The following is a 144,179-nucleotide window of genomic DNA, read 5'->3' as shown; positions in this document are numbered from 1 at the left end:
ATTTCCCAATGACAAAGCTGCACCTTTATCTGATCAACACAAAGTAAAATTCACCCATCCACCACAGTTCTGCCCACATGCAGAGAATTCTTCTAGTAACTTCTAAGTGCATTGCACATAACTATGACAGGACACCTAATAGTCACCTGACATTTAAGGAAACTTCTTAATGATTTAAGTCAGACAAAAAGGACCAATGAAATAAAAAAAAAATTAGAGAAAAAGAGAAAAATATAAGAATCAGTAAGAAGTATAAAAATCATTCAAGAAAGACATTTCATCCAGAAGAAATGTAACACTAGATAAAAAGGAAAAAAAGACAGTAGAATTTTAAAATAAATGAATAAATAAAGAGTAAATATAAAATATAAACTTGAAATTTTCACCCAGAAAAAACAAAAAAGTGAGGTTGAAATGGAAATAAGAAAATTTTATCACTATACTTGACTAAAACAATTCAGATTTCAGGAAAGGAGAAGGGGAAAATGAAAGTGAGGTTATTATTAATGTAATAATATGAACATGATTCCCAGATCTAAATAATAGACGTTTCCAGACTAAAAACATCAACAGAGAGTCCAGCACGATAAATTAAGAAAAGATCCATGATACAAATCATTGTGAAATTGCAGATCAGCAGGGGTAAAGAGAAAATTCTAAAAGCAAATAGGTCATTGACAAAGAAAATAAAATAAATTGCATTTCTTTAATACAAACCATAGAAACCAGATTTATGAGGACACTGTAGGCTTAAGCCTCCCAGAAACCATTGTGTTTCCTCATGGAAAGAGCCTGCCTGAGAATGAAGGTAACAGAAACAAACACATGCAAAATATGCAGGAGAAGATCCACTTCTGATGACATCATCAAGTCCTCAGTTCTACAGTAGTCAAGTCCAGTCCCACTCTTTGGACATGCCAGTTGCAGACCAAAATTAATTTTTTTTAAAGCTAATTTTAGTTGGATTTCTGTCAGTTAGAATTGAAACTCTCCTGACAAATACAAGTACAGGAATATCTCCTTCCACTGCACTTTACTTCATTGTGCTTTGCAATATATTGTGTATTTTACAAATCGAAGGTTTATGGCAACCCTGAATGGAGCAAGTCTTTTGGTGCCATTTTTCAACAGCATTTTCTCATATCATATCTCTGTGTCACATTTTGGCAATTGTTGTAATATTTCAAACCTTTTAGTTATTATTGTATGCATTATGGTGATCTGTGATGAGCGATCTCTGATGTTATTATTGTGATTTTTTTGAGGCGCCAGGTATCACATCCATACAAAAGACAGACTTAATTGCTAATTGTATACATTCTAACAGCTCCACCGACTGGCCATTCCCCATCTTTCTCCTTCTCCTCAGAAATTCCTATTTCCAAAGACAAAAAATATATATATTAGAACTAGGTCAGTTAATAACCTTACAATGGCCTCCAAGTGAAAGGAAGAGCCACAGGTCCCTCATTTTAAGTCAAAAGCTATAAATGAGCAAGTTTAGTGAGGAAAGCATGGCAAAAGCTGAGATAGACTGAAAGCTAGTCCTCTTGCATCAAAGAGTTAGTCATTCACATCAAGTTGTAAATGCAGAGGAAAAGTTCTTGAAAGAAATTGAAAGTGATACTCCAGCGAACACACAAATGATAAAGCAAAACATCCTTTTTGCTGATATTAAGAATGTTATAGTGGTCTGGATAGAAAATCAAACCAGCTACAACATTTCCTTAAGCCAAAGCCTAATCCAGAGCAAGGCTCTAATTCTCTTCAATTCTATGAAAGCTGAGAGAGGTGAGGAAGTTGCAGAAGAAAAGTCTTAAGCCAACAGAGGTTGGTTCATGAGGTTGAAGGAAAGAAGCCATCTCCATAACATAAAAGTGCAAAAGAAAGCAGCAAGTGCTGATGTAGTAGAAGCTGCAGCAAGGTGTCCAGAAGACCTAGCTAAGATAATTAATGAAGGTGGTTGCACTAAACAAGAGAGATTCAATGTAGATAAAATGGCTTTCTATTAGAAGAAGGTGTCATCTGGAAATTTCATAACTAGAGATGAGTAGTCAATGTCTGCCTTCAGAACTCAAAGGACAGTTTGACTTGTGTTAGGAACCAATGATGCTGGTGACTTTAAGTTGAAGCCGATGCTCCTGTACCATTTTCAAAAATCCTAAGACCCTTAAGAATGATGCTAAACCCACTCTGCTTGTGCTCTATAAATGGAACCATAAAGCCTAGATGACAGCACATCTGTTTAACACGTGGTTTACTGAATATTTGAAGCCCAGTGTTAACAAATACTGCTCAGAAAAACAGATTCATTTCAAAATATTTTTTCTCAGTGACAATGTACCTGGTCATCAAAGAGCTTTGATGGAGATGGACAATGAGAATAATGTTGTTTTCATGCCTGTTAACACAACCATTCCATGGGTCATGGATAAAGGAGTAATTTTGAATTTCAAGTCATTATTTATGATGTATATTTTGTAAAGCTAGAGCTGCCATAAATAGGGATTCCTCTGATGGATATGAGCTAAGTAAATTTGAAACCTACTGGAAAGGATTCACTATTCTAGATGACATAAAGAACATTTGTGATTCATGGGAAGAGGTCAAAATATTAATATTAAGAGAAGTTTGAAAGGAGTTGATTCCACCCTCATGGATAATTTCAGGGGAGGAAGTAACCAATAGCAAGAGAACTAGAATTAGAAGTGAAACCTGAAGATGTGACTGAACTGCTCCAATCTCATGATAAAACTTTCATGGATGAGGAGTTGCTTCTTGTGGATGAGCAAAGAAAGTGGTTTCTTGAGATGGAAGCTACTCCTGGTGAAGATGCTGTGAAGATTGTTGAAATGACAACAAAGAATTTAGAATATTACATGAACTTTGTTGATAAAGCAGTGGCAGGGTTTGAAAGGATTTCCTTCAAGTTTGAAAGAAGTTCTACTATTACCAAGGCTGTTGCTCCAGAATTATATCCCTGCCCCTCCCTCCATTGGAAACCAATTGATCTTATTTAAGTTTCAGGAGGAAGCTGAAAAGAGGAAGACACAAGAACTGGTAAGAACTTACTAGTCCCAAGATGGTGGAAGACTTGACTTTCAGTAGACTTTGAACCACATTATACACTCATTGTAATACATTAGCATCCTAAATGACACACCTACCCTCACCATGACAGGTAAGTTCTGGGTCCAAACCACACCCCTGTTCTCAGATAACTCAGGAATATTACTCTCACTCTTTCCAAAACCTTTCCTTTTACCCCAACCCATATACATACATACATATATATATATATATATATATATATATATATATATATATATATATATATATATATATATATATATAGTCTCTACCCGAATCAGGTTGAGAAGTTGATTTGCGAACTAAGTTCCCATTTCTCCATTCTTTGGCCACTGAATAAAACTTGTGCTTTTCCACTCTCAGCATCAGTTTCCTTATTGGCTGTGTGAATCCAAGCAATAAAAGAACCTCCTTGGCTGAGACAAGGGGTCTTCGCTTGGGATGTGTGTTGGTCCAGGCTACTTATTTGGTAACATGACTTTGACTAAAATGTTATTAAACAGCATTGTATATTACAGAGAAATCATCTGTGAAAGGAAGAGTATATTGACTAAAATGTTATTAAACAGCATTGCATATTACAGAGAAATCATCTGTGAAAGGAAGAGTATATTGATGCAGCAAACGTCATTGTTGTCTTATTTTCAGAAATTACCACCCCAGCCTTCAGCAACAACCACTCTGATCACTCAGCAACCATCAACATGACAAGACCCTCCACCAGCAAAAAGATTTTGACTCACTGAAGCTTTAGATGATATTGTCAGGGAGGAAGAAATTTCTTCTACCTTTCTAGGTTCTCTTGGCTGGCCTAAGAATTAAATTGACATGAGACAGATTAAAAGGAGACAATCAAACAAAACTTTAATAACATATATACATGGAAGAGATGAAGGAGAACTAAGTAACTTGCCAAAATGGCCAAAACCCTCACCTTAAATACCATCCTTAGTTAAAGACAAAAGTGGATGTTGGGGTTAGTGGTTTGGGTCTTTGAAAGGGATGAAGACAATTCATTTGGAGATGGAAAAGCAAAAGTTTTATAAACAAATGTTTGTTGGGCCATGCAGAGACAAAGGGACATAGTGGACTCCAATCTCCAGGCCTTGCTGAATTTCCTCCATTACACATAATATGTATTTTTTGTAGATGACTATGGTAGTAGCTCTATTTAGGGAACAGATCCTCTGTCTAAAATACTTAGGCTGCTAAGGGGGAGGTAAAAAAATAAAATAAAATAAAACCAGTTACTGAGTCTTCTGTTTCTTGAAAATAATCAACCTATATTAATCCCCATGTTGCAAGAAGTGGGATCCCTTCCAGACCCTGAGAACATGCTCTTATCTAACATTCATAAATGAATTGTATGAGGAGACCCACGAGCTGACAAAGCAAGAAACTTTATTGGGAAGGGGTGCCTGGGTGGAGAGCAGCAGGGTAAGGGAACCCAGGAGAACTCCTCTGCCATGTGGCTCGCAGTTTCGGAATTTATGGTAATGGAGTTAGTTTCTGGGTTGTCTCTAGCCAATCATTCTTACTCAGGATCCTTCCTGGTGGAGCGCACATAGCTCAGCCAAGATGGATTCTAGAGAGAAGGATTCTTGGAGGTTGGTAGGACATATGAACTGGCATGTCCTCTCTCCTTTTGACCTTTCCCCAATTCTTCCTCTTGCTGGCAGCTTGTTAGCTCCACATTTCTTACCAGGATCTCCTGTTGTAAGATAACTCATGCAAGTGTTTACTGTCTTGCCTGGCCAGGGCAGGAGGTTTCCATAGTGGTTCCCCTAACACACCAAGGAAAGATATTTTGAGGTGGCAAATTTTGTTCCCTTGTAATTGTTAGCATGTTTTAGAAATAAGGTATTTTTAAACTAAGGTACATTCATTGTTTTTTAGACATAATGCTGCTGCACATTTAGTAGACTACACTATAGTGTAAACATAACTTTTATAGGCACCGGGAGATCAGAAACATTGTGTGATTTGCTTTATTGCAGTGCTCACATTACTCTGGTGGTCTGGAACCAAACCCACAATATCTCTGAAGTGTGTCTGTAGATTCACTATTACTACTATTACTACTACTACTACACACACACACACACACACACACACACACACACAAATACACACACATATGCATACAAACACATATATAAAACATTTATTCCTATTATGCATTCAAAACTTAGGATGTTTACATTATATACTTTTACCTAAAGATCAGAAACAGGACCATCTTGTGAGTCATCAAGGATCTTGTTTCAGATTTATATGTTGATATGGAACCACAGACATTTCATAGGTCCTTGTGAACCAACATGTGGCGGTATATGGGGATTAGTAAGTTAAATGTGAAAAGGTTATGTCTTGAGAGGGGATCCCCAGAAGTCAAGCCTAAGATGAGAGTTTGTGAGAAAGTGATTTATTAAGGAAATCCTTTCAGGGAACTAAAATGGAACTGAAAAAGCAGAAAAGTGAGGTTTAAGCCAACCAAGTGTGTGATCTCAGGCAGAATCCTCAAGGTAGTAGCAATATATTGAGTGTAAGTTATACCTCAGTATTTTCTTACCCTGTGCCAAGGAATTTGGGGCTTTCATAGTCCCACATCTGTTGGTCTTTGGTTGGTGGCCACCCAAAGACGATGCAAATTCCCAAGCATTTCTGGCTTTTGGGGCTTGTAGGCAAAGCAAGCTTTAGAAGCTGTAGGTGTTGGCTGTCGGAAGCAAAAGCACCCTGAAGCCTCATGATACACAAACACATGGTAATAAAAAGGGCTGTGGGACCAAGACCATGTGGGTGACACACTTACATTGGTGACTACACATAATAAATATAAAACTGTAGACTATCTAGATCTTTTAGGACAGAAACAAAAACAATCTAGTATTCTAAGTTCAAAGTAAATTATTGATACAAGCAAATAGACAATCTAGGTCATCTAGATAAGAAGATTAAGAGACCGAGAAAAAGAAGATTCAGAGAACCCCTACTTCCTCCCTATTCATCTCTGCCCATTACCTGGAGAGGAAGCAGTTTACTGGTGATGATTTACTTACTCATCTCTTAAAATTAACTAGTATAGGATCTGGCTGACTAGTTGTCACTGCTCTTAATCTCTGGGTTGGCAGTAACTCTTTTCCACACTGATGCTTTCCAACTCTCTCCCACGAGCCTATCCTACAGGTATTCTCAAATTCATAATATTTGAATCTGAACTCTGTCTCCTCACACAAAGAAATTTGCTTTCCTTAGGTCTCCGATGTCAGTGATTTGACCATTAAACACTCAGTTATCCAAGTGAGAAATGGAAGTACCATCCCGGAAATTGTCCCAATGATGTATCTGCTGAATGTAATCTCCCTTTATCCAGTCTTGCTTCCTATCGATTCTCCCCATGACAGCAACAAAATTTTTCTTTTTCTTTTATTTTTATTAAGCATTTGATATCACTCCTCTAATTAAAAATGTTCACTGGCCCCCTACTGATTCGAGACTACTTACTCCACCTCCTAAAATCCTGTAAAACTCCCACATCCCAATTTTTGACATGTTTATATTCCACTCTTATGTTGCAGCATACAGAACAATTTTCAATTTACTGATTTCATAAGCTTCTCTGATTCCTTTGATCTTTTGTATATGCTATACCTTTATCTGGAAATAACTTATCTTCTGCCTTTCTTCCCTGTCCTTAAAGACTAACTCCTCTATACCATCCAAATATTTAAATAACTCTTCCTCTGAGAACTTCTACCCATTAAGACCTGTTTAGTTGTCTCTCCTATGACCTTTCTTACTCTAATCACACTTTTATTTTATAAAATTGTGATTTGACTCTGTACTTTCTGGTCTTCACAACCAAATTTAAAACCCTTGAGGGCAGAGAAAATGACTGATTCTTCACTGTCTGTACCTAACATAGTGTCTGACACAGATTAATCAATCAATGAGTCTTTGAATTAATTTAATTAATATATACATAAAAACTTTTTCTAGTTTGACTTATTTTAAAATTTTATTATAGTATCCTTTTAAAACTTTTTTTTTTTTTTCTTTGACTGTCATCAATGATAGTTCCTGGGGTAATCTAGTATCACAGAATAATCTTAAATTTAATTCTATTATATCAGCCTGTGCTTAGAGTAAAATAAATTATTGAAAAGATCATCAAAGTTCTTAATAGATGTGAGCACTTTTCTAGATAGTTCACAGCTTGACAGACATTTGTCATAATCAACAGTAGACACTTATGTGTTCATAATTATTTTAAAAACACACGAGATAATCTGATTGTCCAACAATGTGAGGAAATGCAAGTGACAACAACAAAGTACTCGCATTAAGTTTTGGATGTTTATAAAGCTGCAAAAACTGTTGATGGATGAGCTTTTTTCATATGATTCCTCTATACATACAAATTCTCTCAAAGTCAAACAAAGATAAATTATATAATCAGGGATAGGAAAGGGGATCTTTATTCTCCTCTTGCAGGAAAGCAATGGGCTATTAACATGTTTCCTTCTTCATAATTGCTCTTACTAACCTTTCCACTTCCCCTAGCACATCACATACTTGCATGCGCACGTGCGCGCGCACACACACACATATAAACACACACACACACAGAGCTTCTCCTCTATATAACAGCATGCTGTTGTGGAAGACAGAATGACCCTGCAGCTAAAGATAATAAACTACTATAAACAATTCACATAAAAGAACAGAAATTTCTGAAATTCCTTTGCAATATAAATATATTTATATCATTCTTCTTTAGTTTAAGGGGGAAAAAATGCTGCACGTAGTACTAGGTGAGCTCACGTCCTCAGCATTTCAGCATGAAATACTGCAGACTGTTTTCTTTTATTGATATTCCGTTTCATGAAGGCTTCAGAGAGTCCACACATAAAACCCCTATGTCCCTGGAGTAGGAAACTTGGTGCCTGACCATCATATTTTGACAAGCCTCCTGCAACACAATGGGGCCCCAATCTCAATTACAATAGTTTAGCACAGATTCTAATCACTGATCCTTCTGAAAATCAGAAAAGCCCCGCATATACATTCACCACGTACATTCACACTGTCACACCAGACCCTCAAACCTATTGCCCACAAAGGCCCTCATTTCCATTAAGAGATTGATTTCTTGTCTGAGAATTTCAGATTTTATCATAATCATTCAAGATCTAATCTCCTTCCCCTCCCCTCAGCAAAGAGATCTCCCCTTGAGATTAGTTTCAGAGATCATAAGGGAATGGAGAATAGTTCATACATTAACTATTTCCTCTTCTGATGTACAAGGACCCAGTGCCTACCCCTGGTTCAAGCAGGGTTACATGTAGGACCTATGACTTTCTTCCTGGTTGCTTCCTTCTCTCCTGTAGAGAGGATGTCCCCTTTGCACATTTATGCTGTTCCATTTTGGCTGCCATAATGAGCTCCAGAAGAAGGTAATCATTATACTGTCCACTGTCAGCACACTTACTGTTTCCCAGGGATCCAAGGAAAGGGCAGAGACAATCCTTCAATATTCCTTCTCTTCACCTATCTGCACTAGGAGAACCCCCATCACAGACATGGTATCTTCTCCTTTTCCATTATTAGGTAGGATGGAAAGGGCATATCAAATAAACATAGAGAAGTTTTGACATAGACTTCTATTACCAACAACAGAGATTAAATTTTAGAGAAATAACAACATCTGTCTATTCCAGAATGGATTAGATATTGGTTAGCATAAACTATTATTTTTTTTTCTTTTACTTATCCTCTGAGAATACAATACTAATAGTTCAGACGTATTCAATTTGATTGAAATACAAATATAATATACAATTTTATTCTCAGTTTTTTCATGCTAAACTTGGAAATTTCTATGATGGAGTTCCCTTATTCTTTTTTTTATTATTTATTAACAAAGGGTCTATTTATAACTGTTCTCATACTGTTTTCTTGATAAAGATCAAAGTTTACCTAGTGAACCCAAACTCAATTACTGAATTTCCTGATATTCTAACTTATACAGGAATTTGGTTTGTTTTAGAATTCAAAGTACCAGAATGCATAAAAATACACTAGCCAGAAATCAGTTTGGGGTATGCTCTAGGAGAGAGAACAGAGAGTTCTGAAATCCATATAGAGAATGAAGTAAAAACTCTCTCTAGAGCTCATATTTTATTTAACTGGTAATATTTCAGCAGGAAGAGAAATGGTGCTGTAAGTTACTTTCTATCATTGAAAAATAAATATTTTATTTTGACAGTGTTGCATGACATATAAATGTAAAAAATCACCTTTATTCTTATTATATTTAGGTCAAAGTTTCTGACTTTTTAAGAAGATCTTGAAATACATTTATTTCAGAAAGCATACAATGTCTGATACTAGATAACATTTCACATTTTATGTGTTCTTTTAATTCTTATGATTATTAAATCACACACGAATTTCAAAACACAATAGAACAGCCAAAAGATACAGCCATCAACCACCTCTATTGAGGGTTGAAAAAAGTAAATGGCTATACCTCCCAAAATAGATAGAAACACTCAGAAGAATAGGAAAAAATGATATTTTATATTTGTATAAATGTTATTAAAAGTTTCCAAATGAATTTCATTTTAACTCCAAAAATAGTTGAATGAAAGGTAAGAAACGTGTGATATTTTGTTTTTAAATTATTTTATAACATAAAAATTGGCGGTCTGGTGTGATTAGTCTATTTACTAATGGTCACAATTCACAGTTAACTAAGTTTAGATCCTAATTCAGGTCGTTAGATGTCTAGTTTACAGTATTTTCAGTTCTCCAGTGGAAATATGTCCGGGTCTTAAAGAATTATTTGGGACACTTGTTAAAAAATACAGATCCTGAAGCTTCTTCCCTTGAGATATTAATTCAGTAATCTGAAAGAACACACTTAGGTAATTTCCTCACTATCTTATAAAATTAATCTAAAATATAGAACACCTTTCATATTTTCTATTTATGTTCATATTAAGCTAAGTAGTCATATTAAACTAAAAAGGTAACACCCTTTGTTGGGCACTACGGTTGTCAGAGGGAAACTGAGCCGATGAAGCAGAAAAATGAGGTAATGTTGAGGAACACACCCCACCAAAATCCAGATGGTCTCATGCGTAGATCTATTCAAATACAATTTTTCAAACAAGGACAAGGAGACTAATCCACAAAGGAAACAACTGGAAGCATGTGTCTTTAGTTATTCAATACAGAAATCACATTGGCACTTTTTCTTAACAAATCATATAGGAACTTTTTCTTAACAAAATTGAAAGCAAGATCTTATATAAAGTGCAAAACAGTAATTTTAGAATAAAATTAATTAAATATGCCAGTATGAATTACAAGCACATTAAATAATTTATACAAAGTACAGTTAGATAAAGCAAATCTCTGTCAAAGAATGCCATTAAAACTAACAACCAAGATGTTATGAAATAATTGTAATTCTGCATAATATAAAGGTAAAATGAAATGATACATATTTCATACCATAAATTGATTGTCTTCAGGAATAGCCTTGATCTCCTTGGCTACTATACAATTGACATCAGGCCTAGTGTGGCTTGTTTCATTTTCATCTGGTGTGAGTGGAAGATTTATCAGGGTCAAAAGAAGAATCTAGGGCAGTATTGACCAGTGGTTCATCCAAATGACAACTAGAGATTTGCCAATACTGTTAATCATTTGAGATGTTTTTCCTGATGTCTTTACAATTGTACAGCAAATAAAAAGTGAAATCTAATAATAGCAAATACTACAAACCTAAGTAAAAATAAATTAACACTTCTATTTCTATCAGGGTTTAAATGGACACTTTCTTAAGTATGTTTGATATGGTATTTTTGTTTGTTTTGTTTTGTTTTGTTTTGTTTTTAAACATCTTTATTGGAGTATAATTGATTTACAATGGTGTGTTAGTTTCTGCTTTACAACAAAGTGAATCAGTTATACATATACATATGTTCCCATATCTCTTCCCTTTTGCATCTCCCTCCCTCCCACCCTCCCTATCCCACCCCTCTAGGTGGTCACAAACCACCTAGCTGATCTCCCTGTGTCATGCGGCTGCTTCCCACTAGCTATCCACACTACATTTGGTAGTGTATATATGTCCATGCCACTCTCTCACTTTGTCACAGCTTCTCCTTCCCCTTCCCCTTCCCCATATCCTCAAGTCCATACTCTAGTAGGTCTGTGTTTTATTCCCATCCTACCCCTAGGCTCTTCATGACATTTTTCTTTTCTTAGATTCCATATATATGTGTTAGCATACGGTATTTGTTTTTCTCCTTCTGACTTACTTCACTTTGTATGACAGACTCCAGGTCCATCCACCTCACTACAAATAACTCTGTTTTTTTTTGCTTTCCAACCAGAAGCATATGAAAATTGAAACAGTTTTCTCTTGATTTTCTTTCAAGTTAAAGATCACCTTGCTGGTGAAAGCAGACTAGGAAGTACTAAAAATTGATAACAAAATAAAGTAAAAATTTGCTACTTGAGTTAACCAGGATTAGGATGTAACATAATTATCACCCAGAGATACTGCTCTACTGTAAGGAAAACTATAGGCATAACTATGGAATAAGCAAGTCTCATGTGCTTTGTTCATTTCAATATACCATTTACAGCTTTCTATAAGAATAAGGTGCTATGCAAGTACATAAGGATGTAGGATGTCTAGGTTCTGGAGCTAGATCTGATTTTTAACATTAGTTTGCCTTCTATAAACCCATTACACTATCTACACCTCTGTCTCCTCTTCTGTAAAGTAAGAGATGGGTATTAGAAGACTGCAACATTGCAATGGACTGTACATATGTTATATATCATTGCACTTAAAATTTACAAAACCGTATAATGGAAGATTCATTGCAGAAGGGGCCTCACTTCGCCACTTTTTTTGCAATGGGACTTTCTACTCCTTCTTTAAAGGATAAAATCTGTGCATCCCTCCTTGAATCCGGATGGGCCAGATCCAAGCTTTCAGATGCTTTGTGTACTTGTACTTACTCAAAAGGATCCCAAAGGAAAGAGGGAAGGAAATCTATTCCAGAATGAGAGATCATGTGAAGCAGAGATGAACAGTTCCCATTGAGGGTGTCCTAGAACCGCCAGCCCTCAGTTGATTTGCTAGCTAGTTACAGACATGAGTGAACCCAGACACAAGGAGCCAATCCCAGTCCAGATAAGCAAGATCAGCAGCAAAACCCAGATGACCAAACTCCTGAGCAAGAACAAAAGCTTATTGTTTAAGCCACCATGTTTTAAAGTGGTTTGTTACCCACTATTTTATCAACAGATAATGGATACATCTATAATGAGTATATTATTATCCCTTTCTCACTTGTATCAATTAGAAAACTAGAACTCAGAAAAGTCAACTAACTGGCTCAAGATTAATAAGTAGAAAAGTTGTGATTCCAACTCAAACACTTTTCACGACAGAACAGTGTATCTACATGTCTACGGGCTCATAATCATGTCTACAACTCAAATTATTATAAGCCACAAATGTCCTTCCAAAACTATGAAAAAAATGTAAATTATCACAAGTTTTATTATCTGATTACATACTCCATCAAAGATGCGTATATATGTAAAGAGCTTTTAAAAGCTGAGGCGTATCGTTTGATATATGCTTTCAGTTCCAAAGGATGTGTTCATTCACTTTCTTTCTCCTGAAAATGTATATCTATTTGCATATGGGCCTTAAGAAAGATATTAGTAGTGGGAATGGGAACAATATAAAGATATATAACACATGCTTAGTGTGGGTTGCAGAGTACAATGAATACAAATCAATTTCTCTCTGCTCTAATGAGTGTAAAAGATTTATGATGTCTTCAATATCTACTTTTCCTCAAGAACTCATACAAATCTTTATATTGTGTGTTTGTGTGTGTGATGGTACTAAAATGTAGAATAATGACAATCTTTGGGCAGAAAAATACATTGATAAATGATTTATTCAAGAAGACTTGTGTTCTATATACATGTAGCACTAAGTGTACATAGCAGGTTTCTATTACATTTAAGACACTCCCACACCAATTGGAAACTTAACCATTAAAATTACATATATCATACTGTCATATGTTTAAACACAGGACTCCAGACTTTATTCTACCTATTTCTGGAAGTTTACCTTGATTTTTTTTGAGGTGAATTGGGGCTATTCTCTCTGGAATTTAACTAGATAAAAAAAAAAGTGTGGGAACCTGACTTTTATTATACTTTGTGACCAGAAAGACCAGAGGGAACCCTGTGTTTCTGGCAGGGAAAAAAGAACAAGTTGATAAGATAGTAGTAAAACAATTAAAAAACAAATTTCATTAATACATGTCTATTTATTCAACAAGTATTTGTTGAGCATATAACTTGTGCTGTATACAGGGATCTACATTTATTAAAAATTGGCACTTAAGGAATTTAAACTATAGGGAAGAGATGATACTAATAACTAGATAATTTGAGGTATCCCTAGAATCATTTTAAAATGATGCATAATTTTTGTTTCAATTATTTAGATATTTCAGGTGAAAGTGTTCTTGTTTTTTTTTAACCTATCACAAGTGAGGAAACTTGGGATTTACTTCTCACCATCCTCACTATGATTTGTTTTATTATCATAACTAGGTTAATAATACTATGTATGCATACACTGTGTAGCAAGGTTGTGGTCAGAGTAGAATGGGATGGTATAAATGAGAAGGAGTTGTAAAATAATATATATTATTCAATATAAACTTATGTCTTCTGAATATATATTGTGAAATATTTGACTTTGTTCAGCATTGTGTCAAACAAACTCAAACTTGAAAATCTGTCTTCCTTATTAAAATAGTTATTTAATCCTAAAAAGGTGTTTCCTTTTAAGAAATTTCCCCAATGGGTTACATGTTATAGAGCTTTACTTGCCCCCAGTGTCTTACCAGGGATAAATTGCTCCTTATATCCTCACGTGGAAAAATAGTGACAAAATTGAAATTTCCTCCTTTCTAGAGTAAATCAGCAGATGGAAGGCATCCTTGGCTTTCTAGAAAGTTGATCCCTATAAATTGTGGAAGTGGGCAGAGTGTTTGTCCAATGTTAATGTATAGCGACTTTTTCCCCATAACATTTGGTGAGGTAAAAAATAACTCTTCTAGCTATCATTTCTCTTCTCACATTTGTGACAGCCCATCATCAGTGACATGACATTAGTGTACAGGGTGTCCATCATGGGGAAATGCATTATTCATTTACATTATGAATGAACTTCTAAAGCAAAAATGTCATAGATGGTCTACAGGAACTTAAGAAAATATATCTAATTATACAAGGAAACATCAACTGATATATAATGCCTTTTTTCGCATTTTTCATACATGATATATTAGTTACAGTAGTATTGCATGTGCATTTTTGTTTTAAGACAGGAGGGTTTTTAACACAAGGGACAAGGTAGGCAACCACACATCAGTGACATTTGCACACACAAGCTACTTGTTATTAATACAATGTCTTCTGTAGGGATATTTTGGTAATGATAATAGAGAACATGTGAAGGGTATGAATCTTAATTTTTGACAACTTGCCTGAATATTGTCTTTTCAGTTTGAGAGTGACAATTAAGTTTTAGTGACTAAGTTTCCAATTTTGATATTATTCCTGAGATGTAATAGAATCCTGAAGATAAATATACACTATACTGTACAGAACTCAATTCTTCTTGAATAAGTCATTTAATTTTCAATCTTTTTTCTTCCCCAAACTTTTCATTTTAATAAGGAATGTATTGTTTTATCTGACATGCCAATCTTACAGATTGCATACATATATTTATCAGATATCCAAAGCATATATAATGCATATATATATTTTTAAATAATAATAATGTTAACTTTTATGTACTCATTATCAGATGAAGAATTAAAACCAAAACAGGAAAAGTTAGAAAAAAAAATGCTAAGGTCTTCATGAAAGTGCCTCAGTTTTGTTTTAAGTTAAGGGGAAGAAAACAGATGCTGGGGTTCCCTGAATATTAGTTAGTTTGACAAAACTTTATAAAGTTTTAATAGATATCATTATATTTTTCCAACTTCATAAGCTTCCAAACATTGCATTATTCATAACATTTTCTTAAATTTTTAAGGATTTCTTTGTAGATTATCAAAAAAAGCTTACTCAGCTAAATAATAATAGAACTGATGATCTTTGCTCTTATCTCTTACCCCATGTTAATTATCTCTTACCTCAATGTTAATTATCACCACCAAGCACCAGGTATAGCAGAAAATGTAAATGAACCAGATAAGTCCTAGAATCCAAGGGGCATTAAATAAGGGTTAGATGTGGAGTTAACTCTTTCTCCCTGGCAGCCAGTGCTCTTTATCATATTTCTTTATCTTCCTTATCCTAAAGTTTCAACCTAAATGTCATCTCAACCATAAAGCTGGATTTTATCCTCTTAGAAACTATTAGTTCATGGACATGAGAAATAAAGTCAAATTCATCACCATGTTTCTTTCTCCCTTACTCAGTGATGAATTGTCCATTTGCTGCAGGGTTTTTATATATGTGCTCCTAGCAGCCTAGGTTTCTAACTTCCAGAGCATACATATAGTATTAGCATTTTGTTTCAAGGTGGAATCCATGAATATTGTCCTGTTCTTTTATCTCATAAATTATATATTTTTTTAATTTAACATCTTTATTGGAGTATAATTGCTTTACTATGTTAGTTTCTGCTTTATGACAAAGTGAATCAGCAATACATATACATATATTCCCATATCTCCTCCCTCTTGTGTCTCCCTCCCGCCCTCCCTATCCCACCCCTCTAGGTGGTCACAAAGCACCAAGCTGATCTCCTTGTGCTATGCAGCTGCTTCCCACTAGCTATCTATTTTACATTTGGTAGTATTTATAAGTCAATGCCACTCTCTCATGTGGTCCCAGCTCACCCTTTCCCTTCCCCTTGTCCTCAAGTCCTTTCTCTACATCTGCATCTTTATTCCTGTCCTGACCCTAGGTTCTTCAGAATCATTTTTTTTTTCTAGATTCCATGTATATATGTTACCATACAGTATTTGTTTTTCCCTTTCTGACTTGATTCACTCTGTATGACAGACTCTAGATCCATACCTTCAATACAAATAACTCAATTTTGTTTCTTTTTATGGCTGAGTAATATTCCATTGCACATATGTGCCACATTCTCTTAATCCATTCATCTGTTGATGGACACTTTAGGTGGCTTCCATGTCCTGGCTATTGTAAATAGAGCTGCAATGAACATTGTGGTACAAGACTCTTTTTGAATTATGGTTTTCTCATGGTATATGTCCAATAGTGGTATTGCTGGGTCATATGGTAGTTCTATTTTGAAATTTTTAAGGAACCTCCATAGTGTTCTCCATAGTGGCTGTATCAAATTACATTCCCATCAACAGTGCAAGACGGTTCCCTTTTCTCCACACCCTCTCCAGCATTTATTGTTTGTAGATTTTTTATTATGGCCATTCTGACTGGTGTGAGGTGATACCTTATTGTAGTTTTGATTTGCATTTCTCTGATGATTAGCAATGTTGAGCATTTTTCATGTATTTGTTGGTAATCTGTATATCTTCTTTGAAGAAATGTGTAGTTAGGTCTTCTGCCCATGTTTATATTGGGTTGTTTGTTTTTTTGATATTGAGTTGAATGAGTTGCTTATAAAGTTTGGAGGTTAATCCTTTGTCTGTTGATTCATTTACAAATATTTTCTCCCGTTCTGAAAGTTGTCTTTTCGTCTTGTTTATGGTTTTCTTTGTTGTGCAAAGCCTTTGAAGTTTCATTATGTCCCATTTGTTTATTTTTGTTTTTTCTTTCTATTTCTCTAGGAGGTGGGTCAAAAGGATCTTGCTGTTATTTATGTCATAGAGTGTAGTGTCTATGTTTTCCTCAAACAGTTGGATAGTATCTGGACTTACATTGAGTTCTTTAATCCATTTTGAGTTTATTTTTGTGTATGGTGTTAAGGAATGTTCTAATTTCATTCACTTACTTGTAGCTGTCCAGTTTTCCCAGAACTACTTATTGAAGAGGCTGTCTTTTCCCCATTGTGTATCCTTGCCTCCTTTATGAAAAATAATGTGAATTAAAAAAAATTTAATAATAAATAAATAATGTGACCATATGAGCATGGGTTTATCTTTGGTCTTTCTATCCTGTTCCATTGGTCTACATTTCTGTTTTTGTGCCAGTCCCATACTGTCTTGATTACTGTACTTTGGAGTATAGTCTGAAGTCAGGGAGTCTGATTCTTCCAGCTCTGTTTTTTCTTTCTCAAGATTGCTTTGGCTATTCGAGGTCTTTCTTGTTTCCATACAAATTCTGAAACTGTTTGTTCTAGTTCTGTCAAAAATGCCATAGGTAGTTTAATAGGGATTACATTGAATCTGTAGATTGCTTTGGGTAGTAGAGTCATTTTCACAATGTTGATACTTCCAACCCAAGAACATGGCATTTTTCTCCATCTGTTCGTATCATCTTTCATTTATTCCATCAGTGTCTTATAGCTTTCTGAGTGCAGGTCTTTTACCTCCTTAGGTAAGTTTATTCCTAGGTATCTTATTATTTTTGTTGCAGTGGGAAATGGGAGTGTTTCCTTAATTACTCTTTCAGATTTTTCATCATTAGTGTATAGGAATTCAAGAGATTTCTGTGCATTAATTTTGTATCCTGTTACTTTACCAAATTCATTGATTAGCTCTACTAGATTTCTGGTACCATCTTTAGGATCCTCTACGTATAGCATCATGTCTACTGAAAACAGTGACATCTTCACTTCTTCTTTTCTTTTTATTCATTTTCTTTTTTTATTTTTTGCAGTACACGAGCCTCTCACTGTTGTGGCCTCTCCCATTGTGGAGCACGGTCCCAGCCACTCTGCAGCATGTGGGATCTTCTCAGACCAGGACACGAACCCGTATCCCCTGCATCGGCAGGCAGATTCTCAACAACTGCGCCACCAGGGAAGCCTTACTTCTTCTTTTCTGATTTGGATTCCTTTTATTTATTTTTCTTCTCTGATTGCTGTGGCTAAAACTTCCAAAACTATGTTGAATAACAGTGGTGACAGTGGACAACATTGTTTTGTTGCTGATCTTAGTGGAAATGGTTTCAGTTTTACACCATTGAGAACAATGTTGTCTGTGGCTTGTTCATATATGGCCTTTATTATGTTGAGGTAAGTTCCCTCTATGACTACTTTCTGGAGGATTTTTATCATAAACCAGTGTGGAATTTTGTCAAAAGTTTTTCTGCATCTATTGAGATGATTATATGGTTTTTCTCCTTCAATTTGTTAACATGGTTTATCACATTGATTGATTTGTGTATATTGAAGAATCTTTAAATTCCTTAGATAAACCCCACCTGATCATGGTTCATGAATCTTGTAATGTGCTGTTGAATTCTGTTTGCTAGTATTTTGTTGAGGATTTTTACATCTATGTTCATCCAGTGATATTGGCCTGTAGTTTTGTCTCTTTGTGCCATCTTTTTCTGGTTTTGGTGTCAGGGTGATGGAGGCCCTGTAGAATGAATTTGGTAGTGTTCCTTCCCCTGCTATATTTTAGAAGAGTTTGAGAAGGGTAGGTGTTAGCTCTACTGTAAATGTTGATAGAATTCATGTGTGAAGCCATCTGTTCCGGGCTTTTGTTTGTTGAAAGAGTTTTAATCACAGTCTCCATTTCAGTGTTTGTGATTGGTCTGTTTATATTTTCTATTTCTTCCTGTTTCAGTCTCGGAAGGTTGTGCTTTTCAAAGAATTTGTCCATTTCTTCCAGGTTGTCCATTTTATTGGCATAGAGTTGCTTGTAGTAAACTCTCATGATCTTTGTATTTCTGCAGTATCAGTTGTTACTTCTCCTTTTTCATTTCTAATTCTATCGATTTGAATCTTCTCCCTTTTTTTTCTTGATGAGCCTGGCTAATGGTTTATAAATTTTGTTTATTTTCTCAAAGAACCAGCTTTACTTTTATTGATGTTTGTTATTGTTTCCTTCATTTGTTTTTCATTTATTTCTGATCTGATCTTTATGATTTCTTTCCTTCTTCTAACTTTGGGATTTTTTTTGTTCTTCTTTCTCTAATTGCCTTTAGTATAAGGTTAGGTGGCTTATTTGAGATGTTTATTGTTTCTTGAGGTAGGATTGTATTGCTGTAAACTTCCCTCTTCGAACTGCTTTTGCTGCATCCCATAGGTTTTGGGTCTTTGTGTTTTCATTGTCTTTTGTTTCTAAGTGTTTTTTGATTTCTTCAGTGATCACTTGGTTAAGTGATTAAGTATTGTTTAGCCTCCATGTTTGTATTTTTTACAGATTTTTTCCTGTAATTGATAAGTAGTCTCATAGTATTGTGGTCAGAAAAGATACATGATATGATTTCAATTTTCTTAAATGTACTGAGGCTTGATTTGTGACCCTAGATATGATCTGTCTTGGAGAATGTTCCATGAGCACCTTATAAGAAAGTGTATTCTGTTGTTTTTGGATGGAATGCCTTTTAAATATCAATTAAGTCCATCTTGTTTAATGTATCATTTAAAGCTTGTGTTTATTTATTTTCATTTTGGATGACCTGTCCATTAGTGAAAGTGGTGTGTTAAAATCCCCTAGTATGATTTGTTACTGTTGATTTCACATTTTATGACTGTTAACATTTGCCTTATGTATTGAGGTGCTCCTATGTTGGGTGCATAAATACTTACAATTGTCATATCTTCTTGTTGATTGATCTATTGATTATTATGTAGTGTCCTTCTTTGTCTCTTGTAACAGTCTTTATTTTCTTATGTGAAAATTTTATGCATATTCGTTTGCTGTTGGTCTTTTCCACTCTTCTGACATTTCCGTGATGATAGAAACCATTTCATTTTGATCACCATTGTATATCCTTCACCTGACACAACATCTTGCTTATAAAGGCTTAATAAATACAATGTTTGCTAAAAGGGGGAACTTAGGTTCAAGACGATGATATCTTGCAAGGACAGAAGGTGAAGAACAATCCCTCATGGATAAAAGTTCTTAACAAAAATGTTTTGAGATATGTGTATGTATCCACTTTCTCTCATATCTAACTGTTTTTCAAATAGACAGCTAAGTCCTGTGGAAATCTTTTTCTAGGGTATTCATTTTTTTAAGGCTGGAAATCATAGTAGCTTAAGATCAAGGAACCATGGGACTCTTCCAAACTTTTTAAAAAGCGAAGTCCAGAGATAAGCATCTTATCTATATAGGGCCCTTATCCAAAGCACAGAATGCTTTCCATTTTTCTGCATCCTGAATTCCCCTCAGGGCACACCATGTGTAGTGGAGGTAGGCAGCTGTAGTGGCAGATGGCTTTATTCTTGGAGAACTGGAATTGTGGGCAACATTCTTTGTTTATTAGAATGGCAGGCAGCATACCCTTTGCATAGTAACCTTCAGATTTGAGGGGCCTTGAATGAGGTGACTTGAACCAAGAGGATATCAACTCCCTGCTCTGATTTTCCCCCTTTGAATTTTTTTAGTAGATCATGCACATACTGACAAATAAGAGCCCTGATAGATTTCTAAGTTAGGCAGAGAAAGATAGATTGTCCAACATAAACAGTATCACCAAAAATATTACCATCTGTAGCTGACACACAGTATTATATACCTACAGCTATTGCCTAATCATAGTGAGTTACAATTTCAATGAATTTTAAAGTCCTTTTATCTTACAAGCCCCATTGCTTCCACTGAGAAGTTTTGCTTTAAAATATTTATTTTGAAAGTTACTTCTGTTAACAACTATTATGACATATGTATTCTTATCGTAAAACTTAAATTTAGAACTGTGATCTTTCTTTGGGCCTTGGTATATGTTCTACCTATTTTATTGTATATTTAATTGAAATTACAAAGATATTTTGTTTGCCTGGATATATGAATCTCTCTTTGTGCATGTGTATAGGAGAGACCTTATATGAACTATGCAACCTGAAAAACCACTATTAAAGTAAAAACTCCACTAGAAAAACCATTCACACTCAGTTCAGTTTTCTTGTCTTTAGATGACTTATTTGACGCTATGAAATCCTCATATGTTTATTCTATTCAATACAATAATATTTTCTTTTAGTTAAAACTTCTCTGTTAAGTCATGAAAAACTTTTGTACTGGATAGTCTTATTTTGCCCTTCAGAATCCCCTCTTCTAAATCTGTGACCCTGAGGTTCTTGCTCTACATGTTTTTTCATGAATCATCTGGGAAATATTCCAAGAGTATTGAAGCACAGCCAGATAGCTGAGGAAATGTTGAAGAGAGCTGGAGAAAAACTGCTGGGAGGGTCAGAAGAATGTCAGAGAATGTCAGGGAACATCAAACCCAGGAAGACTCTAAACACATGCCCTGAGGTCAATATCATGTCACAGCCAAAACTTCAAAAATATCAAGGTTAGAAAAGCTACTTTGCATCACTTTTTCTATCCCTCTTCATTAGTTTTTTTTTTTTTTTTTTTTTTTTTTTTTTTTTTTTTTTTTTTTTTTTTAACATTTACTATTAAGGAGATAAATAGTACAGTAATAGAAATATATTAGCAATAATATTAGGGCTCAGATTAACAATGACTACTTAATAATGAGCATAATAGCAACTAATTGTTGAGAGATATCGGTTAGAAGCTCTGTATTGATCACTGCACATACTTAAGCTCGTATGATCCCCATTAAAATTTTGTAGTATTATTATCTCACTTTGCTGATGCAGAATTGGAGATTCAAAGAACTTATGTTACTTTGAGAAGTTCACTCAGCCGTTGAGTGAAATTCAGAACCAGATGTACCTGACCCCAAAGTTCCTTAATTGTGTATGGCAAAGACTTTTGCAATAGTCTAAATGCTGTGAGTGTATATGGTTACTAAATTAACTGTAAGTATAGTTTTATTTTTCTTTCCTCTTATAAGCCAAATTTCAGGACAAAAGAAAGTCAACTTATTCTGGCTTATTGAAAGGTTAAGTATACCTAATATTTTTTATTTTTTTTAAATTTTTTTTCTGTGGTACGCGGGCCTCTCACTGCTGTGGCTTCTCCCTTGAGGAGCACAGGCTCCAGACGCGCAGGCTCAGCGGCCATGGCTCACGGGCCTAGCCACTCCGCAGCATGTGGGATCCTCCCGAACCGGGGCACGAACCCACGTCCCCTGCATCAGCAGACGGACTGGGTCATATGGTAATTCTATTTGTAGTTTTTTAAGGAACCTCCATACTATTCTCCATAGTGGCTGTATCAGTTGATATTCCCACCAACAGTGCAAGAGTTTTCCCTTTTCTCCACATCCTCTCCAGCATTTATTGTTTCTAGAATTTTTGATGATGGCCATTCTGACTGGTGTGAGATAATATCTCATTCTGGTTTTAATTTGCATTTCTCTAATGATTAATGATGTTGAGCATTCTTTCATGTGTTTCTTGGCAATCTGTATATCTTCTTTGGAGAAATGTGTATTTAGGTCTTCTGCTCATTTTTGGATTGGGTGGTTTGTTTTTTTGTTATTGAGCTGCATGAGCTGCTTGTAAATCTTGGAGACTAATCCTTTGTCAGTTGCTTCATTTGCAAATATTTTCTCTCATTCTGAGGGTTGTCTTTCGGTCTTGTTTATAGCTTCCTTTGCTGTGAAAAACCTTTTAAGTTTCATTAGGTCCCATTTGTTTATTTTTATTTTTATTTCCATTTCTATAAGAGGTGGTGGGTCAAAAAGGATCTTGCTGTTATTTATGTTATAGTGTTCTGTCTATGTTTTCCTCTAACAGTCTGATAGTGTCTGGTCTTACATTTAAGTCTTTAATCCATTTTGAGTTCATTTTTGTGTATGGTCTTAGGGAGTGTTCTAATTTCATTATTTTACATGTAACTGTCCAGTTTTCACAACACCACTTACTGAAGAGGCTATCTTTTTTCCACTGTATATTCTTGCCTTCTTTATCAAAGATAAGGTGACCATATGTGCATGGGTTTATCCCTAGTCTTTCTATCCTGTTCCATTGACCTATTTCTGTTTTTTTTGCCAGTACCATACTGTCGTTATTACTGTAGATTTGTAGTATAGTCTGAAGTCAGAGAGCCTGATTCCTCCAACTCCATTTCTCATTCTCAAGATTGCTTTGGCTATTCGGGGGTCTTTCTTGTTTCCATACAAATTGTGAAATTTTTTGTTCTAGTTCTGTGAAAAATGCCAGTGGTAGTTTGATAAGGATTGCATTAACTATGTCAATTGCTTTGGGTAGTAGAATCATTTTCGCAATGTTGATTTTTCCAATCCAAGAATATGGTATATCTCTCCATCTATTTGTATCATCTTTATTTTCTTTCATCAGTGTCTTATAATTTTCTGCATAAAGGTCTTTTGTCTCCTTAGGTATGTTTATTCCTAGATATTTTATTCTTTTTGTTGCAATGGTAAATGGGAGTGTTTTCTTAATTTCACTTTCAGATTTTTCATAACTAGTGTATAAGAATGCCAGAGATTTCTGTGCATTAATTTTGTATCATGCTACTTTACCAAATTCATTGATTAGCTCTAGTAGTTTTCTGGTAGCATCTTTAGGATTGTCTATGTATAGTATCAAGTCAACTGCAAACAGTGACAGCTTTACTTCTTCTTTTTTGATTTGAATTCCTTTTATTTCTTTTTCTTCTCTGATTGCTGTGGCTAAAACTTCCAAAATTATGTTGAATTAGAATGGTAAGAGTTTGTCTTGTTCCTGATCTTAGTGGGAATGATTTCAGTTTTTCACCATTGAGGATGATGTTGGCTGTGCATTTGTCATATATAGCCTTTATAATGTTGAGGAAAGTTCACTCTATGTCTATTTTCTGCATAGTTTTTATCATAAATGGGTGTTGAATTTTGTCCAAAGCTTTCTCTGCTTCTATTGAGATGATCATATGTTTTTTCTCCTTCAATTTGTTAATATGGTGTATCACGTTGATTGATTTGCGTATATTGAAGAATCCTTGCATTCCTGGAATAAACCCCACTTGATCATGGTGTATGATCCTTTTAATGTGCTGTTGGATTCTGTTTGCAAGTATTTTGTTGAGGATTTTTGCATCTATGTTCATCAGTGATATTGGCCTGTAGTTTTCTTTCTTTGTGACATCTTTGTCTGATTTTGGTATCAGGGTGATGGTGGCCTCATAGAATGAGTCTGGGAGTGTTCATCCCTCTGCTGTATTTTGGAAGAGTTTGAGAAGGATAGGTTTTAGCTCTTCTCTAATATTTGATAGAATTTGCCTGTAAAGTCATCTAACTGTGGGCTTTTGTTTGTTGGAAGATTTTTAATAACAGTTTCAATTTCAGTTCTTGTGATTGGTCTCTTCATATTTTCTATGTCTCCCTGGTTCAGTCTAAGAAGGTTGTGCATTTCTAAGAATTTGTCCATTTCTTCCAGGTTGTCCATTTTATTGGCATAGAGTTGCTTGTAGTAATCTCTCATCATCCTTTGTATTTCTGCAGTGTCCGTTGTTACTTCTCCTTTTTCATTTCTAATTCTATTGATTTGAGTCTTGTCCCTTTCTTTCTTAATGAGTCTGGCTAATGGTTTATCAATTTTGTTTATTTTCTCAAAGAACCACCTTTTAGTTTTACTGATCTTTGTTATCATTTCCTTCATTTCCTTTTCATTAATTTCTGATCTTATCTTTATGATTTCTTTCCTTCTGCTAACATTTTTTTCTTCTTTCTCTAATTCCTTTAGGTGCAAGGTTAGGTTGTTTATTTGAGATCTTTCCTGTTTCTTAAGGTAGGATCGTACTGCTATAAACTTCCCTCTTAGAACTGCTTTTGCTGCATCCCATAGGTTTTGGGTCATTGTGTCTCCATTGCCATTTGTTTCTTGGTATGTTTTTTATTTCCTCTTTGATTTCTTCAGTGATCAGTTCATTATTTAGTAGTGTATTGTTTAGCCTCCATGTGTTTGTATTTTTTACAGATCTTTTCCTGTAATTGATATCTAGTCTCATAGCGTTGTGGTCGGAAAAAGTGCTTGATACGATTTCAATTCTCTTAAATTCTCCAAGGCTACATTTGTGACCCTAGATATGCTCTATCCTGGAGAATATTCCATATGCACTTGAGAAAAATGTGTATTCTGTTGTTTTTGGATGGAATGTCCTATAAATATCAATTAAGTCCAACTTGATTAATGTATCATTTAAAGCTTGTGTTTCTTGATTTATTTTCATTTTGGATGATCTGTCCATTGGTGAAAGTGGGGTGTTAAAGTCCCGTACTATGACTGTGCTACTGTCGACTTCCCCTTTTATGGCTGTTAGTATTTGCCTTATGTATTGAGGTGCTCCTATCTTTGGTGCATAAATATTTACAATTGGTATATCTTCTTCTTGGATCAATCCCTTGATCATTATGTAGTGTCCTTCTTTGTCTCTTGCAATAGTCTTTATTTTAAAGTTTATTTTGTCTGATATAAGAATTGCTACTCCAGCTTTCTTTTGATTTCCATTTGCATGGAATATCTTTTTCCATCCCCTCACTTTCAGTCTGTATGTGTCCCTAGGTCTGAAGTGGGTCTCTTGTAGTCAGCATATATATTTATATTGGTCTTGTTTTTGTATCCATTCAGCCAGTCTGTGTCTTTTGGTGGGAACATTTATTCCATTTACATTTAAGGTAGTTATCAATATGCATGTTCCTATTCCCATTTTTTAAATTATTTTGGGTTTGTTATTGTAGGTCTTTTCCTTCTAAAGAAGTTCCTTTAGCATTTGTTGTAAAGCTGGTTTGGTGGTGCTGAATTCTCTCAACTTTTACTTTTCTGTAAAGGTTTTAATTTCTCCATCAAATCTCAATTAGATCCTTGCTGGGTAGAGTAATGTTTGTTGTAGGTTTTTCTACTTCATCACTTTAAATATGTCCTGCCCCTCCCTTCTGACTTGCAGAGTATCTGCTGAAAGATCAGCTGTTAACCTTATGGGGATTCCCTTATGTGTTATTTGTTGTTTTTCCCTTGCTGCTTTTAATATGTTTTCTTTGTATTTAGTTTTTGATAGTTTGATTAATATGTGTCTTGGCGTGTTTCTCTTTGGATTTATCCTGTATTAGACTCTCTGTGCTTCCTGTACTTGATTAACTACTTCCTTTCCCATATTAGGGACGTTTTCAATTATAATCTCTTCAAATATTTTCTCAGTACCTTTCTGTCTGTCTTCTTCTTCTGGGACACCTATAATTCGAATGTTGGTGCATTTAATGTTGTCCCAGAGGTCTCTGAGAACCTCCTCAGTTCTTTTCATTGTATTTTCTTTATTCTGCTCTGCAGTAGTTATTTCCACTATTTTATCTTCCAGGTCAGTTATCCGTTCTTCTGCCTCAGTTATTCTGCTATTGATCCCTACTAGAGTATTTTTAATTTCTTTTATTGTGTTGTTCTTCATTGTTTGTTTCCTTTTTATTTCTTCTAGTTCCTTGTTAAATGTTTCTTGCATTTTCTCTATTCTATTTCCAAGATTTTGGATCATCTTTACTATCCTTATTCTGAATTTTTTTCCAGGTAGACTGTCTATTCCCTCTTCATTTGCTAGGTTTGGTGGGTTTTTACCTTGCTCCTTCATCTGCTGTGTGTTTTTCTGTCTTTTCATTTTGCTTATCTTACTGTGTTTGGTGTCTCCTTTTCGCAGGTGGCATGTTCGTAGTTCCCGTTGTTTTTGGTGTGTGCTCCCAGTGTCTAAGGTTTGTTCAATGGGTAGTATAAGTAGTATAAGTGGAGAGGACTAGTGCCTGTATTCTGGTGGATGAGGCTGGATCTTGTCTTTCTGTTCAGCAGGTCCATGTCTGGTGGTGTGTTTTGGGGTGTCTGTGGCCTTATTAGGATATTAGGCAGCCTCTGTGTTAATGGATGAGGCTGAGTTCCTGTCTTGCTAGTTGTTTGGCATAGGGTGTCCAACGCTGTAGCTTGCTGGTCGTTGAGTGAAGCTGGGTGTTGGTGTTGAGATGGAGATCTCTGGGAGATTTTCACCATTTGGTATTATGTGGAGCTTGGCAGTCTCTTGTGGACCAGTGTCCTGAAGTTGCCTCTCCCACCTCAGTGACACAGCCCTGATGCCTGCCTGGAGAACCAATAGACTGTCCTCCACATGGCTCAGAATAAAAGGGAGAATAAATAGAAATAAAGAAAGAAAGAGGGTAAAATAAAGTAAGATAAAATAAATTTATTAAAATAAAAAAATTATTATTAAGAAAAAAAACAAACTAACAAATAAAATGGACAGACAGAACCCTAGGACAAATGGTGAAAGCAAAGCTATACAGAGAAAATCTCACACAGAAGCATAAACATACACACTCACAAAAAGAGGAAAAGGGGGAAAAATATAATATATCTTGCTCCCAAAATCCACCTCCTCAATTTGGGATGATTCATTGTCACTTCAGGTATTCCACAGATGCAGGGTACATCAAGTTGATTGTGGAGCTTTAATCCACTGCTCCTGAGGATGCTGGGAGAAAATTCTCTTTCTCTTCTTTGTTCGCACAGCTCCAGGTGTTCAGCTTTGGATTTGCCCCTGCCTCTGTGTGTAGGTCACCTGAGGGCGTCTCTTCTTCACTCAGACAGGACGAGGTTAAAGAAGCCACTGATTTGGGGGCTCCAGCTCACTCAGGCTGGGGGGAAAGAGGGGTACGGAGTGTGGGGAGAGCCTGTGGTGGCAGAGGCTGGCGTGACATTGCATCAGCCTGAGGCACGCCACATGTTCTCCCAGGGAAGTTGTCCCTGGATCACGCGACCCTGGCAGTGGCGGGCTGATCAGGCTCCCGAGAGGGGAGATGCAGAGTGACCTGTGCTCGCACTCAGGCTTCATGGTGGCGGCAGCAGCAACCTTAGCATCTCATGCCCATCTCTGGGGTCCGTGCTGTTAGTCGCGGCTCACGCCCGTCTCTGGAGCTCCTTTAAGCTGTGCTCTTAATCCCCTCTCCTCATGCACCAGGAAACAAAGAGGCAAGAAAAAGCCTTTTGTCTCTTCGGCAGCTCCAGATTTTCCCGTACTCCCTCCCGGCTAGCTGTGGCGCACTAACCCCTTCAGGCTGTGTTCGCGTCGCCAACCCCAGTTCTCTCCCTGGGATCCGACCTCTGAAGCCCGAGCCTCAGCTCTCAGCCCCCACCAGTCCCAGAGGGTGAGTAGAGAAGCCTCTCGGGCTGGTGAGTGCTGCTCGGCACCAATCCTCTGTGCAGGAATCTCTCTGCTTTGCCCTCCGCACCCCTGTTGCTGTGCTCTCCTCCATGGCTCTGAAAATTCCCCCCTCCGCCACCTGCAGTCTCCACCCGCGAAGTGGCTTCCTAGTGTGTGGAAACCTCGGCTCCTTCACAGCTCCCTCTCATTGGTGCAGATCCCATCCCTATTCTTTAGTCTCTGTTTGTTCTTTTTTCTTTTGTCCCACCCAGGTACATGGGGAGTTTCTTGACTTTTGGGAGGTCTGAGGTCTTCTGCCAGCGTTCAGTGGGTGTTCTATAGGAGCAGTTCCACCTGTAGATGTATTTCTGATTTTTCTGTGGAGAGGAAAGTGATCTCCACGTCCTACTCTTCTGCCATCTTCTCCTTTCTCTTTCTCATGAGATTTATATGATGGAAAAAGGTAGCCTATCCAACTATAGATTCATGAATGACATGGGTCATAAAAATTGACATTGATATAAACAAAGTTGTGCTTTTGAGCTATGAGATTTATGAATTTTAAAAAAGTTCTATTCTGATCTTTAGTAGATCTACTTATTGCTGAAATAACATGGGATCATATTTATACTAGTTGCACTTGGATTACTGAAACATAATTTTAAATTTGTTAACCATTATATCCTATCTTTAAATGATGAATGTATCATTTCTTGAAGTTGTATGTGTAGAAGTAAGAGTGAAACAGCATAAATTTTTTATAAATAAATTGCCCGTCAATATGATTTGATTTCTTTAAATGATATTTGATTTCAGTTTAATTTAAAGATACTCAGTATGTACTCTATTTCATATACTATTGCATTTCTAGGGGAAAGGGGCAAATAATTTATGGTACTTTCCTCTAAAAATCTTTTATCCTAAATGAAAGACAGGTGCCAAATAAATTATTTTAATGTAATGAATTACATGATTATATAGAGTCTACAAGAAGCACTACTACATGCTAAGGGAGAGGAACTTAATTTTAGGAATTTTGATGAATCAATAGCTGCCCTTCAGAATAAACTGAAAACATGTATCTATTGCTGTTTTTCAGATTCTATGCACAACTGGCTGTACTGATACTGTTATTTACATTCCATAATATTTTTATTTTATCAGGCCAGACTGACAAAATTATTTAATCTGTTCCCTGCAGTAAACAGACAATAAAATAGATTTTTGTACACCTTGAGGGGAATATATCCATTATATCTACTACTAAAATCCTGGTACCTGTCACAGTGTCTAGATAAAGCCAGTGTCAGGAGATACTTTCTGAATGGATAAAAGAAGGAGTGAATTGAAACTGTTAAGATAATAGTCTTACCCAAAAATGCATTGGAAAGTGCTTAGATTGTGAAATACTTCTAACGTGCAGTTTCCTCTTATTCCTTTGAATCATTAAAAAAAAAAAGACCAACTCTTTAATATTGATATGGGTAAAGTTATTATATTAATCTATAAAAAGCTCAAATTAAAATGGGGAAAATCACTAAGCATGTGTAAACATAATAAGTGACAAATGATTTGACAGATTTTAAAATTCTATAGAACTATTGAAGATTTTACTTGCATGATATGTTTAAACATATTCTACATATCTCAGAGGACTGAAGAAAAACAGTGCACTCTGTACACATTTAAGCAAACACTTTTACAATACCCAGAGCCAAAGATATAATTTACGAAGGGCATGAGCTATTTCTAGAGGTGGGAAAGAGTGATAAACGCAATTTTTTTCCCTCTGTTTTATTATTGACGTCTCAACCAGTAGACTATTACAGATCATTGGTAATGGCTTGAATTTGAATTATAAGGCTCACTTTGCTCCAGGCACACAGGCTTTTGTTTTGTTTCTCCAAGTCTAGTTTTCCCTTACTTCTAAACAATTGTATACAATTCTGTGAGAAAACTCTCTTGATCCTTTCACTGATTGAACTATACTCTTCCTCCAGATGTCAAGACAAATATAACCAACTAAGGAAAAATTCCCTGATCTCTCAGCTCTTCCTGATCTAAGAACTCATAACAACATAAAATATTCATAGCTTGTATCACAGTTTCTGAATATATATTTACTTGCTCACTAGTGGAATCAGCATCTCTCTTCCACAAGCTTTAAGTAATGTGTGAACAGAGATGATGCTGTAGGCAGAATAATGATCTCCAGGGATGTCCACATTAATATGTTATGTTCCATGGCATAGAGGAATTAAATTTTCAAATAGAATTATGCTTGCAATAATTTTAAGCTGACCTTAAAATTGGGAGATTTTCCTGGATTAGCAAGGGGTAGGTATCATGTAATCACATATATCCTTAAAAACAAAAGAAGGAGTCGGGGGACTCAATGTCAAAATAATTCAATGTGAGAAAGACTACACCAACCATTACTGATTTGAAGATGGAAAGTGGCCATAAGCCAAGGAATATTGGTATCTTTAGAAGTCGGAAAACTTAAGAAAATGGGTTCTCATCTAGTGCTTCAGAAAGGAATGCAGCTCCCTCAGCAACTTGATTTAAGCCTAATGATAACATGTCAGACTTCTGTAGAATGGTAAGGTAATGAAGTTTGCAGTGTTAAGCCCCTAAGTATGTTATAATTTGTTACTGCAGTCATATAAAGCAAATAGTAGATGATATTCCCAGAATATAGTACATGCCTGGAACATGATGTTTGATACTATTTGTTTAATAAACAAATAGATAATGAGCCTGAGAGATGCACTGTATCTACTGTATGATATTAAGATCTGAATATTTACTTCTCCTTCATTTATACATGATTTAATCTGAGTCAAGAAACAAAGAAAACCCACAAAACTCTATAATCAGTATTTTGGAATTTGAAAATTACAGATCACAATCTACTAAACCTGCATGCATGGTCGATGTAGAGTGAGACTCTGCATTTCCCACCTTCACCAGGTTTTTGTTTGCACCTTTATTCCGGCTCTGGAAGTGGGAACACTGAGATAACATGGAGGGGCTACAGCTGACCAAGTGCTGGAACATTGTTCAGAAATCAAGTGCGATAAAATGTGTGCCTCAAATTAAATGGCTTCCATTATTTTGTGGTGACTATATTATGACTTCTTACTTCACTTTTGCTTTCTCATTTACAACAACCCGGTGGGCTACCTATTATTAGTCGGATTTTCATATTATTAATTTAGGCTCAAAACATCCAGTGAGGGTAGGTCATGGTAATATATGAAAGTAGAAAGGTAAATATAGTGGGAGCAGCCCACCTCAGTAAGGAGCAGTGTTTTATCACTGACATTTTCAAAAAATAGCCTGAACATGATGAAAATAAAAAGCAGACCAACTTTTCATTGTTTCTACTCTTCTTCACTTCTGTATAGACAATGCTCTCTCTCCCTTTCTTCCTCCATGGCATTGAGATGTGGGATTAAATTCAGGCTCATTGAATCCAGCATCTACTTTTCTTCAATCATGTCATGTCTCTGTCTAGAATGAGGCTGTTGGTGTTCAACTTCTTATTTATTTATTTATTTATTTATTTATTTATTTATTTATTTATTTTGTCCTGCACTATACAGAAAGTTCTTTTTCTTCTTATTTATTTATTTATTTGTTTATTGTACAGTAGGTTCTTAAGAGTTATCTATTTTGTACATATTAGTGTATATAAGTCAATCCCAATCTCCCAATTCATCCCACGTCCATCGCCCGCCCCCCACTTTTCCCCTTTTGGTGTCCATACATTAATTCTCTACATCTGTGTCTCTATTTCTGCCTTGCAAACCGGTTCATCTGTACCATTGTTCCAGATTCCACATATATATGTTAATATATGATATTTGCTTTTCTCTTTCTGACTTATTTCACTCTGTATGACAGCCTCTAGGTCCATCCACGTCTCTACAAATGACCTAATTTCATTCCTTTTTATGACTGAATGATATTTCATTGTATATATGTACCATGTCTTCTTTATCCATTCCTCTGTCAATGAGCATTTAGGTTGCTTCCCTGGCCTAGCTATTGTAAATAGTGCTGCAATGAACATTGGGGTGCATGTGTCTTTTTGAATTATGGTTTTCTCTGGGTATATGCCTAGTAGTGGGATTGCTTGGTCATATGGTAATTCTATTTTTAGTTTTTTAAGGAACCTCCATACTGTTCTCCATAATGGCTGTATCAATTTACATTCCTACCAACAGTGAAAGAGGGTTTCCTTTTTTCCACACCCTGTCCAACATTTGTTGCTTGTAGATTTTCTGATGATGCCCATTCTAACTGATGTGAGGTGATGTCTCATTGTAGTTTTGACTTGCATTTCTCTAATAATTAGTGATGTTGAGCAGGTTTTCATGTTCCTCTTCACCATTTGTATGTTTTCTTAGGAGAAATGTCTATTTAGGCCTTCTGCCCATTTTTTAATTGGCTTGTTTTTTTTAATTAGTATTGATCTACATGAGCAGTTTATATATTTTGGAGATTAATCCTTTGTCCATTGATTCATTTGCAAATATTTTCTCCCATTCTGAGGGCTGTCTTTTCATCTTGTTTATAGTTTCCCTTGATGTGTAAAAGCTTTTAAGTTTCATTAGGTATCATTTATTTATTTTTGTTTTTATTTCCATTACTCTAGGATGTGGGTCGAAAATGATCTTGCTGTGGTTTATATCAAAGAGTGTTCTTCCTAAGTTTTCCTCTAAGAGTTTTATGGTATCTGGTCTTAAATTTAGGTCTGTTAGCCATTTTGAGTTTATTTTTTTTTTTGTATGTTGTTAGGTAGTGTTCTAAATTCATTCTTTTACATGTAGCTGTCCAGTTTTCCCAGAAGCACTTATTGAAGAGACTGTCTTTTCTCCATTGTATATCCTTGCTTCCTTTGTCATAGATTAGTTGACCATAGGTATGTGGGTTTATCTCTGAGTTTTCTATCCTGATCCATTGATCTATGTTTCTGTTTTTGTGCCAGGATCATATTGTCTTGATTATTGTACCTGTGTAGTATAGTCTGAAGTCAGGGAGTCTGATTCCTCCAGCTCTGTTTCCTCAAGATAGCTTTGACTATTCAAGGTCTTTTGTGTTTCCATACAAATTGTGAAATTTTTTGTTCTAGTTCTGTGAAAACTGCCACTGGTAGTTTGCTAGGGATTGCATTGGATCTGTAGATTACTTTGGGTAGTGTAGTCATTTTCACAATATTGATTCTTCCAATCCAAGCACATGGTATATCTCTCCATCTGTATGTGTCATCTTTGATTTCTTTCATCAATGTCTTATAGATTTCTGAGTACAGGTCTTTTGCCTCCTTAGGTACGTTTATTCCTAGGTATTTTATTCTTTTTTTTTTTTTTTTTTTTTTTTTTTTTTTTGCTGGTGAATGGGATTGTTTCCTTAATTTCTCTTTCTGACTTTTTTGTTGTTAGTGTATAGGAATGCATGGGATTATTCTGTTGTTAGTGTATAGGGATGCAAAGGATTAATGCAAGATGAAATTATTTTGTATCCTGCAACTTTACCAAGTTCAGTGATTAGTTCTAGTTGTTTTCTGGTAGCATCTTTAGGATTATCTATGTATAGTATTGTGTCATCTGCAAACAGTGACAGTTTTAGTTCTTCTTTTCCAATTTGTATTCCTTTAATTACTTTTTCTTCTCTGATTGCCGTGTAGGACTTCCAAAACTATGTTGAATAATAGTGGCAAGAGTGGACATCCTTGTCTTGTTCCTGATTTTAGAGGAAATGATTTCAATTTTTCACCATTGAGGATGATGTTTGCTGTGAGTTTGTCATATATGGCCTTTAGTATGTTGGGGTAGGTTCCCTCTGTGCTCACTTTCTGGAGAGTTTTTATCATGAATCATTGTTGAATTTTGTCAAAATCTTTTTCTGCATTTATTGAGATGATCATATGCTTTTTCTCCTTGAATTTGATAATATGGTGTATCACATTGATTGATTTGCATATATTGAAGAGTTCTTGTGTCCCTGGGATTAATCTCTCTTGATCATGGTGTATGTCCTTTTAATGTGCTGTTGGATTCTGTTTGTTAGCATTTTGTGAAGGATTTTTGCATCTATATTCATCAGTGATACTGGTCTATAATTTTCTTTTTTTGTAGTATCTTTGTCTGGTTTTGGTATTACAGTGATGGTGACCTCATAGAATGCGTTTGGTAGTGTTCCTTCCTCTGGAATATTTTGGAAGAGTTTGAGAAGGATGGGTTTTAGCTTTTCTCTAAATTTTTGATAGAATTCACCTGTGAAACCATCTGGTCCTGGACTTTTGTTTGTTGGATGATCTTTAATTGCAGTTTCAATTTCATTACTTGTGATTGGTTTGTTCATAATTTTTTTCTTCCTGATTCAGTCTTGGAAGGTCATAACTTTCTAAGAATTTGTCCATTTTTTCCAGGTTGTATATTTTATTGGCATAGAGATGCTTGTAGTTGTCTCTTATGATGTTTTGTATTTCTGCAGTGTCTGTTGTAACTTCTCTGTTTTCATTTCTAATTTTATTGATTTGAGTCCTCACCCTCTTTTTCTTGATGAGTCTGGCTAAATTTTATCGATCTTGTTTATCTTTACAAAGAACCAGCTTTTAGTTTTACTGATCTTTGCTATTGTTTCTTTGTTTCTATTTCATTTATTTCTGCTCTGATATTTATGATTTCTTTCATTCTACTGACTTTGGGTTTTTTGTTGTTCTTCTTTCTCTAGTTCACTTAGCGATAAGGTTAGATTATTTATTTGAGATTTTTCTTGTTTCTTGAGGTAAGATTGTATCGCTATAAACTTCCCTCTTAGAGCTTCCTTTGTTGCATCCCATAGATTTTGGATCATCGTGTTTTCATTGTCATTTGTCTCTATGTATTTTTTTAATTTCTTCTTTGACTTTTTCAATTATCTCTTGGTTATTTAGTAGCACACTGTTTAGCCTTCATGTATTTGTGGTTTTTACAGTTATTTTTTCCCTGTAATTGATTTCCAGTTTCATAGCATTGTGGTCAGAAAAGATGTTTGATATGATTTCAATTTTCTTAAATTTACCAAGGCTTTATTTGTGACCCAAGATTTGATCTGGCCTGGAGAATGTTCCATGTGCACTTGAGAAGAAAGTGTAATCTGCTGTTTTCAGATGGACTCTCCTATAAATATCAATTAAATCTATTTGGTTCAACTTCTTTTCAAATTTGAGTACCAGTTGCCCTTTCCCTGCCTCAGTTTCATCATCTATTAAAGCAACAATATCTATTTCAAAGATTTTTGTTAGATTTAAATGGTTTAATATATGAAAAAATATGCTTAGAATAGCATCTGCCATAGAGATGCACTTTGTATATCTTAGTTCTTATCATAAGAACTCTGAAATTGTCACTCAAAAATCTTCTCAGTATGAGCTTGGAAGAAATATTTTGCTAAACTACATGAGGTGATTGAGGAGACAATCCTATGAAGCATGGATAATATATTTTGATCTAACATGCTTTCTTAAAAAGGATGAGTTGAATCAGCTAGAAGGTTTTAGTTTGCTTACTAGTATGTTCACATTTCAGGACAAAGCTGACTCTTTGGGCCAATATAATTGCATCAAGCCTGGTTTTTGAGTCACACGCCCTGGGTTCCAATGTCAACTCTGCCACTCACTATGTGTATAACTTTGGGCAAGTTAATTTACCTTTGGTGCCTCTACTGTATTGTCTATAAGATAGGGATAGTGGTGATACCAAACTCACAGGGTTCTGAGTTTTAAACAAGTTCATATTTGAAATGTACTTATAATAGTGACTGTCTCATAAGTGCCCCATAGTTATTGCATATTTTTATCATAATATTCCAAAATGGTCTATCACAAAATCTTAATTATTTTTAGACTAAAAGCATTATTTTATTTCACAGTAGATTTTTAATGGTTCAAATAACTAAACTAACAACAACAAAGTAAACAGCATATGTTCCTCAGAGCCAAGGTCACTTACCACTAAGCAGATTGGAGATATACTTACTTCACATATTCACTAGCTAGTTAAGCTACAAAAGGGGATTTTAAAGATTTTGTTGTTGAAATTATAAAGTTAAAACTATGGCAGTGGAATGTTTGTGAAGATTTTTTTGTTTCATTTTCTGGTATACAAAAATAACTTTCAAAAAGCTAAGTTATGTGCTTTTATTTGTTTCCTGTCACACATCCTAAAGGGTCTTTAAAAGTCAGTCGCTGTTACTCAGGAATAATGAGGTACATTATACTCTCAATGCACATGCAAACCTCCAATTAACACTAATGGGATTTATGGCAGTGAAACCAAGGGAAAATCTACTTCAATGTTTCACAATAAGGAAACTTTATTTTTGATACCTAAATTTTTACCATCTAAGTACTGAAGCAAAAATAAACAAATTAGTATTAAGCATCAATTTGACATGTCCATTCCTGTTGACATTCTGAAATACTGTCTTTAAACAGTAATGTGTTTTAAAGCAGAGATGTGGCTTTAGATATCAGTTAAGAACATATATGTCTCTCCCTCTTCTGCCATTAGTATTAAAAATATAGGGCTTCCCTTGTGGCACAGTGGTTGAGAGTCCAACTGCCAACGCAGGGGACATGGGCTTTTGCCCCAGTCTGGGAGGATCCCACATGCTGCGGCGTGTCTGGGCCCATGAGCTACGGCTGCTGAGCCTACGCGTCCGGAGCTTGTGCTCCGCAATGGGAGAGCCCACAACAGTGAGAGGTCCACATATTGCAAAAAAAATTAAAATAAAATAAATAAAGAATAAGCTGAGCAGTCCTGGTAATGCTTGAGAAATACAGAAGTGATGAATTTTTTTAGTATGTGTGGCAAAACATTTTTAAGAGCAGTATTTCAGAAAATTATCTCTTTTATGTGCATACATAGATAGAATCCTATTATGTCTTTCATGCACAATCATATATCCCTCTTTAGTAAATATTTCTTTCCTAGATTTCTATAACTTTAGTCTTAATCATGTAGTCAAATCTTTCTAGGAGGCACCTTTTAAGTAGGGAAGTGAAAAACCATTAAGATACTACTAAATTGAAAGAGCATGTTAAAGAATGTATTCTTGAGGTATTTGTATAACTATCTGTATGAGATGTGAGAGCACAATTGAAATAATTATTTTTATTAGCCTAAGTGTAGGATGATCTATAGACACTCCAGACATAGATCTTTGGTACAGTCTCAGTCTTTAAGATAATTATTTAAAGACATTGGACTACATAGTTAAAGTGTAAATCCCTGTGTAAAGAGGACAAAGAAGCCCACTTTAATAGAATTCAGTCAAAAAATAATAAAATATATGATATATACAGAATATATGTTTATACAGCAAAAGTCTATTCATTCATTATCTAACACTATTTATTTCTGGATGCCTGAATAAACACATCTTTCAGAAAATTTATTTAAAGTGACTATAGCAAGTAAATACCTCATAAAAATATAAAAAAAACATTTGTTTTCCTGGCTATTGAAATAGAATACTTCCCTCTAAAGTTTTGACTGACAAAATAAAATCACCCACAGGCTGAGGTATTTGTCTCACATCCACTCATCTAGGGTGTAATCATGTCTAACAAGGGCTATCAGTCTTTTTTAGGTAGAGATAAGTTGACATTTTATGAAGCTAATGTACTAAAACAAGAGATGAGTTTTATTTTACATGCCCACCAGATAGTCTAAGGAAAATTTGACTTAGTGATTAGGTCTGGAAGAATACCCAGAACACAGTAGGTACTTGATAAATATTTTTTGAATTAATAAATTAATTAACTAACTTTTCAGAAATTCTATTTGCAACATCAAAAATGTGTTTGCCTCTTCTGTACCTTGACTTTCAGTTCCATGAGCTGAGAACAAGATATATTAGTTGGCTTTATGAAGCTCAAAGTGTGCCTGTGTATGGAGGAAAAAGAAAGTTATTATGATTTAATGTAATAAGTATTAATGTGTAATATAGTAAATTACATTTAAATGAATTAATGCCATTCCATATCAGATGCATACAAGAAGTTTATTTTGGAGTAAAGTTTTTGTTTTAAAACATATTAATTTGCATGATTAGTTTGTTAATTCATCCTTATGTACTCTAACCTATCAGCTTTTGTCAATAAATATATTTTTAGATATTCCAAAAACACAAAGGATACTTGAACACTGTTTTTTATGTTTGTTTGTTTTAAATTTTATTTATTTATTTATTTATTTATGGCTGTGTTGGGTCTTCGTTTCTGTGCGTAGGCTTTCTCTAGTTGCAGAGAGTGGGGGCCACTCTTCATCATGGTGTGTGGGCCTCTCATTGTCGCGGCCTCTCTTGTTATAGAGCACAAGCTCCAGACGCGTAGGCTCAGTAGTTGTGGATCACAGGCCTAGTTGCTCTGCGGCAAGTGGGATCTTCCCAGACCAGGGCTCAAACCCATGTCCCCTGCATTGGCAGGCAGATTCCCAACCACTGCACCACCAGGGAAATCCCAAACATTGTTCATTATATATTTGGATTCTATTTAATTAATAAAATAAAAAATGTTACCTACCGTGTCTTAAATTTATACAAATAAAATTATATTTATTTGCTCAGCCAAATGATTACCTTATCATGAAATTAGTAATTTGCACTAATTTCATTGATGATACTGTCAATTTTATAGTGTGAAATGTTGGTTAGACATAGTCTAGGGTATATAGGAATAGTTTTGCTTTTTTGTGTGATCATATTCATGACAACTGGTATTTTATTTACAAATTACTGGTAGATTAAATTGTTTCATATTGGTTTATAGCCATCTGGATTTTTTTAGCTCCTTGTTCTCAAACATGACCATGCAACTACTTTTGGTTGATGGCCTTTTATCTCTGCAGTGGTAGTATCACCCTAAGTGGTATGTCATCAGGATCCACTGAAGCCAATTTTAGTTTTTGAATTTCATTTTTTGAGGAGTTCTATCTCTTTGTAAGACTTGATATTTTATGATATTTAGTGTTTCTTAACTGTCCTTTGAAGAACAAGAAGAAAATTTACTTCATATTTTTTGATTGAATATAACTCATTCTATCCCATAATTAAATATAGGTTCATTGCATCTCTTTATGAATCTAACATACATACTTGGTCTTAGTTATCTTATATTTCCCATACATTGAAATATTTTGTTAATTATCCTCAAAATTATTTCACTGTTGTTTGTCCATTATTCCCAACTATTCAAAAAATAAATAAATGTTTAAAACAAAAAGAAAATGGAACAGAAGAATGAAAGAATCACCTAGAAAGATGATGCAATGAGAAATTGATCACCTCTCATTTTTCTTAGTGTATTGCCAAAATATTGCATCATTTTTCATGAATGTATTATATTCTTCCTTTAGGTTTCACTAGGTAGAGAATTCAGAATCTTAAAATTTATTCTTTTAGTAGCAAAAATTGAAAGAAGATATTTTACAATTATAAGAATCAGAAGATGAATGCAAAATTATTCATAGCAGCTCTGTTGACATTAATCATGACAGTGAAATTGATCATATAATTCTGCAAATCATATAATGAATGATTAAGGACAGAAAGGAAATGTGGTATTTTCTTCCAGTTGGCCATTCAATAGGAAGAACTTTATCATGCAGTGAACCATTACATTTCGCCAAAAGAATATGTGGCAATATTCATTCATTTATATTTCTCTTGGTATGCTGGGGGTTAAATGACCACAACATAATCACAGAAAGTTGTAGATAAAAGGCACAATATTGGATATTTCAGAGATACTATCTAAAAAATTTAGTACATTTTTTATGTGTTTTAAAAGACATTCAAACTCATAAACATCTAAACAATCATGAGGTCCCAAGGGCTCCCAGAAGTTTTTCAGAAGCTTCTCACCTTCTCAGGTTTAATATAGAAATGACTATGTTCCTAAAAATAGGCCACTCTTTTTAAATGGCAAAATAGGTAGTTGGCACATCTCTAAGAAATGAATATAAATTTTATTATATAGTTTAAACTTAAAAATTTAATAAAAAGTTAAGTCTTCTGGTGAAATCAGATTTTTTTTCCCACTAATTTAGAAGTCAGTCTCAAAAAAAGAACTCTTCATTGACAGTGGATTTCAATTGTGAAAAAATCAAGCAAAAAGAGAGATAGGATAAAGAAAAACATACATAGTAGGATGATAAATTGGGAGGAAATCTGTCCTAGAGGGGTTTAGGAGCAATTATCAACTGCATTCTTTTTCAAAAAATATACTCATTGTTTTTTATGAATCTTCAGGAAAAAAAGGAAAATTTATCTTCACTGGGCTTTCAGAAAAAATGATCTGTTAAAACTATTGATTGATAAATTCAGATACAGTAAAATTACATTATAACCTACATATTTTTTTCCAGTTGAGATGGATATAATTTCTGTGCAGCAGAAATAATAACCTCAAAGTTTAGACTAAATACACAGTTGGATATTAACCATATTTGTATCTAATTCAGAAGTTTATGCTAAAATTCATTTATTAAATTCATGTAAACACCTAGCTTCTTAAATGGTGTAACAATTTGGAAATTCTTTGAATCTCCCATTAATAAATGATTTGGATAAAATTTTGATACATATTCATTATATATTTTTAGGAATCATGTTCTTAACTTTTTGGAAATTATACTTCAATAGTTTTAGAGTTTGTCCCAAGTGGAGTAACCTGATAATCGTTTAAACAATGCTATTTAAGAAGTGCACTTCATGGGCCGCTTAAGCCTTGTCATGCGCATTTTCTTATCTCCCAGAATGAATCCCAAGTGGCAGTAGAACATTAACTTTCTGAGCCTGTTTATCTGCATTTTTTTCTTTTTTCTTCTCCAATGATTTTGTAATTTTGGTTTTGTTTCTGCTTCAGTCAGGTTCAGTAAGAATTTTCCATATGGAGCCCGTGCCTGCTAAACCCACAAGGATGTCTGGCTTACTGGGACCAAATCTCCCAGCTGGAAAGGAAGGTTACTTCCTTGCAGACCAGAAACTTTAGCAAATTTGGGGCATATCAAAATTAGAAGAATTTACACACAAAAATTACTAGTATTGCATTTTGTAGACAGTGGTTAATTCTCTGGCTTAATAGTTGCACAATAGGTTTATATGGCTCTAAATTCATAGTGCAAACTCAGGGAGGTCTTTATCATGTTGCATCTATGTAAATAATCAGTGTAAACATAATAAAACCTGCCCCTTTTTGCAATTAAGAATGACTTTTAGAGACTTTTTATAATCACCATGAAAAGGAATGTTAAGACAATTCATTTACATATCCAGATTTGGTGAAGTTCCTTATTATCTTCAGATTTTTGTCTGGCTGATATGCATATAATCATTCAGTGGAAAAAACCTCAGTGATTTGGTCTTATTACCTTGTAGAACATTAACTAGTTTTGTATTTAACAGTCTTATACTAACATTTCTTTATTAGTTGCCTATAAATTCTTAGCACTCCATATGCTCTCTGAACCAGGTTTAATATCAGACTGGTTACCTCACTAATTAGTTGAAAAAACTTTTGACACAGATTCATTATATATTTATGTGAATCATGTTTTTCAATTTTGAAAATTACACTTTAACAAATATAAAAGCACATGGTTATTTGCCCCTAAAGTAACTTTATGTTTCTTTTTTATGTGTATATTCCAATACATAAAATTGAGTATGAAAATGTATTTTTATTCAATAAATGGTATTGAATGAATAAATGGGTAGACAATAAATAAATAAAAACATTTGTAGCTAGATTAAAGCTAAAAAATGAATGTTTAGATCAAGCTTAAGAGTGTTCTTCAATAATATTGTTATAGTATGGATACAGTTCCTGATAGTGGTATAAAACATGAAGTTATATTTTTCTTCATCCATTTGTTCTCTATGTCACTTCCATTTTTTTTTCAGCATAGCCACAATGACATTTATCCCTCAGTGCCCATGGAAGATTTATGCCATAAGAAGAATAAAAATTTTAAGGCCCAAAAGCCCTGTATTCAAACCCTGCCTCTAATAGGTTATTTGATCTCTTTAGGCCTTAAATTTCTCTTCTACAATTTGAGTACAAAATTATCTGTCTTGAAGTACTATAGTGAAGAAAATGTGAGGTGATATATATATATAAGTATTTAACAAAGTTACGGCATATGGGTGATCACCAAATAATAAAGCTCTTCTCCATTATTTATAATTCCCTCTTGATAACCCACAACCCACCCAGGGCCATGGGCTCTGCTGAGGAGTACAACTTGGCTTGTCATCATTTATCTGTCAGTTTGAGACAACTATTTAATCACTTTAAATCTCAATTTTCTCAAATTCAAAATGAAGGATTTGAAACAGAGGTATGCAATTCAAGGGATGGCCCAGGGACCAGCATCATCAGCATTATATGGACATTTATTAGAAATGTAATATTTTACCCCCACCTCTGAACTACTGAATCATAAGTAGCATTTTTTATAAGATCTTCAGGTGATTCATAGGCACATTAAATTTTAAGCAGCTCAAACTAAATTACTCTAAGCTATCTTTGTGCTCTCAGTTCTGAAAATATAAAAAATATATATTTTCAAAATAATATCCCTATTATTGTGTTTAAAACAGTTAACAATTTAAGTTTTTAGTCATATGCCATTTCAGTTATCAATTGCTAAGTCACAAACTGCTACAAATCTTGGTGGAATGAAACAAAACTATGTTATTCTGTTAGTAAGGAATTCAGACAGGGCACAGCAAAGATGACTTGTATCCACTCCACAATGTCTGGGGACTTTTGGGAAAGATGTAAACTTCCTGGGGTTACCTGAATGTCAGGGAGATGAAATTATTTAGAGGGTTTTTCACTCACAAAACTGACACCTGGACTGGGATGTGTAGAAGGTTAGGCATATCTGAATTTTAGATTAAAAAGTCTACATAAGGTCTACGAAGAAACTTGATCCTCTCAGAGTATTTAGACCTTAGGATGGTAAGACTTCTGATGTGGCATCTCAGGAGTTCAAGAGAAAATGTTCTTTTGAACCCAAGACAGAAGCAAAATTATCATTTCTGCATTAGCTTCACTCCCAGTGTATTCAACGACTCCAAACACTGACAGACTTGTACAGTTTCAAGGAGAGAGGGTGTGGATCCCCCATTTCCATAGAAAGGTGTTAAAGTATTAGCGCCCATGTTTTTAAACCTGCACACTTTAAGCTTTTTTATTTATGAAAAGGTTTTGCAAAATTTTTACCAAAATGAGTTCTCTGAAAAATGAATAGACAATAGCTGCAGTTTGAGGGGAAATGTCATCAATAAGAACAGAATAAGAAGTTCCAGCCCTTGTTCCCAAACAGAAGCATCAATCAAAGGATTAAAATACTTCATGAGAGGTCCAGAATTCAGTTAAGAAGCTGCAGTAACCCCAATGTACCCAAAACAGAACAAGTGCAATGAAACAGACAAGAAGGGCAATTTCACTTTACCCACACCAGCCACCCTCCCAGGTTGGCACAGCTAATATGAAAAATGAGCACCCTGGGCTGCAACTTCCACCTCAGGTTGTGGAGATGGGGTGAACAGCCAAAGTCCCCCACCTTTCAGTGAGCTTCCTAAGGGTGTGGCTTCTATCTAACCTAACAGAGAACTGAAAGAGCTGGTGTAATCTAGATGCCTGGGATAGCTAGGAAAAAAGGAAAAGGAGTGGAAGGGCTTACTGTAGTAAAGCAATCTTGAGAAAGAAGAACAAAGCTGGAGATATCACACTTTCTGATTTCATGCTATACTACAAAGCTACAGTAATCAAAACAGTATAGTAGTGCATTTAAAAAAAGACATATAAACCAATGGGACAGAATATAGCCTAGAAACAAACCCATGCATATATGGCCACCAGCTCTTCAACAAGTGTGCCAAGAATAAACAATGAGAAAATTATAGTCTCTTCAATAAATGGTGTTGGGAAAACTGGATAGCAATATGGTGAAGAATAAAATTGAACTCCTATCTTATACCATACACAGGAATAAACTAAATCTGAAACTGTAAATTTCTTAGAATACAACACAAGGGGTAAGCTTCATAACATCAGGCTTAACAATATTTTTTTTCAATATGATACCAAAGCACAAGCAACAAAAGCAAAATGGGATCACATCAAACTAAAAATCTTCTGCACAACAAAGGAAATAATGAACAGAGTTAAAAGGCAATCTAAGAAATAGGAGAAATTATTGGCAAATCATATATTTGAAAAGAGGTTATTATCCAAAATATATACAAATTCATACAATGCAATAGTGAATAATAATAATCCAGTTAAAAAATGGGCTGCAGACTTTAATAGGCATTTCTCCAAAGAAGATTGAATGGCCAAAATATATATGAAAACATGAAAAGAAGTTCAACATCACTAATCATTAGGGAAGGTAAATGAAAACCACAGTGAGATATAACTTCACCCCTGTTAGCCTGGTTATTATACATATATAATATACATAATGCATCATTACATACATGTATATAATACATATATCATTACGTATATGTATTATATACTTATGTATATCTCTACATTTACATATACTGAGGATGATGTGGAGAAATTGGAACACTTGTGCACTGTTGGAGGAAATGTAAAGTGGTGTAGCTGCTATGGAAAACAGTAGAGAGGTTTTAAAATAAATTTTAAAATAGAATTGCTGTATGATAAAGCAATCCCAATCTTCTGAGTATATATCCAAAATAATTGAAATCAGGATTGCAAAGAGATATTTCCACTTCCATGTTCATTGCAGTACCATTCACAGTAGCCAAGACCTAAGTTTTCATTGATAGATGAAAGAATAAACAAAATGTGATATATACATAAAATGGGGTACTATTCATCCTGAAAAAAAAAGATAGGATGCCATTTTTGACAGTGTAGGTGAAACTGCTAGATGAAATAAGCTGGTCACAAAAAGAACATGATTCTACTTATATGAGGTACCTAAAATAGTCAAAATCAGAGAAACAGGAAATAAAATGGTTGCCTGAGGAGAGGAAAACGAGTTGCTGTTCAATGGGTATAATGTTTCAGTTTTGCAAATGAGTAAGTTCTAGAGATCTACGGTACAACATAATGTAATGTAGTTAACATATTCTATTGTTACTTACATTTTGTTAAGAAGGTAGATCTTATGTTAAGCATTATTACCCCCATAAAAAAATAAAAATAATAAAGTAAATTATCCAAAGGGAGGAAATAGTGGCAGTTCTGGAAGTATATTACTCTAAAAGAAAATGTTATTAAATCACTTTGTTTTATTGTTAAATCACTTCGTTTTATTGTTAAATTATATTAAATGTTTGCATCTGTTAATACATTTTATGTTTCTGTTAATATTTTAATTAGCGTTTCAGGTAAAATACAGGACTCACAGTTAAATTTAAATTTCAGATAACTGACAATTTTTTTTTTAGTATAAGTATGTCCCAAATATTGCAAAGGACATATTTACACTAAATAAATTATTGCTTATCTGAAATTTAGATTTAACTGTCAGGCTTGTATTTATTTAGTAAATCTGGCAATCCTAAATTTAATTTAGATGTATACATTCTCCAATCTTTTAGTAATATTTATGCTTTAGGAGGATGTGCCATACTTACCCGATTCTTCTCCTACTCTATGGTTCAACATGGGGTATACCCTAGAATTCATACACTTCAATGTAAGGGGTATGGTTGGTAACAAGACTGAGTAATAACAAGTTCAAACTGGTGAAGAGCTACCAGGGACTATACTTTGAGACAAGCAGTCATTTTAGATTTCTCCAAATTCCAAGTGTTTATTTGTAATTCTCTATTAAGATATTTTAGTACATTAATGTTTATAAAGTTTTAGAATTCAATATTCAAAGATATTATGAATATTCAACCAGATATATAATCAGAATGTATATATTGAATTTCACTCTATTGATAAATCGTGCAGAGCTATAATCATAGCATTCTTAGATTTCGAATACCATGATTATATTCTTCTACCTGTGAATCTTATACCTTCAGTTAAAGCCTATGCATGTACTAGGAATTTAACCAATTTAGCAAATTGTGTTTGAATAATTAGAAATTATGTGGCTGAAAAATTAGAAATTATTTGCATACAAAATAAAAGGCAATTTCCAACATAACCTTATATAACAGTCACAGAAATAATTTTAATAAGATTTTTCCCAGTAAATGTTTTACTTCTTTAAATCAGGTTTCCAATAAATTTTATGTATTTTTAATTATTTTACTTTTGAACCTGTAAATAAATGTTGCAAATATATGATATTAAGCTGTGGAAATGTAGCTGAAAATTTAGTTTATACATCCATCCATAGCAACTATAAGTATACCTCAATGTTTCCCTTCAGAAGAATCTAAGACATCTCAAAACTTTTCCCCCCACTAAATGTAAGACCTTACATGTCTGATTTTTGCATTAAAAGCAGGTTATTCAACTGAAGCAAATCCATAGTTATGTTAATTTCTCTGAGAAAAAAAAAAAAGTCTGTTGAAGAAGATAAACCCTTTCCTACTTTTCCTTTTTCAGGTCAAAGGAAAATATACCTTTCTTATTTTTGAAAGCTTGTATGGGAGGAAGAATTATAACCACATACTGTAAACTTCATATTAAATCATAGAGTTTTGAGAAGAAAACAATCAAAAGTTCTTCACTGCTTGCATTAATATTTCTACTGTTTGTATTTAAATACTTTTGCTGATGGGTCAGAAAATAGTGTGAGTTATATATAGCACAATATCAAAGGAACAAAAATTGTGGAACAAAACAAGAATTTCCGGAAGAGCTGTCAGAAAATACTGGCACCCATTATCATAGGAGCAAACATTTTAGTATAGACATAATATGTTATTAGACTTCTTTTCCTTTTAATATGGCTCTATATATTTTCAAGGTGACTTAGAATCATGATGTGATTAATTCTAACAAAATTCTCAAGGTCCCAAAGATGTACATGTTCTTTGTTAACAATGATGTGATGGTAGGAATTACCCTTGAATTTCCTATTTACCTCTGAAGTAGAAATTTTTTGCGTTTCCATATTCAAAAGCATATTTGCTCAAATACTAATCATAAGTGCTTATAGGAAAATAAAAAAACAAACAAAGAAAATTATGATTAGGTTTTCACGGCACACATTCTTTGTTAGAATTACTAATTTGGTAGAAATGTATTGAACTTTGTGTTAGGACACAAAATACTAAATAGATTATTTGCAGTCTTTTTGCTAAAAATTTTTACACCAGATTCAGAAAAACAAAAAGCATCATAAGGAGAGAAAAATAATATTACATATGTATGTAGTTAAGTAAATAAAGTTATTTTCCTATTCAATAAATCACTATTGGCAATGTAATTTGTGCTTTTTTTGGCATTAAAGTATAGACAGAAAATTATGTATCTTCCTTGACTTACCATGGTGTGGGTTACCTCCCCCAAAACCCAACTTAAGTTGAAAATATCACAAGTTGAAAATGCTTTTAATACAGCTAACCCACTGAACATCATAGTTTAGCCTGGCCTGCCTTAAATCTACCCAGAACACTTATGTTAGTCTACAATTATGCAAAATCATCTAATACAAAATCTATTTTACAGTAAAGTGATAGATATATTGCATAATATATTGAATACTGTACTGAAAGTATGAAACAAAATGGTTGTAAGTGTATTGGTTGTTCACCCTTGTGATTACATGGCTGACTGGGAGCTGCAGTTCACTGACTCTGTCCAGCTTCCTAAGAGAATCATACTACACATATCACTACCAAGGAAAAGACCAAAGTTCAAAATTCAAAGTACAGTTTCTACTGAATAACTATTGCTTTTGCACCATCATAAAGTTGAAAAATTATAAGTTGGACCATCATCAGTTGGGACTGTCTATAGTAATTTCTAATGGAAATTGTAAATAGTTGATGACATGGAAAAGACAAAAACATTTAGTTTATATTGTAGTTCAATTTTAATTATAAATAAAAGGGAAGAAATGAGTTAAATGCTGAATGCATTTGAGGGCACAGAGTGGATTTCAACATATGTTTGTGGGACAAAGGAAAGTATGGAGGGAAGAAGAAAAAGTTATGGTCACTGCATATGAGTTAGGATAGCTTCTGTCCAACATGTTACCATTTATTTTTACCCCCTCAGTACACACATGCCATCAAATTATGACATCTATTTCTCCACCCTCTTGATCTGGCCTGGCATGTGATTGCTCTGAAAAATCATATATGGTGAAAATGACTCTAGTCAGTTCCAGGCCTCACCACTGAGAGAATTGGTATCTTCCTCCAGTCTGTCTTTCCTTTCCTTTTCTTTTCTTTGCCTTTCTTTGTTTTTATTTTTTATTCTATTTTTATTGAGATATAATTGACATGCAACACGGTATAAGTTTAAAATATACAGCATAATGATTTGGCTTATATACATCATGAAGCAATTACCACAATAAGTTTAGTGAATATCCGTTATCTCATATAGATACAAAATCAAAGAAATAGAAAAAATATTTTTTCCTTGTGATGAGAACTCTTAGGATTTAATCTCTTAACAACTTTCGTAGTAAAATACAGCAGTGTTAATTATATTTACCATGTTGTTCATTACATCCCTAGAACTTATTTTTCTTATAACTGGCCTAATAATTTTTTAGAGTGATATTGATGAAGTTTTATTATGATTAATGAAGTTTACATTCAGAAAGTTGTATAGTGTATGTCACAGTTTACAAAGCACTCTTGTACGAAAAACGCTTGAGCCTTTAAAATAACTCGGCAATGTAGGCATATGAGTTATATGATTTTCAAAAGCAAGTTTCTATTGCTCTCTCTTCTCCCTCTATATCCTGAACTACATTGATTGCCTCCTTTCCTAGCTGCAGATGATTCTCTTAGCTGTTCTGTAATGCTTTCCTTTAGAAGTCAGCAACCATGTAAGAAATGAGACTATACTGACATCATCAGTCTCTAAGCAGCCCAAATAGAGATTAAAACACCATGTGTTGAGTGGTGAAGGAGTATCAAGGCACCAGTCACGTGAGTGAAAAATTTTATATTGGCTATACCACCCAAGAGGCTTCAGATATCTGCAGTTTCAGGCATTATCTGACTTCAATTACATGTGAGGTACTAAGCTAGAACTATTCCTAAGTTCATTCAATCTAAAGGTCAAAGATAAATATTATTGTTATTTTAAGCCACTAACTTTTCATGGGATTTGTTACTGAGTAATAGATAACTAAAACAGGGCCTGTTCATTTCATGTTCAAAGATACCATGAAACTTTGATAAACTCTATTCAAAATGACTCATGTGTGTGTATTTGCTGTAGTGCAAGAACTATAGGACTTGCCTCCTAACAGGTAGACATCCCTTCCCAGGGAAAGGGAAAATCTGCTTCTGGTGTTAGCTACACAGTGGTAATATCCACCTCATTGCAGATTACAGTTTGAAGAGTGAAAAATTATGTCAGACATAACAAAGGACAGGATGACAACAGCTAAAAGTAGTGCCAATGGTAAGAGGAGATATTCTTTCAGTTGAGACCAACTTAGACATAGAATAAAGAAATGTGGAAATGCAAAACATATAAAGATTAAAAAGGGGATAAAAACTGAAATTACAGGGACTAGCCAATAAGGCTAATGAATTTCCCTAACTTCATTCCCCAAGAAAGGAAGCCTTTTTTTTTTTTAAAGTTATTTCAAGATGGAACTTGGTAAAAATAAAATTAAAAAAAGGTTGGGCAATAGAGCAGTGCAAATACTCTTACCCTCAAAAAAGGAGTGGTTGGGTAGGGATGGGGGCAGTGGTACAAGATTGAAGATGGGAAAGAGTCAGCCCACCCTGAGAAAAAAGATATAAAACATTACATACAATTTGCTCTTGTAACTCCTAAGCCCTATCTGTATATTTTACGACTCACTAAATTATACTCTTGAAGAAAACTTAGGATGGAGTCTAAACCTTAGTTTTTCTACACCTATTCTAGCCAGGAACATTCTCAGGTACCCAGTAAGCTATCTCTACAGTCTTCAAGGTAGATGACAGCTATATTTACTCTCTGACAATTTCCCAAACCTGCACTATTTCTTGAAAAAAAAATTATCAGTGATTTCTTTCCTTCACATTCTCCATCATCCACATGTCTCCTGCTATTGGTCTTTGTAATTATTCCCTGTGCAGTAGAAGGGAGTAATTCCTTGTGCCTATGGGTAACACACAAATCATACAATATAATGTATCTCACAATAATAGCTAACTTTTACTCAATACATATTACATTATATCTATGTTCATAGATTAACATAGATTATTTCAGTTAATTCTCATAACTCTATGAGGTAAGCATAATAGTACTGTATTATTCGCACTTACCTTGGTAAATGTTAAAATGAGTACTTAATTTACAGATAAAAAATAATAATAATAACAAATAGCTTGTCCAAAGTTACAGATATTGACTATATCTTTGGACAAGGATTTGAACCCAAGCAATCTAACTCTAGAGTGTGCCTCCTATTTTCTAGAATATACTAGGTATATCAATTAATGGAAGGTCATAGCATTGCTAAAGGCACATCAAGTCCTGAGAGAACTTAACAGATACTCCTGTGAGATTTTGAAACTTCTCATCAATAAGTTCTTTACCACTTAATGATATATAGGGGGATACAACTGGGAAAACATATATGTGACCTTTATCAAGTTTACAAAGCAAAAAAATATAAGTAGAAGGAAGCAAAAAAGGGAAGAGAGGAAAATATTACTTTATGTAGATTGGTTTAATGTGTACAGTTAAGAAACTAAATTATGTTAAACATCACATTCAATTAAATTTAAGATGTACTTTGTACAATTCAATTTAATATTTGTATAATTCTGGTTCTTCTTTAATTTAAATTTTATAATTAATATTGAGGTTTGTTTTTTTTTTCTAACCTATGAAAAGTTGTTTAATTTTGAAGGCATGTCTTGGGTTTGATGTCACAGCTTACACTTAATGGCATATTTGAATTATAAGACTACAGTCACCTCTGGCTTCCTGGACATACAACATGTATAGTCACACAAGACCCTGTGTGTAAAAGGGCCCCAGTCTTGGTTAGACATTCTGGTGCTGCTGCCTTAAAATTCTTAATAAGAATGAATAAGGATCCATATGTTTTCATTTTGCACTAGACAGCACAACTGAAGCAGCCAATTTTGATGACTATAATATTTGGCATAATTATTGATGTATTATTTAGTAACGCAGAATTTGGGCGCAAATTTTGTGATTTTTGGTATATTCTACTGGTGTCTTTATCATCACTTTGCATTAGCTATTTTCTGGATTCAGTGTCCTGGAAGTTATCACATACTAGAAAGAAGATGTTTATCATATTCCAGAATCCTCACAAATCACCATACATATCACATTATTTGGATGAAACTGACAACTAGTTCAACAGATAGAACTACTAATTTGAAAGCAAGGAACATACAGTATCTCTCTGTCTGTCATTATAAGAGATATACCTCATTTTAGACCCACGTGTAACCCCATCCCACACAGACCCAATGCTATCTGACATTTATTTTGGTAAGCTATTTACATCAGAAATGCTACATTATGAAAATAAGGCTACAGAATATTTTATTTATGCTAAGACATTAATCATACAACTTTAAACCTCCTACATCACACTTTCCAAGTGTTTTTCATTCTGTTTCTGTACCCCATATTCTTCCTGCTCTTTAGTCTTGGACATTTAAGAAATTTAAAGTAATGTATTATGTCAGAGTTTGTAATAACATTTTGCCAAATATATATGATAACTTATAACAGAAGGAATATCACACATTGTGTAAAAAGCTATATTTTTAAAGCAGTGACCATAAAACTAGCAGTCATAACCTCTGGTGAAACTCATTTAATGAGCTCTTAAAACATTGTTTCTTAATTTTTTTAATGGTTTGTTCTGAAACAGATATTTGCACTTTTGGAAAATAGTGTGTGTTTTAAGCTAAAATATTGACAAGAGAAAGCTCTGAATCATTCAAAAATTGAATAGATCTATCTCCTATCTAGCTATGTATCTATCATTATCTATCTTTCTTCCTCCCTCTTTCCCTTCCTCCTGCCCCTTCCTTCCTTCTTTCCTTCCTCTCTCTCTCTCTCTCTCTCTCTCTCTCTCTCTCTCTCTCTCTCTCTCTCTCTCTCTCTCTCTCTCTCTCTCTCTTTTTCTTTCTTTCTTTATCTCCATCTGTCTTAGAGATTTTTTGCTTCTGTTTCTTGGAGAAAATCTGTGAACAGCTTTGAGGGGGTTGTCATAAGATGACTTGTTTCTCTTCGTCTTTTCAGAGACATTCCATAGTTATTAAGTATTCAATGACTGAGTAAGACTCATAATAACAACTGTAAAGAAAACTACTTGGTAGTTATGTACCAATTAATCATTTACTCACATTCAATAAATATTTGTTGAGCTCCATTCTTTGTAACATACAAATGTGGTAGATGCTGTGGACGAAACAGTCAGGAGAATAGACAAAGTCTCTGACTAATTAGATTGCAATCTACTTGGCCAGATAAAACAAATAAGTAATGACAATGATCACAGATTGTTAATCATCCAATAAAAGGAAATTTTCAAAGTGTGCTTTGCAAAGATACAGGAAAAGCCACTTTAAGTGAAATAGTCACTTGTGACATTTGAATGGAGTCCTATAGAATATGAATAAATTAGCCATTGAAGACCAGTGAGGTAAATATTCTACATATAGGGAAAAATAGTGTAAAGGATTTGGCTTTTTTGAGGAGTGGAAAACAGGCAAGATGAGGAAAGAGAAAAATAAAATAAGGTTGTATAAATCAATGGGAGTCAGATTATGCAGTCTTAAAAGTTATAATTAAGAATTGGGATTTTATTCCCAGACTTATCTTCCAGGAGTGAGTATAACTGGAACAGATAAATAAGCTTATAGTGCTTGTTATTTGTTTAGTTTAACATAAGCATGTGAAATTATGTTGGTTTTGTTTCTGATGTTATATTTCTAAAAGTTTTTGTAAGGGTGAGAGAAAGTTAAATTATAGCTCTAGAGATGCCTGAATCATAATAAGCTCAGGATAAATGTTGTATCCCTTTCTATCTTGTGCTCCTTGTCCTGTTTTTCGTTTATGAACTTCAGAAATGAATGAATGGATGAATGAATGAATGAATGAATGAATAAGTGAATACATAAGTAAATATTGAAAAAAACAGTAGGCTTTTTAATTTTTCTCTTTCTTTCTTGAAGAAAGCATGTAGAAATAGTTTTAAATTTAAACTGAACTGTGATCAGCAAAAGAACACCTAAACATTTTGATTAGCTTACCTATCATTCTTTCAGATGCTATCTATTTTATCTAAATAGGTATTTTGATCAATTTGAAATGTGCAAATGAAAGAAGATACATTTTTTTATCATTATGTTTTTTTTTGTGTGTGTGTGTGTTTTTTTTTTTTATTTTATTTTATTTTATTTTTATTTTTATTTTTTTATTTTTTTATTTATTTTTTTTTTAACATCTTTATTTGAGTATAACTGTTTTACAATAGTGGGTTAGTTTCTCCTTTACAACAAAGTGAATCAGTTATACATATACATATGTTCCCATAACTCTTCCTTCTTTTGTCACCCTCCCTCCCAGCCTCCCTATCCCACCCCTCTAGGTGGTCACTAAGTACAGAGGTGAACTCCCTGTGCTATGCTGTAGCTTCCCACTAGCTATCTAATTTACATTTGGTAGTGTGTATATGTCCCTGCCACTCTCTCACATCATCACAGCTTACCCTTCCCCCTCCCCATATCCTCAAGTCCATGCTCTAGTAGGTCTGAGTTTTATTCCCTCCTACCACTAATCTCTTCATGACATTTTTTTTTTTTAGATTCCATATATATGTGTTAGCATACGGTATTTGTTTTTGTCCTTCTGACTTACTTCACTCTGTATGACAGATTCCAGGTCTATCCACCTCATTACAAATAACTCAGTTTCATTTCTTTTTATGGCTGAGTAATATTCCATTGTATATATGTGCCACATCTTCCTTATCCATTCATCTGTTGATGGACACTTAGGTTGCTTCCATGTCCTGGCTATCGTAAATAGAGCTGCAATAAACATTTTGGTACATGACTCTTTTTGAATTATGGTTTTCTCAGGGTATATGCCCAGTAGTGGGATTGCTGGGTCATATGGTAGTTCTATTTGTAGTTTTTTAAGGAACCTCCATACTGTTCTCCATAGTGGCTGTATCATTTTACATTCCCACCAGCAGTGCAAGAGGGTTCCCTTTTCTCCACACCCTCTCCAGCATTTATTGTTTCTAGAGTTTTTGATGATGGCCAATCTGGCCGGTGTGAGATGATATCTCATTGTAGTTTTGATTTGCATTTCTCTAATGATTAATGATGTTGAGCATTCTTTCATGTGTTTGTTGGCTATCTGTATATCTTCTTTGGAGAAATGTCTATTTAGTTCTTCTGCCCATTTTTGGATTGGGCTGTTTGTTTTTTTGTTATTGAGCTGCATGAGTTGCTTATAAATTTTGGATATTAATCCTTTGTCAGTTGCTTCATTTGCAAATATTTTCTCCCATTCTGAGGGTTGTCTTTTGGTCTTGTTTATGGTAACCTTTGCTGTGCAAAAGCTTTTAAGTTTCATTAGATCCCATTTGTTTATTTTTGTTTTTATTTCCATTTCTCTAGGAGATGGGTCAAAAAGGATCTTGCTGTGATTGATGTCATAGAGTGTTCTGCCTATGTTTTCCTCTAAGAGTTTGATAGTGTCTGGCCTTACATTTAGGTCTTTAACCCATTTTGAGTTTATTTTTGTGTATGGTGTTAGGGAGTGTTCTAATTTCATACTTCTACAGGTAGCTGTCCAGTTTTCCCAACACCACTTATTGAAGAGGCTGTCTTTTCTCCAATGTATATTCTTGCCTCCTTTATCAAAGATAAGGTGACCATATGTGTGTGGGTTTATCTCTGGGCTTTCTATCCTGTTCCATTGATCTATATTTCTGTTTTTGTGCCAGTACCATACTGTCTTGATTACTGTGGCCTTGTAGTATAGTCTGAAGTCAGGGAGCCTGATTCCTCCAGCTCCATTTTTCGTTCTCAAGATTGCTTTGGCTATTCGGGGTCTTTTGTGTTTCCATACAAATTGTGAAATTCTTTTTTCTACTTCTGTAAAAAATGCCAGTGGCAATTTGATAGGGATTGCATTGAATCTGTATATTGCTTTGGGTAATACAGTCATTTTCACTATGTTGATTCTTCCAATCCAAGAACATGGTATATTTCTCCACCTATTTGTATCATCTTTAATTTCTTTCATCAGTGTCTTATAGTTTTCTGCATACAAGTCTTTTGTCTCCTTAGGTAGGTTTATTCCTAGATATTTTATTCTTTTTGTTGCAATGGTAAATGGGAGTGTTTTCTTAATTTCATTCTCAGATTTTTCATCATTAGTGTATAAGAATGCCAGCGATTTCTGTGCATTAACTTTGTATCCTGCTACTTTACCAAATTCATTGATTAGTTCTAGTAGTTTTCTGGTAGCATCCTTAGTATTCTCTATATATAGTATCATGTCATCTGCAAACAGTGACAGCTTTACTTCTTCTTTTCCTATTTGGATTCCTTTTATTTCTTTATTTTCTCTAATTGCTGTGGCTAGAACTTCCAAAACTATGTTGAATAAGAGTGGTGAGAGTGGGCAACCTTGTCTTGTTCCTGATCTTAGTGGAAATGGTTTCAGTTTTTCACCATTGAGAACAATGCTGGCTGTGGGTTTGTCATATATTGCCTTTATTATATTGAGAAAAGTTCCCTCTATGCCTACTTTCTGCAGGGTTTTTATCATAAATGGGTGTTGAATTTTGTCAAAAGCTTTCTCTGCATCTATTGAGATGATCATATGGTTTTTCTCCTTCAGTTTGTTGATATGGTGTATCACGTTGATTGATTTGCGTATATTGAAGAATCCTTGCATTCCTGGAATAAACCCCACTTGATCATGGTGTATGATCCTTTTAATATGCTGTTGGATTCTGTTTGCTAGTATTTTGTTGAGGATTTTTGCATCTATGTTCATCAGTGATATTGGCCTATAGTTTTCTTTCTTTGTGACGTCTTTGTCTGGTTTTGGTATCAGTGTGATGGTGGCCTCGTAGAATGAGTTTGGGAGTGTTCCTACCTCTGCTATCTTTTGGAAGAGTTTCAGAAGGATAGGTGTTAGCTCTTCTATAAATGTTTGATAGAATTCGCCTGTGAAGCCATCTGGTCCTGGGCTTTTGTTTGTTGGAAGATTTTTAATCACAGTTTCAATTTCAGTGCTTGTGATTGGTCTGTTCATGTTTTCTATTTCTTCCTGGTTCAGTCTTGGCAGGTTGTGCATTTCTAAGAATTTGTCCATTTCTTCCAGGTTGTCCATTTTATTGCCATAGAGTTGCTTGTAGTAATCTCTAATAATCTTTTGTATTTCTGCAGAGTCAGTTGTTACATCTCCTTTTTCATTTCTAATTCTATTGATTTGAGTCTTCTCCCTTTTTTTCTTGATGAGTCTGGCTAATGGTTTATCAATTTTATTTATCTTCTCAAAGAACCAGCTTTTACTTTTATTGATCTTTGCTATTGTTTCCTTCATTTCTTTTTCATTAATTTCTGATCTGATCTTTATGATTTCTTTCCTTCTGCTAAATTTGGGGTTTTTTTGTTCTTCCTTCTCTAATTGCTTTAGGTGCAAAGTTAAGTTGTTTATTCGAGTTGCTTCCTGTTTCTTAAGGTATGATTGTATTGCTATAAACTTCCCTCTTAGAACTGCTTTTGCTGTATCCCATAGGTTTTGGGTCGTCGTGTCTCCATTGTCATTTGTTTCTAAGTACTTTTTGATTTCCTCTTTGATTTCTTCAGTGATCACTTCGTTATTAAGTAGTGTATTGTTTAGCCTCCATGTGCTTGTATTTTTTACAGATCTTTTCCTGTAATTAATATCTAGTCTCATAGCGTTGTGGTCAGAGAAGATACTTGATACGATTTCAATTTTCTTAAATTTGCCAAGGCTAGATTTGTGACCCAAGATATGATCTATCCTGGAGAATGTTCCATGGGCACTTGAGAAAAATGTGTATTCTGTTGTTTTTGGATGGAATGTCCTATAAATATCAATTAAGTCCATCTTGTGTAATGTATCATTTAAAGCTTGTGTTTCTTTATTTATTTTCATTTTGGATGATCTGTCCATTGGTGACAGTGGGGTGTTAAAGTCCCCTACTATGATTGTGTTACTGTCGATTTCCCCTTTTATGGCTGTTAGTATTTGCCTTATGTATTGAGGTGCGCCTATGTTGGGTGCATAAATATTTACAATTGTTATATCTTCTTCATGGATCGATCCCTTGATCATTATATAGTGTCCTTCTTTGTCTCTTGTAATAGTTTTTATTTTAAAGTCTATTTTGTCTGATATGAGAATTGCTACTCCAGCTTTCTTCTGATTTCCATTTGCATGGAATATCTTTTTCCATCCCCTCACTTTCAGCCTGTAAGTGTCCCTAGGTCTGAAGTGGGTCTCTTGTAGACAGCATATATATGGGTCCTGTTTTTGTATCCATTCAGCCAGTCTGTGTCTTTTGGTGGGAGCATTTAATCCATTTACATTTAAGGTAATTATTGATATGTGCGTTCCTATTACCATTTACTTAATTGTTTCAGGTTGTTCTTGTAGGTCTTTTCCTTCTCTTATGTTTCTTGCTTAGAGAAGTTCCTTTAGCATTTGTTGTAAAGCTGGTTTGGTGGTGCTGTACTCTCTCAGCTTTTGCTTGTCTGTAAAGGTTTTAATTTCTCCATCAAATCTGAATGAGATCCTTGCTGGGTAGAGTAGTCTTGGTTGTAGGTTTTTTTCCTTCATCACTTTAAATATGTCCTGCCACTCCCTTCTGGCTTGTAGAGTTTCTGCTGAAAGATCAGATGTTAGCCTTATGGGGATTCCCTTGTGTGTTATTTGTTGTTTTTCCCTTGCTGCTTTTAATATGTTTTCTTTGTATTTAATTTTTGACAGTTTGATTATTATGTGTCTCGGCGTGTTTATCCTTGGGTTTATCCTGTATGGGACTCTCTGTGCTTCCTGGACTTGGTTGACTATTTCCTTTCCTATATTAGGGAAGTTTTCAACTATAATCTCTTCAAATATTTTCTCAGTCCCTTTCTTTTTCTCTTCTTCTTCTGGGACCCCTATGATTCGAATGTTGGTGCGTTTAATGTTGTCCCAGAGATCTCTGAGACTGTCCTCAGTTCTTTTCATTCTTTTTTCTTTCTTCTGCTCTGCAGTAGTTATTTCCACTATTTTATCTTCCAGGTCACTTATCCGTCCTTCTGCCTCAGTTATTCTGCTACTGATCCCGTCTAGAGTATTTTTCATTTCATTTATTGTGTTGCTTATCGTTACTTGCTTCCTCTTTATTTCTTCTAGGTCCTTGTTAACTGATTCTTGCAATTTGTCTATTCTATTTCCAAGATTTTGCATCATCTTCACCATCATTATTCTAAATTCTCTTTCAGGTAGATTGGCTATTACCTCTTCATCTGTTAGGTCTGGTGTGTTTTTATCTTGTTCCTTCATCTGCTGTGTGTTTTTCTGTCTTCTCATTTTGCTTATCTTACTATGTTTGGGGTCTCCCTTTTGCAGGCTGCAGGTTCGAATTTCTATCTATTTTTGGTGGCTGTCCCCAGTGGCTGAGGTTGGTTCAGTGGGTTGAGTAGGTTTCCTGGTTGGGGGGACCAGTTCCCCTGTTCTGGTGGATGAGGCTGGATCCCGTCTCCCTGGTGGGTAGGTCCACGTCTGGGGGCGTGTATGGGGATGTCGGTAGCCTTACTGTGATTCTAGGCCGCCTCTCTGCTAATGGATGGGGCTGTAGACCTGTCTCGCTCTTTGTTGGGGATAGGGTGTCCAGCACTGTTTGTTGCTGGTCCTTGAGTGAATCTGGGTCTTGGTGTTGAGATGGAGATCTCTGGGAGATTTTCGCCGTTTGATATTACGTGGAGCTGAGAGGTCTCTTGTGGACCAGTGTCCTGAGGTTAGTTCTCCCACCTCAGAGACACAGCCTTGACACCTGGCTGGAGTGCCAAGAGCCTTTAATCCACACGGCTCAAAACAAAAGGGAGAAAAAAGTAGAAAGTCAAGAAAGGAAGGAAGAAAGGAGGAAGGGAGGGAAGGAGGGAAGAAAGGGAGGGAAGGAAGGAAGAAAGGAAGGGAGGGAGGAGGAAAGGAAGGGAGGAAGGACGGAGGGAATAAAGAAAGGAAGGGAGGGAGGAAGAAAGGAAGAGAGGGAGGAAGAAAGGAAGGGAGGGAGGAAGAAAGGAAGGGAGGAAGGAAGGAGGGAATAAAGAAAGGAAGGGAGGGAGGAAGAAAGGAAGGGAGGAAGGAAGGAGGGAATAAAGAAAGGAAGGGAGGGAGGAAGAAAGGAAGGGAGGAAGGAAGGAGGGAATAAAGAAAGGAAGGGAGGGAGGAAGAAAGGAAGGGAAGAAGGAAGGAGGGAATAAAGAAGGGAGGGAGGAATAAAGGAAGAGAGGGAGGAAGAAAGGAAGGGAGGGAGGAAGAAAGGAAGGGAGGAAGGAAGGAGGGAATAAAGGAAGGAAGGGAGGGAGGAAGAAAGGAAGGAAGGAGGGAATAAAGGAAGAAAGGGAGGAAGGAAGGAGGGAAGGGAGGAAGGAAGGAGGGAATAAAGAAATGAAGGGAGGAAGGAAGGAGGGAATAAAGGAAGGAAGGGAGGAAGGAAGGAAGGGAGGAAGGAAGGAAGGAGGGAAATAGGAAAAGGAGGGAAGAAAGGAAGAAAGAAAGGGGAGAAGACAAAATAAAGTAGGGTAAAATACAGTTATTAAAATAACAAAATAATTATTAAGAAGAAAAATTTCTATTAAAGAAAAAAAAAAAAATGGTCGGTCTAACCCCAGGACAAATGGTGAAAACAAAGCTATACAGACAAAATCTCACACAGCAGCACCCACATACACACTCACAAAAAGAAAAAAGGGGAAAATAATAGTATATCTTGCTCCCAAAGTCCACTTCCTCAACCTGGGATATTTCGCTGTCTATTCAGATTTTCCACAGATGCAGGGCACTTCAAGCTGACTGTGGAGCTTTAACCTGCTGTTTCTGAGGCTGCTGGGAGGGACCACCCCCTCTCTTTGTTCGCACAGCTCCCGGGGCTCAGCCCTGGACCTGGCCCCGCCTCTGTGCGCAGGTCGTCCGAGGGCGTCTGCCCTTCGCTCAGAGAGGGCGGGGTCAAAGGAGCAGCGTTAACGGAGCAGTTGATTCGGGGGCTCTGGCTCACTCAGGCGGTGGGTGGGGGGGCACGGATGTGGGGCGAGTCCGTGGCGGCAGAGGCCGGCGTGACGCTGCACCGGCCCGAGGCACGCCGCGCGTTTTCCCGGGGAAGCTGTCCCAGGATCCCGGGACCCCGGCGCTGGCGGGCTGCACAGGCTCCCGGGAGGGGCGGTGTGGAGAGTGACCTGCGCTCGCACACAGGCCTCTTGGTGGCGGCAGCAGCAACCGTAGCGCCCCACACCCGTCTCTGTTGTCCGCGCCGACAGCCGCAGCTCGTGCCCGTTTCTGGGGCTCCTTTATGTGGTGCCCTTAATTCCCTTTCCTCGCGCCCCAGGAAGCGAAGAGGCAAGAAAAAGTCTCTTGTCTCTTCGGCAGCTCCGCGCCCGTTTCTGGAGCTCCTTTAAGCGGCGCGCTTAAACCCCTCTCCTCGCGCAGCAGGAGGTAAAGAGGGAAGAAAAGGTCTCTTGCCTCTTCGGCAGCTCCAGCCTTCTCCCGAACTCCCTCCCGGCCCGCCGTGGTGCGCTAACCCCTTCAGGCTGTTTTCGCTCTGCCAACTCCAGACCTTTCCCTGGGATCCGCCCGAGGCTCAGTTCCCAGCCCCGCCCGCCGCGGCGGATGAGCAGACAAGCCTCTCGGGCTGGTGAGTGCTGATCGGCACCGATCCTCCGTGCGGGAATCTCTCCGCTTTGCCCTCCGCACCCTGTTGGCTGTGGTCTCCTCCGCGGCTCTGAAGCTTCCCACTCCGCCACCCGCAGTCTCCGCCCGCGAAGGGGCTTCTAGTGTGCGGGAACCTTTCCTCCCTCTCGGCTCCCTCCCACTGGTGCAGGTCCCGTCCCTATTCTTTTGTCTCTGTTTATTCTTTTTTCTTTTGCCCTAACAAGGTACGTGGGGGGGTTTCTTGCCTGAGGTCTGAGGTCTGAGGTCTTCTGCCAGCGTTCGGTGGGTGTTCTATAGGAGAAGTTCCACGTGTAGATGTATTTCTGATGTATCTGTGAGGAGGAAGAGTGATCCCCGCGTCTTACTCTTCCGCCATCTTCTCGCTCCCCTCTATCATTATGTTTAAAAAATTAAAAAAGAAAGTATCCTTTGGAATATAAATACTATATAAGAAAGGGGGGAAAAAAAGCTTAAATGGAAATACTTTAAAATATTACAGGGAATATTTCGTATGAGACTACCTTCTAAAACTCAAAATAGAAAACTTTTATTTTCCATGTCTTTCCTAGTCTAGTCTCTGATGAACTCATTTTTCTTTTATTTTTTCTTTCTTTATTTCATTTTTATTTTTTGGTCTATTTTGTTTTACATTTTAGCAGAGCTTCTATAACTTACCTATTTTGTTTTAAATGTTTTCTCTTTCCTTTTCTTCATTAACAATAATGAAGGTTATTTTTTTTTAGGTTGCTACCTAAAGTATATAAATATGCTCACAATTCTTTTTTTAATATACTTTATTATAAGGCTGCTTTTCCTTTCTTTTCAAATGCAATTTGAATATAGAAAAGGGTAAACTTCCTACCTTCTTACAGTATTTATCTCTTGTTCACAGCTATTTATCTTTGATTGGTCTATCATTTTTCTACCTTGAACTTTTTACACTTCTCCAGTTTATAACCCAGCTCTCTATTTGCTTTTCTTCTTGTAGTTATCTTTTGTCTTTCCCTTCTTTCTCATTTTATTTTATTTTTATTTATTTATTTTTTTTGGTACACAGGCCTCTCACTGTTGTGGCCTCTCCCATTGTGGAGCACAGGCTCTGGACACATAGGCTCAGTGGCCATCGTTCATGGGCCCAGCCGCTCCGCGGCATGTGGGATCTTCCCAGACCAGGGCACGAACCCGTGTCCCCTGCATTGGCAGGTGGACTCTCAACCACTCTGCCACCGGGGAAGCCCTCTCATTTTATTTTTATCTTTGTTATTCTTCTCTACCATATCTCTTATATGCTCTCCATTTCATTTTTCTAATACTTCTAGGCTTCTTCAGACTGAAAATTATCTCATGATCACCTATTTTGTTTTTCCTTAAAATTTTGTTTTTCAAATTTTCAAATTTTTATTCATTTTAATCTTTCACATTACAAGCTTGAAACATATTTTTATTAACATAGATTTGAAGTACAGAGAAAAATAATAGCAAACACTTTACAACATTTTCTATGTGCCCAGTACTTCTAGGTATTTAATATATAATTTTAGCTTAACAACTATATGAGGTAATTTCTATTATTAGATCAATTTTAAAGAGGTGAAAATTGAAGCACACAAAGGTTGTGTAACTTCCTTAATGTCACAGTGGTAGGAACTGATTTAGCCAGGTTCAAACTGTAGTTTAACTCCACAGTTCGTGTCCCAATCATTCAATTTTACTGCTTTTTACAAAAAGCTAAACTATGAGAGAAATGTGGGTTTTTTTTCCTATTTCTCAATCTGAATTAAAAATAAATAAAATAACCATGCCTAAAAACATCATTCAAAAAAACCTAGACTTTTAAATGGATCCACTAAAATAAGGTGCTCCATTAGTTGTCATATATGAGACAGGTTTTATACTATAAGAAATATGTGGACTACTGGGCATATACCCTGAGAAAACCATAATTCAAAAAGAGTCATGGACCAAAATGTTCATTGCAGCTCTATTTACAATAGCCAGTATATGGAAGTAACCTAAGTGTCCATCAACAGATGAATGGATAAAGAAGATGTTGCACATATGTACAATGGAATATTACTCAGCCATAAAAAGAAATGAAACTGAGTTATTTGTAATGAGGTGGATAGACCTGGAGTCTGTCATACAGAGTGAAGTAAGTCAGAAGGAGAAAAACAAATACTGTATGCTAACACATATATATGGACTCTAAGGAAAAAAAATGTCATGAAGAGATTAATGGTAGGATGGGAACAAAACACAGACCTACTAGAGCATGGACCTGAGGATATGGGGAGGGAGCAGGGTAAGCTGTGACGAAGTGAGAGAGTGGCATGAACATATACACATTACCAAAATGTAAAATAGATAGCTAGTGGGAAACAGCCACATAACACAGGGAGATCAGCTCTGTGCTTTGTGACCACCTAAAGGGGTGGGATAGGGAGGGTGGGAGGGAGGGAGATGCAAGAGGGAAGAGATATGGGAACATATGTGTATGTATAACTGATTCACTTTGTTCAAAAGCAGAAACTAACACACCATTGTATAACAGTTATACTCCAATAAAGATGTTAAAAAAAAAAAAAAGAAATACGTGGATAAATTGTTTTTCAAAAGTTTCAGTAATAATATATATTATTGTAGTTATAAAATGATAATAATTTTTTCCTGATTAAACTCAATTATCTTTCTTAATCACTTTTAAAATTTTGGGTGGGGCAAAATCATAATTAAAAATATTTATTAAACCACAGATAATCCTTTAGTAAATGAGGGGACTCAAAACTACAAAAGGGAGTGAATCAACCAAAGAAGTAGGAAAGATTCAAGGACAAAGTTAATGAAAATCATCAATCAAAAATGTTTTATATATATATATAATAAAACATTTGTTAATTTGTTACAAGGAAATTATTCTAATCAAAGTATAAATAACAAATTATTGAGGTGATGATTTAGAAAATAATGAGGTGCACTACCAGCTATAAAACTATAACTGTGATATAATTCATTGCTGAAATTGATTCTCCTCTCTATTTGCTTCCTTCCAGTTGGATTTATGCATTGTATTGGCCTTTTAAATTAGTGGATTTGATGCTGAAAGCTCTGCCTCTGTGCACTGGTGCCAAATCAAATCTTGGAGACAGAGTTTTAAGTGAAGTAGAAGAGAATAGCTTTATTGCTTTTCCAGGCAAAGGGAGACACAGCAGCTCCTGCTCTGAAAAAACTATGTACCCCAACCCAGGAGGATTTGATGAGGAGTTTTATAGTAGTGGTTCAAAGGTGGGATTGCTTATAATATTAGGGGGTGTGCAGGGCCTGCACTCCTTTAATCTCATCTCAGGTGGTCTCCTAATCTCAATGAGCTTCTCTGGTTCCTTTAAATCTTGCCTCAGGTGGTTTCTTGGCTGCTCCTCCCTTGACTACCAACTGTTCAAATCTGCCCTTCGGAACTCAGGGAAGGTCATGGAGGCTGGAGTCTGTTCCCAGAAACAAGAAATGGGGGACAGAAAGGCATTTGTGTCCAGGAACCCCACAGGGTCCTGCTCAGTTTCACTTCATGCATTCTCTTAGACATTACTGTATGAGGTACCCTCAGATATTCACCTACATACTCCATTCCAGTCAAATCCTTTGGCTTTTAATTTCATCTATGGCAATGTTCATTTTGTAGCTGTTAAATACTAAGGTTGCATTTGTCAGAGAGGAAGAAATTTTCCTCTACCCTCCTAAACTCTGGCTGGTCAAGAAATTAAATTAGCATGAGTCAGATTAACAGGAGAAAATCAAATATGTAATCACATGTATTACATGGGAGAGACCCAGGAAACCTGAATGGTTTGTAAAAATGTCCAAAACCCTTACCTTAAATACCATCTTCAGCTAAAAACAAAAGAGAATGTGAGGGGTAATGGTTGGGACTTCAAAGGTAGTAAAGCAATTCACATCGAGATGGAAAAGCAAACATTTGATTAAAAAATGTTTGCTGCACCATGCAGAGACAATGGGACAGTCTCTGATCTCTAGGTCCTGCCAAATTTACCCCACAATACCTAGCCCATATTCTTTATAGATATCTCTGGTTATAGCTCTATTCTAAGAATAAGTCCTTTATCTACATTCTTTTAGGCAGTTAAGGGAGAAGTAAGAAGAAAAACTTCCTGAGTCTTCTGTTTCTTAAAAATCATCAGCCTAAATTAATCCTCATGCCAAATAGACACCAACATTTGCCACAAATTTTGCTCTCCTAGACATGGATTTTATGTCAGACCTGATGATAGATGAATAAGGTGTGAGACATGAAACAGAATCCTGAAAGACCCTTTGTGCCACTCTCCAAAATTCCACAAGGTTATTGATTTTATTTATTTATTTTGTCTTGTGGTACGTGGGCCACTTACTGTTGTGGCCTCTCCCGCTGTGGAGCACAGGCTCCGGACGCGCAGGCTGAGCGGCCATGGCTCACGGGCCCAGCCGCTCCACGGCACGTGGGATCTTCCCTGACCGGGGCACGAACCCGTGTCCCCTGTATCAGCAGGCGGACTCTCAACCACTGCGCCACCAGGGAAGCCCAAGCATATTGATTTTAAAATAGAAAACAGCTATTCCTATTTTCTGGGTTCCTAAAATCCTGTACTTGCATGGAAAAAAATGGTGAAAGAATTTGTAAAAAATTCAACATAATTATTAAGAAGAAACATGATGAGTTTTAGAGCAGTGAAAGGAGTATTATTTAAGTCTGACAGTAGACAGAAAAACGGATTCACTAAATGATACCTGAGAGTGAACATAATGTATATTTCTGAAGAGAATTTAAAATGAAGAAAGTTTTGGGAAAATGGTACTTGAAAGGAAGAGTTATTAGTATTAAGAAAGATTAGTACTATATTCTTAGCAGCACAGCTTTTAAATGTCTTTTTTGCATAATTGTCTTTTAGTGTTTCAGTAAGTACAAGATTAGTATTTTATTATTACTTTTTTCTTTACCTGACTTAATCACTAGGTTTTCAAACTCTTTCTCCTAGTAATCCAATTGTCTCCTCATTAGATTGATTTCATTTGTGTTTCATTGTTTGGAACACCACTAAGTGTAGTTGTGGTCTGAATAGCTTCTGGCTACATTGGTAACCTCTGTCAGTAACTCCTTGTCTCATGGAAATTGTTGAACATATTTATTTGGACTTGCTTGGAAAAGGGTCTTGTATATTTGGAAAAATTACTTATCAGAAGTATATAAATCTAAATGTATATTTTTTTTTACTGTTCATGGAGAGTACAAATATTTTTAGAAGGAACCAAACTACTGACAATATTATTGCCCATAAATTTTCATTCAGAAAAATATCCTGCATTCAAAATCTCATCCTCTGACTAAACTATTATGAATCATGTCAAAAAATGTCATTGTCTCTTAACATCTTTAATACATTTTAATTCATATAATAAATTTAATATAAATAATTCATTTTATTTAATCTATGTATTTGTCAGGGTCAGTTTAGTTATCTCTGACAATGTTGACTGATTTAATTAATTGGCTAATTAATTAAATGTCCAATCTTGCTGCACAAAGTATTTGAAACAGCATATAGCCTATATTATAGTCATAAAATTTCATTATTGAAAGAGGCTTATAGATCATCTGCTTCATGTCTCATTTACAAAATAAGAAAGAACTGGCCCAGAGATTTTAAATTATTTTTGCAGTTTTAGTTAGTAGGAGAATGTGAATTGGAACCTTGTTCTAACTTTCACATCAGTGCCTTCTTCAACAACCTGATTATCAAAAAAAAAAAAAAAAAAAGAAAGAAAGAAAAAAACAAACACACTTATGTGAATAGAAACATTTTAATAGGTATTCATTGATGATGATGATGGTATTTAGTAATTTTTTAATGTAATATGAGGTGGTAGAGAGTCATAAAAATATTTTTAACTCACTGGACAGTCTTTCTGTATTTACTTGTGTCCTTGAAAGTTGTCCTGTGTACAGTTTAGAGAGGGTATAAATCTTTGGCCTTAAATTCAGGTCTGTAAGATTTAACTTTTCTATTTTCATATTTCTGGACACATTTTTCACCTAAGTGCTTTTTTCAATGATGGTTAGAAATTAATATTATTCAATTCAAATATATATCCACCAATTAATTTAATTCAGGGTTTCCCCTAGATTACAGAGTTGCTATTAAATTCTGGGGAGGATTACATGTGGCCAAGGTGCTGGAGAGAGACACAGAGTATTTTATAATCCACTGTTAATGCTGGCATGTTTGATGGCATTTGCTGTTACAACTCATTTCTGCTGGGTTTTGTGGCATCTACCCATCCATGGCTTTATTGGGACTCACTTGTGTGCAGTCCATATAGTCCTGGAGTTTGTGGGGACTTTCAAAATCTGCTTCAGGCCTCTCTTCCCGACTGATACCCCATATCCATTTTTGCAAGTCTGCTTTTTCACCTGATTTGCCAGGAAAACAGGTGATTTGCTTGTTTGCTTTATTGATTCTTCTGAAGGGAAAAATCTTTTAGATATATTTTGTTCTCCCATTTTCTTTATCCCACCAGCTAGCCACCATCTGCCAGTTAACCTGGAAATGAGTAGGATAAATAACCTCTTCTCAAGGATTTCCAGTGAGGTCCAGCTCACTTGCCTCTTGGTTTCCTCTTCTCTGTCCTTGGCTACGGACACCTTAAAACCTCAAAAGACAATTTTGTAATGCCCAGAACATTTTTATATCAAGTTATTTTCTCTGCAAATTCATTGCAAAATAAAATGCATTGAGTGTTCCTCCCCAAATTTACAGCTTTTATTAAAGTAGTATTTACATGCCATAAAATTCACCCATTGTAAGTATGTGATGACTTGTAGTAAATATTCAGATTTTTACAATTAAAAACCACAATCTAAAATTAGGATTTTCCATCACTCCAATGGATCTCTATGTGGGTTGGGGTGTGTATTCAAAGTTCAGGCAGTTTTCAAATCTTTCCCAGGTTTCTTTTTCTGCATGGCTGACTTACATCTCTACTGCACATTTATTAAGGTTCACAGAAAGCCAGGATTGTATGGAGAGCTTCTCACAGCCTTCTATGGATTTCTCATTTCCAAGACCTCACTGTTAAATTTCCCTATCAGGATTATAACCTAAAACTAGCTAAGCCACTGTCATCCCTGTTCATTAGGTACTGAAATCACTATTGTTACTGATTAGGCAAGTGGTTTTTCTTCTCCAATCCAAGTCAAGTGAACTCCATCCATCAGCAAAGTGGTTGGTTTTTCTAGCCTTTCTCACCAAATTGTGGGAGAGGGATGTTCAGGCAAGAATGCTGTGAGCACTAACTGTTCAATAGTTTAATAGATTTTTAAGAATAACATGCTCAACCGTTGTAAACCTTCCATCTACTTCAGAGCCCTGGAATTTTGGTTATTGACTACTTTGTCCAATTTTATAGTTGATTTTTGGGGAGAGGTTTTGCTGAGTTCTTCACTTTGCCATAATGGAGCTCCCAACACTGAAAATCTCTGCTGAAATTCAAAATCTGAGTATAGACACGTTTTTATTCTTATCGACCTTTACCTTGGTCAAGTTTTAGGACATCCTAAGTATTGCCTGGATAGAACAGAGGCATGGAGGTAGAGGATAAATTCTAGAATTTAAAGAAATGGAGATGAAAAAAAAAAAATCTGCCATGAAGGTAACACTGAAATATCTGATATTCCCTCTTTTGTGCTATAGAGAATCTTTTCCCTTGCATCCTGTTGTAAAAGAAGTTTCACATTCGGCACCAATATATATTGGTGACCTAAAATGTTTGCCTTTTCCACTAGATGATGATTTTCGCCTTTCCACGAGACACCACTGCAAACTTGCCCATGTCAGCATACCCAACACAGAGAAACTCTCAATAAATAGTAGTCAAGGAAAAAGAGTTATTTGTGACTTGAGTAGAAAATGTTAAATGAGGAAGATAGGGGCATAGGTGGTCCTGATTTAACTTACTATTAAATATGTGAAAATTGGTTAAAAAAATCTTAAAATGATTTAGCTTTATGTGTCATTTCTGTATATAATCCTTTAAAAATATACTTGAAAAATATAAAAATACATTTTGAACAAAAATGAAAATTAAAGGAAAGGCAGTTATATATGTAATACAAGTGAACTCATGAATTAAACATCATTCAAATTGATTCTTCAGTTTCATATTTTAATGAATCTGAACTTTCAGAAAGAATTTCAGAGAAATATTTTTGATGGAAATATTCATAATGAAATGAACTTTTCTTAATACACCAGGATATAAATGAGAATGGTGACAATCTTTTAGCTTTGTTTAATTAAGCTATTTCTCATATAGTTACTAAATATTTTGAAGGACTGCAAAAGGTAATATTTTTCCATTTTAGATTTTAAGTTATCTAATCAACTAAAATTGTCTGGTCCCCAAATACATTGAAACAATATTTTCCAGAGTTTAAATGGGAAATGACGCAGGTTTAGAAAATCCTGCTTCTGGTCAAGAAAACTGTAGTTTGTTACAAAATCTCTCAAAGCCTACTGGGGCAAAGTCACACAGCATCAGTGTATTGGGAGAAATCTTTATTTCATTCTTTTTAGATAGTTTTAGATTAAGAAGTTCTATCAAAAAGCCCATGCTGTTTTAAATTATAGCTCATAGGAAAAAAAACACAGCAACTTGATTTCTCTTTCTGTTTTCCATTTATAGAAGAAAATTCTATTGTCTTTGATATACTTAGTTACAGAGATCACAGTAAATTTCTGAGTATCTTGGTAGCTGTGTCACTAAATTGTTTTTCTCACGTTTTGACTTTTTAAGAATTTAAGCAGGTAGCATTGCAAATGAGGAATAAAAGAAATTTCTCTTTAGATTTTATGTATTAGAAAAACTGTGTCATGCATATATTTAATTCAAAGAACAATTTAGGCCCATTCAAAACCATTAGGCATTTTGCTCTGACGTTTAGTTAAATAGAATAAATGAGCCTCTTTCCAAGTGAGAAGCACCTTTCTTTGCTTTAAAAGTCATCTAAGCAGAGTTCACAGAAACAATTTTCTAAAATACATAGAAATGGAATAGCTTCATTGTTTTGTTTATTTCTCTAATAAATACCAGAAGTACCTTGACACTTGTGTTACAACAGTAATAAACCTCTTTAAAATATCAATGTGCTTTTTTCTTGAAAGGGCATAAATGTTTATCTGCAATTGTACATAACTGTTCTATAAGTATATTATATATGCATACACATGCACACACACATACACACACGAAGTCCTGCCCTCAACCAACGGTCTGTTTATCTTGCATTGTTTCCACTAGTGATAGAGTTGCATGTGCACAAGGCTGTTAGACTTTATTTTTGTTGGGTGGGATATTTTTGTTGGGTGGGAGAGTGCCTAACTTTTTTTGAACATATTGCGTAGAATAGTTGTTTCTATCACTTGGGAAACATCTAAAAACCGTAAATGGACTGGTCCTACCCCCAGAGAGCTGGTTTCGGTTGGTCTCTTGTGGGACTCAGGTATTACTATTTATCTATTTATTTTTTTTTTATGCGGTAGTCGGGCCTCTCACTGTTGTGGCCTCTCACATTGCGGAGCACAGGCTCAGCGGCCATGGCTCACGGGCCCAGCCGCTCCGCGGCATGTGGGATCCTCGCGGACCGGGGAACGAACCCGTGTCCCCTGCATCGGCAGGCGGACTTTCAACCACGGCGCCACCAGGGAAGCCCAGGCATTACTATTTCTAAGAAAGACTGTCAATGATTTTAATGTGGAGCCAGGTTGGAAACCATTGTTCTTTATTTTAGCTTGTTACTAATCTTAATTCCCTAAATACATTTTAAGAATTGTAATTATGGAAAAATGAGCCCTTTTCATTCCTTATTTTGGCTTTATCCTAGAAACTTGTTTTTCTACCCTTAGTAAAATAATTTGAATAATGTGTGGAGCTTAGAGGTAGCAAACTTGTGCCATTTTTTTAAATCTCTTAAGTTTAGTTCAATCACGAGAAGAGTGCTGAAGAGAATGGTCCTCCTCTTTCCCTTCCTTTGGCATCTAATCCTGCTGCCATGTGATCCTCTTAACTGAGTATTTCCCAAGTAAAAAAAAAAAAAAAATACCCCAAATCATTCCAAAGGAAGGAAGTGAAGTAAAAAGAGAAAATTTATTCCTCTTATTCCAGACTTCCTATTAAAAGATCCAGATTTAACCCAAAAGGTATAGGCATCTTATTTTAAGACAACAATAATATTTATTTTACACATCCTACCAAAGAAGAAACTGCATGAGTAACTTATTAATCATATTACAGTGAACATGGATTAGCAGCATACAATGAGTTTGGGTTAAAATTAACAGGTGAAAATATAAAGAAATGAAAATTAGTAAAGCAGAAGTAATATCCAGCTCTTAAAATGTATATAAACTAAGCTTTCACAAAATTACAAATTACAAATAATGATCAGTACCTAATATTAAAAATTTGTTTATATACATAATAGGCATTTAATAAATATTCATGAAATGAATATGAACTTAAATATCAGTCAACATAATATCAGTTCAGCAGTCAACAGAAATAGCAAATTGAAGCATCCATTTATTTCCAATATATGCATTGCATTCTAACTCTTACACCTTTTAGTTGAGAAACCACAGGAAAATATTGAAATCACTATCTCCTTCCAACTAGCCATGCCAGACTCTGAGACTTGTTGTGTGCCTTAGGTAACATCCAGCAATATGAGTGAAAACATTTTTGTAAATTGAAAAGTACTTTGCAACATTAAGATATTATTACTTTGTGATATATTAATGACTCAATAATATTGAATTTCAGAGATATTTATACTGTTCTACACTCTCATTAGAAGCTCTACCAATGAGACAGTTTACCTCTTGAAACTTTTTTTAAACTAAATTAATAACATCAAATTTTAATGTTCATATTTCTTTTATTTAATTCACATGTGTTAATTTTTAATTTTAAAAGGTATTTTTAAATTGTAAAAGAATAAAGAATTATATTGAATTGATCCCATTTTACAAATAATAATCATAATCATTTTTAGAATCATAAATGGAAGTCCAAGATTTGTGAGAAACAACTAGTAACAAATGAGCCCATAATTTGCCATTCTTATCAAGCTTACAATAATGATAATCTAAAACCTATTAAATAATAAGCATTATGTTGCATGATGCTTAGGCATTTTCATAAATGGTTGCTTTGGTATTACTTTCAAATAGTGATACTTTTCTAATTGTTTTATTTTTGATTTCAGTTCTTACTTTTTGATTTTTCTATATCAGTAACTATCAGAAATGATATTGGTGTTCCCTGACAGTATGTTCTAATAATGAATCAAATCATTATGATTTGTTCTCCACTACTGAATATAATAAGCAAAAAAAAAAAATAAAATAAAAATCTGTGACCTGCAGGTTGATACACAAATAACCAATGATGATATAAAACTTCAACAAATTTTATAAGAGTTTAAATCACTTAAAATATGCTCTCTAAACACAGCATAATTAAACCATTAAAAATGTTAAGAAGATAACTAGAAAATTTTCAACTACCGGGGAATTAACCCATGGTTAAAAACAATTAGAAAATATTTTGAACATGATTAAAAACACAAAATATCAAAACTTTGACAAATGCAGCTAAATGTCAGGGAATGTACAGCCTTAAATGCATATAGTAAGGGTAAAAAAGAAAGACTGAAAAGCAATGACCTAATTTGTATCTCAAGGATATCCTGAAACAAAGGATAGCCTTAAACTCAAAGAAACAAAAGAAAAAAATAATCAAAATAACAGCAGACACCACCCAGGTCCTCATGGTTTCACTGGTAATTTCTTCGGAATATTTAAGGAAGTATAACATCAATCTTACCCAAACTCATCCAGAAACTATTAATAGAAGAAATGTTCCACAAATGCTCTTCAGAGTCCATCATAACCTTAATTTAAAAAACAGACAAAAATGTCACAGGAAAAGAAAATTACAGACTTTCTAATCAATTGCATATAAATATCCTAAACAAAATATAAACTCATTAAATTTGGCAATATATAAAATAATAAAGTAGTTTGACCAAGGGAGATTAATTGTAGAAATGCAAGGGTAGTTATAATAATTATAATATTATAATTATAATTATAATATTCAAATATTAACAAACAATATGAATCATCACATTTATAGAAGAAAATTAGATAATAATATGAATTTTAATGGATGAAGTAAAAGTATTTAATGTAACAAAATTTAACACTATTTGTGATATATAAATCCTTAACAAATGAGAAATAAAAGGTAACTCACTGAATCGTATGAAAACTAACTATAGAAGTCTTACAGAAACCATCATACTATATGGTGAAATATTAAACACTTTTCCCTGAGGTGATAAATGAGAAAAGGATGCCCCTGCTATTAAACATTGTACTGGAAGTCTAAGGCAGTACAATAAGAGAAGAAAATCCTTTTAAAAGCATAGGATTGAAATAGAAGAAATAAAACTGTGCACAAATAAAATCTAAAAGCAAATCTATAGCTATACCTCTTGGGATACAATGTGAATATTTCCCAGTCTCTTCATGGTCAGAACTTTCAGAGCAAAAATTACTGATTACATGGCTTAAAGGATCTTTGAATGGCAAATAAACCTTGGAAATTACAGATAGTGAATAAAGTCAGAGAAATTGCAGGTTTATCTCCCCTGGAGCCATTTATTTACATTTCAAAAGGTGATTGGATAAGTGATGTTTTGTTCCCTCCTCTTCCTAGAGAAATTTGTATACCTTAGAAAGATGAGTGTCCATATTCCCTTGCAAGCTCACTCTCTCTTCTCTTTCTCTTCTCCTTTACTCTTGAGGGGAAGAGGTGTAGCTATTCAAGCTGTCATATATAAACTCCAACTTTCATAATTCTGGCGTTCCTCTCCCATAAAGCAGACCAAACCTGTACGTGCAGAGCTTATCTGATTTATACCAGGTCAACCTTTGTGGAAAAATGGGTATGAAAAATTGACACTAAAATACTCTATAAGTAAATAATTACCTGTTTCTGATCCAGAACATTTATATTTATTGTCAGAAATAGATCAAAAGTAAGAAAGTGAAATAACCCATTTTATATGAATAAGTTGAATTCAGCAATATTGTTGAATACATAATCAATAAACAAAAGTCAATTGTATTTCTATATACCAATAATAAACTTGAAATAGAATGTTAAACATATATAGCATCAAAGTTATTGACTACTTAGCAATATATCTAACAAAAGTTATATAAGCTTTCTGTACTGAAGACTAGAAAATGTTTGTGAGGGAAATATTATAAGACCCAAATGAAGGAAGAGGCATATAGCATGCTCATGTTCTAGAAAATTCAATAGTAAATATCTCATTTTTCTCAATTAGTCTGTAGATTCATTGCAGTCCTAGACAAAATTCAAGAAGTTTTGGTCAAATTTGACAAATAGATTTTTTAAATGTACATGGAACTTAATAAGGCTAAAATGTCTAGGTAACCTTGAAGAACCAGAACAAAACCTGAGTACCTTTACTTACCATATATCAAGACTACAAATGACTAAAAATTGCAAGAATATAAAGTAGAAAATCTACAAAGTTCTGAAAAATAAATATAATATGGAATATAGCATAAAGCAGAAGTGAACAATGCAGGTTCTGGAAAACAATGCCCAGGTTTAGAACTTAGATTCTGTCATTTACTAATTTTATGACCTTGGACAAATTATTAACCCCTCACAGCCTCAAATTCATTTCACATAAAATGGTGCTAAAAATAGTAGCTACCTTATTAGGTTAGATTGTTGTGATAACTGAATGAATTAAGTCATGCATTTTGAGCAGTGTCTGGAACCTATTGAGTACCCAAGAAACATTAGATACCATTATGGAAGAAAAGAGGAATTAAGCTACAAGGGAAATAAAGGAGGAGGAGGAAGGCTAATGTGACAGGAACACTGTGATCAAGGGTAAGGGTGGGACAAGATAATGCAGTGGAGGAAGGCAGACACATGACAATGACTGGTCCTGTTGATCACGATGAATGTTTAGGAATTCAATGTAATTGTAATTGGAAATTAATATGGATGAAGAATGGAAGAATGTCACCTGCCATATCAGTAAACAAAAGACAATGTGGCCATCAACCATCAGTCACTGAAGCCACCCCCAATGGTGCACCCTGAAGGGATTCAGGGTGAAGAAAAACAGGATACTGTTTTTATGCACTTACATAGTCAAGGTGCATATCAAAGGAATGATTTCAAAAACCCAGACTCTTACATCTTCCCATACATAGAAAAGAGCTAAATTCATTAATTTGAAATGTCTAGTTTCTTTAATTAACAGTAATCTTTTGATGTTCCAACTATCTGTTTTTTGTTTGTTTTTGCAGAAACTCTTATATATCCTGTCTCCTCCCTTACCTCTTCAGAAGAGTCCCTAAGAGCTAGCTGAGAGGTTGTCACCCAGGCTTAAGTTCTCAGTATGTACACCAAATAAAACATAATTCTCAGTTATTAGTTTTTGCATTTTTTTTCAGTTGAAACTAAAGAGATTCAGGAAGGGAAGTGACACAATAAGATGCACGTTTTAGAAAATTCTCTGGTTTCTACATGGAGAACAAAATGTGGCTGTGAAAAACTGCAAAGAAGGATAGTTATAAAGTTGTATAAGCCAGTACCTGGGCTAGTGTTTTTCAGTTGAAATGGTGAGAACTGGTTTGAAACAATCTATGTTTTTAACCAGAGCTTACAGAATTTGCTGATAGATTGGATGTGTGTGATGAGAAAATGAAAGATCAACAATCCCTCTGAGGTTTTGGTGTTGGCAACACGTGGGAATTATAGTGTTGTTCAGAACAATGGGAAGAAGGAAGGAGACAGAGAGGAGGTAGGAGTTGAAATGTAATATTTAGGATATATTTTGTATGAGCTGTGCACTTTGTACCCAAGTGGTCATGCTGGAAAGACAGTTGGATAGTAAGGTCTATACACAGCTTAAGGGAGAGATTAAGGGTAGAGATAAAGATTTGTGTGTCAGATGGATGATATTTAAAATAATGATAATAGCAATTATGGTTATAGGTGTTTAGTTATATATAATCTCTGACCAGCCTCCGTGCTGGAAACCTTTAATGTATTGTCTGATTTATCACTCAGAAATGACTCTAAGGGATAAGTTCTACTTAGTGCCCATTTTAAAATAAGAAAATGAAACCTGGAGCTGGAGTAATCAGCACATGATTGCAAATAATAAGTAACAGAGCTATGATTCAAACAAGTGACGTCCTGACTAAAAGTTTTCTTTTCCAATTATGTTACATTTTTTAATGTCAAATTGCTTCCCTCTAGTCAGAGAATTAAAAATGTGGCTTTCTAACAGCACATAACTGTTTAAGTTTGTCACTATGTTGCTGTCTCTCATATATTTAATTCATGCCACATCATCATACAGAAATATAAATCTTTATTTGAATTATTTTGTATTAAGAAAACAATAGTTCCTCCCCATATAAGTTTATATTATAATATTACATTGATACTTTATAGCCTTATAATGCAGTGGTCATGATCTTTGTGTCTTTGAGGAAGAAAACTGAATGGAACTATATTTTCTATTAAGGAGTCTAATGTAAGGAGTGGCAAAGCAGCACCAATGGTGGAAAAACATTTATTACACTTACTAAAAGTTTTCTTTTTACATGATGAAGCACTTAAGATTTTAGCCAGTTGTGCAATGCATATGAATTCCTGTGAATTCCTCACTCCCTCACTTTAAAGCCTTCCATCTACTCCCTTTGCAGATTCTCCTTTGTGGTGTCTTTGAAACGTATTTTCATTTTATCTGAATCTCTCCTGTGATTTCTTTCTCCTCTACATAACTGAACTTTATCTCAACTCTCCTTAATTAAATCAATAGCTGACTACAATTTCTACCAAAAATATTGAACACCGATAAGCTGCTAAGAGTTTGGGAAAAACTAAACTTCATATGGCACAGCTATGAGGCCAAAGATATTTTTGCTCTTTTTGCCCCTTTACTCCCATCCTCTTCACCCTCCTCCCTGTTTATTTTGTCCCTTTCCCTAATCATTCAAGAAAAAAGAGTTTAATCCATGTCTTGGAGATGAGAGCGTGCAACAAGAGCATGGTCTGTTGAATAATCAGCATTCGTGCAGGGGTTGTGCTGCTGCTAAACTGGAGGAATGATGGTAACCTGGCTAAAAGGCTGCAGTTCTAGATCTTAAATCCTTTAGGTAAATGTCGCTTCAAGGAGAAGTAGCCAGGACACAAACCCCTGTAAACATGATGTTTTTCTTTTGAAATCTGAGGGACAGCTGAGTCTTCCAGGTTTGAATATCTTATCTAAACAGTATTGCTTTTTTAGAATATTTTCTAGTATATTTTCAAGGCCCTGATATAGACACTCCTTGGCAGGTCTTACACATACTAAACAGAATAAATAGCACACTTCCTACAGTACAAAATGCTTAAATACAAAATAATGTGCAACTACTTTTCCATTCTGAGGTATATATTTTTATTAATAAAATGTTATATCATGAAATTAATGAACATTTCTTTGAGAATAAGGGACTACTTTGAAAAAGAAATATAAACAATATGTCAAAAATGGTTTCCATTTATGATATTGAAGAGCAATTGCTTTTATTTCACTTTATCTATGAAAATAGAGATTATCAGCACTAGTTCTGAATGCCATAAGGCAATTGACTTCTGTAGTGCTTTTCTAAGCTATGCATAGGTTATTAGGTTGTGTTTCAGAGAAATATTATGCTAGAGCATGTTTTGTGTGTGTGTGTGTGTGTGTGTGCGTGTGAGTATTTATTTATTTATTTTGGGGGATTATTTTTTATTAAAATTTTTTTAACATCTTTATTGGAGTATAATTGCTTTACAATGTTGTGTTAGTTTCTGCTATATAAAAAGTGAATCAGCTATACATATACATATATCCCCATATACCCTCCCTCTTGTGTCTCCATCCCACCCTCCCTATCTCACCCATCTAGGCTGACAAAAAGGACCAAGCTGATCTCCCTGTACTATGCAGCTGCTTCTCAGTAACTATTTTACCATTGGTAGTGTATATATTTCCATGCCACTCTCTCATGTCATCCCTGTTTACCCTTCCCCTTCCCCATGTCCTCAAGTCCATTCTCTACATCTGAGATTTTATTCATGTCCTGCCCCTAGGTTCTTCAGAACATTTTTTTTTTTTTTAGATGCCATATATATGTGTTAGCATATGGTATTTGTTTTTCAATTTCTGACTTACTTACTTCACTCTGTATGACAGTCTCCAGGTCCATCCACCTCACTACAAATAACTCAATTTCCCTGCTTTCTGTGGCTGAGTAATATTACATTGTTTATATTGCCACATCTTCTTTATCCATTCATCTGTTGATGGACACTTAGGTTGCTTCCTTGTCCTGGCTATTGTTAATAGAGCTGCAAAGAACACTGTGGTACGAGACTCTTTGAATTATGGTTGTCTCAGGGTATATGCCCAGTAGTAGGATTGCTGGGTCAAATGGTGGTTCTAATTTTAGTTTTTTAAGTAAACTCCATAATGTTCTCCATAGTGGCTGTATTGATTTAAATTCCCACCAACAGTGCAAGAGGATTCCCTTTCCTCCACACTCTCTCCAGCATTTATTGTTTGTAGATTTTTTGATGATGGCCATTCTGATTGGTGTGAGGTGATATCTCATTGTAGCTTTGATTTGCATTTCTCTAATGATTAGTGATATTTAGCATTCTTTTATGTATTTTTTGGCAATCTGTGTATCTTCTTTGGATAAATGTCTATTTAGGTCTTCTGCCCATGTTTCGATTGGGCTGTTTTTTTTGATATTGATCTGCATTAGCTGCTTGTATATTTGGAGATTAATCCTTTGTTAGTTGCTTCGTTTGCAAATACTTTCTCCCTTTCTAATGGTTGTCTTTTTGCCTTGTTTATGGTTTCCTTTGCTGTGAAAAAGCTTTTAAGATTCATTCAGTCCCATTTGTTTATTTTTGTTTTTATATCCATTTCTCTAGGAGGTGGGTCAAAAAGGATCTTGCTGTGATTTATGTCATAGAGTGTTGTGTCTATGTTTTCCTCTAAAAGTTTGAGAGTGTCTGGCCTTACATTTAACTATTTAATCCATTTTGAATTTACTTTTGTGTATGGTGTTAGGGAGTAGTCTGATTGTATTCTTTTACTTGTAGCTGTTCAATTTTCCCAGCACCAATTATTGAAGAGGCTGTCTTTTCTTCACTGTATATTCGTGCCTCCTTTATCAAAGATAAGGTGACCATATGCACATGGGTTTATCTCTGGGGTTTCTATCGTATTCCTTTGATCTATATTTCTGTTTTTGTGCCAGTACCATACTGTCTTGATTACTGTAGCTTTGTAGTATAGTCTGAAGTCAGGGAGTCTGATTCCTCCAGCTCCAATTTTCGTTCTCAAGATTGCTTTGGCTATTCGGGGTCTTTTATGTTTCCATACAAATTGTGAATTTTTTTGTTCTAGTTCTGTAAAAAAATGCCAGTGGTAGTTTGATAGGGATTGCATTGAATCTGTATATTGCTTTAGGTAGTAGAGTCATTTTCACAATGTTGATTCTTCCAATCCAAGAACATGGTATATCTCTCCATCTATTTGTATCATCTTTAATTTGTTTCATCAGTGTCTTATAATTTTCCACATAAAGGTCTTTTGTCTCCTTAGGCAGGTTTATTCCTAGATATTTTATTATTTTTGTTGCAACGGTAAATGGGAATGTTTCCTTAATTTCACTTTCAGGTTTTTCATAATTAGTGTATAGGAATGCCAGAGATTTCTGTGCATTAATTGTGTATCCTGCTTCTTTACCAAATTCATTGATTAGCTCTAGTAGTTTTCTGGCAGCATCTTTAGGATTCTCTAGGTATAGTATCATGTCATCTGCAAACAATGACAGATTTACTTCTTCTTTTCCGTATTGGACTCCTCTTATTCCTCTTTCTTCCCTGATTGAGGTAGCTAAAACTTCCAAAACTATGGTGAATAATAGTGGTGATTGTGGACAACCTTGTCTTATTCCTAATTTTAGTGGAAATGGTTTCAGTTTTTCACCATTGAGAATGATGTTGGCTGTGGGCTTGTTATATATGGTCTTTATTATGTTGAGGTAAGTTCCCTCTATACCTACTTTCTGGAGGGTTTTTATCATAAATCTGTGTTGAATTTTGTCAAAAGCTTTTTCTGCATCTATTGAGATGATCATATGGTTTTTATCCTTTAATTTTTTAATATGGTTTATCACATTGATTTATTTGCATATATTGAAGAACCTTTGCATCCCTGGGATAAACCCCACCCAATCATGGTATATGATCTTTCTAATGTGGTGTTGGATTCTGTTTGCTAGTATTTTGTTGAGAATTCTTGCATCTATGTTCATCAGTGATATTGACCTGTAGCTTCCTTTTTTTGTGATATCTTTGTCTGGTTTTGGTAGCAGGGTGATGGTGGCCTTATAGAATGAGTTTGGGAGTGTTCTTCCCTCTGCTATATTTCTGAAGAATTTGAGAAAGATAAGTGTTAGATCTTCTCTAAATGTTTGAGAGAATTTGCCTTTGAAGCCATCTGGTCCTGGATTTTTGTTTGTTGGAAGAGTTTTAATCACAGTTTCAATTTCAGTGCTTGTGATTGTTCTGTTTCTATTTTCTATTTCTTCTTGGTTCAGTCTCAGAAAGTTGTGGTTTTGTAAGAATTTGTCCATTTCTTCCAAGTTTTCCATTTTATAGTCATATACTTGCTTGTAGTTATCTTTCATGATCCTTTGTATTTCTGCTGTGTCAGTTGTTATTTCTACTTTTTCATTTCTAATTCTGTTGATCTGAGTCTTCTCCCTTTTTTTCTTGATGAGTCTGGATAACAGTTTATAATTTTGTTTATCGTCTCAGAGAACAACCTTTTAGTTTTACTGATCTTTGCTATTGTTTCCTTCATTTCTTTTTCATGTATTTCTGATCTGATTTTTATGATTTCTTTCCTTCTGCTAACTTTGTTGTTGCTGTTATTCTTTTTCTAATTGCTTTAGATTAAGGTTAGGTTGTTTTTTTTTTTGAGATTTTTCTTGTTTCTTGAGGTAAGAGTGTATTTCTATAAACTTCCTTCTTAGAGCTGCTTTTGCTGCATCCCATAGGTTTTGGGTCATCTTGTTATCATTGTCATTTGTTTCTAGGTATTTATGTTTGTTTGTTTTTCTCCACTGATTTCTTCAGTGATCTCTTGGTTATATGTAGTGTATTGTATAGCCTCCATGTGTTTGTATTTTTTACAGTTTTTTTCCTGTAATTGATTTCCAGTTTTATAGTATTGAGGTAGAAAAAGAGGATTGATATGAATTCAATTTTCTTAAATTTACCAAGTGTTGCCTTGTTACCCAAGATATTATCTCTCCTGGAGAATTTTCCATGAGCAGTTAAGAAGAAAGAGTATTCTGTTGCTTTTGTATGGAATGTCCTTTAAATATCAGTTAAGTCCATCTTCTGTAATGTGTCACTTAAAGCTTGTGTGATTTTCATTTTGGATCATCTGACCATTCCTGAAAGTGAGGTGTTAATGTCCCCTACTCTTATTGTGTTACTGTCAATTTTCCCTTTTATGGCATTAGCATTTAGTTTATGTATTGAGATGCTCTTATGTTTGGTGCATAAATATTTACAGTTGATATTTTCTTCTTCGATTGATCCCTTGATCATTATGTAGTGTCCTTCTTTGACTCTTGTAATAATCTTTATTTTAAGGTCTATCTTGTCTGATATGAGAATTGCTACTCCAGCTTTCTTTTGATTTCCATTTGCATGGAATGTCTTTTTCCATCCCCTCACTTTCAGTCTGTATGTGTACCTAGGTCTGAAGTGGGTCTCTTGTAGACAGAATACACGGGTCTTGTTTTTGTATCCATTCAGCCAGTAGGTGTCTTTCGGTTTGAGCATTTAATCCATTTACATTTAAGGTAATTATCGATATGTATGTTCCTATTACAATTTTCTTAATTATTTCAAGTTTATTTCTGTAACTCTTTTCCTTCTTTTGTGTTTCCTGCCTAAAGAATTTCCTTACCTTTTGTTGTAAAGCTGGTTTGGTGGTGCTGAATTCTCTTAGCTTTTGCTTGTCTGTAAAGTTTTAATTTCTCTGTCAAATCTGAATGAGATTCTTGCCTGGTAGAATAATCTTGGTTGTAGGTTTTTCCCTTTCATTACTTTAAATATGTCCTGTGAATCATTTTTTGCTTGCAGAGTTTCTGCTGAGAGGTCAGCTGTTAACCTTATGGGGATTCTCTTGTATGTTATTCGTTGCTTTTCCCTTGCTGTTTTTAATATTTTTTCTTTGTGTTTAATTTTTCATAGTGTGATTAATATGTGTCTTGGAGTGTTTCTCATTGGTTTTATCCTGTATGGGATTCTCTGTGCTTCCTGGACTTGATTGACTATTTCCTTTCCCATATTAGGGAAGTTTTCAACTATAATCTCTTCAAATATTTTCTCAGTCTCTTTCTTTTTCTCTTATTCTTCTGGGACCCCTATAATTCATATGTTGGTGCATTTAATGTTGTCCCAGAGGTCTCTGAGACTGTCTAAATTCTTTTCATTCTTTCTTCTTTATTCTGCTCTTCAGTAGTTATTTCCACTATTTTTTCTTCCAGGTCACTTATCTATTCTTCTGCCTCAGTTATTCTGCAATTTATTCCTTCTAGAGTATTTTTAATTTCATTTGTTGTATTGTTCATCACTGTTTGTTTGCTCTTTAGTTCTTCTAGGTCCTTGTTAAACATTTCCTGTATTTTCTCCATTCTATTTCCAAGATTTTGCATCATCTTTACTATCATTTCTCTGAATTCTTTTTCAGGTAGACTGCTTATTTCCTCTTCATTTGTTTGGTCTGGTGGGTTTTTACTTTGCTCCTTTATCTGATGTGTATGTCTCTGTTTTCTTATTTTGCTTAACTTTCTGTGTTTGTGGTCCCCTTTTCACAGGTTGCTGGTTTGTAGTTCCCATTGTTTTTTGTGTTTTCCCACAATGGCTAAGTTGGTTTAGTGGGTTGGGTAGGTTTCCTGGTGGAGGGGACTTGTGTCTGTGTTCTGGTGAGTGAGGCTGGATCTTGTCTTTCTGGTGGGCAGGACCACGCCCGGTGGTGTGTTTTGGGGTGCCTGTGAACTTATTATTATATTAGGTAGTCTCTCTGCTAATGGGTGGGATTGTGTTCCTGTCTTGTTAGTTGTTTGTCATGGGGTGTCCAGTACTAGATTTTGCTGGACATTGAGTGGGGCTGAGTCTTAGCGTTGAGACAGTGATGTTTGGGAGAGCTCTCGCCAATTGATGTTATGTGGGGCTGGAAGGTCTCTGGTGGTTCAGTGTTCTGAATTTGGCTCTCCCACCTCAGAGGCTCAGGCCTGACACCTGGCTGGAGCACCAAGACCCTGTCAGCCACACAGCCAGGTACGTGAGGAGTGTCTTGCCTTTTGGGAAGTCTGATGTCTTCTGCCAGTGTTCAGTAGGTGTTCTGACATTAAAGCCTTTGGCAGGTGATTAGATAATGAGGACAGTGTCCTCAAGAATGAGATTAGGGCCCTTATAAGAGGCTCCAGAGAGTTGCTTTATCCCTTCCACCATGTGAAGAACTAGGAAGTTTGTCTTCACCAAAGTGTGAATTGGCCAGGGCCTTGATTTTCAACTTTCCAGGCTCCAGAACTGAAAAGTAACTTTATTATTTATAAGCCACTCAGTTTGTTATAATAGCCTAAATGGACCAAGACACAGATTAGTACCAGTAGTGGGGTGTTACTATAACAAAAACCTAAAAATGTGGAAGGACTGAGGAACTGGGTAATGGATAGAGACTGGAAGAGTTTGGAGGTGCATGCTAGCAAAAACCTACATTGCTATGAATGAACCATTAGGTGTAGTTCTGGTGAGAGCTCAGTTGCAAAAGGAAAGAGCCATAGAGATAGCCTTAAGTAATCCTGAACAAAATATTTGTAGGAATATGAATGGTAAAGGCCATTCTGATGAGGTCTCAGGTACAAATGATGAAAATGTTTTTGGACAATGGAGGAAAGACCATTCTTCTCATAAAGTGACAAAGAACTTGGTTGGATTGTCATGTTCTAGGATTTTGTGGAAGGTAGAACTTATGAGCAATGAAACTGAATATTTAGCTGAAGAAATATCTAAGCCAAATGCTTAAGGGATGTCCTGCTTCCTCTGGATGGCTTATAATATAATGAGAGGGGAGAAATTACTTGAAGATCAAATTGTTCATCAAAAAGGAATCAAAACTTAAAGATTTGGAAAATTCTCAGCCTATTCATATTGTAAAAAATGAGGGTGTGGCCAAACAACCATTTGATAAAGAGATTAGTCAGTCATCTCAACTGAAGCCACCAGCTATTGTTCAAGACAATTTCTATTGGTTATAAGCTACCCAGTCTAGTGTAGTTTGTTATAGCAGCTTGAACAGACTAAGGCAGTAATATAACTCTTGTATGACATATAGAACTCATTCAAAATATGGTTCCCCACTTGTCATTACTTTTACTATATAGCAATAATTACATTCAAACATTGAATTGTTTTTCATCACATATCATGACATATATTGTTTTCATCACATATCATGATATATATTATGATATCATGACACAGTTCTCAGAATATTTTGAAATCAGGTTTTTTTGAAGTAAGATACTGAAATCAATAGATCACCATGCAACCCCCTGTCTAAATATCAAGAGGAGCCACACTGATAAAAAGCAGTTAAGCATCTGGTAAACCACAGTATGAATTCAAATGATATAGTCAGCACTGGAAGTTTAGGTCCCGAAGACTTTGTCTCAAATGGGTCACTGCTTTGAGCAGATGAACATTATATGGCACAATTTTTCTGGGCTAATAGAGTTTGTTGGTTTACCTATGCCATGTCTAATTTAGTATCTGTCTGCAGGAGTAGTAACTGGACAAATGGGTTTATAATTAGCATTAATTTTTGGTCTATGAGGCTGCAAGTGATCCAGTCTGATTAGTATAAAATATGTACCTGTAAATAACATAATTCATGACACCACTGTTTCTTAAAACTTTTAGAACCACAAAACTCTGAAAACTGATTAGATATGTAACAATTTAATCTAGCCTACTTTAGGCACCTGAAGTAAAAGTGTTGTGCCTTTGGGATATATATGAATCTGTTTAGACCATATCCAGTGGACTATTATAGTTGATGATGTTAGCTTGTTATGCTACTTGAAGTAAATGAAAATGAGAGGATAAAAAAACTCTGTAGCTTTCCAGTCAATAAGACCCAGATATTATGATACATTAAGATGTGGAAATTTAAGCCAAAAAAGGGAAGTTTTCCATTGGTTTTAGTATGTAAATATCTGTTGGTGTTTTAGGAGGTTTTTTAACTGATTTCAGCAGAAGAGATGCAGGTAAGTATTCTGAAGTGTTTCATTTTCAAGGGAAATATTTACAGAATATTTCTGTGGATGAGGAATTAATTTCAGTAGACCAAAATTAACATGTTTATCTGGAATATTTTCTTAAAAAAAAGAAACCCAAAGTATCTAATCTTAGGGTTTTATTTTATACCTAACAGATATAATCCAATGTATAGCCTCATAAACTGCATAAAATATTAGGCAGTACCTAGATATACGTGAAATGGAAGCAGACTTTAGTTTCAATCTCCCACATTTCCCATTCTCCCAGCATCCCCAGATGGACTGCTTTCTTAATTTGCTGGGTACCTTCCTGGTCTCTCCTTTCTCTCATTTGTAGATCCTAATTTATTCATCCTATGATACAAGTTGAAAAATCTCTTAAATATTTTCTTTGCTTTTCATCAGATTATTTTTAATGATTTTTAAAGCATTATGTACTGTATTTCTGTCAGTCTGTGAGGTTAGGTATGTGGATATGTTTAAAGATATTAGTGGAACTCTTTTATTGCACTCTTAAAATTTGCCATCTGTATTTAAAATTAAATAAACTGAATTATTTTTATTTTTCATGAATTGCTTGCCAGGATACTATCTTCCTATAGAGTTGAGAATTACAATGAGACTAAAATGGAGAAATAATATAAATTAAGCTAAATATAAAATACAACCAAAGGGAAAAATAAACATATTTGTCTGTAAAATGTCTACATGCTGGAAAAAAAGCTTTATTTTTCTGTCAAATTATTAGGATTATTGCTTTACTTTTTCACATACCTCTCACATGTATACATATTCTCAGTTGCAATTAAATCCATTTTCTTATTTTATTAGTCAATGTAAAGTTTCTTCACTATTGAAATCATCATAATGACAAACCAAACATTTCTAATAAAGTTCCTTGTAGCAATCTGTTCCTTACCTTCGAAATGATGCTTTTCTCAAACACCAGCCATCTGAGACTGACTTCTCATAAATCTGCTCAAATGCCTTATCTTCCAATATCATTTGAAAAAAGTTGTGACTTTTTTTTTCTTCTTGTCCCATCTATGCGTCACATTATGATAACAGAATAAACCATTTATAGATTATCATGTCCAGGACTTTGGCTTGGCAATAATTTAGCAGTTTAGCAAGTAAAATATTCTAACTTCAAGAAGTGGATTTTGAAGGAAGGACGAGGGGGGAAAGAAAGGCAATATTAATTATTTTGTTTGACCCAACTAAGCTTTTTGGAAATATTAATATAATTTACCAAATAATTTCCACTTATTGTCTATCACCATCAACATCCTCCTCCTCCTCCTCTTCATCATCATGTTTCCTTTCTCCATATAGTTCTTGAGAAATTACCATTTTTAACAAGTTCTTTTTCATTTAGCCTTACAATGGCACTGTAAAAATAACCAACTTACACAGAGCAACAAAGCCCCAAGGAAGTTAAAACAAAACCAAAACTGTGCAAGGTAATATAAGTAGTAATTATGTTGTGTTTCAAGATCATGATTTCTAATTTTAAGTTGAGAGTATTTTCCTCACTAAGTGTTAGCTTTTTAATATCTATATTTATTATTATTATCCTAAATATATGTACAAAATTTCTGGAGCAGAACAGATTATTATTATCTATTTACAGTAAATAAGAACTATGTGATTCCTCTGTGCCCCATTTTTTACCACTGCAGTGGTATGATGAAAACCAGATGTCATCCTACAAATATAGGGTCTGTACTGTAGGTGAAGGACCAAGCACAAAAATCTGGACTTTGCATAGGAAAGTCTCCCATTCCCTTCAGAGAGAGTCTTTTGAGAAATGTAAGAAGGATGCTGGGCCCTCACTCTTTGGAATGCAAGTAAACCTCTTCAAGGGAAATAGAAGACTAGTGTTTCCAACTTTACAAGCCATGGAATGTCTCCTTCTCCCGGGTAGCATCCTCCTTTGAAATACAGACACATCTCTGAAGAAGTAAATCTCTCTATCATTCTTACTGGATAATGAGTTATAAATTAACTTCTAACGTGTGTTTTGTAGGCTATGAAAATTCATCTAGCATTATTTCTTGTTAGTAATAATGTGATTTATTGCCACTGGGATTAGTTTTTTTTACATTTATTAGATTTTCCATGTTACACAAGCTCAGATTTCTTGGTTTTACTTTATGTGGCATAAGTGACTGAGGTAAGCATCTTCTTTTTTAAGTGTAAACCTTTTAGCCTATGTGCATAAAAACAAACAGAACAACAATAATAAAGCAGAGTTACTGATAACATTTTAAATGATCACAGAAGAAATCATCCAAAAGTAATGTTGAAAGCATTTCAGAATGCTTGTCTGTTTTCTAAAATTTGTGTATCTTCATATATAATCTGGTGAATGCATTTTATTATTATTTTTAAAAATAATTTTTGGATTTCCATAAAATATTTCTTGATTCCAAAGTGAATAATTCCAGAGCATCTATCATCATTATATCATGGAGAATTATGCTCAGAAAGACATGTTTAAAAGAAGTCTCCATGGAATTAATTTAAAAATCCTGCAGAAAAAAATGTATTTTACTAAAGCCAAAACTCTACTAAAAGTTGTTCATTATATTATTTATTTAATTCATGTTTTACATAATGATATGTAATTCACCTGTTATGTGGTTTCACCTCTATAGGTGGGTAAAAAACCTACTGCTTTATGTTGACTCAGGATTTCCTTTAGACTATATTTCTTGTCTAAATGGTCAAGATCTCATTTCTGCAAAGGTGTAATCCACTATTATTTTAATCTCTAAAATACTACCAATTTAAAAATATCCTATTTAGTAAATATTCAATACAAACAATTTAATTTAATTCCTTTTCAAATGAAGTTGGAAAGTAGTAATTTATTCATGTTAATTGAGAATGAGGTATTGTCTTTTCAGCAGCAAAATGAATTATTAGCAAAATTCAGACTCTAGCTCAGGCTCTGATGGCCTGGGGCAGGTTGATTGCCCTAAGCAGAGCTATATATGTGATGACTCTTTTGACCATTTAACTTGAAAATTTAGAAGCAGTAGAGCTTAAATGTCTCTCTCATTTAAATTCTAAGATCTCATTACTTATAAAAGTGTCTCATCTAAATGTGTAGCTGTTCCATTTTCTACAGGCAAAATTTTGTCAGTGAAAAATAATATAAAATTGCTGATAACTATTCCAAAGCCACCTCTACTGCCTTCTGTTTAAAAATATTTCAGTAAGTCCACTTTGGGTTAGTCGAGTTTTGTAATGAAACAGGGTGGATTAATTTCCTTGACTTCATGTAAGAGTGCTAACCCTGTGAGAAGTTGATTGAAGAGCCAACATTTATAATGGGAGGAATCAGAAGGACAAGAGGTGTCAGAAGAAGAGGTTACCTCTGACAGTAGTACAGATTTATTCAATATCAGTGAGCATGTTCTACTCAACAAGAACTGCAAATAAGCAGGGGAAAGGACAGTGGCTAGCAGTCTAATTAGGAGTCAAAGTCACACGGAAGAGCAAGGTTTGCCCAAGGATGAATGACATGGCAGGAAACAAAATTTAGACAGCGCACAGTAGGTAGGACTGGAGAATCCTCTCAATTAATTAAGAAATATAAATAGGCTACATAAAAATTCAGCTTAAGATATTAAGAAAAATATTTTAAATGCAAGACAAAGAACATTTAAAAGGCAAGATATAGTTATGAAAGGATGGGGCAATAAAAACATTTCAGTGGCAGAAAGGCAGACTGGCTGCCTGCCACATGAATTTGGCTTCACATAAGTGCATTCAGATAGACCCTCACAGTGTTAAAAAAGAAAAAAGTAAAAAAGTAAATAGTTGCCAACTTTTAAAAGCTTGAGATGTCACATGGAATTACACTCTTCAATGGATTTACGTTTCATTCAGAAACATACAAAATTCCTTACAATTCTGTATAGGAACCTAGAATTGCCCACACTGTAGGCTTACCTCTCTGACTTCACTGCCTATTTCTCTCCCTTTGCCATAGCCACATTGGCTTCCTTGCCCTTCTTTCAACATGCCATCTTGTACAATAACAGCTTCTTCTGCCTCTTGTCCCCAGATACCAGCATGACTTCTTCTGCAATTTCCTACAAGTTAAAATCACACTGACTGCTCTCCTTAAAATTGCAACCCCACACATTATTCTCTATATCCTCTACTGTTTCTTATTCTTTCTCCAGAGTACTTATCATATGTTAAGAGATTACATAATTCACTCATTTAGTATGTATATTGTTGGTACTTTCCCCTGTAGACTGTGAGTCTCTATATGTTTCTAAAGTTTTGGAAGATCCTGTAACACCGGAACTATATTGCCTCATAAAAAATTTGTCTGAATCCCAGGAGCACATGCATCTTTCATATGAAGCATTCATTCTTATGTTTAATATAATCTCCAATATTCCCTTTTGTGTCCCTGACAATAAATCTTGGAGTCACTGTTTATCACCAACCTCGCGCTACTCTCTTTTATTTTCTTTTTCAAACTATAAAGTTAAGAAGAAATTGAAGTGTGTTTTGTATCAATATATGGAAATATTTGTAAGAAAACACAGAAGACATATTACTTTAGGGAAGTAAAATATATCTCTCTTTATTCAGCTTTAATATGTACTTGAATCATCATTATGAAACAAATACAGCATGCTCACTTATTACATTATTTACTAACCCTGTGGGAATTTGAATCTGAGGTCGCTGAATATAAGATAAATAAATAGAATACCAGAAATTTCAGCTGGAGTGTAGATCGAGACCAAATAATAATAATAATAATAAATACCCATAAATGTTGTATTAAGAAGTTTAAAATTGTCAGGGAGCAAGCAATTTCCTCTACCCTTCTAGGTTCTTCCAGGTGGCCTAAAAATTAAATTGATATGAGACAGTTTAACAGGGAAAATCAAACAAAAATTTAATTACATGGGAGAGACCCAGGAGAACTGAGTAACTCTCCAAAATAGCTGAAGCCCTCACCTTAAATACCATCTTCAGCTAAAACAAGAGGATGTTGAAGGTACTGGTTTGGGACTTCAAAGGGGAGGAAGCCAATTTACACCGAGATGGAAAAACAAATGTTTGGTAAACAAAAGTTTGCTGTCCAGAGACAATGATACACAAAAAGGAATTTTAACAGACTTTGCTAGGTTCCTCCCTGTCTACACACTTAGTTCATACTATAGTTATCAATGCTGACAGCAGTTATTTTCCTGGAACAGGTCCTCTATGTACATTCTTTTAGGCAGTTAGAGGGAAGGTCAAAATTCTTCCCAAGTCATTTGGGTTTTTATTGTTTTCTGCTCAAAATAATCCTTATACGAAGAATATATTTGGGGGTGTCAAGTTTTATTCCCTTACACAATTAATGTTGGAATTAGAAAGTCAACACAAATTTGTTTTAATAATTTCTATTCCAATTTATTTTATTTTATTTTATTTTCGGTACGGGCCTCTCACTGCTGTGGCCTCTCCCATTGCGGAGCACAGGCTCCGGACGCGCAGGCCCAGCGGCCATGGCTCACAGGCCCAGCCGCTTCGCGGCACGTGGGATCTTCCCGGACCAGGGCACGAACCCGTGTCTCCTGAATCGACAGGCGGATTCTCAACTACTGCACCACCAGGGAAGCCCCTCCAATTTATTTTTTATCAAAGCTTTTCTTTTTAGAGTTTAGTTATTAGTGAATTATGTTCTTTTTAAACTTAAGGGAAGAAAAATTTGTTCTATATTTTGGTATATTTAGAGGTGAAAAAAAAAATCTCATTTCCTCTCATATAAGGCAAGTTCTCACTCTGCCTGAAGCACATTTCTAAGACCAATCTTGCCCCAGAAATTTCTTCGTTTCCCCCATTTTGTCAACAGATGTTGTAACATTTCTTTAACCAAAAGTTGTGTCTTGTGTTTCAAAATTGCTTGATCATGATTGAAACTAAGGTGAAAGAAACAATAGACATTGTATATGCCAAACAAGTGATAACTCTTGTGTGTCTATAAGGCATTCAGAGAAGAATCGTGCCAATATATTAATAATTAAACAATAGATTCACTATTGAATTTTAGACTTGGTAACATATATTTTCTTAAAGATATAACTAGCCTAATATTAACTTGGATTGCCTTGCTTTAATAAATTGCCATGGAATGGGAAGGAGGGCCAGCATAAGTAGGTGGAGATTGTAGAAAATAGATTTTAGCCTTAGCATTGGCACTGATATGTTGTGCAGCTGTGCTACTTTTGGCAGCTCAGCTCAGCTATCTGGGTTGCAGTGATTTCATCTCTGAGTAGGAATTAAATTAGCTATGTTAGCTTGGGAAAATTAAACTGTATCTCGGCACCTCAATTTCTTTATCTATGATAATGGTAATAAGTAGCTTCACTCTCCTCATAAATTTGTTATGGGGATTCAATGAATGAATAAATGTAGTAACACTTAGAGCATGCCTAGCCTAGAGTAACTAAATGTAAGTGTTTGGGTCCTAATCATATGTAAAATGTTAAGCAACTAAATGTTGGTATAACTTTTTAAATGTGTAAAATTTCTGGTAGGAGAAATTATTTTAAACATTAGAATTCATTAAAAATATTGGAATTGGGTTGTGGTTATAAACGCTACCTTCAAATTAACCAATAAAGTTAGCATTGTAATAATACTTATCTTTAGTCAGGAGATAGAGGATTTAGGAACACAATTTAAGGCAGGAGTCTTATGTTCAATGATGTACTTAGACACCTCTGGGTGTCCAGAGGTCCTCTTGCAGAGGACAGGGTCCTCTTGTAGATCCATAGTGCAAAATTTGATGTTGATTAGCATTATTAAATCATTGAATTTTAGAAGAGGGAGCATCCTCAGCAGTACTTACTTCACTAAATTCACATTTAAAAATTTTAGATAAGCAAACTGATGCCAAGATAATTAAATAAAAAAGTCACCTTGGTTAAATGGAAGGCCACTAGAATGAGAAGATCTTAGTTCTAGTCCTTGTTTCATGACTTATTAGCCATGGGCTTCTAAGCAAGCCATATAGTTATGTGTGTTTGACTTATCTACTGTTAAATAATGATAGTCATGCCAAGCTACCTAAATCAGTCATAAGCCTGGGAGAAAACAGATGTCACCTTCAATGGGTAATTAAAGATACTTTAATAAAGGGATTATTTTCAAAGACTTGAGTCAAGCTAAGAAAACCACTGGGGGTAAGTGAAATACCAACAGATTTGTATCAGTACTATGACCAGATTTCTAGGAAGATGAAATGGTGTACAATGGAGAAGATAGATGCTTTTCACTCACAGGAAACAAAGAAAATTTACTTTTAATATTCCCTTTGCCATATTTTTCCCACTGTGTACCTTTTCCCTTCATTCTATAACTACTTTAGTAGAAGTGTGGGCTTATATTTATTAACTAATTCATCAAAAATACCAACTGCTATTTGACAAGGGAGCGAAGAATATTTAATGGGAAAAGGCAATAAATCGTCTTGGGAAAACCAGATAGCCACATGAAAAGAATGAAATTTTAGCCCATCTTATACCATTCCCCAAAATTAACTCAAAATAGACTAAAGAATTAAATGTAAGAGCTGAAACCATAAAACTCCTAGACAAAAACATAGGGAAAATTTTTCTTGACATTGGTCCAGTCAACAATTTTTTTTGGATATGACAACAAAAGCACAACATAAAAATGCCCAACATCACTGATCATCAGGGAAATGCAAATCCAAGCCACAATGAGATATCACCTCACACTTGTTAGAGTGGCTATTATCAGAAAGACAAAAAATAACAAGAGTTGGCAAAGATAGGGAGAAAAGAGAACATGTATGCACTATTGATGGGAATGTACATTTGTTCAGCCACCATGTAAAACAGTATAAAGAGACTGTGTCCCTTAGTTTAATATTAAAGGCTTATTTAGTATCACCACTTTTCCTTTTTCCTTAGCTTAATGACTGACTTAGAATGTATCCTTCCTTTAAATTATCTGTACTACTTAGCATCTAAATAAAACACTATTTTCAAGAAAAAAATAAACCACTTTCTAGTCGTCTCCCCTCAGCGCTTTAACATCCATTCCAATACACTGAAGACATTTCCTTTCCCCACTACGCACTTCTTCCAAAGAGAAGGAGAACGGTGGTTGGTGTAAGCCGAGTTTGAAGAAATTTAATCAGGTCGTCATGTTTGGTGAGGAGACTTGTGGAACGTGCCACTCTCTCCCCGTTGCTGCTTGAACTTCTAGGACAAACGATCAGGAGCCACCTGAAGGTACCTAACACCGCCTGTAAGGCTTGTCACGCATAAGGTACTTGGGTGTAGCTATGTCATCTGTCCCCGTGGTAGAAGGTAAATTATCTCCAGATCTTGCTCTTGCTCTCTGTATATTTTTGGTAGACTTGTATGTCACGTCTACTTTCTTTTGGGTTTTCATCCCTAGCTTATTTTGTGGCTGGTTTTTTTTTTTTTTTTTTTTTTTTTTTTAGGTGGATTGTATTGTGAAATTCTGTGATTGCTGGTAGACAATATCCTGGATTCCCTTATCTGTTCTAGATCTTGCCTCTTTTTTCTCTTCCCATGAAAGCAGCATACATTGTATTAACTTATGTGTCTTGTTAGATAAAGTTAATGTCTTTGTGTTTTGTCCAAAACTATATTGAAAAAATATAAATATTATATTGTTTAATGCAAATGAAGGAATGCAATAAAGAGTACATAAACTTGAAAAAAAAAAAAACAGTATAAAGAGTCCTCAAAAATTTAAAAATAGAGCTACCATATGATCCAGCAATTCCACTTCTGGATTTATATTCAAAGGAAACCAAGTCACTCTCTCAAAGAGATATATGTACCCCCATGTTCACTGCAGCTTTGTTCAGAATAGCCAGGACATGGAAAAATCCTAAAAGTCCATCAATGAATGAATGGAAAGAAAATGTGGTGTAAATAAATAAATATACATATATATGTATCAAATTATATATATTTATATTTACATATATTATTAGATTATATTATTTAGCCATCCATAAAAAAGTAGGAAATCCTGCTATTTGTGACAGCATGGATAAATATTGAGGCATTATACTAAATGAAATAATTCAGACAGAGAAAGACAAATACTGCATGATCTCACTCATATGTGTAATCTAAAAAAAATTAAACTCATAGAAACAAAGAGTAGAATGGTGGTTGCCAGGGTCTGAGAGATGAGAGAAATGGGGAAATGGTCAAAGGGTACAAACTTCTAGTAATAAGATGAATTAGTTCTGGGTATCTAATGTATAGCTTGGTGACTATAGTTAACAATATTTATTATACACTTGGAAGTTGTTAAGAGAGTACATTTGAAATCCCATCAAAAGAAAAAAATAGAAAGGTAATTATGTGAGGTGATGGATGCAATAACTAACCTTATTGTGGTAATCATTTCACATTTCTGAAAATATAAATTCAGATCACCTTATTGTATACCTAAGCTTATACAATGTTATATGTTAATTAATTATATCTCAAGGATGTTGGTAAAAATATACTATGATATTGTGCCACCATTTTGAGCAGGAATCAGGGAAGAGACAAGCATAATGGAAAAGTGTAGGATACAAAAATTAATAGAGATATGCCTGTATTTCTAGTCAAATAATATGAATAGAAAAAATCTCCCAATTATTTATAAATTATTTATATCTGTTACAGGAAAGCAAATGTAAACCCATCCAAACTCTCCAGGAGTTATCTCTAATTTTTAGATCTTAAGAAATGTTACTGACCAGCTTGCCCTGTCCTTTCATTTTACAAACAAAGAATCATGTATATAGAGAAGCAAATAAAATTTTCTAAAACACAGCTAGAAGCAGGCTCAATGTTCTTCTCAGTATAATATGCAGCCTCTTTATTTAGGGTAGATGCTATAATATTCTCCATAGCGTATAAAAGTGTTTAGTTTTTAAAAAAGTGTTCAAAATCTCTTTTCATTGAACTGGAAAATAGAAAAAGATTAAATGAAGTTCATTTTAGACCTGCTGGGTTATTTGGCTAAAGCGAACAAATAGTAAAATGATATATATATTTTTACATTTCATAACTATGCTATTTTCCTCAAAGACAAAGTTTTCCTCAGGTAAATGTAGTAAGGAAATTTTGTAACTCTATGCACCTATCCCCAGAATGGGATTACCCACCTCCACTGCTTCATGGTTAATGCTCAGAGCAAAAGGATTGGGAAATTATTTATATAGACCTATTTTAAAAATTCAGGAGTCTACCTGTTCATTCTGGGACATACTGCTTCTTTCCTTTCCTTACCTACAATGCCTACAATCCAGGTGTCAGGCTAGACAGAAGAGGTCCCAGAGCATTCAAATTTAATTTTTGATTCAGTCATCTAGATTATTTGGTTTGATTAAAAGAGTCCTAGATCACAAGAATAATGACTAATTAGTCAAGCACACTGCTTGCCAAGTCCCTCTACAATGGGCCAAAGTGAGATCATCATGGAACTCTGCAATTAAAAAAAAAAATTTCCTTGTCCTTGAACTGACTTTTCCAGATGAAACGTCGTCATAAAAGTAGGAAATACATGGAAAAAGGGTGAGGTTATACCTATTAGAATGGGACCTCTGACTTCTACGGCAAACACCTCTCTGAGGTGTTTTAGACCCAAGAAAGTCTAAAGGAGGGACATTAATGATCTATCTCTTTACAATTCACCCCAAAGTCTTCCTCAAAATAGAAGAGCACTGTGGAGCAAGTGTCCCAAACGTTGCAGCATATTGTTTAACTGACTGCTGGGTTTTCCATCCCCTGACAGATTTCACTGACCATGATCTGATCACCTTCTTAATCTTACTGAGATGTCAGAAACAGCAGGGCTTCCACACAAAACATACGTCAGCATTTCCTGATGTCTTTCCTGTGCTGATTCCACAGCCATAACAGAGTCAGACCATGGGTGGATGAGTCCCATTTAGCTAGAGGCATAGATAAAAAGGACTGTTGGACTGACTGAGGGTTCCTGGAAGGCTATAGGTTCATGGCCTGCATATGCATGGTTCACTCCCCCGTCTGGCTTCAGAAGGTCCTTCTAGGTTCCCAGCCTCTGGGGCAGAGAGGGTTCTGTGCATACTTCTTCAGGTGACACTGCAGCACCATGACTCTGATTGTGGAAAGTTGAGTGGTAGGACCACGTGATGGGTGGTGAGAGACAAACTCCTTACTTATGAGTCCAGGAGGAGAAGTCTTCAGCATCGGGGAACCAAGGCATTTCTCATCCCAGGACTCACCTGCTGGACCCTGTAGATACAGATCCCACAAGATCAGCCTTCCTCTGGGAAGTGTGGTTGTGACTATAGTGTCTCTGGCCTGATTCAACCTTCTAAATGTGAGTAATGCCTTGGGGAAGGTGGAAAGATCAGTACAGAAATTTAACAAGAAAGTCACATGGCTTTTTAAGGTGGGCTATGATGCATTATGGTATTTGTTCAGCTGATTTTGTCCAGGACAATGAGGGGATGCTTGAGGTCAGTACTCAAGTTGGTCTCATCCTGCTACTTGGCGACCTGTTGACAGTAGCCTTAATTAAATGTTAAGTGAGACAATTGAGCAGATATGATTCCTGTCTCTGCAGAATAGATGAATCAGAATGGTTGACCAAGCATAATGCTCATGAGACAATGCTCCACATGTCTATCATATTTCATGTTTATTCATTCTTGTGAGAAAGACTTTAACTAGTTACCTCCTTTTTTTAGACCATCTTTTCAAAAATGTTTGCATAGTGCACAGCCTTTGAAGATACAGTGTCTCCCTTCAGAGGAAAATACAAGCATGCTTATTCTCTAGTCTGATGATGATGATATGCTTCTTTAGAGAAGAGAGTAAGCATGTTTACTACCGATTAAAAGAGCCAGGTTCCCTAAGCTCAATATTACTTTCCTGTAACACAGTCCAATACATAGGCTGGCATCCATCTGTGCCCATCCCTTTGCCGCTTCAGGACCAGGGGGCAAGGTGAACTCACGTAAATATGCTTGTGTTGCTTTCTGTGCCGTGTATAAGAAAGTCCTTGGTCTCAGACCAGGAGTCTCATATCTTCAGCCAACTTCCATGAAAATGTCACAGACTATGACATTAGTGTACATGCAGGGTAAATTCTCAGGCCTTTCACAAGTCTTGACACCCTGGGGCCATTTATAGACTACACATTTATCTTGAGAAATAACATGATTAAATCATTCCTTTACTGAATATATAAATATATTTTATGCTGAGAATCTCTTAAAACTCTGTGTGTATATGTGTGTGTGTGTGCATAAATATAAAAATAATGGTAGCATTGTCAGACTGTGAGTTTAGAAATTACAGAATGCTTTCAAAATTCTATGTCCATCAATCAGCAATAACAATAAAAAAGCATTCATCACCCTTATATGGTGACATAATATTTAGTTACTTTGTTAAGACTGAATGTTAATAATAATCTTCAATCTTTCCCCAGGAAACTTCATTTAATATTAGATTTCTCAAGTTAAAACAACCTGGTGGAAATTCCCAAGAGAGGGATAACGTTGGTATTTATACAGTTTTATTAAAAATGAAGGTCAAGTTTTAAGCCAGCCAAAGATTCATTAGGAACAGGCTGCTTGGGTCTAGAAAACTTTGCTGCCTCGAACCCATTATGGAACTGATTAGTATCAGGAATGTAATGAGTCTCATTACCCCTATCTGCAGTATATCCTCCTCCTTCACCTCCCCACAGTCCACATATTTTGTTTCATAGAAATTGTCATTTTTCTTGGTTGACTGCCAATTTGCTACAGTAATGAAATTGTTCCAAATTAAATGCTGCTACCAGGACAGGATACCCATATAAAAGATAGTGACTATAGATTCATAGTGACTATAGATTCTGTCTTGTTGAACAGCAGAGCTCCTAACAAAGACATGCATTTCTAGGATTTAACAATTAAATTATCTTAGATGTAGCAAGGGTGAAAGACAGTTTTATCCCTTTAGATGCCCTGGAAGGGGAAATTTAGAGGCGGGGAATGTTTTGTTGTCAAGCTTTCATTTTTCCTAAATCAATATTTCCTGGCATAACATGAAATATCAACATATACAAAAGTCTTCCTGTACTTTAAGATTAAAAATGAAAGATGACTTTTGTACTGTATACATTTTCATGATATCCTGTCCATCATCCAATCCAAAGAAAACACTTTACTGTGTTATAATTTATTTACTTATTGCTTTGCTGTCCTTGTCAGAAATTATCTTGAAAACAAACAGTATATATTTATTTTGCTTTTTTATTTCAAGTCCAGTTAGAAACTTGAGGAATGGTTTTTAAATGAATGAAGTCTTGATTTTAGAGAAGTATAACTTGTTTTATCCTTAATGATTGCACTGACATTGTACATATTCTGTCCAGGAGGCCAGATTGGACAGAGAAGGATGCTGTAGGAAAAAATGAAGATGGGGTCTCAATAGCCATGTTGAGCTGGAAACAATGTTCCCCAGAAGATTTGCTGTAGATACACAAAGCCATAATCAGAGGGAAAGACTGACAACAACAGCAACAAAAAAAAAGACAAAAGCAAACCAACCAGTGAACAAAAAACAAACAAACAAAAAATCCATAGTCTTTTCTATTCCCACTCCAACCAGAAAGTTAAAACCAAGAGCCACAAGAATCAAAATTTAAACTGAAGGACTGAAGCAATATATTCAATCATATTTGAGATGAAGAGAATGGAGGTGATACAAAACAGTTAACATTTGCTTGTTGACCACTCAAGATTAGAATATTCATAAATGCAGAAATACCTCTGTCTTTTAGAGAAAGCTTCAGAGGAGTCTGATTTGGAGTGGGCAAAATTAGCCCATGCCTATCACTGAGTTTAGCCAAAGACCTAGAAGTGTAACAATTAGTTTCTCCCAGCTCACTCAGCAGGCGGGATTCAGCAGACCCTTTGTTCTTAACAAAGAAAACTAGGCTTGAGAGGAACTTTAACTAAGACCATGAGGCAAAAATTAATAAAGTATATTCAATTTATTGTTAAACTTCCATAACCAATTTTCAAAAAAAACTTTAATTATACTGAACTAAAACCTTTAAGGATCTGAATGAAACTATAATTCATAATTATTAGTCTACATCATAATTCCTTGATTTGTAAAATTCTGTCATATGCACAAATCATGGGATTCAGAGACTAAAATACATTGTTAGGTTAGAATTAGGAAATAAGATGGCTCTTAACACATGCTAATTTTTTTAAATAATAAAATTTCATATTTTTGAAAAGCTAAAACCTACTATTTTAGTTTTACAAGGACTTAAAAACTATAATTATTTGTATATTTTCAATATCTGTAAGTTATTCATCTATGTATTTCCTAAACCTTATTTTGCAATATACTATAATATACATATGTTCTTATTTATTTTATGTTCCAGTTTTATTATTCTTAGATTGTTTTTTGTTTTGGCTGTATTTGTCCTTTGCTGCTCTGTGCGGGCTTTCTCTAGTTGTGGAGAGTGGGGGTTACTCTTCATTGCGGTGCACAGGATTCTCCTTGCAGTGGCTTCTCTTGTTGTGGAGCACGGGCTCTAGGCAGATGAGCTTCAGTAATTGAAGCACACAGGTCCGAGAGCACACAGGCTTCAGTAGTTGTTTCCCGTGGGCTCAGTAGTTGTGGCGTGCAGGCTCAGTAGTTGTAGCTCACAGGCTCTAGAGTGCAGGCTCAGTAGCTGTGGTGCACAAGCTTAGTTGCCCCACAGCATGAGAGATCTTCCCAGGCCAGGGATCAAACCCATGTCCCCTGCATTGGCAGGTAGATTCTTAACCACTGTGCCACCAGGGAAGCCTTGATTGTTTTTGTTTAAAGACCAAATCTTGGGATAAAAAGATTTAGATGAATTTGGAGTCTTGGTAGTTTTAGACCAAAAGTATCAAAATGTACAAGCAGTATTCTCAAATTTTCAGTTACATAAATTATTTTCTCTTTCCTTTCCAGAAATATTTAGGATGGAATATTTAAGATTACTGAATGACATATTCTATGAGGGCTGGAGTATGTAAACAAAGTTTTTACTTTAAAACTTAAATAAAAAAATAAAGAATATGAGGCAAAACAAGGTAAAAAAATCGAGTTAAAACAGAGTTGTTTCAGTAGTTAAAAATGGTTTATTTATTATTTAAAAGAAAGACATGAATCACATTATAAACAAGTGTGACTAGGAAGAAAAAATTCTTTCTGAAATTTCAATTATATACATTAAACATTTTCACTGTTAACACCTATGTCTCATGCTAATATTTTCCATTCTTTTGTCTCTCTATGGTTCAGTGCACCTATTGACCTTTTTTCCAGTTAACTTGTTCTTATTAGTTTTCATTTTAAATGCATCTGCTGTTAAATACATCCATTGAGTTTTAAGTATTTCTCAGTTCTAGAACATACACTTTGTTGTATAGCATTGATTCTAGTTCACTGAAGAAAGTCTCAAACCAGTCATTATTTCCTTGAAGACAGTAAACAGTCATCTTAAAATCAATAAATCTAGGCCTAGTTTGAAACCTAAAACAAGGTTTTCAGTGTTCAAAGCAGGTATATGTTTGCTTTCTAGCAGGCATCTAAGGGCTGTTACAATACTGAATCAACTTAATCTCAAATAGGTTTAATCCTCAGACTCAGTTTCTGTACAGCTGGTTCATTTCCAGTTCACCCTCGAGTCCAGGGTATAACTTTTCAGGGTTAAAATTACAATTGCGTGAATGTGAGTGTATGAGCGTATGGAGAGTGGAGGTTATTAGGCCTCTCTTTGATGGTCTCCTCCTAACATAGGTTAATGTTGAAAGCTCTGCCCAGCATCTCTGCTTCTCTTCTGTCTCTTAGGATATTTGCAGATGTGTATGGTGTAAAAATGTCCCCCAAATCAGAGATCATATCTTTAGGTTTCCATCTTCTGGATACTGCCTAATATTTCTTAATTGCCCTGTGAGGTGAAGTTTTCCAGAGTTCTCAAACGGATTTTTAATTACTGGTCTACTCAAAGGTTTCCTCAGAATTATCTACTTTGATATTAGCAGAAGTCCTGAATTAGATTTTAAAGCTAACTCCAAAAGAATAAATTGAGGGCTTCCCTGGTGGCGCAGTGGTTGAGAGTCCGCCTGCCGATGCAGGGGACACGGGTTCGTGCCCCGGTCCGGGAAGATCCCACGTGCCGCGGAGCAGCTGGGCCCGTGAGCCATGGCCGCTGAGCCTGCGCGTCCGGAGCCTGTGATCCGCAACGGGAGGGGCCACAACAGTGAGAGGCCCGCGTAAGGAAAAAAAAAAAAAAAAAAAAAGGAGAATGAATTGAAAAGCTTATTGTTATTATCACAATTATTATAACTTGTAAAGCTTATTATTTACAATTACAATAGCATTATCTTTGGGATATCATAAATGTTTAAATAAAACTGGACCAAGAACTATATGACTATATGCAGTAATTCTCACTTGTGGCATAAGTGTTCAAGATCTCACATGGCCCACAAGGAAGGTGGCTTGGGGTAAGATGAATGGATAAGGTTCCCTTGATTCAATAAAAATAGCACTTCCTTTACATGTTCATACACATAAAAGTACCTTTGAAGAAAGGGTTCTTCTGCTGAAAAATATAAAAATCAGTGATGTTTGCAAAGGTGTTAAGAATTTCTAGGCTGCATAATGACAGGAAAATATCTATTTTATTATTGTTGTTCTAATATCTACCATGGTAACTGGTATGTTATAGGTTCTCAATCAATATTCATTGAATCAATGAATGGATTACTCAGGAAATTTGCAATCATATTGTAGTATCCACAAATCAATTTTGAAATACTTTATGGTATTCAATTTAATTGTTTTTCTATTAAAATTTTATTTAATTTTTAAAAATCTTATTTTATATGCTTTATTGATATTTACCTTACATACCATAATGTTCACCTTTTTAAAATGTGCAATTCATTGTATTTTAGTATATTTACAGAGTCGTGTAACCATAATCCAATTTTAGAACATTTTTATCACTCTCAAAACAGATCTTGTATCCCTTAGCAGTCACTCCCTACTTGCTCCCATGAACACTCACCCCTCCTCCAACCCTAGTCAATCAATAACCTATTTTCTGTCACCCTAGATTTGCTATTTGGGCATTTCATATAAATGGAATGACATTATGAGGCTTTTTGTGATTGGCCTCTTTCTTTCATTTAGGGTAATAGTTTTGAGGTTCATCCAAGTTTTGGCATTACTTCATTCCTTTTTTATTGCTGAATAATTTCCCATTATATGGATATGCTTCATTTTATTTATTCATTCCTCAGTTGATGGACATTTGAGAGATACAAAAATCAAACTACAATTAGATCCTTCTTTAGACCCATCAGAATGCCTATAATGAAAAAGACAGAATAACAAGTTTTGGTGAGGATGTGGAGAAATTAGAACCCTCTTATGTTGCTGGTGGGAGTATACAATGATGTAGACTCTTTGGAAAACAGTTTGGCAGTTCCTCAATATGTTAAACATAGGGTGACTGTATTATTCAACAAATCTATTCCTAGGTATATACCCAAAAGATATAAAAAATGTCAAGGCCAAACTTTTGCACGTGTTCATTTGCACCATTATTCAACAACCTATTTGCTCTTTTATCTGCATAATATTATATTTGAGATTTCATACTTTTCCAAATCTGTATTTTTTAACAGGTAGAATTCTATTATATTTTTATCCAATGTTTTTCTGTAAAGTATTTCTGGCTGATAATTGAATTACTCTGGCAGTGTTGGAATTTTTTTTTTTTTTTACCTTTCAATCTAGCACACATCACCTTCACTCATTTTTGGCCAATCACAAGTACTTGCTAAGTATCTACTATGCATCAATAACTGTAGCAGTTACAGAAGATTCAAAATAAATCTAAGAATTTATTAAATCATCTATTAGAATGTCAGGTACATAGTGGGCACCTCATGAACATTTACTGAATTCATAAATGAGTAAATGTACAAGTATACAGTCCATGTCTTCAAGAGTTAGACAAAGATTTACAAAGACAGCTATACATATTACACAAAGGAATGTACAGTGTGCTATATAGCAACAAACATTTTAACCATGAGATCTTCTAAAACTCAAGGGTTTCTTAGCAGTGAATATATTATTTCACATTTGGAGATTCTTTTCCAGTTTTACTGTGATTCAAAACTTGCTTACTTGCTATTTTTGTAGGTTTTGCTCCTTAGCTTATTACCTTACGTAAATGCTCATCTGGTAAAATCAACTCTGAAGTCTGATAATCAAGTATTTAATCAAAATATAATTCTTTGTGCCAATAGCTCATTCATTTTTGTTAAAAATTACCTTTTTTCTGCTTTAGAACACTGTGGGTTGTTTTCTCTTTTATTTATACTTTTGATCTTCTTTTACTTCAGTGTAAACACTAGGACTGAATTCTTCCACCTGTGTGACCTACATTGAACAATATGATACTTCAAAACTGCAGTTGGCTCAGAGCTTAATTCAAAATGCAGTTCATGTATGAGGACCACATTGGTGGGATAAGCTGCATATTTTAACTTCGTTTTTTTTTTTGTCATAATTAGAAGTTATTTATTCACAAACTGAGCTTTCATTTTATAATCAACCTATAATATATTATATGGAAAATAATCAGCTTATTAAATAATTTTGCTTGCATTGTAAAATTTTAAGTTGAGAACTTAATAACAATAATAACAATTTTGCCATTGTTTTCAGCACTGTACTGGATCACATCATTTCATTCCAACAATGATCATGTAAGATATTATTAGTTTCATTTTGCCAATAAGGAGATCATGACTTAAAGGACTTATATAAATTTTCAAGGTCACATAATTAGTGTGTGACAGAGCCCAAAGTTGATGGTTCAAATCACGATGTTACATTGGGTTAGATTTGATGCTTTAGTTGAAGTAGCTACAGAATGCTTTCTTTTCCTTTGTATACATTTCTTTAATTATTCTAATATCAACCTCCATCAAATAAATTAAAATTAATTGAGTGCCTGAAGGCAAGCACTGTACCTTTTCACCTGTTTTTAGCCTCAGATTCCAGCACAACCTGTGCATCTATTTGTTTCTCAAAACTATTTGAATACATTTTAGATACAAATCATTTAACTTCTTTTTAATATGGGAATTTGTAGTCAGTTGTAAATATCTCTTTTAAAAAAAGCTCATGATTACTTTAAAAATAAGGAAAGATCATGAGAGCTTGTTTCCAAACATTTGTTCTTCTAAATTCACATATTGTTTAATGGATTCTTGGTAATTAACTTTACCTGAGGGGAAAGGTCAGGATGAGGAAGTGGTTTATGAGAAAACTGCTCTTATCCCTGTAATCCAATGCTTCCCCCAATATCACATTTTGTTACTTCAAATTTTCTAAAGGTTAGATTTGTTTTCTAGATTAAAAAAACTTATTTGCTTTACATAGGATCCTTCATTGCAAGTACTAAATGTTTTAATTAGCATGGAAATTACCTTCAAAATTAAATAGTAACAATGAACCAAACATCTTTAAAATTAACTGGAAGCAAGTGTTTATTGCTTTTAGAGACCTTTACATCACAGAAAATGCCTAGTAGCTAATTGCTTATCTTAAAACTGTAATTACTGTTTTCTGCTGAAATCATCTTCATTAAAATAATCTTCAAAGAGAGAAAAAAAGCATGATAGTCACTATTTTCCTTTCTACTTTTTTAATACTACAAGATAATAGAAGCAATCAGACATTACCCTAGTTTTCCTTCTATATCTAATTACCAGAGTAAATTTGATATTTAGCATTTCCTTGCATGCCTTTATAATATTTATACATCTGAATAGTTTTTAAAAACTGAATTTTGCAGAATACTTGTCACTCCACAGTGTAATTTTCCATTCACCATCATGCTTTTTAGAATTTATCTATTCTGATTTATATTGTATGTCTCTTAAATTCTATATATGATTTACTATAAAATATATACTTTATTCATCAATTTTTTTATTGTACTAAGTTATTTACCACTTTTGCTCTTACAAACAATGCTATGATGATCATACTTGAAGTTTGGGCAGGTGACTGAGAATTTCTTTAGGGTTTTTACTCACAAGGGGATATGTTGGTTCATCATCATCAAGTTCTAGCTTTCTATCCAAAACAATTTGTACAAAATCTGAATTCCACCAGTATTATTTAAGCATATCTCAAATACTTTCATCATACATTTTAACGATTGTTAACTAAAATTATGTGGAATGATTTCTCAAGATTTTGATTCTTCTAATTATTTATGAGGATGAGTATTTTCATATAAAACTTTCTCTTTGGGGTGAAATGCTTGTTCATGTCCTTCATCAATATCGTGAATTCGGGCTTCCCTGGTGGCGCAGTGGTTGAGAATCCGCCTGCCGATGAAAGGGACACGGGTTCGTTCCCCGGTCCGGGAAGATCCCACATGCCGCGGAGCGGCTGGGCGCGTGAGCCACGCAGCTGAGCCTGCGCATCTGGAGCCTGTGCTCCGCAACGGGAGGGGCCACAACAGTGAGAGGCCCGCATAACGCAAAAAAAAAAAAAATATCGTGAATTGTCTTTTTTTTTTTTTTTTTTGTGGTACATAGGCCTCTCACCGCTGTGGCCCCTGCCGTTGCGGAGCATAGGCTCCGGACACACAGGCCCAGCGGCCATGGCTCACGGGCCCAGCCTCACCACGGCATGTGGGATCTTCCCGGACCGGGTACGAATCCGTGTCCCCTGCATCGGCAGGCGGACTCTCAACCACTGCACCACCAGGGAAGCCTTGCCTTTTTTGCTTGTATTAATGTGTGGCAAAATAAATTGTTAAATTATGAGGCTTGTAATTTCACTTTTCTTACATAAAAAGAAATTAGTGTATTCAAATTAATGCATCCTCACCTCAATGAGTTGTGTTTTTCTCTATACTATTATTGAGGATATAAGGTGGTCTTCTGTAAGTTTTGTTAGTTTCCAAGATCTGGTCTTCATACTTCAGGCTCTATTTGTGTAGGGCATATATTTAATGTAATTATTTTCTATAAAAAGAGTCAGTTGTACCAGTATCATATTTTTAAAAAGCTATCCTTTCTCCTCTGATTTGAAAGTACTCTCTGATACATTCACCCATTCATTCTGTGTAGTAGATTTTATTAGAAAATATTTACAAACAATCATGTTTTAGCCATTTCACTCTACTCTTCTGTTTCAATTTCATAAGAGGAGAAGAATCTTTAACCCATTCTTTCCTAAAAGTGCTCCTTCCAAGTCATTTTCTTTTCTTATTGTACTTGTCAGGACATCTTTGATAATGTATAAGATAGCAGTCATAGAAGACATTTATACTTTTTCATTATTTTGACGTGAAAGCTTACGAAGTGTCATTAGTAAGTATTATAGCTAATCTGCTTTTTAAAAAATATTTTATTTTGGTGAAAACACTTAACATGAGATCTACCCTTTTAACATTTTTTTTTTTAAGTATACATTATAGTTGACTATAGGTGCAATGTTGTTCAATAGCTCTCTAGGTCTTACTCATCCTACTTAAATGAAATTTTATGCCTTCTCCATTTTCCCCTGCCCTCAGTCCCTGAAAACCACCATTCCACTCTTTTAATCTATGGATTTGACTATTTCAGTTAGCTCATATAAGTAGAATCATGGAGTATTTGTCTTTCCTTGGACTGGCTTACTTCTCTTAGCATAATATCCTCAATGTTCTTATGTGATGTCATGTTTTGCAGAATTTTCTTCTCTTTTTAGGGCTGAATAATATTCTGTTGCTATGTATATACTACATTTTCTTTATCCACTCATCTGTTGGTGAATATTTAGGTATTTCCACATCTTGGCTATTGTGAATAATGCTTCAGTGAATATAGGTGTGCAAATATCTCTTTGAGACATGGTTGCAATTCTTTTGGATGAGTAATCAGAAGTGGGATTGCTGGAACATGTGATAATTCTATTTTGTAATTTTTTGAAGAACCTCCATGCTGTTTTCCATAATGGTTGCACCATTTTACATTCAATAGTGTACAAGAGTCCTGATTTCTCCACATTCTTGTCAACAGTTGTTGTGTTTTGGTTTTTTTGAACAGATTTGAGGTGATCATTGTGGTTTTCATTTTCATTTTTCTGACAATTAGTGACATTAAACATTTTTTTGATATACCTGTTGGCCATCTGTAAACCTTATTTGGAAAAATTTCTATTTAATTTCTTAGTTCATTTTAAAATCAGTTTATTAAATTTTTATGCTACTGAGTTGTAGGAATTCCTTATATTTTGGAGGTTAACCTTTTATCACATGCTTTTGATAATCTGGCAGCTTAAGCAATTCTCTTTTATTCTTATTTTCCTGAGAGTTTTTCTTTTAATTAGAATTTAAGTATCCATGAGAACAGGCAGATGTTTTTACTTCTTATTACATATAATGCCTAGAATTTTTACAACCTCATATAACACTGACACATAATATATAGATGTTGATTGATTAAATATCTTTTAAATTTTATTTAATGTTTTGTTTTCCATTTATTGAAATATTCATATGTATTGGTTTGGCCAAAAAGTTTGTTTGGGTTTTTCCGTAAGGTATTATAGAAAAACCCAAATGAACTTTTTGGCTAACCCAATATTTTTGTCCTTTCATCTATTAAAGATGTCTTTTAAGGAATTTTCTCTTTTCAATTGTTGAACCATTTTCAATGTGAACTACTAAAATACACACTTTATGTGTGTGGCTGTGGGTGTGCATGTGTGTGTTTGTGTTGCTTTGAAATATGGATGTGCATCTTGATGCATTAAGAAGATTGTCAGATCCTATTGATGAAGTAGTAGAAAGCTGTAAGCATATGGGTCCTTGATGACTGAAACTTGCTGTCCTAGGCCTGAACTGCCTACAGCTGGAATTTTACTTGAGCTTTTATCCTCCTTAAGGTACTGTACTTTAGTATTGGCTTAGTGGTTAAAAAGTAAGTATCAAAAATTCAGTATGGGAGGTTAGACAGCTAATGATCCTTGTTAGGCTAAGGTAAAAGATTAGGTAAAATTGACTCATAGTATGGAAAGCAAATTTGAAGCCAGCAAGTTTTTAACATTTGGAATAATAAAAGGAAAGATTCAGAATATTACTGTGTGTTGGATGCTTATTGATACTTTTAGCAAAGATCCTAAAACTAGACAAATTTATGTGAGAAATACCAGTGTGCAAGTAAACATAAAAAACAATACATCTTTTCTTACAGCAATACCTGTCTGAGGTCTGAAAACTAAGATAATTGAGAACACCATAATTTCCAGCCCTGAAGTGTTTTAAAATCCAGCAGCTTTTGATTCTCTCAATGGATTACTTATAAGAAACAGTTTTGAAGCAGCAGCAGTAGCAGGATATTAAAATTTTGTGCTGTCCTACCAAAGGTTAAGATATTTCTGACAGATTCAGAATTAAAAGTATAGGCTTCCAATCAAAGCCAGTAGTTCCATTTAGACTCAAGATAGACTCCGTTGAGTAAAAGATAGTGTTAAGCAGAGTTTAGGTGCTTAAAATCAATGTCCAGTCGATGTCATTCACTAAGATTAATAGGCAAGAAGCAGATAGACTCTTATCGAAAGGTAGCAGTTATCAAAAAGAGTCTACTACCAAAGAAAGCACATATTAATTCTGCAAACACCCTTTTGCCTCCTAAAAACTGATGGGCCCTCAAACTGTAGCTCATGTCGGATTCACAGATTGTATGGCCCCCAAAGTGGGCACTTCAGAGGTGACTAATCAGAATGATACACAGGTCTTTTAAATGGACTAGTCTAGTAGTTAATCCGCCATTTTGCTTTCAGTTCCACCATATTGCAAGGTAAACTAGCCCTCCATTACAGGACAAGGAGCTGTAATTACCATGAGGTGTTTGTAGCAGAGTTTGCTCCAAGATGTGAAACTCAAAGCATCATCTTGATCATAAACCATCCTCAATCTGCCATTGTTTACTAGAGGCTCCCACATTTTCCTATACTCTATCATCTTAACAAAATCTTGTATAATTCAGTATTTAACTGAGGCATATATTTATAGCAAGGATGCTCCATAGCATAAGTATCTTAATCAAAACATTTCCTGAACTATATGGCAAATTTTAAGATATTTGTGGCTCAGAGGATGCTTATGAATGAGATAATTCACCCATTCATATATAAATGATAGTCAATTTTAAATGACAAACTATGGAGATTATGTATCCATTAATATATATATAAATGATCATCATTAACATGATAGGAAAGGTGACCAAAAGGGAATATTGTTGAAAAACAAGTTGCAGAAGATAACACAAGAGAAGCAGAGAATTGAATATAAGTACACGTAAATATTAAAGTATCCAGAAATATTTATGTCATTGTAGAATTTTATAGGAATATGTTACAAGAAGGAGACATAATCTGTTTATATGTTCAGAGTAACACATAGCACATAACACATGCTAAGCAGGGTTAAAACTTTGAACTTAAGTGCAGAATTATGAGTTTTTAAAGACACGGCTTACATTATATTTCTTTTATAATAATATATCTTAGTTAGATATGAAATTAGATTTTTTGGAAAAGCATTTTAAAGTACAAGAGTAGGGAAAATGTATATGAGTCTCTGGAGGGTTGCTGAGTTCTAAATACTTTGATGTGGGAAATGATCACCATAATTTAAGCCTTCATGAAAATATGACCTTGTTAAGCTTTTCCATGTCTATATTTATTCATTTATTCTAGCAGAAAATAAAACTTCTCTAGATCAGTGGAGAGTTATTTTATTTATTCACAGATTATCTTAACATCACTGGTTCCCCTTGCCCTGTTTCTACACAGGGTTACAGGATGTAGGTCAGATGTACCTGAGTTGATAGGGAAAATTACACCACAGAAAAGGACGAAATTATGAGACTTGGAGCTTAAATAAGACAGCTGTCACATCTGCAGTTCTTCCACCAGAGAGAGACAAATAAACTTTTATTCTCTAAGATAAACACATCTCTTCTAGGGAAGGATGTGGAAGATCTATACCTTGGCATATAAGCAAATGGCTAAAAAGGAGATAAGAAAGTTGTCTCTGGGTCCATTACTTTAGAATTTAAGTAAATTTCATATCTGACATTCAATAATAAACCCTGAACCATGCAGAAATTTGAAAAATTTTATGACCAAACAGATCTCATTTATTTACAAAGTTCATGAAGTCTAGTTGATTTTATTTACTTATAAATGAAATTTAACTTTGAAAGAGAAATGAAATTCATTTGAACTAGGAATAAATAAAGATAAGATTGATAAAGTTTTAGAGACATTTCTTAAAGACAGTTGGAGAATATAAGATTCTTTAGCATGTTCACATATAAGGTACTTTCCAGCATGATGTCTTCATCAAAGTCGAATAGCAAATGAGAAAGAATTCCTCTTACTGAAGAACTGGGAAGCAGTTGTATTATTTGGTTACACTGGAAAAATAAAGTCCACTGACAATAAGAAAATAAATTGTTCAGTATTGTATTCTTATCACTGAAACTAGTTGAGTATAGTTATAACTGTATTATGTTTTATTTGCATTTATCTAGCAAAACAAATTAGATTACCATTGCTACATATTTTGGTTAATTTTACTGTCATGTAGATTGATTCAGTCTAATTAAATTAATAAAATAAAAAGAATACATTCAACCTCTAATGAGAGGTATATGCTGACCTATTTCTCTATACTATAAAAATCTTGAATGATAGGATAATGCTGTAGTTACACTATGAGTAGAAGTTCAGTGAGAGAAACAGAAATCACTCTTGGTATTTTGAGTAAAAAGAGATTTTATACAGGCAATGAGACACTAATAAAATTGTTTCAGTATCTGAAAGAGCAGTGAAAACTGTGCATCCAGGATGAGTTCTGTAAAATCAAAACAACAGACTCACCCAGGAATCTATGATCTATGATACTGCAACACAAGTCGTGAAATCAAGAACATACACCTTTAGCTGGAATCAAGAATCTTTCCTTCTGGTCCCAAACAGGATCAACCCAAAGAGGACCACACCAAGATACCTTGCGATTAAAATGGCAAAAAATGAAAGATAAATGTAGAATATTAAAAGCAGCAAAGGAAAAGCAACAAGTTACATACAAGGAATTTCCATAAATCTATCAGCTGATTTTTCAGCAGAAAGTCTGCAGGCTGGAAGGGAGTGGCATGATATATTCAAAGTGATAAAAGGGAAAGAAACTACAACCAAAAATAATCTGCCAGTAAGGCTTTCATTCAAATTTGATGGACAGATCAAAAGTTATACAGACAAGCAAAAGCTTAAAAAGTTCAGCATCACCGAACCAGCTTTACAAGAAATGTTAAAGGAACTTCTCTAAGTAAAAAAGAAAAGGTCACAACTACAAACATAAAAATTACAAAATGAGAAATCTCATTGACAAAGACACATATACAGTAAAGATGGTAAATCAGCCATGTATAAAGCTAGTAGGAAGGCTAAAAGATAAAAGTGGTAAAATCATGCACTGGGTCGGCCAAAAATTTGTTTGGGTTTTTCCGTAACGTCTTATGGGAAAACCCGAACGAACTTTTTGGCTGACTCAATATATCCACAATAAGTAGTTGAGGGATACACAAAATAAAAAGGTATAAAATATGATGTCAAAAACAGTAAACGTTGGGGGTAGGGGAGTTAAAATTGTTAAAATGTGTTTGAACTTAAGAGATCAGCAATTTAAAATAATCACATTACATATAGATTGCTATGAACAGTCTGTGGAAAGATAGTCAATAACTATGTAATATATTTGTATGGTGGCATATTGTAACTAGATTTATCATGGTGATCATTTTGAAATGTACAGAAATATCAAATCACTCTGTTGTGTAACGAACTAACAGTGTTGTAGGTAAATTATACTTCAAAAACAAACAAACAAACAAAAGATCAGATTTGTGTTTACCAGAGGCAAGGGATGGGGACAGGGGGAATTGGATGGTGGTAATCAAAGGTAGAAATTTCCATTTATAAGATAAATAAGTACTAGGGATACATTGTAAAACATGGTAAATATAATTAATACTGCTGTATGTTACATATGAAAGTTGGTAAGAAAATAAATCCTAAGCTTTTTAATCACAAGAAAAATTTTCTATTTCTTTAATTTTGCATCTATATGAGATTATGGATAGTCACTAAATTTATTGTAGTTTGTATTTCATGATGTATGTACATCAAATCATTATACTGTACACCATAAATGTATACAGTGTTGTATGTCAGTTATATCTCAGTAAAACTGAAAGAGAAAAAAGGATTCTTTCCTTCTGCTGCTGCTGCAATTGCCTCTCAGACTCCAATTTTGAACTCAAACTCTGTAGAAAAACTTTCATCAACTTGTTTAACAGAAGAAAAAGAGCTAAAATAAAGAAGGGAGTGAGGGCTTCCCTGGTGGCGCAGTGGTTGAGAATCCGCCTGCCGATGCAGGAGACACGGGTTCGTGCCCTGGTCCGGGAAGATCCCACATGCCGCGGAGCAACTAAGCCCGTGAGCCATGGCCGCTAGGCCTGCGCGTCCGGAGCCTGTGCTCCGCAACGGGAGAGGCCACAACAGTGAGAGGCCTGCGTACCGCAAAAAAAAAAAAAAAAAAAAAAAAAAAAAAAGAAGGGAGTGAAAGATTGATTTCATTTCATTTCTAATTCCATACCTCATGAGATTTCACCTAAGTGGAAACATTAGTTTTCACCTAGAATCCAAGCTACAGAGTCTTGCATTCATTTTTTAATATTTTACTTTTTGCAGTATGTGATGACACCTTAGAAAATAATGGAAAAAGAGATCCACAAGAATGTAATTACTTATCCACTAGAATGTAAAAGGCATAAGGGCAGGAATTTTAACCTATTTTGTACATTTTATATCCTCAACCTCAAGAACACTTACTGGCTCATAGTAGACACTCAATAAATATTTGTTGAATTAGTGATTATCTTGTTGAATCCCCAATGTCTAGTACATTATATGGCACATACTCACTAAATATTTGACATTAATGTTGCTTTTTTCCACATTTTTTGTTAATTTCTCATAACCCATAGCAAACATACATCCAACATATACACAATTTTAAAACTAAATTGAAAATACCATTATATTACCTATGTTAATAAATTTACTGTTTGGTCCTTTTATTTAACATGATGTGTCAAAACAAATTTCTCATTTCCCTTATGTTCCTGATGCCTTTAACCACTTCTTTCCCTGCCTGTGACACAGTGTTCCCTCAAACATTTAATATGACCTCTACACTGCTAAATTCTCTTTTAAGTGTCCCTCTCCCCTTCTAAATTCTTCTGCTGTCTGATAACAGCTCTTACTTTCATGCCTTAGACCTACAATTTCCACACACTCCTCTCATGATGCATTGCTGCTTTGGACTACCTCAAAATCTCAGATCTCCACCAGGCTCCTACCTGCAGCATATCTCTGTGTTGACATTTCATTAAAGTGATACTGATCAGATAGCCCATGCTCTAGAAACATGTACCATGTGGTTGTAGCCTCCTATTGTCCTATTAATAGTAGCTGGCATTGCATTAAGGAAAGACCTAGCAGTCCAAAATCTACTTTTCTGTTGAGTTGTTTCCTGACTTTTTCTTTTTCCAGTTTTTATTTGAGGATATATGGTAAATACTGTTACATGACACCTAAATTTCTATTCAAAACTGAAGGATTTACTTCCCCAGTTGTTGGTACTGTCAGCAGACAACACTCGATTTTCATAAATTGCTCGTGACTAGAGAGAGCTACCTCACACACCTTCTTTTGATAGCCTATTTCTAGTGACTGTTCAGTGATAGAATATGAAGGCTTACCTCTCTTGTCCCAATGTAATACACCTCTGAAGAGCCATCCTAATTTCAGAGCTCCCTGTAAAGTTATATGAGATCACTGTAAGACTAAATCACAACCCTATGTGTTTTTCTCCATTCTCCTCTCCCCCTCTTCCACAGATGTTGGTCCTAAAATACATATGTTTCTAATAAATATCCTGTATAATAATCTCTGAATCTGAGTTTGCTTTCCAGGGAATTCAACCTACAAAAGATCAAAACATTTTTAGATTTGAGGAGCTCGGATAATTTGGCATGTACTGCTAAAAGAAGTAGTAAATAATTATATCAAGTGATATTATAGCACTAAAAATAGAACTTGAAAACAAAATTATTTGATGAAATGCTAAACAAGATCATGTAGACTAAAATTGACATAGAAATTCAGAAAGGGAAAAAAGTATTGAAGGCTGTCAGATTTTTATGGAAAAGAAATATTGAGCTCAATCTTGATAAATGGACAGGATTTTGATAGATGAAAGGAATGAAGAGTATTCCAACCAAGGTAAACATTGTTGAAATGAGTAGTGGGCCTGGTGAATTTCTGGTATTCTTTATCCTTTAATCTGAGAGTGACTTGGTGGTACTTGGGAAGGTGACAATCAAATAGCTCTTATTCAGTTTTTTTTAAGTATATTTTTATGATTTTTTTCCCCTGAAAATCCCTGAAGTTGATTGTGTCTCTTATCACAGTTTCTGTGAAATCTTTAGATTTAATGAGCTTATTACTGGTTTAAGTAAGCTGCCACTGGAGAGCTGTCAACCTAAAATAATCTCACATGTTCTCATTTGAAGAACTCTCCCAGGAAATAGATGATCAAGGAAATGATTACCCTTAAAATAAAAGTGTTTAGTGAAATTCTAAAGGGAGAGTATGTCCATAGTCCTTTATCAGTATAATTTTTTCAGACTAGACCATGTCTTGAGCAATTAAGTCACAACTAAATATATTCAGATTGACATTAAAACATGGATAACACCCAGAATCAGTTTTGACATAGTGTTTATAGCTAAAGCTTCTGTTTCTTAGGGAGTCTGCATTTCCAATAGAAAATTAAGGAAGCTAGTCCTATCTGCAGGTACAGAAGAAGGGATCAAATGGGGCAATTTGATATTTGACATTTTTATTATTACATGTTCCACCAGTTAAACAGTCATTTTAAGATTCATAAAACAATAGGCATCTTTGCTAGCCTCTTTATATTTTAGGTTATATTTAGAAAAATAAATAGAGAAACTCTCAATCAGTAATAGTGTTTCACTATGGCTGGCATTAGGAAACAAGAGGTTGCTGTGATAAGGCTTTTTATATAATTCTTAAAACTTAATCATTTACTCAGCTTCTCCCTTGAACAGATAGCTAAAGCAGGACAAATGAAATAAAGTTGAGGCCTGGTCCAAAATAAGTCATTACTATTTCATATATCATCAGCCAAATATACACAAAGAATTAAGAGAATCTTATCCTAAGACTACAAGGCAAAGAATGACAGCTATTTACACTACGTTCCTTTTTTGTTAACTTCACTGAAACAGGCTTCTGGCACTTGTCTTTGCTTCGTTGAAGCCATGTGGGTGAGTTAGGTAAGTATGAGATAACAGTTCCATATTATCCAATTCATCTAGCTAAATTTGGGGACCCCTGTATACCTTTGTTTCTCAAAACACAGAAATGTAATCATCATCTAACTGTATATAGTCATTTTAATTTCACTGAAATCAGTGCAATACAATTAAAAATAAATATTCACAGTGTGATTACTCTTTGCACAGAATTCTCTAGACATCATGGAAGGCAAAAAGAAGTAGAAATAAATGGAACTTACATAAAAATTAAGACATTCTACAATTCACACAATTCCATACTCTAGGCTTTCTAAGATGGAAAAAAAAAACACAGAAAAACAACAAAATATGCATATGTCTACTTCTATGAAACCTCATTGAAAATTGTCTTCAAATTATAATTATTTAAGACAAAAACCATTTTTTTCTTTAATAGCTCTTAAAAATGTGGGGGAAATATATACAGTAATCATAGAAACAAAACAGCATAAGCTTGAAAAGGCTCTATTATCTACTATTTACATCAACATTATGAGTTAAATATGTTTATTGTTTTCCCTTCACAGGTGAGAAAACTCTAAGGATAGAGGTTTAATAACTTTCTCAAGATGACAGAACTAATGTTTCAGAGCTGGGATTCAAACCTCATTACCTCATCTCCCTGAGTACATGCTCTTAACCTCTGCTCTGTGTTGTCATTTTATTGTCTCTTTATATCAACACAATATAAATAAAGCTACAATATTAAGAAAGTAAGCTACAACTATTTTGTTAAATATGATTCTCCTTTGATACTGCACAAAATGCATTTAATCATTCTATTCAGCTAGATATAGGTAGCTTAAATTCTTAAATGATTTTTCACTTAACAATTATCTAGTGGTCCATATATGTTATAAGTTATCTGGTAAAAGAATCACTAGGTCATAAAATAATAAAGAAACTTTAAAATGAACCAATCTATTTATAGTCTGTCCAAATGGATTAAGTGATTTACCCGAAACTATAGTGTTGGTTAATAGAATCATTACTAGATTTTAGGTCTAGTAACTTATAACCCAATGATCTTTCTAGTTTTCTATGATATTGCTATTAATATAGAAAGCAATAGAATTTCAAAATCATATTCCAACATGTGTAAATAGGCATTTAATAATGTTTGTTGTGATGAACAAATGATAAACTGTGTTTCATGCCTTCTCTAATTTGTTTCTTGGGAGTCTATATGTCACTGCTGGAATTTTAAATAAATTTTGAATTCAAATTACTGTTGTTAATGGCATATTTTCTACTTGAATGGGTTATATTGATATGGTCAAGAAATGGGGTATCACTATGGAAATATGAGGAGAACAATTTTGATCATCTGGACATAGGGGCCATTAATCATTTATATTAACATAAATCAGTTAACTGAGTAGTTGGATATTATGTAACTTATCATTTCAGGAATACAGTGTTTTCCATACTATTTAAAATTCCCACAGAAGAATCTAAGATTATTACCACTTATACATGTGTTCAGTAAAAATTATTCTGCAATGTTTAAATATTAGCTTCACTTGGGGAAATATAAGGCATCTATGAGTTTTCAAAATGTGTTTAGATCTGTTTCCTTACTTTCAAAGTTAGCTTATACACTCCCTCTGTAAAATATTTTATTTTATTTGATAATAAAATTGAATTTTTTACTGCTAATTACAATTTCAAATATCAGTTTTCTTAAACAAAAACCTATGTGTATCCCTCAAAACATCAATTCTTTATCTACATTCAGTCCATAAATTCTATTTTTTTATGTAATATAGCACAATGTCATTTTTATCAGAACTAAACTTATTTTAAATTTCAAAGATAAAATTGTGTCATGTCCTTGATTCTTTTAAATATCATTCTTGGTCTTGAATATAAACTACTCACATCATCCCTTTCCCATCACATCCTAGAAAATATCATTTTCTACATTCTCCACATTGTCTGAAATAGCTAAGAGCTATTGTATTTATTCTCATACTTTAACTGAGAAAGAAATAGTGGCCTTTTAATTTAATAATAAAAACTATTTCTTAAGCAAGTCAGAGAGATACATGTGCATATTTGAGTTTGGTGGATGAGCATTATTTTTGAAAACGAAGGTCATAAAAGCACTTTGGATTAGTTTCATTCCTGACAATTGATAAAAAGGGATAGTAGAAAACAGCACTGTGGGACTTTTTAACGATGGTAACTGATGTCTCAAATTAAACTTCATGTCAAAATATCCTTCAAGAAAATGATAGATGACACATGATCTGCAAGTTACTGCTCAGCAATCTCTTTGTTTCACAGCAAAGTTCACAGTGCCTTTCTTAAAGTTGGTCTTGGGTATAAGCACAGCATTTACAAATATCCCCAAAATTAGAGTGAATATCACTCCTTTCTTCTCTCTTAAAATGTGGGTATTCTTAAAAGATCATTTCTCTTTTATAAACCAACATAGAATAATTGTACAAATATATTTTTGTGAAATGTGCAATACTTTTACAACCCAAATTTCCTAACATGATGTTGTATATAATATATTCAAGACTATTATATAGTAATATAAAAAAAGGAACCTTTAATCTGTCTTTATAAACAAGTATATATTTCTTTTTATTTCTGAGGGTTTTTTTACTCTTAATTGCAATGATAGCCTTTTAAAATGAGATTTAAAATGTTTATTGAATATTCCTAAATGTACTAACTTTGCCATTAGTAAAATGGTGAAACATCACTTTTGAAAAATAGTATCAAAAATTATTTTCCAAATGATTTCTAAAAAATGAAATACATTTTCTTAAATATAATGAATGCATATTTTGGTCATAATGTCTGTATCTCTTAAAATCTTGCTAACTTTTCCATTTATATTTTCTAAATAGTTCTTCTTCCAAGTTTTGGTACATGACTTGTTCAGCTTGCTGTACTTTCACAATAGCTTTTTTAAAATTTTTATTCTGAAGGCTTAAGAATTCCTTAAATTTCATGTATATTTGTGACTTCGAGGTTGTGAGTCTCTGTCATAGGCTCCTTAGACTTCTGTTCTAGAACAGCTTGTTTGCTTGTTTGTTTTTTTCTTCAAACCTATGTTCATTTTTTGTTGTTGTTGTTTTGTGTTTTTTTTGGCTGCACAGCAAATGGGATTTTAGTTCCCTGACCAGGGATCAAACCCACACCCCCTGCATTGGAAGTGTGAATTCTTAACCACTGGACCACCAGGGAAGTCCCCCTATGTTGATCTTTTATTTAACTTCTTTCATCTCAGAAACACCTTACAATCAATGTATTCAATAATCAGTTTACCATGCATCTTTAGCTACAGTAGTTTTTTTCTCTTTTTTTCCTCTGTGTTTCTCTCATAAATGAAAAACTGTGACAAACATTTTTAGTTCTTAACAATGATTCATGTCCTCATCTACATTTCCCAGACTCCTTGCTTTTAGGTTGATCCCATAAGACAAGCTTTTGGCACATTTGATTTGAGTAGAGTAATTAAAGCCACTTTTAGGCATGGCTCTTAAAATCATCCCGTGCAATCCTCTTGTCTTCATGTTCTCTGCTAGAGATATGTTGGAAGCAACTTATTCTAGAAGGTGTAGTTAGAAGAAATAGGACAGCCCAACATGCATTAGACTTCATATTAATGACAAATACCTCTGGGGGGTGGGGTCAGGGATAATAAACTGAGAATTAAGGCTTTTCAAATTTGGGGATGCTAGCATTACTTAAAACAGAAATTGGGATCAGAAGAGAGGTATAGTTATATAAAAACCCTAAAACATTTCTTATTTAATTAGAAGAAAAATACTAGTCAGTGAATAAATCAATACTAGGTGCTGGAAAGACCATGACACGTGTTAGGTAGTGGCAACACACTTAGTAAAAGGGAAAACTGCAATCACTAGTGAGGCAGGTAACATACTTACTTTAACTTTAGAGGAAATTATTCAAAAACATGTTTCTAGTGTATTGTTTATTACTGGCTACATTTAACAAGGCTGACGAGATAGACATGACACACTCTGCAAGCAAAAATGCAAAAAATAGCATTACATAAATTCAGAATCTTGCAGATTTGGGAAAGCTCTCTGCTTTTTGGTAGAGTTTTAAACATCTTTTCAATGATAAGTATCCAATAAAATATTTTAGTTAGACAAACAGACTGGTGTCAAAAAGGTACAATCTTCCCACATAAGACTCTTGGTCTCAAGACAGCCACATCAAGATGGGAGAGAAACATGTGGATGTTAAAGAAAGGAATCAAATGCATTTGAGAACCATAGCAAGAGAAGAAAATTTGAGAATAATTACCTGTGCAAGAAACTGACTGAGAGTGAATAAATCAGAAGCCAATTAAAGACCCATATTACCTAAGAAACAATGAGCCAAGACTAAAAATCCCTTTATATCTTTGACCTGTAAAGCAGCTTTCAGGCCACCAAACTGTGGGTGAGAGACAGGCTTCATTCAAAGACAGATGAGCCAAGGAGAATGTGTATTTTTCTTTTTCTTCTTTTTTCTTTTGTCCTATACAGGACAAAAGAGATTACATGGAGATTTTCCTGCCCTTTCAAAAGTCTGTGGTCTTCTCCCAGCTTTCAGTAGATATTCCATGAGAATCATTCCACATGTAGATGTATTTTTGATGTATTTGTGGCAGGAGGTGAGCTCCATGTCATACTAATCCACCATCTTGATTGTTCCCCTTCAAGGAAAGCGTGTTTTCCAACACCTTTTTAGATGAGCCCCAAGTATATAATCACAAAGAAAAAAATCTCAGAGTGTGGAGCCAGGGCGCTAGGGAAAACCGGACAACAAAGCTTCAGGAGAGGAGAATAAAGATCTGCTCAAGACAACTTCTCATTGCAAAGGTGTTTTTATTTTTATTATTTTGATCACCATTTCCAGTGAAAAATTAAGGTTTAAATAAATAATATTTTAAGCTTTTATTTAGCTTTATTGAATTGATAATAGTATCCTCACAACTCTGAAAGTTATAAAAGAGTAGTCATAATTTTTCAATGAAGAAAACACAAAAATATTTATTATTTATCATCCTGAAAATTTTTCCACCAAGCCTTGGGTATACAACTCCTCACAATCACATTTTTGAGAAATGGAGTCCTCATTTTTTTTAAATCTATAAGCTAAATTGCTATGTATATGAATTAATATCAGGATTAATGAAAACATGGATGAGAAAATGAGCTAAAAGATATTGCAGAGGTTTTCATCACTTTTGAGGTGACATTCTATAGTGTTGTAAGTGAGAATGACCTCATCACTTTTCAGAAGTGCAAAGAAAGACACACACAAAAAAGTTCTCACTCAAGCTCACACTAATTTTGTTCTGCTTCCTCATGAAATTAGTGGATATATCAATATTGTTAGCACCCAAAATGACAGCATGATCCAGAAGACATCCCTTGATACTCAGGTTCTAGTAAAAATTGAAAGTAATTTCGCTAGAACTGTATGGTAGACACTGTGCTTTACTACAAATAGAGCACTTTCAGTATCACCACACAGATGTGTCAGCATTTATGAAGGCCTTGGGAATACAGTCAATGGTGAAAAATTGACATAACTTGATTCTTAAAGACCATCAAATGTTGAGTTTCTTTATACAAGTGTACGGCATCTGTGAGGGAATAGGGTCTGAAGAGATTCTAAATAAAATGTGTCACAATTTCATCTGTGGCCAGGACTATAGAATGAATTCAGTATCATAGAGCCATCTATGGTTCAGTAGAAGGAGAAGCCCCAATGTCCTCTGCATTAATTTTTTTGTCACAGATGCTACAGATTTTTAAGTTAACCTTATAACACATATAACCTTTCAAGGAATGAGCAGGTATCCTTCAAAGTTCCTTTACATCCTAATCAGACTCAGTTTATAATGTACTTCTCAGAAACACTTCTGTAGCATATTGAAAAAGAGGCATAAAATGGGATCATCTGTTGATGAAAAACTACCGGGTATCACACACATTATGTCAGTGAACTGAATATTCAGGAGACTACTTTTTTTTTTTTTTTTTTTTTTTTTTTTGCGGTATGCAGGCCTCTCACTGTTGTGGCCTCTCCCGTTGCAGAGCACAGGCTCAGCGGCCATGGCTCACGGGCCCAGCCGATCCGCGGCATGTGGGATCTTCCCGGACCGGGGCACGAACCCGCGTCCCCTGCATCGGCAGGCGGATTCTCAACCACTGCGCCACCAGGGAAGCCCAGGAGACTACTTTTTTTTTTTTTTTTTTTTTTTTTTTTTTTTTCCTGTACACAGGCCTCTCACTGTTGTGGCCTTTCCCGTTGCAGAGCACAGGCTCTGGACGCGGAGGCTCAGCGGCCATGGCTCACGGGCCCAGCCGCTCCGCAGCACGTGGTATCCTCCCGGACTGGGGCACGAACCCACGTCCCCTGCATCGGCAGGTGGACTCTCAAGCACTGCGCCACCAGGGAAGCCCGAGACTACATTTTTAAGAAGCAAATAATATGGGCAGAGAAATACTTTTGAAGAAATATGCCTTCACATAAATATATATTTGGGTTTCTCTTCAGATAATTTTAATATTTAGGTATTAAATTGGTTTTAAAGTGACTAGAGTGGAGGTTTCAAGATGGCAGAAGAGAAAGACATGGAGATCACCTTCCTCCCCAAAAATACATAAAAAATACAGTTACATGTGGAACAACTCCTAAAGAACAGCTACTGAATGCTGGCAGAAGACCTCAGACTTCCCAAAAGGCAAGAAACATTCCACGTACCTGGGTAAGGAAAAAGAAAAAAAAGAAAAAACAGAGACAGAAAAATAGGGATGGGACCTGCACTTCTTGGAGGGAGCTGTGAAGGAGGAAAAGTTTCCACACACGTCTGTTCACCTGCCAGGGCAAGTGGGGGCTGAGAGCTGAGGCTCAGGCTTCAGAGGCCAGATCCCAGGGAGAGGACTGGGATTGGTTGCATAAACACAGGCTGAATGGGCTTAGTGCACCACAGGTAGCTGAGAGGGAGCCCAGGAAATAGTTTGGAACTGCCTAAGAGTCAAGGGACCATTGTTTGGGGGTCCACAAGGAGAAGGCATTCAGAACACCACCCAATCGAGCTCCAGAGATGGGGGCAAGTCATGGCTACCAGCACAGACACCAGAGATGGGCATGAAATGCTAAGACTGCTGCAACCAACAAGAATCCTGTGTACAAGCACAGGTCACTCTCCACACATCTCCTCCTGGGAGCTTGTGCAGCCCGCCACTGCCAAGGTCCTGTGATCCAGGGACAACTTCCCTGGGAGAATACAAAGTGTGCCTCAGGCTGCTGCAAAGTCATGCCAGCCTCTGCCACTGCAGGCTCGTCCAGCATTCCATACCTCAACCTCCCTCCAACCTGAGTGGGCCACAGTCCACTAATCAGCTGCTACTTTAACCCCATCTTGTCTGAGCAAAGAAGAGACACCCTCAGGTGACCTACACACAGAGGCAGCACCAAATCCAAAGCTGAACCTCAGGGGCTGTGCAAACAAAGAAGAGAAAGGGAAAACTCTCTATGCAGCCACAGGAGCAGTAGATTAAATCTTCACAATCAACTTGATATACCCTGCATCGGTGGAATACCTGAATAGAAAATTAATCATTCCGAAATTGAGGTGGTGGACTTAGGGAGCACCTGTAGAATTGGGGTTTGCTTTCTGCATCTAATTTGTTTCAAGTTTTATGTTTATCTTAGTTTAGTATTTAGAGCTTATCATCACTGGTAGATTTGTTTATTGACTTGGTTGCTCTCTTCCTTTATTATATATATATATTTTTTTTTTTCCCTTTTTTTGTCAGTGTGTCTGCGTATGCTTCTTTGTGCGATTTTGTCTGTATAGGTTTGCTTTTACCATATATACTAGAGTTCTGTCTGTCGATTTTTTTAAGTGTAGATTTTAGTGCTTGTTATCACTGGTGGATTTCTTTATGGGTTTGGTTGTGTTCTTCTATTTTTTTTTTTTTTTTTACTTACCTTTTGATTTTTTTAGGCTAATAACGTTATTTTATTTTATTTTTTTCCCCTTTTATTCTGAGCTGTGTGGCTTACAGGGTCTTGGGGTCAGGCCGGAGACTCTGAAGTGTGAGAGCTGAGCTCAGGACATAGGACCACCAGAGAACTCCTGGCCCCTTTTAATATCAATCAGTGAGAGCTCTGCCAAAGATCTCCATCTCAATGCTAACACTCAACTCCACTCAATGACCAAAAAGCCCCAGTGCTGAACACCATATGTCAAACAACTAGCAAAACAGGAAATTAACCTCACCCATTAGCAGAGAGGCTGGCTAAAATCATAATAAGTTCATCCCCAAACACACCACCAGATGTGGTGCCCACCAGAAAGAAAAGATCCAGCCTCAACCATCAGAACACAAGCACCAGTCCCCCCCATCAGGAAGCCTACACAACCCAAAGAACCAAACTTACCCACTGGGGGCAGAGTCTAAAAACAATAGGATCTATGAACTTGAAGCCTGTGAGAAGAGGACACCAAAACAGTAAGTTAAGAAAAATGAGAAGACAGAGAAATACACAGCAGATGAAGGAGCAAGGTAAAAACCCACCATACCAAACAAATGAAGAGAAAATAGGCAGTTTACATGAAAAAGATTTCAGAGTAATAATAGTAAAGATGATCCAAAATCTTAGAAATAAAATGGAGAAAATACAAGAAAAGTTTAACAAGGACCTGGAAGAACTAAAGAGCAAACAAAAAATGATGAACAACAAAATAAATGAAATTAAAAATTCTCTAGAAGGAATCAATAGCAGAATAACTGAAGCAGAAGAACGGATAAGTGATCTGGAAGATAAAATAGTGGAAATAACTACTGCAGAGCAAAACAAAACAAAACAAAACAAACAAACAAAAATAATGAAAAGAATTGAGGACTGTCACAGAGACCTCTGGGACAATATTAAATGCACCCATATTTGAATTATAGAAGTCCAGAAGAATAAGAGGGAAAGAAAGGGACTGAGAAAATATTTGAAGAGATTATAGTTGAATATTTCCCTAATATGGGAAAAGAAATAGCTCTTCAAGTCCAAGAAGCAGAGAGAGTCCCATACAGGATAAAACCAAGGAGAAACATGTCAAGACACATATTAATCAAACTATCAAAAATAAAATACAAAGAAACAATATTAAAAGCAGCAAGGGAAAAATAACATAAAAGGGAATCCCGATAAGGTTAACAACTGATCTTTCTGCAGAAACTCTTCAAGCCAGAAGGGAGTGACAGGACATATTTAAAGTGATGAAAGGGAAAAACCTACAACCAAGATTACTCTACCTATTAAGGATCTCATTCAGATTTGACAGAGAAATTAAAACCTTTACAAAAAAGCAAAAGATAAGAAAATTCAACACCACCAAACCAGCTTTACAACAAACGCTAAAGGAGCTTCTCTAGGCAGGAAACACAAGAGAAGGAAAATACCTACAATAACAATCCCAAAACAATTAAGAAAATGGTAATAGGAACATACATATTGATAATCACCTTAAATGTAAATGGATTAAATGCTCCAACCAAAAGACATAGGCTGAATGGATACAAAAACAAGACTGTATATATGTTGTCTACAAGAGACCCACTTCAGATGTAGGGAAACATACTGACTGAATTTGAGGGGATGGAGAAAGATGTTCCATGAATTTGGAAATCAAAAGACAGCTGGAGTAGCAATTCTCATATCAGACAAAATAGAGCTTAAAATAAAGACTATAACAAGAGGCAAAGAAAAACACTATATAAGGATCAAGGGATTAATACAAGAAGAAGATATAACAATTGTAAATATTTATGCACCCAAAATAGGAGCACTGCAATACATAAAGCTAATGCTAACAGCCATAAAACGGGAAATCAGTAGTAACACAATCATAGTAGGGGACTTCAATGCCCCACTTTCACAAATGGACAGATCATCGAAAATGAAAATAAATAAGGAAACACAAGCTTTAAGTGACACATTAAACAAGATGGACATAATTGATATTTATAGGACATTCTATCCAAAACCAACAGAATACACTTTCTTCTCAAGTGCTCATGGAACATTCTCCAGGGTAGATCATATCTTGGGTCACAAATCAAGACTTGGTAAATTTAAGAAAATTGAAATAGTATCAAGTATCTTTTCCAACAATGCTATGAGACTAGATATCAATCACAGGAAAAAAACAGTAAAAAAACAAAAAAAAACAAAAACAAACAAACAAACAAAAAAAAACATATGGAGGCTAAATGATACACTACTAAATAACCAAGAGATCAATGAAGAAATCAAAGAGGAAATTTTAAAAAACCTACAAACAATGAAAACATGATAACCCCAAACTTATGGGATGCAGCAAAAGCCATTGTAAGAGGGAAGGTTATAGCAATGCAATCCTATCAAGAAACAAGAAAAATCTCAAATAAACAACCTAGTCTTACAGCTAAAGCAATTAGAGAAAGAAGAATGAAAAACGTCCAAAGTAGGCAGAAGGGAAAAAATCAGAAATATCAAATCAGAAATAAATGAAAAAGAAATGAAGAAAACGATAACAAAGATCATTAAAATGGAAAGCTGGTTCTTTGAGAAGATAAACTAAATTGATAAACCATTAGCCAGATCATCAAGAAAAAGGGAAAAGACTCATATTGATAAAATTAGAAATGAAAAAGTAGATGTAACTACTGACAGTGCAGAAATACCAAGCATCATGAGAGATTACTACAAGCAACGGTATGCCAATAAAATGGATAACCTGGAAGAAACGGACAAATTCTTTGGAAAGAACAACATTCTGAGGCTGAACCAGGATGAAATAGAAAATATAAACAGACAACTCACAAGCACTAAAATGAGACTGTGATTAAAAATCTTCCAACAAGCAAAAGACCAGTAACAGATGACTTCACGGGCGAATTCTATCAAACATGTAGAGAAGAGCTAACACCACCTTTCTCAAATTGTTCCAAAATATACCAGAGGGAGTAACACTCCCAAACTCATTCTATGAGGCCACCATCACCCTGATACCACAACCAGACAAAGATGTCACAAAAAAAAAGAAAACTACACGCCAATGTCACTGATGAATATAGTTGCAAAAATCCTCAACAAAATTCTAGCAGACAGAATCCAACAGCACATTAAAAGGATCATACAGCATGATCAAGTGTGGTTTATCCCAGGAATGTGAGGAGTCTTCAATATATGCAAATCAATCAATGTGATAAACCATATTAACAAATTGAAGGATAATATCCACATGATCATCTCAATAGATGCAGAAAAAGCTTTTGACAAAATTCAGCACTGATTTATGATAAAAACCCTCCAGAATGTAGGCATAGAGGGAACTTACCTCAACATAATAAAGGTCATTCATGACAAACCCACAGCCCATGTCATTGTCAATGGTGAAAAAATGAAACCATTTCCACTAAGACCAGGAACAAGACAAGGTTGCTCACTCCAACCACTATTTTTCAACGTAGTTATGGAAGTTTTAGCCACAGCAATCCAAGACAAAAAATAAATAAAAGGAATCCAAATAGGTAAAGAAGAAGTAAAACTGTCACTGTTTGCAGATGACATGATACTATACAAAGAAAATCCTAAAGATGCTACCAGAGAACTACTGGAGCTAATCAATGAATTTAGTAAAGTGTCAGGATACAAAATTAATGCACAGAAATTTCTTGCATTCCTATACACCAATGATGAAAATTCTGAAAGAAAATTGAAGAAACACCCCCTTTTACCATTACAACAAAAAGAATAAAATACCTAGGAATAACCCTACCTAAGGAGGTAAAAGACCTGTACTCAGAAAACTATAAGACACTGATGAAAGAAATTAAAGATGATACAGACAGATGGAGAGATATCCATTTTCTTGGATTGGAAAAATCAACATTGTGAAAATGGCTATACTACCCAAAGCAATCTACAGATTCAATGCAATCCTTATCAAACAACCAATGTCATTTTTCAAAGAACTAGAACAAAAAATTTCACAATTTTTAAGGAAACAAAAAAGACACTGGATAGCCAAAGTAATCTTGAGAAAGAAAAATAGAACTGGAGGGAAAATGAAGCTCTGTGACTTCAAATTATACTACTAAGCTACAGTAATCAAGAGAGTATGGTACTGGCACAAAAACAGAAATGTAAATCAATGGAACAAGGTAGCCCAAAGATCAACCCACACACATATGGTCATTTTATCTTTGATAAAGGAGTTAAGAATATACAATGTAGAAAAGACACTATCTTCAATAAGTGGTTCTGGGAAAACTGGACAGCTACATGTAAAAGAATGAAATTAGAACACCCCCGAACACCATACACAAAAATAAACACAAAATGGATTAGAGACTTAAATGTAAGGCCAGACATTATCAAACTCTTAGAGGAAAACATAGGCAGAACACTTTATGACATAAATCACAGCAAGATCCTTTTTGCCCCACCTCCTAGAGAAATGGAAATTTAAAAAAATAAATTAAAAAATGGGACCTAATAAAATTTAAAAGCTTTTGCACAGCAAAGGATACCATAAACAAGATGAAAAGAGAACCCTCAGAATGGGAGAAAATATTTGCAAATGAAGCAACTGACAAAGGTTTAAACTTCAAAATATACAAGCAGCTCATGCAGTTCAATATCAAACAAACAACCCAATCCAAAAATGGGCAGAAGACCTAAATAGACATTTCTCCAAAAAAGATATACAGATTGCCAACAAACACATGAAAGGATGCTCAACATCACTAATTATTAGAGAAATGCAAATCAAAACTGCAATGCAGTATCACCTCACACCGGTCAGAATGGCCATCATCAAAAGGTCTATAAACAATAAATGCTGGAGAGAGTGTAGAGAAAAAGGGATCCTCTTGCATTGTTGGTGGGAATGTAAATTGATAGAACCACTATGGAGAACAGAATGGAAGTTTCTTACAAACCTAAAAAAAACACCCTGCAATCCCATTACTGGGCATATACTCCGAGAAAACCATAACTCCAAAAGAGTCATGTGCCACAATGTTTACTGCAGCACTATTTACAATAGCCAGGACATGGAAGCAACCTAAGTGTCCATTGACAGATGAATGGATAAAGAAGATGTGGCAGATATATACAATGGAATATTTCTCAGCCATAAAAAGAAAGGAAACTGAGTTATTTGTAGTGAGGTGGACCGACCTAGAGACTGTCATACAGAGTGAAGTAAGTCAGAAAGAGAAAAACAACTACCATATGCTAACACATATATATGGAATCTAAAAAAAAAAAAAAAAAAAAAAAAAGAAAAGTGGTTCTGAAGAACCTAAAGACAGGACTGGAATAAAGACACAGATGTAGGGAATGCATTTGAGGCCATAGGAAGGGGAAACGGTAAGCTGAGACGAAGTGAGAGAGTGGTATAGACAAATATACACTACCAAATGTAAAATAGCTAGCTAGTGGGAAGAAGCCACGTAGCCACATAGCACAGGGAAATCAGCTTGGTGCTTTGTGACCACTTAGAGGGAGACGCAAGAGGGAGGGTATATCTGGATATATGTATACATATAGCTGATTAACTTTGTGATACAGCAGAAACTAACACACCATTTTAAAGCAATTATACTCCAATAAAGAAGTGAAAAAAATAAAGTGACTAGAAGTGAAGAAGTTGCCCTAACCCATTTAAGGTTGTTTTAAAACCAGTTATTAAATCCAGAAGTTGTGAAATTCTATCATTAACCAATGTTCCCAGTCATTTATTTAACAAATGTTATTCATTAATTTAGTACCTATCAGATGCTAAGCATCATTCCAGGTGCTATGGGAACATAAATGAGTACTATGGACAGAATTAATGCCTTCAGTCTAGTAATGAATTCAGACAAAGCTAAGACTGATATCAGTCACAATAGTATTATGGAGAAAAATATAGCCATGGATAAGTAAAGACATGTTCTGCAGTGGGTTGGAGCAAGTGCTGTTTTATTTTGTGTTGTCAGAGAAGGACTGCTCTCTAAGGTAATACGTGAAGAGAGATGCAAAGAATGTGAATGGGTGTGCCTGGTGGATGAGATATATGTGCAAAGAGAGTTTCATAGCAAGGATAAAGACTCTGAGAGAGGAATGTGCTAACAGAGATCAAAGAAGGAGGTGGTTAGTATAACCCAAGCAGAATGTACAAGACAGGGATCGGGTGCTGGGTGAGCTAGTAGGAAATAAAGTCAGAAAAAGGCAGGTGTGAAGCTCCTTAGTAAAAGAGGCCATGGTAATACAGGCCACGGTAAAAGCTTTGCCCTTATACTGATTGTGGTGGGAAATCTGAACCTAGAAACAATACTGTCTGATTTATATTTTAAAAGAATCCCCCTGGCTGCTTAGTTTGAGAATACACTAGAGTGGGGCAGGGACAATGGCCTGATTTGAAACTGTTCTAATAATCCAGGCTGAAGATGGCAGTGGCTTGGACCAGGTCTGTGACAGCACAAATGGCAAGACGTGATCAGATTCTGGATATGTTTTGACATATAGTCAAATATTTTTTTGATAATATGAATGTATACTATTTAAAAATATTTTCAGAATGATACTCCTTTAGAAGCTAAAATGCATCTCTCCTCAGTTTGTCTAAAATTATAGTTCAGAAAAATGGGGAAACAAGAAGGGTTTATTACCTGTGGAAAGCGACCTATAACACTCCCCTCTCCAGGGCCAGTGGTTTGTGCAAGAAGGAAAATAGAAATAGATGGAGGTAATGTAGTGTGGGAGTAGATGTCTCCATGCTGAAACCTTGGTAGACAAATTTGCATTTCTTTATCTCAGTATATAGAAAGTGATTCCATTAAAAATAACCCACAACAGTTTGCATTAGTTGGTCTTTCATTTCTGGGTCACGTGGATATTATAACTTCTAAGTAGTATAATCCGTTGATTCAATAGTTTTTCAGAAATACATTCTCAGCCAGTCTAGATTAGCATGAACTGTATCTGGGAGATTCTTTAATTCATCACACTTTTAAAACCTCACAAGGCTGTGACAACATGAATTGCATAATCTAGGTTTTCTTACTATGTGTCCAGAATGTCAGTGGCCAGTGGTTGTGAGTGCAATCTTGGAACAGGCCACACTGACTCGTTAGCTATCATAAGCAATTCATAGATGCTCTGCTTTTGTTACAGGCTGAACCAGGGCAGGGCATGTGTGGCATATAGAAAGGAGAGTTTCTGATTATTAAGGAAAAATTCCTGTAGAAATTTCAAGAGCTAGATAGGACTCAGGATATTATTGTAAGCAAAACAAGTAGGGATGTAGGAATTTATTCAGAAAGGGCTAATTGTATTAATTCTATGTTGCGGAGAAACAAAGTTTCAAATAAGATCCAAATACAATGATCAGTTTGGCAACACTAAAAACAAGGTTTGGTCTTCAACTAACTGGGCTTGTGTTTATATTAGAAGCTAGGTTTCTCTCTTGCTAATCCAACATGCACAGCTATATCAACGCAATCTCTGAAATTGGCCCCATTGGACAATATTGCTAACACAGGATGATGGCTTAGGCTTATATCTAAGATATGAACATTACCTCCACCGTGATGCATGAATTATGAGTTTGGTGAGTTTATTTTTTATGCATATTAAGAGAAAATCATTTCAAGAGAATTCTCAGAAACTTTCTTCACTAAGAGTAGGTGGTAGCTATTGATTTCTTTCAATCATCTCCTGAGCTGGGAGGAAGAATGTTCTACCTCCTGTTAGATTGATTCCTGGTCCCATGATGTAACTGTGTGCTTGTGATTATAAATCTTGTAGCATGTAGGAGTTTCCAAAACCTTGTCACATTCCAACCATGACTTTTCCAAACTGATCTAAGCAAACTTTAGGCCTATACCTGGCCTAACCCACTTCTCTGCCTAGCTTGTCAGCTGGCTTATAAAAATGTAATCAACTCATTCTCAGGGAATTTTATCAAGTGTTGCCTACTAGTTTTCACCACGTCATGTAAAATGGGAATTCCACAAGTATACCTGGAGATTCTCTTCAGACCTTTTTAGTATTTCAGCCTTGGCCTCAGAGCAGTTAAGAGACTGCTAATAATGATGTGACTTGCAGTCTGTAAGTAAATTACCCTACTGTGCCAGGATGAAATGCTGCCAACTACTGTGACACATGCCATAAATGGGGACCTGCTGTTTGTGGTAAAGTTGAGTAAAACTGGAGATTTCCCAAGCTTAGATCAATCACAGAATGAAAATAGGTGATGGGAATACAGAAGCTGAAATTATTCAGGCATCAATTGAGGAAGAATGAATTTTAAACATAAAATAAAAGCGATTCAAATCAGGAATGACTAAAGGTAAAGAGCTAATCTGAGCACAGGAATTTGACAAACAAAACAAGTTCAATTTGAGGAACTTTAGATATTGTAACAGGTGCAAATAAGCAGAAGCAAAATGGTACTCAGCAAAAGCCACAGTACTTTTTCAGATGCTATAGTCACTCAGTGTGCAGGCATTTCTTCTTCTGGACAATTTCAAAAATTCAAACAAACTTCTGATGAAGGATAGTCAGTACAGATAGCTTTACAATGTCCAAATGGAAAGTTTGATTTATTGGATTAGTCTCCCCCTGCTTATGCTTCAGAAATAACAAGGTTAACTGTAAGATCCTTTATCACTAACAAGATAGAATATTTTATGTATTACTTGTTTATTTTGTTTTGTTTTGTTATTCCTGGCTTCTCATAGAAAGAACTCTCATGTTTTCACTGAAATTGCTCTCTTTGCAGAAGGTCTCTCTCTGACAGCAAGAACTAAACCTTCTTTTTCCTTCCAGTTTCTACAAAAAGGAATTGCTGTTTTCTTTTCCTAGACATGAAAATAGAGCCCCCTCAAAAGTTCTCCCTAATTCCACACTTGCATAACCTCTTAGTTACTTCATTTTTACTTTCATAGGTGTTTTTTTGCAAACATTTCTTAACCAAATATTTTCCTACCTTGTCCACTCCTAGTTTTTCCAATCAACTTTGTGTGCTTTCTGCCAAGCAATACTCAGATCATTCAAAATTAGTATTTATAAATATCTGTGCTTGTATTTATCATAAAAGGGCAATAGGAAATAGCCTTTGGCAAGAATCTCCACCATTAGGGAGTGGCACTTGCTCTTTCTACTATCACTGATTTTTACGACCTAAGAACTACTAGCTATTATTATGTATGGTTTAATTCATTCACAGAATAACAAAATATAATCAGTTTTGGTTTTCAATCTCATATAAATTGATCATTTTTAAAGCTTTGTAACCCTATGCTCTAGAATATTCTAATTACTTTATATGATTCATTTTATTTATAATGCTTTTAGTAAAGCAGAACCACAATAAAGGATGGCCAAAAGTTTTTGTTTTTGAAGAATAAAGTCATGGCTAATTAGCTAGCTTGCTGTAAAGATTGCCTATGAGTTTACTAAAATTTTATTTCCAGAAATCTATCCTTTAGAGTCTGGGTTTCACTTCCAGGAGAGTAAATAAGCATGCCAATATCTGATTACTGAGGTTTCTCAGTAAATCAGTTCTTGCTAAAACTAAAAATCATGATAAGAGGCAAACAAGACTAATCAGAGGCTAATTATTATGCTTTAACTCTGCCTCAGAGTCAAAAACTTTTAGACCCTGCTAAAAAGTTTTTTGATAAAGATCAGAACATTGACAGAGAATAGTGGTGTTTTTCAGCCCACATACACATATTCTTCTCAACTCTAATTGCATAGAATTAAAAGTGCATTAAGATATTTATTTTTAGTGCTTACACTAGCTTTATGCATCTCAACCATTTCAGCTTCAAATTCTCCATGAACATATTACTGTGATAGCAAACAGACTAGAGACTGATATGTCCAGTGCATTAAATCTAAATGTAATTAACAATTCTTCTCTCTCGCTCATGATAGTCAATGAAGTCCTATAATCAAAATTCCAAAGAGATTTCTAATACATTCATTTATCTTCATCTAGTTGGTCACAACATTTATTCAGTTCCTCATCACCTTGAATTTTTCAAACTTTTCTTGTCTTGTTGTCGCCATTCTTTGTACCAAACCAATCTTTCCTGAATTTAAGCTGATTTTCTAAGATATGACACTAGTCCCTATATACCACTACTATGGAAACTTTCAGTATCCTTCATGTCACAGATGGAGACTGCAGCTTTATCCCTATATAAACAGTGTTTCCCTATTTGGTCACAGCCCTCTCTCCCTAGGTAGCACCTACTGTTTCACCCCTCAGATAGTTTGCTTTAGTCAAAATCAGTTACGGCATTCCCAGAAAGTGCCAGGAATTTTCATGCTTCCATGTCTTTGTACATTTTGTTATTTTCTTCCTTTTTTTAAATTTTTTTTATGGAAGTATAGTTGATTTACAATGTTGTGTTAGTTTCAGATATACAACAAGGTGATTCAGTTATATGTATACTTATAAATATATACATTCTTTTTTAACATTATCTTCCATTATAGGTTATTACAAGATATTGAGTATAGTTCCCTGTGCTATACAGTAGTTCCTTGTTGGTTATCTATTTTATACATAGTAGTGTGTATACCTTAATCCCAAATTCCTAATTTACCCCTCCCTACCCCTCTTCCCCCTTTGGTAACCATAAGTTTGTTTTCTATGTCTATGAGTCTGTTACAATTTTGTATAATTGCCACTGGGAAATGTGACACCAGAGACAGTGTCAGTTACAAATATGCATTAACATGGCTGCCTGAGACCATGGAATATTCAAAAATGGAGCTATAAATAATAAAAGAAGAAAGACTGGGATGGGGTAAAGATAGCTCTGCAATTGTTGTGATTTGTCATGGACACCAAGGGAACATTAGGAATTAAACACTGGTAGTACGTTTCCAGCCAGCTCAGTGGAGCACCTCTATGGACTACAGATACCAGATCTCATAGCCAGGAAAAATGGACTGTCTTTTCAAACCGTGTTTAGTTCTATTAAGATTAGTTTTCTTAAGAATAAAAATGCCTCTTTGCTGATGCACTGGAATGTCAAAAGACAGTATCCAGAAAAGTATTTGGATGGAAAACAATGTGCTAATTAGTTGGCAAATGATAAGAGGAAGGATCTCCTATTCTTAGAGGCTTGAATTTCTTTTACAAATATGAGTTAATGTGTATATACATATGTGTGTGTGTGTGTGTGTGTATACACACACACACACTTTGGTTAAATAATACAGTCCACAACACAATGGATACATGGAAAACATCAGTGAAGACAGAAGCAGCAGTGGCTAGACCTGCCTGAGATAGCCTCATGGAGGAGTTTACACTAGATTCTGAAAAAAAACAAACAAAAAAAAAAAAAAGGAAAAGACATCTGATCATTATTCCAGGAAGTGGAAATAATATTCCTGGGGATCATGTCGAAAAATTTTGTATGAACAGGGAGGAGTGGGAGTGTAGCATAAGGTGTATAGGTTGGAATGGTCAAAACTGAGATTGGAATGAGTGGTGGATTCTAGTTATAAAATAATTAGTCAATTTTGTTATTGCATTTTAAATGCATCTTGTCAGTGATGGAGCCAATGAAGGAAATTGAGTAGAGGAAGTAGCATAAGGTTATTAACTAGAGCTGGAGAGGATACAGGCAATAAGGCAAGTTAGGAAACTGTTACAATTGTCACAAAGAAAAATAATAAAAAGATTATACTAAGAGTTAAAGGGAGACATGAATTGTAGACATGAACTGTAGGAATCTTCTATGGTGATAAACAAATACTTCAAAGTATAAATTTTGCTTAAGTAAGTCACAGACAGCTAAACCATATCTATATTACTGTAACCTGTCCTCTTCTACTGCTTCATTTTATCCATGTTTGGGAAACTTCTTCTCCTGAACTTTGGTTTTCTTATATGCAGGACAATTGTTTTGAACTCTGATTTTGAATATGTTTGTTTAGTAAATCAAATTGTTTTTTTTCCCCAATCTATTGAACAGATAAAAAGTTGATGCATTTTAGGTGAGATAACAGAAAGAAACCCAGAAATCGGTCCCCTTTTCCCAAGGCAGTCCTTGTGGCATCCCTGGGAGAAATGAATTCTCACACATCCAGCTGTCCAATGGGTTAGATAATTGCTAAGATCCTTCTAGCTCTATTATGCTATTATTCCCAGAGGATATGATTACTCCAGTGATTGATTTCTATTCTTACACAAGGTGAATATTCCCAGCAATAATGTCACTCACTAACTATGAAGTATGGTAACTTACATTAAGTGGGTGAAAAAAGCAATATGCAGTCATTTCATTTTTGAGTTTCTGATTACACTCTATTGTAATTTGTCAATGAAAACACTCCAAGTTAAAACTACAGCTGAGTTATTTTACTGATTATAGAGTATGACAGGTTAGTCAAGTAAGGATTAAATGACCACTATGTGTTCTAATAGGCAAAACTGTGTGTAAAAGAGAAAATAAAAACTGTAGTTACAGAGCCATTCTTTCTAGTAATTATTATGTATTAAGACCCATTATTTATTAAAGTCTCTCTTAATTTGGTCTAAACAAAGCTATGTCATTATCAAAGACTAGGCTTGCTGTTCTATTATCGGAGCAAGACGGCAATTTTTTTTCAAATGTTAAGGGAATAAGTATAGGGACCCAGCACACAGTCCAAGTTCTTCCACTTGAAATTGCTTAATATGATATTTTGATTCCTCCTAATTTTGACGTCTCCAGTGGTTTTAAAGTTCAAGTTCTGTAGAAGTTTGTTTACCGAATTTTTAAAAAAATACCTCAAAATATGAAAGGGTTAAGTATATATAAAGAAGAAATGAATCATTATAACTTCATATCATAAGTTTAACCTTACTTCCTATTTTACAAAGTATATTTTTTACACATAATTTAAGCAAAATGATGTAAGCAAGCATAAAAATATGAAGTTCAATGTGAGTACACTATTTTGTTGAACAAGTATGGTATACAGAAAATAATGAGCAAAGAACCTGAAACTTTTCTATCACTCTCCATTTATCTTATTCTGCAAGATGAACCTTTCCCTATCTTTCTAGAAGAAAACTAGGATGCATTCTATATTCTTCTGATGATTGTCAAATAATAAAAGAGTTTTTTAGGCACTTCTAGTCATAAAGACAACTTGACTTCAATAATTAACATGCATCTTTATTCTGGCTTGTTGTTTTCAACTCCTTGGTTGATGCCTAGATACCTGGAGGTACACCTCTAGGTGCTTTCTGTTGAGGTTTCTCATCCCCTTATCAAGCTGTCTTGAAGAGTTCTATGCAACCCATGCTAGCTCCCTACAGTTAACAGCTCTTACCTGGCACATGGGGTATGTGTTCTAAACATCTTTTGCTCTGACAAACCATGAGATATGGGACCAGTCCTAACCCAGCCACCTCTCCTTCTTTCATAGCCAGTTAATTTATAAAGCATTCATATTTTTTAATCATTAGTTCCGAGGAAGACCCTAGTTCACTATATCTTCCAAGTTCAAGGGAACATGGGGATTTGCCCCCTAGATCCCTGCCAAAGGGACGAAATTGTGCCAGGTACCAATACATTTTCCAGGTATTATCTATTTCAAGGTTTGTCTCAACTTCATAGAACCAACTTTACCAATGGGTCCCTTCCCTAAACAGCCTGCATCAGCCAGAGTTATAAAAATGCAGCTATTTTGAGCCTCTGCAGGACACTTCTGAAAAGCCATATTGTTACAGAGCTCTTGATGGGACTGACTGAGGGTTTGCAGGGCCTTCATTTCAGGATAACTTCTTCCCAGTCCTTCTTCATTTCCCTTTCTTTTCCACAAGAGTTCTTTTGATGTCAACATTTTATTTTATGGTGTAACTGTGATATCTCAGAAATTACAGATAATTTATTATTGCTGTAGTATAGAGAGGAAATGGTCGTGACAAGGGCTGGGACCAGATAGATGAGCAATAGCTCTATAATGGAAGGTTTTGTATAAAATGAAAAGATCTTGATGTGCATTTTATTACTTCTATAAATGATGTACCCTTGATCATAAGAAGAAATATGTTATAATTAAAAGATATTTAGTTAAGGATCAAAAAAGGATATTAACTTTCAATTAATCACTAGCATAGACAGGAATTAATGTAATATTTTAAATAATTAAAACAGTTTAATATGTGTATAATATATAAGATAAATTCAATACTTACATTATTATAAATAACAAATTATACATACATATGTAAAGTATATAATATACATCATCATCAGAAAATCAAGAAAATAAATCAAAAGGTCACATGGAAATGACAGTCTTTATTTAAAAATAAATGGTGTCAAGGAGAAATTCATGCTACCAAAGTTGTAAAAATAAAGAGTGGATTAGAGAGAATTCTTACTGTTCACTTTGTAGTGACATAAAATCCAATCATAAAAACAATTTAATATAAAGAATGAAGAGAATAAAACTAAACTGTGGAAGTGGGAAAGACTTAAAAAGTAACTAGAAAACAAGTTTGGAAAAGCTGCCTCTGATGCCAGTTTTCTTGCATATGACTTACATGTGAGTTGATGGAAAAGGAAATATTATTCTAAACCTAATCAACAATTTAGGAAACAATCAAAAAGCAGTTTGTCTGTCATTTCCTGTAAGAAAAGAGGCACAAAATGAGTAATATCAAATAAATTTATAAAGTAAATAAGATATCAGGAAGGAAGCCATTAATAAGGAGAGTGATGGAGAAAATTTCAAAGTTTAACTGTAGAAATAGCGAAGTGATTGCACTGAAGAACTATATTATCACAAAACAAAACCAAAAACTTAGTAGAGGTGTGACAATAAAGGTCATTAAATAGAGGAGAGTTGTGTCATTTTATCTAAGCTTATATATATCTGGATGATTGAAATGAACAGGACCACAAATAATAGAATCAACATTATGTTGAAGATGCTTGCAAGAGAAACGTGCCACACCAATGTCATGTGCACATTGTCTTCTATAGTTAACCTCTATTAGCATGTTGGTGCAGAAGCAATAGCACATGCCCAGGGGAACTGTGGCGATAACAATATGGAACTACAGCGCAGTGAAAGAGGGCCTGAAAGTGATTAAGATGAACAGCTGTCCCTCTATTAACAGAATGTGAATCACTTGATTTAGCTGACATACCTCTTTCCTTTCTGTCATTCCCCAGTTCACATGTATCCCTCCTAGTTAAAGGAATATCAACCTTGACAAAAAAAATTACTCTTCCTTCATGATAAGCATTCATCTCTTGTTAAGACATCCATAATGAAAACAATTTGAGACAAGTTCAAATAATAAGAGATTCTTACAATATTGTAAGTATTCCCCAATGCACTGATTTTCTTCCAGATATACTTTAGATTTTTCCAAAAGGGAGAGATATACAATGGCACAATTCCAATTTAATAAAGCAGAAAAAGGCTGTATAGTTTTAGGTCAGATCACCATGCCTAGAAACAGTTTAATGACCTTAATTAACTTACTCTTATTTAATGACCCTGATTAGTATCCTGCTATGCTCAATGTACATACTTCGTGTGTAGGTTTTCAGCCTTATATTTTTAGTAAAAGACATCTTAACTTAATCACTGTTCAATTCACATGGAAAAGTAGAATTATTAATTAATGATTTATTGAGGCAGACTGAATGAAGGAGCATGGAATTAGAGTTAAGAAACAAAAATGTAATTTAGATACAATCTGTGACTAAAGGTTTCATCTTAGCTGAGGTATGTGTACTCTCTAGGGTTAGTTGAAATCCATCATAATATAGAGGTTAAGAGCATAGAGTCTCAAGCTAGACTGTGAATTTATACACTTTCCCCATAGCTAAATCATCACATAAATTTAGAAAAATTACTTACTCTCTTTGAGCTTCAGGTTTTATATGTAATATTGAACTAATAGTAATAATTACCTTATAGAGTATGGGGAAGTGATCTGTATACATTAAATAAAGATCACTAGAATACCTACCTCCACAGTTTGTTATGAAAGACAGATCAATTTCTTCAGAGAAATCGTCTGGTAGGTTTTCCCATAAGCATCTGTTCAATGATAACTGTTTTTATTAGTGTGATAAAAACAAGAACGTTTGAGAACTCCTCAGAGTTGTAAGCAACATTTTGCGTGCAGTATAAGGAAGTCATACATGAATTTCATCACATTTTCAAAAGGCTATATGTTTCTATTATTGCTGGATAATGAACTAATGAAATGTAGTGGTATTTTTAAAAAGTTTCATAATGTTCATGGATTCTGTGGTTCAGGAGTTCTGACAGGGCACAGCAAGTATGGCTTGTGTCTGTACCATATAGCTAGGCCTCAGCTGGGATGATCTGACTGACGGAGAGTGACCAACTGAGGTTGCTCTGGTACTATTACTATGCAACACAGCATCTTAATCTTTTTGTGTGAAACAGCACACATTTTTATTAAGCTCACAGTTTCTGCGTACTGCGAATTTAAAGATGGAACTACAGCTGGAAAGACTCACATGGCTAAGGAGTAGAAGATTTAAGCCTGGAGGATCCATTTCTAAGATGTCTTTGTCATTCATATGTCCAGAACCAGGTCTGGAATGACTTTGGGGTGGGCTCAGCTGGGACTACAAACCAAAGAGCCAACAGATGGCTTTGTCATTGGCTTATGCTTTTTGCATCATGGTGGCTGTGTTTTAGAGGGACAGGATGAGAGGGGGTTGATGGAAAGAGAGCATCCTGAGAGGACCAAGTGGACTTGGCAGTCACATACTGTGTCTTCTGCTGGGCTCTACCTTTCAAAGCAGTCATAAAACAGGACAGATTCAAGGAGATGGCCATACACTCCATCTCTCAATGGGAGAATGTCCAAAATTTCAGGGGAAATATTTTAAAACCACCACACAATTTGATACAAAATATAAAGAACTACTTTTGTTCTTCCTATGTCTAAGAGTTTATGCATAACTGCTTCTTAAGTTTAGAGTCAGTTTTTAACATTCAAGTTTATAAATTATTTTAATCTTCATCTAGCATTCCTCTCACCTTCAATTCCTCAACATGCTGAAAAGAAAACTCATCAATATTTTTTTAAAAATCAGATTACTCTTTGGACCTTCTTTTTTATTTTTTTAGCAAAAAAAAAAAGAGCAACATAACTTTGTTAGGAAACTAAACTCAACAACATTCTTGATATTTATCTAATTATCTACCTCCATATTTATTCTGTCATCAAATATTTTCAAATCTTTCTTCCTGAATTCTTTCACAAATGCCTTTTTATTCCATTCCCATTTAACATTATTTCAAATCTTTATCATATTTTATGGAGAATATTAAATAATTTTCTTTCTGTTCATCCAGTCTTTGATCATTCCCTCCTCTAACTGACCCTCCACCTTGCAAAACTCTTCCACCCTAAACAAAGCAATGTAAATGTTAAGCACTGATTAAAGAGTTTCAATTCATTAAAAATTTATAGAATCAATTCAGGATACCTTTTCTCAGGGCACTTTTGTTAAAAACATTGTATCTAACCTACAAGTTCTGTTATTAATATATGATGTGAATGATTATTTGAATGGTCATTCAGTTAAAGACACAGAACCAGAGAAATACAAGCAATAGGCTCAGGCTCCTGCAGAATAAAATTTACTATCGTTGATGTTTTAAGACTACATTGATGTTGACCTTGAGTTGAAAGAAAAACTACTCTCAAAATTGCAGAATCAAGGCTAGATGGAGCCCAGTTGACAAAACTTTTCAAATACACTAGTTGTCCTGATTAAACTTTTAAATGTTCTACACAAGCCAAGTTTGTCTGCACATTGTTCTTCTTTTACAACAAAACCTATTCAGAATCCTTTTTTTTTTTTTTTTTTTTTTTTTTTTTTTTGCGGTACGCAGGCATCTCACTGTTGTGGCCTCTCCCATTGCGGAGCACAGGCTCCAGACACGCAGGCTCAGGGGCCATAGCTCATGGGCCCAGCCTCACCACGGCATGTGGGATCTTCCCGGACCGGGGCACGAACCCGTGTCCCCTGCATCAGCAGGCGGACTCTTAACCACTGCGCCACCAGGGAAGTCCCAGAATCCTTATTCTTCTTCCCTCACATTTTCAACATATATGAACTCTCTTCTCTTTCCTTTTAATTTTAGCAACCAGAGGTCTCACATTTGTATAAACATCAGAAGTTTCTTTATCATGAAAACTTTGTAAGTTTGTTTAAAAATGCACGTTTTTTATACCAAGCCCAAACCTATTAATTTATATATGGGACTGGTGCTAAAAATCTGTATTTTTATCAACTGAAAATTTGAGGTTTTTATCACCATCAGATTCTAATGAGGTTGACCAATGCCAGACAGCCATTAAGGGAAAATGTTCTAAGGATAACTTAATAGGCCTCCATTCAAAATGAAGTTCAAATATCAAATTTGTAGGAATCTGTCTCCATTTTATGAAGATGAAATTGAATACTCAATCATATGACCTTTTTAAAATACTTTCTAAGATGGAATATTGTAGTAAATGTTGTGTAAGGAAAAATCAGACAATTTTGTTTTTCCTTCCAGCTTGGTGTAAACATGATTTAAATTCCTTTCTGAGAATTTTTTTTTCACCTGAAATACAAGAAAGATGATACATACCTCCTTATTTCCTAAATATGTTATGAACATAAATTAATGGACTTATAGACTTGAAAAGTAGACTTGCATACATATATATTACACATATTTAGAAAATTGAACTCAATTTTTTAAGGTTTAAACTATGCTCTGATCTATTTGTTTGCTATTTTTGTTTTGTTTTGTTTTTTTGGTAATTTGTTGTTATTGTTCATATTCTCCCAATGGGCTGTGAATCCCTCAAGGAAAGGGATTTAGACTTTTCAGCCTCCTGAAATGTCTTTTTTTCCAGTACATGTTAACTATATGTTTTTAATATTGACTAAATGCTGAAATTTGGTAAAACTAGACCTATTTATGCTGAATTCTTTCCCACACTTAGATCCTGGTAGAATGTATATGGCCATGCTTCTTGATCCCAGTGATGATTTGCTTCCTTCTTTTTCCTTATGTCTATCTTTATATCTTTCATTCTTTTTTTGTCTTTAATAGCATCTTTGTTATGAGATTTGTTTTGAATTCAAAAGTAATACCTATTTATTTAAAAAATTCAAATACAGAGAAGCCCAAAAATAAAAGTAAGTAACCTTCTCACCATCCCATTCTAATTATATAAACTCTGAGATAAGTGTTAAATCTGTTGTAGTTCCTCTCTTATCCTCCTCTAAGTTAATAAATAATATATACATATATACACACACATGCACACATACACACATACCCACAATGAAGGTGGGGGTAGGGTTAAACGTGGCACAATTTTACACATTGGAGAGCACAGAATCAAATGTCTACATAACCAGGCATTTACCTGGTTTACCTATGTTAACCGGGTTACATAGAAAAATGAAGTTTCTCTGAAGTAAGGCCATGGACGTGGTGGGGACAGGGGCTAACTGAAGAGT

Source organism: Kogia breviceps, chromosome 16 (assembly GCF_026419965.1).
Source record: "Kogia breviceps isolate mKogBre1 chromosome 16, mKogBre1 haplotype 1, whole genome shotgun sequence".
In the NCBI taxonomy this organism is placed as follows: Eukaryota; Metazoa; Chordata; class Mammalia; order Artiodactyla; family Physeteridae; genus Kogia; species Kogia breviceps.
Note: the sequence above shows the minus strand (reverse complement) of the source record.